This window comes from Eretmochelys imbricata, chromosome 2, assembly GCF_965152235.1.
Source record: "Eretmochelys imbricata isolate rEreImb1 chromosome 2, rEreImb1.hap1, whole genome shotgun sequence".
NCBI lineage: Eukaryota > Metazoa > Chordata > Testudines > Cheloniidae > Eretmochelys > Eretmochelys imbricata.
Genome location: NC_135573.1, coordinates 44,369,864 through 44,514,042, shown reverse-complemented (window position 1 = coordinate 44,514,042; position 144,179 = coordinate 44,369,864). Strand labels below are relative to the sequence as shown.

The following is a 144,179-nucleotide window of genomic DNA, read 5'->3' as shown; positions in this document are numbered from 1 at the left end:
ATCAGAGTTTGTGGCACCACCTATAGTTAAGGTTTCATAGATTTTAATGCAAGAAGGGATCATTCGATCATCTTGTCTGACCTCCTGTATAGCACAGGCCATAGAATTTCACCCAGTTATCCCTGAATTGAAACCAGTAGCTTGTAATGGACTAAAGTGTATCTTCCAGAGACGCATCCAGTCTTGATCTGCAAACATCAAGTGATGGAGACTCTATCGCTTCCTTGGTAGTTTGTTCCAATGATTAATTACCCTCACTGTTACAAATTTATGCCCTATTTCTAATGTGCCTGTCACTTTCCATTATAAGACCTTGTTTTCAGTTGCTTAAAACTTTGCCAAATTAACAGTTTGGTCTAAAACTTTCCATGCTGGGTGTCTGTCTCATGCTGAATTTTTTGCGGGGGGAAGTTTCAGCTAAACAGGTTCATTGCTCCTTAGAATGAGGTTAGGAAAAATGCGTTGTTTGCCCATGTTAAAAAAATTCTTACAGCTGTTTTGTTGAGAAGCTCTAGCACCTCCATGATTTGGGACAGAAATTTGAAATTTGGCAGGAAGGTCACCCTGTTGTCAGGGATGTGCCTTTTGCCATGCCTGTGAAAATTTGCTTAAATTTAGCCATGTTTTAAGCCCCAAAAAAACTCAGTTTGTGCATGCTAAGTAGACTCTTGTTAGAGTTTGGCAGCTAAATTCTCTGAGAAGTCCATCTCCACTGAACATGCTTCATCCCATAGCAGCTCCTACGTGCTGCCTAGACTGTGCATGAGCCATCCCTGCAGAGTGACTGAGCACATTTCATCCTGGGGCTCAGGGGGTGAGCAGGACTTTCCCTGCACTTGCTGCTACCAGCAGGGTTGCTACCTCTGAGGTTAAAAAATAAAGGGGACTTCTGGGATGATCCTGAGCCCACAAAACTGGACAATTGGCAGTGTACTGAGCACCATTGCAGATTTCCCGGGACAGCTACCTCAAAAAGAGGATGGTCCTGGGGAAACCTGGCCAGCTGGCAACCTTAGCTCCCAACTCCTGGGGTCACTGCGCCACCAGATCTGAGAGCAGGGAGACCGTCTATCTTGTGCTCTCACAGCTTTCCCTGCTGACACCCAAGCAACATGGACGAAAATGCAGAAGCATGAAAAATGGAGATGGGGGTTTCAAGAGCCAGGGGATGTTGAATTGGATAAGAGTAGAGGGAGGGGGGAGAGGAAGGCAAGATAGGAACAGAGGAGGAGGGAGGGCAGAGCAAAGACAGGAGTAGAGGGGAAGGAGCTGGGATGTGGGGACAGAGGGAGCAGAGTGAGAAAGAGACAGGATGCGGGCACAGGGGCAGCAGCACCTCTAACCACTCTAGAATACTGAACATGGAGTTCTCAGTCTCGACATTCTTCTGCTGTCACCAGATAAACTGAAACCCACTGGCAAAATGTGTGTCCCATCCCATATAACAGCCTACTATTGCTATCCATTACTCTGTTAGCTCAGGTGGTAGAAATCTGTGTTGTGGCTCTAATGGTCCAAACCTTGGTGATGACCCAAACTGGGAATCAATATGATTCCACAGGATTACATTTCTGTTACATCCAAAAATGATGTTAAAAGAATGTTAAGATTGCAACGTCAAGCACTCAAAAGATAGGAATGTCTCCATACAGGTGCTTGTGCAACCTTCATTGCCTTTCCACCATCCGCCCCATACATATGTATTATGCTACAGTCTTTAATTGCATGATCACATACTATTTTTTCTACAGGACCTTAGAATTGTGGATTTTCTTCTTTATCCTTGTCCTTCTGACTGCTTCTGCTCAGACACACGCACCTCCACCAAGCAATTCCCAGGACCCTGTGAAACCCACCCCGCCTCCCACCCCACCGCCTGTGTTATGGGTGGCAGCCCCCTACTGTTTCAGCTGTCTTACTCCTAAAAGGAGCTTATCTTGATCCTGAATGAAGGATGGGTATCATTGCCATCAGCTTCACCCAGGTTTCACTCAACCCCCATTATAACATTATGGCCCTCCATGTTATCATCTTTATACTGTTTACTTCTAAAATGTAATGGATTGTGCCCTAATATTTGAACACGTATCATTTCTTCCAACAGACACTCTGTGCTTCTCTTGCTTTACAGTAAATTTCAATGGATGCTGGTCTGCAGTACTAGCCCCGTATAATTTATTGGGCTAGTTATAATCCTGATGCACAAGATTTGATCATTATCTAATATATTATTTGAAATCTTGCCATAATGCACTTGATCAATAAGCTATCTTATAGATGATTTCTGAAGAATTTCTTTTCTGTCGTAATTTAAAAAAAAACACTTTACATACAGTAGGTATCTTATTTCCTTAATTATTTTCAAAAAGTTACTGAATGGTTTATGCATTCATCCCCATACACACAGCCTGCTATTCCCTGCTGGAATGCAACATGTGCTGAAAGTGAATTATTTGCATATCTAAATAACAAATATTCATTTCTACTGTCTGTTTACTGCCCAACTAAGTTTCACCTCTAAATTAATTTAACAATGAGTCATAGTTGAGGATATTGTTGGGTATAGGAAAAAGAAATCAAATACATAACATCACATAAAGAAAAGGAGGACTTGTGGCACCTTAGAGACTAACAAATTTATTTGAGCATAAGCTTTTGTGAGCTACAGCTCACTTCATCGGATGCATACTTTCACTTGAGACATAACTGTCTGGAGTACTTGTGGCACCTTAGAGACTAACCAATTTATTCGAGCATGAGCTTTCGTGAGCTACAGCTCACTTCATCGGAATTGGTTAGTCTCTAAGGTGCCACAAGTACTCCTTTTCTTTTTGCGAAGACAGACTAACACGGCTGTTACTCTGAAACCTGTCATAACTGTCCGGGACTCCGCAGCTGAAAAGACAATAGCTGTAATAGGAATCTCAAAGATGCACAGGTTAAGGGGATTTCTCTCTCTCCACGAGGGTCCCAGGCCTCAAAAGATCCTATTTTAAGGATAGTTTGGGAGACCCTATTGTGGTACTGAGGCCTGTGCTGTAAGGGCTGAGCTTCTCAGACAAAGAGTTGTTGTTGTTATGCACAGCATGCATAGCTCTTGCAAGCACTTTTAGCACTGTGTGATCAGTGAACACCCCACCTATCACACTTGGTTCCATATAGCTATCACCCTCATGGTCACCAAGCTTTCTCTGTGCTCCTTGCCAACCTCATTTAGGCATCATAACATCATCTATTGGGGAAGGGCAGCCATTGTTTCTGATGCTTACTGCCTCTATTCCTTCGCTTAGGATCCCCTGCCCAACAGATTTCTCTATCAAATACTTCTCTTTGGATGCTCACAGAGCCTGAGCATCAAATCCCTTCCCACTTGTTTAGGTGAATTTGAATCCACCACTCATATTGAGAAGTCTTCCTTCCTCCACCTACCCAACCTATGTATGTGTTTACTTCTGACTCCTTGGAGAACCCTCCACTCATTCCTTTCCATTCTCAAGCTATTCAAATGACTGTTTCATCACAGACAGATCAATTTAAATACAAAGAAGTACATTTAAATAGCACCATGACTATTCTCTTGTGGATTAACACCAAAAGATTAAGAATTAATATCATTGCTCAGTCACTGAATAACACCTTTGTGAAAAATCAGAGGGTGGAGAGGGAGCAATGGCTTGAGCCATCAGCTTGAAGTATTTGGCTTTTGTTGGTGCGTGTATGTTGTAAGTGACCCAGCCTTAATGAAATTGCAAAGTAGCTTTCTGGTAGCCCATATCTTTGCTGTTTAACAAACAAATAAAATATTACAAATGAACAAATGGGAGTAGCTTAAGTATTACAGAAAAACTGGAATTTTAACTTTGATAACCAGAAATGAGATATGAAACCCAGGACAACGTGACTTTGTGTTCCCATCTGCTTCTAGTGCCAAGTTAAGATCTTGAATCTAACATTCAAAGACATCCACGGGTCAGGTCCCTACTACATCAGTGACTGCAGCTCCACCCATCACCCATCAACATAGCTGCATTCCCCTGGGATAATGCGGCTCGAACACATGACGGAAGTGGATGATATCTGCAGAGCAACTGTTCTGTGTTAAGGGGATGAGGCTATGGAGCAAATTTCCAGAAGAGAGCAGACTAATCTAGAGTCCTGAGTGTCATGTTGCAAGACCCTTTTTGATTTGAAGAAGTTTTCCACCATAGCCTATTCTAAGGACATAAGTGGTGTAAAAGCCTCACGCTGGGCCCTCTACATAAGGCTGAGTTTCACCCTGAATGAGCAAAAAAGGTGAAAAGCAGGTCTCTTACATAACAAATATTTTAAACCAGGACAAAGTTCTCGGCCAAGTTTCAAGCACCCTAAAGACTGGTGTATTTCAGAGCCAGGGGTTTGGTTTGGTCCATTATAGAGATATGGGCCTGCTGAAATTCCATGTGAAATTCTAATGGTTACGTAAATTAGAAATGCAACAAGATTTTTTAAAAAGTCATATAAAAGAGGGTTAAATAATAGGATTTCATTCATTTTGATACAATTGAATGGGTTTCTAGGGTTCAAAGCTCTTAAAATAGTGCTCACAAGCATATAAAATCTCTCTGAAGTGTTTAATGAGCTTCAGTAAACTTTTGACATATCTATCTTACCTTAGTGACCACAAATTGATATCCAAGCTGTGTAATGGCCAACCATTCCTGAATAAAACAGGATATTGAGAGCAAACAGAAGAAAGAAAAGCAAAAGGAAAGGATTTATGACAGAGTGCACCTCGTGCACACCTGCACTTCGCAGACCTGTGTAAAAATGTACCACCTTCTTCCCTCCAGATAAATATTTACTAACAAATTACTCCTACCTCCAATCTCTGCGCTGCTGACCAATTAAATGAAACCGATGCAGAGTGCCAGGAGACAAACAATACACAAGCTAATTTTGGTTTTTGTCTGCCGGGAAAATAATCTTCATGGGAAGACCTAATTAAAAAGGATTCATCTGTTTGTGGAGCGGTCATGCTGCTTCTTCATAACAGAATAAGTTCTGATCTGGATACAGACACATTGAGACATGGACACAGAAGGATGGGCTGCACACAGAGACTGCGACTTTATTCAGTTTAGCTGTTAATTTGAGGTAACAGCATCCCAACAGCAACCTGGCAGAAAAGTTCCAGTGAATTTCAAATTGGCCACAGTAACTAAAGATATATTAGCAACCAGAAAGCAAAAGGGTCTTCCCCAACACCTCCTCCTTTGACTGCCACTTGGCCTGCATAGCTAGAGTCCTCCTTCCTTTCTTCACGTGAGGTAAGGCGTTAGATATGGAGAGCCTGAAGCTGTGCAAGACATTGAAAGTTCACTGTGTCAAACCAGCTCACAGGATCAATGACTGAATAGCATCCAAATGGGGGTAAGTGCCCATGATTGATGCTTGCAATCCACATTCAAATCCAGCCACAAGGTCCAAGAATCAACAAAATACTCCCAAATCCTTGAATGCCAAGAGGAAATAACGCAAAGTGTTTGCCATTTCTGCCAGCTTTTCTTTAAAACATCTTGGGAAAGTCAGATTTTTTTTCACTTAGTCATCCCTGCTTGTATTGCTTCCTCATCTGTTCCTTCTACTCTTACTTCTGTCTTCTTTTCACTAAACTGAAGCTGCTCTTCTACCTTTTCCTCATGATCTTCTCTCTCTCCTGGTTTGATTGTGTCTCATGACTCCTTTTACAAGCGGCCACAGACACCCCTCTACTACTAGAGCTGTTCCTTCTGGGGTCTGAAGTAAAATGACCATGGATTCCTTAAACAGGACAGCTAAAAAGCTAAACTGACAGAAAATGATCAGATTCAGGTCAAAGATGTAAAATGTTCCAGTGCTAGATTTCTCCGTTACTATGATGGGAGAGCCTATATTCTAACCTACTGCACACATATTACTTGTGCTTGCCAAGAGTGGCTGCAAATGGCTGTGAATTCATGTGCAATCCTTATGTCTAGGCTTGGTAGAATTCAGTATTTCTTTTTTTATAATATCAGACAATGGGCGGGTCAGACAATAATTATTTAATGCAAGTAGATGTTGAGATTCAAAAAGTTACATCTTTATAACTGTTCAAACTCAAATTGTCAACATCATATGTCAAAATATACAACATATACAGCCTTCCAAACACTAATAAGTTCTCAGGAACATTTTTCTTATTTTGCCTATCTGTAAATTTCTATGATCATCCGTGGACATATTTTTTTCAGGGGTTTGTGTGTCTAGAAAGAAACAGATTTTTACTGATATTTACCAAGAAAAATCTAATCCTTCTAAGCTTACTTATAAGATGCAAACTATACTAATTGTATTAATTAATGTCAAAACAGAATTGTTCTGTGTCTAATTGGAAGACAGTCAGTCTATCACTAAGGATTAATCAATTTTTCAAAAGCTGCTTTAATTAACATATTAATATATTATTGTGTTGAAGTCTCTAACACAAGGTATGTATTTCTTAATGTCTGTCAAGTACCTAGCAAGATGTGTATCTCACTATATATTGATATAGATAGCTACACATCATGCTATGTTCTTCATAAACAAACAATATATTGCCTTGAATTGAAAATAAGGCAGTAATTCAATAGAGAAATTTATAGACAACATGAAATCCTTAAATTGAATTCATTTTAAATACAGCACTTACAGTACCCTTGGGTGAAAGCTTTTTTTAAAGCATTAGAGGAATCAAACAAACAAAGTCTATATTTTTGCATAGAGTGTTTTATGTTCAATGCCTCAATATTTATGTGCGGCATTATTTACTCTATGTGAAAATAAAGGCTTTGTGTCTTTCATTCACTCAGCATTTCAGAAGTGTGGATACCCATGGGTGTATTACACCCACAGGTTTTATGCTGACAGTACTTATATAATGAAAATGAATTTTTTACAATTTAAATTAAAGCTAACTTTAATTTGCAATTGTAATGTACTGTAAGAGATCATTATACAGTATGGGTGCCAAAGGAGATTTATTATGCCAGTGAGCTACATTACATGAAGGTTTGCTATGAATGAATGTGACACAGGAGAAGGAAAATAAAAAAAATCAAATGAATCAAGTTACTAATATATAATCATTTTATACAACTAAAATCCTTCCAACTGTAGGCTCAATAGTCTCTCTGTTAGAATCTGAATTGCACTCACCTACCACAGACTCTCATGACTAGCAAACCAACTGGCTGTTCAACTACAGTATAAACAGTTCTCCAGTAATTATTCAAAAAATGATGGCTCAAAGGTTTTCCTGGATAAACTGTCAACAACTGCACTCTAGTATTGTGTGTGTGTGTGTGTGTGACTGTGTGTGTTTGTGTGTAAAATGCAGAAGTCTTATTTTTGAATAATACACGTAAGAAACACACCTTTACTACTATACCAGCATCCACTGCAGGCAAGCTTCCACCCTTTCCATTCCCTAGGGACCATTCTCAAGCAAAGCTGCTAATGACATCTTCCTGGTTAAATCTGAAGGTCTATCCTGCTCCTTTGCTACCTTCCTTTAATATCACTGATCTTTTTCTCCTCCTTGTCATCTCTTCCATTTGCTTCCATGACTCTGTCCTCTTCTTGGTCTCCTGGCATGATTACGTAGCCATCTTCCCTGTCTGTATAGTGCACTTCCAATGTGTTTCCCCACCAATTTCCTGTAATTTTCACTCTTAAACCTCACACAGGGGAGGGAGCCATAAATGCCTTACTCCCTATGGGCCAAACTGGCATTTGCCGGACTAGGCAGTAGCATGGAGACTCTTAGGGATGGATTGTTCCTCAGGAAAGCATAGAGTGGCCTGTTGTGCAGGGAGACTGTGCAAGATGCACCATCAATTAGGAGAGTGCGGCCCCTTCCTCTCAGTGCAGAGAGAGTAAGTGAGCTACTGCCACTCCTTTTGCTCTCCTGAGTGCCTGGTGTGTAATTGTGATAACCTTTGCACAGAACATGCAAAGGGACATGGGGATGCTCCTTGGCCCTTGTGCACTCACATAAGAGCCTATCACAATTTGGCTCGAAATAAAGAGAGGGTGTCACAAAGGTGCAATATGTAAAGATGGAACTGGAAGTGTCAAATCTCTGCTAACATAAACTATTTCGCAGATAGTGACTACAGACTGAGCGTTACTATCCCTAATGTGTAGTGATCAAGTATTTCCTGAATAAGATCTGGTCTATACTACAGACTTATATTAGTATAAATTCACACCCCTGAGCGACATAGTTATACCAACCGAACCCCCTAGAGACAGCGCTATATCAGCGGGAGATCTTCTTCCGTCCATATAGTTACTGCCTCTCGGCAAGGTGGGCTAACTACGCTGATGGGAGAGCTCTCTCCTGTTAGTGTAGAGCATCTTCATTAAAGACGATGCAAGCTCTGCCAATACCGCATTTTAAGTGTAGATATGCCCTCAAACTGATCCACAACTAGAGTGTTTTTTGTTATTTTCCTTTTTTAATTTTCACTGTAAACACTGTCTATTTACACTCTGTCTGTTTTAAAATTCAGGTGTCAACCAAGTGCTAATCTGCTGCTATTTGCTGGTACTTCAATTAACACATTATTAGCTACCAACAGCTGAAGGTGACTGGACCAGCACCTCTGTTTATTTCTTCAAAGTAACAGCTATCTGAAGCATCTGTATAGATGCACTCACATAAATATAACGCTGAACATAAACATATGCAGAATACATAATCATACACAGTTTCAACCAGATCTGTTAACAGAACCACGTCTTGTTAATTTTATCCACAGCCACAGCCTATGCAGTTCTGAGTATGGAGTCAATGTAATGATGCTAGAAGTGACCTGTACCAGTTCTCTCTCTTGTATGCTTCAGTGACCAGTGTATGGAAATCATATAGGATTTATATAACTGAATTTGGTCCGCTGGTGGGATCATTAGCTTCCCCCTGGCCGGGTACTGATGGGGAGTGCAAAGTGAATGATGATCCATGCCCCCATAGCTCCATTGACTTGCACCACCTGAAGATCTGGCTCCTTGTAGATATCTTTCTATACCTACTGCCAGTCTGTCCAGATGCAACAATAAACAGAAACAAACAGTAGCAGTCTTCTAACAAGGTTTGACTCGAAAGGTCCCACCCTCCCTAGAGCAGAGAGACCTCAAATGCCCACTCCCCAGAGAACTTTAGGGAGTAAAGGCTATTTTACTTTGTCCCAGTTCCTGCCCCTACTTGTCTGTCTAATTTGGGAGAGAAAAGAAAAGACAGAGGGTGTATGCACTATACTAGCATTTCCCATCTCTCTCCCCCTCCTTTATTTTGCACAAAATCTTACCTGCTTCTGTTTTCTCTTCATTATGGGCTGTTTTTGTTTGAAGAGGGCATCCAAGATGGAGGAAAGGCAATTAATAGAATTATATATAGTCCCCCGCGCCCCCCTTGGAAAGGACCTATTGGCCTTGGACCCTATATATACAGTTCTGGCTCAGAATGCAGTCATTTTTGGAGAAGCTAGAGAAACTCTGTTTCTCTGATCAAAGCCATTTTTCTTTTTGTACATATAAAGTCTGGCTTATTGTCCTATTTGTTATTTTCATTCTTTCTCACTTGCTCTCTATAGCCACTTTAGTAATAAAAATTGCACATGTACTGTGCATTGTACCCAAAGCTTGGTTATAGGACTATTAGCTACCACTCTTCATCACCCAAGGCAGCCTGACAGGTTTTAAGTACCAAGAAAAAGTGAGGTCCTTCCATTGAACTGACAGAGCTATTCTATAGCACTTAACTACCATCACTACCTACACAGGACCACATTTAATAGGAAATCTGGGATACTATCCAGGCAGTACCTGGCACTGGAACTAGCTTTTTCTCATCGCTGTGATGCCATGTACAAAAATGATCTTAATGTTTTTTATGCCCTATTTATGGAGAAATAGCAAACCAAAATTTAAAAAAATCTTCCTTGCCATCCCGGACATTTGCTGATAAAAGCAGCAAACCAAAGAAATGAGGATGGATACAGTACAGTTAAAGGAACTACCATGCATATGAGAATGGGAGCAGAGAGAATAATAGGAGTGATGAACACAATGTGAATAAAGTAGTTTTTGAGGAGACACTGGCCAACAGGACTATTAATATGCATAACACTGAACACATTCATTAGTCTTTGCAGGACTGGGGCTGTAATTATCTTTCTCATCCAAAAATATTCTGTAACAGATGAGACCATTTTAACCATGTTTGTTGAATCAGGTCATAATATATGGTATTCACTTTGCTTATCACAAATTGTTGGATATTGGTTTTGTGCATATGGATGTCTGATGGTCCACTTCTGCAGATGAAGAAACAACAGATCTGGATGAAGAATCCTGCCTTGTTGTGATAAATATCTGGAGACAGCGTAAGCTGCATCTACGATCCATCTGACAGCTGAAGCTGGTGTGTGTACCACTGCTGTCTCAGCGAAGCAGAAGCAATTAATATGATTGTTGCCCTGTCCGGATGAATCTTCTTGACCACTTTCTGAGTCAATGGATAGGTGGGGAAAGCATACAGAAGGCCCTTTCCTCAATGTAGAAGGAAGGGATTCAAAAGGGATTGAAGGTGCTTCCCGCTCTTGAACAGAGGAGGGGATACTTTTTGTTAATTTCTGTCACAGAGAGTTCTACCTCGGGCTAACTCCAGTTACAAAAGATGTCATGAACTACTCAATCCTTCAGAGACGCCTCATGAATTTGAGAACAGTCCCCGCTGAGACAATCGGCTAGCCCATTTCTTTCCTGTGCTAGATGCAGGACCACTAGACAGATATCATGAAGAATGCACCAGTCCCATAACCTGACCTTTTCGGTACACAATTGGAATAAGTGAACTCCTCCTTGTTTGTTCTCATAATACATAGCAGTTGTATGGTCTGTGGCTACCTGAACCATCTTCCCTTGAATACTGAGGAATTAGCTGAGAGACAAATTAATGGCCCTTAATTCCAACACATTGATGTGCAAGCTCTTTTCTTGAAAAGCCCAGTGACATTGGATATTTCACTAAGCTAAATGGGCTCCCCATTCAGTTTTGGAAACATCTGACATTGTCCTCACCAACGGTGAAGGGGGAACTGATGAAAACACCCTTGAGAACACTTGTCCTATTCATCTACCATGTCAATAAATGGAGACCATCCTGAGACATGGTGCCAAACATATGAAAATTGTCTCAACTTGGTGTGTAAATGTGCCATTTGGAGCAGCTTGTGAACATCCATAAGCAAAATCACCTTGCGAGATGGTCCCTGAGAAGGGAAGGGTAGGGGGAATTGAAAGAAGGCAGTTTTTCCAAATTGAATGGCATAGTCCTTTTCTATACTTTTTAGTATCTAGTTCAGTGGTTCTCAACCTGCGGCCCAATAAGAACACAGCTGTGGCCCATGTGACATCCTCAGGGTGGGGTGGGAGGGGAACAGAACCATCAGGGGGTGCAAAATGGGGAGGCACAGGATCAGGTCCAGCATCAGCCCCACAAGCAGGAGCAGGCCAGTGCTATCAGCCCCCTCCTTGCCTGGATCAGGCCCAGCGTGTCAGCAAAAGGCCAGGGTGCTCAGTGCCCCCCACACCGCACAGTGACCCAGGCTGGAGCAGGCTTCCCAGCACTAGGATCGCAGCAGCAGGGAGTCAGGGCAGGCTGCATGCCTGAGCTACATGCAGCCGAAGTAGACCACCAGCGGGTGCAGGGAGGAGGTTGCAGAGGACTGGGGCATGGGGAGGGGGTGCAGCCAGTGTATGGGGGACAGACTCTAAGTGGGGGAACTGGTGGCTGGGAGGGCAGTCCCTGGATGCGGGGCTAGATACTGGGGCACAGTCCCTGGATGAGGGACATTGAGTGCTGGAGGGCAGTCCTTAGGGTGGCTGGGTGCTGAGGTTAGTTGTTGGGGTTTGCGGGGGGATAGTCCCCGGGTGGGGCATTCTGCCCCGGCCAGGGCACCCTGTCTCTGCAGGGCAGGCAAGTGTGCTAGCCCAGTGTTAGGGGTGGGGCTGGATGCTTGGGGGACGGTCCCAGGTGGGGCTGGGTGATGAGAAGCAGTCCCTGGCTGGGTGAACAGTCTGGGGGGCAGTCCTGGAATGCAGGGGCTTGGTGCATGGGGGACAGGCCCTGCATGGGGGGCTCAGTGTATGGGGTGCAGTCCAGGGCTGGGGCTGCACCCCACACCAGGCAGGGTTCCCCATCTTTGCAGGCAGGGTCCTCAACCGTGCTTTCTGGGCACTCAGCCCAACCGTGCTGCCAGCAGAAGTACACAAGTGAGGGTGGCAATACAGCATGCCATGCTTACAGTAAATTTATTTTAACAATTAATGTTTTGATGTATTTTGCTAATTTGAAATGTTCTTGGTAGACATTTGCCAGTGTTGAAATGAAAGGTACTATATTGATTTGAATCATATTGCTGTCATATAACAATTTTTTTTGTAGGTGTATCGGTAGTATATATATTGTGTGGATGCAAACCACATAACACACAGAGAGCTGCATATGCAGCCCCCAATGGTAAATAGGTAGAGAATCGGGTGACCATATGTCCCGATTTTATAGGGGCAGTCCTGATATTCGGGACTTTGTCTTATATAGGTGCCTGTTGCCCCCCCTCCCTGTCCCGATTTTTCATACTTGCTATTTGGTCACCTTAGTTGAGAACCACTGATCTAGTCTAATGTAATAAGACTCCATTCATTGATAAATTAGGGTAGTCTGTCTCTGACTAACAGAGATGATTAGTCCACAACTCTTGAACCTCACATCAGATCAGAGGTCTCATGTTCGCTGAAGATAATATTGTCTCTGGTATCTAAAGGATGGAGTAGAAGCTCTCTTCCTGATCCTGGCCCAAGAGAGCAAGCAATAAATCTAGTTGTCATAAATATAAAGGGAAGGATAACCACCTTTCTGTATACAGTGCTATAAAATCCCTCCTGGCCAGAAGCAAAGTCCTTCTGACTGCCTGTAAGATTATCTTCCATTCTGATCTTACAGAGTTGTTCTCTTATCTTTTTTTTGTTCTTCTAATAAAGTTCTGATTTTTAAGAATCTGATTGGGTTTTTTAGGTCTTAAAAATCCAAGGCTGGTTTGTGCTCATCTTGTTTATTCTCAAGCTGCCCCCAGGAGAGGGGGTGTAAGGGTTTGGGGGGGATATTTTGGGGAAATAGGAATTCCAAGTGGTCCTTTCCCTGTTCTTTGTCTAAAACACTTGGTGGTGGCAGCGTTTTACCTAATCCAAAGGCAAAGACTTTGTGCCTTGGGGAGGTTTATAACATAAGCTGGTAGAAATAAGTTTAGGGGGTTTTTCATGCAGGTCCCCACATCTGTACCCTAGAGTTCAGAGTGGGGAAGGAACCTTGACACTAGTCTCCTTCTATTTTTCCAAGTGTTTGTCTGTACTGGTCTTGGTAATGAAAATCTCAGCCCTTTCAAAGGGGTGGCACTCTACCTTAACTTTAGTATCCACAGCCAAAGAAGATGATTCTAACCAAGCATGATTCCTCAAGGAGTCTGCAAATAAGAACGGCCATACTGGATCAAACCAATGGTCCATTTAGCCTGTATCCTGTCTTCTGACACTGGCCAATGCCAGATGCTTCAGAGAGAATGAACAGAACAGGTCACTTACCAAGTTATCCATCCCCAGTTGTCCAGACCCTGCTTTTGGCGGTGACAGGCTTAGGACACCCAGAGCATGTGGTTGCAGCTCTGACATCTTGTCTAATAGCCATTGATGGACCTATCCTCCAGGAATTTATCTAATTCTTTTTTTAACCCATTTATACTTTTAACCTTCACAACATCCCCAGTCACCAAGTTCCAGAGGTTGACAACACATTGTGTGAAGTACTTCCTTTTGTTTGCTTTAACCTTGTTGCCTATTAATTTCATTGGGTGATCCCTGGTATTTGTGTTAGGAGAAGAGGTAAATAACACTTCCTTATTCACCTTCCCTCTTATTCCATGGCTGCTTACTTTGCTTAACAGTCTTTGCTGAGGGACCTTGTCAAAGGCTTTCTAAAAGTCCAAGTACATGATATCCACTGGATCCCACTTGTCCACATTTTTATTGACCACCCTGAAAGAATTCTGATAGATTGGCGAGACATGATTTTGCTTTACACAAGCCATGTTGACTCTTCCCCAACAAATCATGCTCATCTACATATCTGAGAATTCTGTTATTTACTATAGTTTCAATCAGTTTGCTTGGTACTGAAGTTAGGCTTACTGGCCTGTAATTGCCAGGATTTCCCTAGGAGCCTTTTTTAAATGCCATAGCTCTAGCTGAAGAGTTTGAAGCACTGAATGATGCGCGGAGGCCATGCTTTGCCACATTCTGTCCTTCTGTGAGGAGAACATTAGCCAGTATCCATTTGTCCTCTGGCATTTCTTGCACAAATAAAACAAATGTTTTGCCCATAGGTGAAAGAAGCATGCCATTACTGCTTGCTAATTAGCCACTCTAATTCCCAGAGAAGAGGAACAAAACACCTTTCTCACAAATGCATCAATCTTCTTCCTCTCTCTATTCACTGGTATAAAGTGACCTTGGCCAGACCTAAACCTATTACTGGCAGCAGCCACCACCAGTAAATTTGGTACACAAAATGATGGGAGTGGAAATAAGAGAAACTTTCTTGCAGCACCTTATACAGTCTGTCTACTTTCTTAGAAGAAGGATGACAGGAAGAGGAGTTGACCAGATAGCTTTAGCAGCTTGCAAAAGGACACCCACAAAAGGTAGCCACCTCCTATTCATGGAGGTAATGCCCCAAATGTTAACTACAGGATGGGAGGTCTCCTCCACAGCCACAGGAGGTAAGTTCAATGTGGCTACCAACCCATAAGGTCATGGAACTGCACAGCATCCTTAGAAGGGGAGGATGCTGAAGCCACACCCATGTGCTCATCATGTGACAAATCCGGACTAAGGTCTGAATCCAGATGCTCTTGTTTAAAAAGAGGAACCATTTCCTCCTCCTCTTTTTCTTAAAGTATATCCAGCACCACTGTCTCCACTGACTGGTCCAAAGGAACCAGCTCTGAGGACTGATTGGCCACCAGATGCTTACAAGAGGCAATTTCATCTCTCTATCTATGAGAAGGATAATCCCAAAACTGTTGCGGAGAACCCAATAGGGCCACAAAAAAAGTCTCTCCAGAAGCTGGGATCTGGAACATACCCATGGGAGGAGGAGAAAAAGGAAAATATGGCATAATGGAGAATGAAGCAGGTCTTCTGACTCTTCCTGTATCCTCCTCTAGGGATTGATCAGACCTCAGATCCCATATGGACCTCACTGGAGAGCTCAGAGGAACCAGAGGATGAAGACAAGTGAAGGGTGAGAAAGATCTGCCTGGAGATCCCATAGGAGTCTTGGGAGGAGGCACAGAAGGGACCAGAGAAAGACTAACAATTATCTCTTGTCTCCTCTTTTCAGGTGAAGCAGATCGTGGAACTGACGAAGATTGTCTCTTCTCTATTGTCAAGTTCCTGTCAGGTGACTCCAAGGGATGCTCAGGCAGAAGAAGATGAACATTAGCCACTACTGTTTTCTTCTTCAGATCTGATTATTTGAAATTCTTCTTACTCAAGGAAGCTACCAGAATAGAATCCAGGCTCCTAGTTTTTTGTTCCAATGAACTCCCAGAATGGCACAGTTTAACAACCAGAGCTTCTTTCCCCAACAGAACCTGAAGACTCGTATGCCTATCCCTATGTGCTATAGGAGTGAACGTTCGACAAATGGAGCACCCAAAGGGAGAGTGTCCTTCTCCCTGACACTTGTAATTATCCAATGCTGGGAAAAGAGCGGGGCATGAAGCATACCTTTTAAGCCCAGATTCTTTTCCTTCTACAGTTCTGCCACAGAACCTAATGTTATGAACCAGCCTTAACAATTATATACTCTATCTGTACTAAACACTAGCCTATACTGACTACTCTAAGAAGAAACAACTATAAGCTGTAATTTAACAAGGAACTTATAATGAAGAATACCCCAGATCTGAAGGACCTGAGTGGTTCACTTCCTTCTGCCACGGCTGTTGGAAGGAATAGAGGTGATAGAGGGCACAGGGCCCCCTTATACAGCCTCACCCTTCAAATGTTTGTAGACACTGAGGGGAGGAGTCAGAGGGGGCATGTGCACTCCAGCAGACTCTGCTAGGAGAAGTTTCTACCGTTAGGTGCCACCAGGTGGCGAAGTGCCCATAAATAGGAACATGCAGAGCCATTTGAAGAACTAAATATCTTTAATTATGACTGTAGAACTACTGGCCCAAACAGCGAGGCAATTTTTCATGTGGGCCCAAAATATAGTTATTACCACAGACTTCCTGAGAATCATTCTGAGGCCCGGGAGCAGCCAGAGTTCTGAATGGTGATACGAAGGTGTAGAAACCTGTTCCACAGGTAAGGATGTACTGTTTTTGTTCTGCTTCTCAATTTGTTTCCCCAGTCAGGTGTTTATTCATTGCCATGTCCCAGATGAGTCTGAACTGAGCTGTTTCTAATCCTTTTCCTTGTGGATTAATTTTCTTGTACTGAAAGCATCAGTTAGTTTTTCAGCAACAATCAAATATTGCTGTGTTTCGTGAACAAAGAAGAATGGGGTCCTTCATAACCAGTGGAAAAGCCTCACTACTTATGTTCATTTGCATTGCTTGTTTCACACGTCAGTAAATTACATAAACAGTTTTTAATAGCTGCTGTCAATTAAAAATTGTAGCATAAAGATGTGCACAGCCCTTCCCTGTCGGATTCAGTTTGGCTTCTCTTAGAAGGTATATGTGAATGGATGCAGTTTCATTTTAGCTACCCACTTTACTCCATGTCCTAGGGTGTACAGTACTGTGTCAAGCAGTTCAGTGTGTGCATTAAAAAGCATCTGGACTGTTCACAGCAGTTACTCTTAATCCCTTTCTCCAGCCACTTTATTTGTTCGCCTCATGCTAGGAGGGAAAACAGGGGGCAGCTGCTCTGGATAAACATGCACAATCGTGGGAGATCCCCTCAGGAGAAGTTCTGTCACCAAGGACTTTTACCTCATTGACAGTACAGTGCAGCCTGTCTTCTTGGCTGCTGCGCTCTGGAAAAGAAATGGCAGCATTTCAGGCTGTTAAAGGTGTGATTGATGGGTGCTGTCGTTCTCTACCTGTCAGCTCGTTGCATTGACAGGAATGAGTTCCCCTCTTGGGAGACAGACTTATACAACACAGCCCACCCATCCCTTTCAATGAGACTATAATATCCCACTGCTGATCTCCCAGCAAGTGGTAATCTACTTCACAGGCTGGGGAAGGGCTATTTGAAGAGCTGGAAATTCTATTTTTCCTGGCAAAGCCAATGACAGCCTTTACACATTTTAGCAGAGAGGAGATTACAGTCCACAGAGACTTGCTTATGTGAATGGCTAGTTCAGCTCAGGGTTAAGGTGGCTTCTGCTGTCATAACCCCAGCTGCAGGGCCTCCAGTGGTGGAAAATCCATTTGGGGGATGTTGGGCTGACTCCAGGTACCCCCAGCCTCCCCTCTTTGGAGGAGGCTGATGTAGTCAGCAGAGCCCAAAATGTGTGTACACTGGTGAGTGAGGGAGTGGGGCTAGAAAAGCCCTGGGATGTCCTGATTCACAGCTGCTACCAGCAGAGCAGTCATGCAGCTTTGTGAAAACTAAGGCCCCAAGCCTGCAAACATGTATGCACATGTTTACATGTGTCAAGGTTCCTTCCCCGCTCTGAACTCTAGGGTGCAGATGTGCGGACCTGCATGAAAAAACCCCTAAGCTTATTTTTTACCAGCTTAGGTTAAAACTTCCCCAAGGTACAAACTATTTTACCTTTTGTCCCTGGACCTTATTGCTGCCACCACCAAGTGTCCAACAAAAATAACCAGGAAAGAGCCCACTTGGAAACGTCTTTTCCGCCAAAATCCCTCTGAGCCCTACACCCCCTTTGCTGGGGAAGGCTTGAGAACAATCCTCACTAATTTGCATAGGTGAACACAGACTCAAACCCTTGGATCTTAAGAACAATGAAAAAGCAATCAGGTTCTTAAAAGAAGAATTTTAATAGAAGAAAAAGTAAAAGAATCACCTCTGTAAAATCAGGATGGTAAATACCTTACAGGGTAATCAGATTCAAAACATAGAGAATCCCTCTAGGCTAAACCTTAAGTTACAAAAAGACACAAAAACAGGAATATACATTCCATTCAGCACAACTTATTTTATCAGCCATCTAAACAAAACAGAATCTAACGCATAGCTAACTAGATTGCTTATTAACCCTTTACAGGAGTCCTGACCTGCATTCCTGCTCTGGTCCCAGCAAAAGATAACACAAGCAGAGAGAACCCTTTGTTTCCCCCGCCCCCTCCAGCTTTGAAAGTATCTCGTCTTCTCATTGGTCATTTTGGTCAGGTGCCAGTGAGATTGTCTTAGCTTCTTAACCCTTTACAGGTGAAAGGGTTTTTCCTCTGGCCAGGAGGGATTTAAAGGTGTTTACCCTTTCCTTTATATTTATGACATGTCACATGCTTAGCTTTACATACATGTGTAAAGTTAAGCATGTGCAGAAGGGTGTGCAGGATCAGCTCCCAACCCCAAGGGAGGATGTGAGGCGATACAATCACTTACCCTCACTTGCGTGAATCTCCCATAAATGCAGAGGGGCTATTGGTGCAGGTGGGTGTCTATTGTAGCTCACGGAGGTCAATCTAGCACTTAGCCCAATTCTTTTTCTGGCTTTGCATGCACACAAATAAAATAACTGGTCAGAATAACAAAGTGCCCTAGGACTCATATTTGCTCATTTTGTGTTTGCTAGTGTGTGAGTTAAGCCCACTTTTCAACAGCATAATGTAAAGATGATCTTTTAAACTACAAAAGCACTCAAATTAGCTCTCTGACCCTTCAACCAGTGTTGACACAAGAGAGTAGCCGTAACAAAATCCAGCTCCCCTGATTCCAGTCACCTCCTCGTCTGCTGTATTTCTTCTTTTTCTGGCTGGACATGGTTAACCTTTGTGCTGTTTGACCTCTCTTTCATCTGGTTTATCACAGGACTGGAGCAGTCAGGCAAGGAGATCCCAGTGGGCTGATCCAAAACTCACTGACATCAGTGGAAAGACTCCCAGGATCAGACCCAGTTTGAATGAGCACCATGGCCCCTTCAATAATCTTACTTGCCAGACTGTTATTCACAGGTAGGCATTGGGGCCTTGCATTAGACTATTGGGGGTACACTATACTGTACTGCAAGAAGAAGGTTGACTCCACCACTGGGAGGAGGGCAGGTATAGGCTTCCAGGCAATGCCTAAGATGAGACTCTGTGGTGGCTGGTGAAGGGATCCCTTTCCTTCCAAATCAGAAGCAAGGACTGCAGCTGTATAGCTAGAGCATCTGTGTAGATTCTGTGGGCCACCAGCTAAGGATGCTGCTGTGCTTTTCTGCAGGATGGGAGCATTCCAATGGATGATGTGTATAAATATGTCTCCTATAAAAACTGCTCCATATCTTCCTCAATTAATTAAATGCTAATTTTTCTAATGAGGTGACAATGGCAATGACCCTATTATTAATATTTTAGCTACTACCAGCAGCCACTGGGCAAGTACAGAACCCTTATGCTATTGTTAAACTCCATTCCTATATTAATTAAATACTTACACAGCTGTATTAGCCTGACACTGGACAGCAATGTGGATTGTAATTAAAAGGGAAAAATACCCATTTGGAGATTGCAGTGGCTTAGCGATATTTATGATTTTGCAGCATCGTTATAGAAACCTCTTCCAATTCTGCACTGCTACTTTAGGAAAGGTAAAACTCCGGAACACAGCCCTCCCCTTGCTAACATGAAGGCTACAGTCATTTGAAAATGGTGCACATGGCAGATGGAAATTAAGGACAAAGTACATCCCTGAGATTATGTCCTGGGGAGGTGGGAGGTTGAGTAGGTATCTGGAAAAGGCCCAGAATAAGATGTACACCTCGGCCAAGATAGTCAAAGATATTTAGGCATGTAAGTTCCATGGCTTTCCATGGGAGTTTGGCACCTAAATACCTTGAAGAAACTGAGCCCTAGTATTCCCTTGAATGCTAAACTGAGGTGCTGGCTAAATATGTCCAAAGACATTTCATGGCCCAAGGGGAATTAGTCAGTGGATGAAGCAAACAGTTACTCCGTTCTGGAACAGCAGCAGCAGGACAGCTCTCCACATTCCTCCCAGTCCCTTTTGCCCTTTATAGGGAGAGTGGCTGTGACATTCTCCCATTGACTTCACTCTCCTTAGCCCAGGTGGCTCAGAGGGGAAAAGGCAACATTTTCCCCTATTCCTGGAGATCCTATTAGTAAATGAAGAGACATCCTGTTTACATAAGGAATCTGTTGTTCACTGTCATGTTTAGTTAAACTAGTAGCGGATTTCCAGCTAGGGCATTTTACAACCATTATCTTCATGATACGAGTCTAATAGTAAAGAGTACAAGGTGAGACATATCTGTAACTTTTCTTCTGAGTGTTTCATGTAGTCGATATTACAATGTCCTACACATGAATGCTAAAACCTGCCAAGATAATAAAGCTGTAATGTGAAATTCATGCTCTAAACGGTTTTAAGATCACTTCTTTATTGAATTCACATAAATATCTTCAGAACACTTTTATTATCTTTAGCACAATTTAAGCCAATGTAATAAACACAGCAGTGGTAATCAAATGTAAATCTATTCACAAAAAGCAGCAAGTAGACAAACACCCCTCAGATACACCTTTGTGTCCTTGTTTCTGCTGCCACAACGGAATGATAAATCCCTATTTTCTACTCCTACTCTTAGATAATAATACAGTAATTTACATTTAAATAGCACTTGTCGACCCAAAAGGATTTTACAAACTTAGCAAAATGATATTGAGGGAATCAATTTACCCAGATACTGAAATGCAGCCACCTCTGTGGTGAAACATGGCAGCTGATTAGCAGCACACCACAGAAGCACTGCATGACAGAGTAGGATCAGAAATAAATAAAGGTACTGTAACTAAAAGACACTGAAGGAGAATTAATTGAGATGCACTTTGGTAGAACATCAGGGTTAAAACACTTAGCTTTGAAATAAGTGTCATAGGTTGTTTAATGACCACACTTAGGTCATTCCATTCCATTTCATCCTAAATACAGAACATCCAGCTGCACAGTGCATTGCTTCTGTGCAGATTCATATAGAAGAGCAGAGCTCAGTCCTACACAGTCGCTGACATTAATGAGAGCTGAAGATTCCAGGCATCTGACAGGATTGGGCCACATGTTCTTTTCAGGTCTCTTCTCCAAGCTCTGATCCAGTCCAGCCATGCTTAGCTTTTTAGAGCTAATGGCTGGTTGCTCAGGGTCATATGGGGATAGGCAGATGGCCCTTTACACATAGTTACCATACAACAGCAAAATAATGGGTCTTTTACATTTTTTATTTTCAATATTTTTATTTTTCCATTCAAACATTGCACTTTTCTTATATTCACATGATGCAAAATATAAATTAATGGAAACCACTCTGCTTAGTGCAGAGAGAGAGAGAATGTGTGAGAGAGAAATAATTGTTCTGCTGAGATCTCCCTGGTGCTTGGAAGTAGAACTCCCCATTCCCCAAAGTTATTTTACAAGACTTCCTTTGTTTCATTTCCTTTAGTCCTGCCTCATTTATTCAGATTTCACATATAAGTTATGTCCTGTTGTCAAAGTTCGTTCTCCACTCTGAACTCTAGGGTACAGATGTGGGGACCTGCATGAAAAGCCCCCTAAGCTTATTTTTACCAGCTTAGGTTAAAACTTCCCCAAGGTACAAACTATTTTACCTTTTGTCCCTGGACCTTATTGCTGCCACCACCAAGTGTCTAACAAAAATAACCGGGAAAGAGCCCACTTGGAAATGTCTTTCCCCCCAAAATTCCCCCAAGCCCTACACCCCCTTTCCTGGGGAAGGCTTGAGAACAATCCTCACCAATTTGCATAGGTGAACACAGACCCAAACCCTTGGATCTTAAGAACAATGAAAAGCAATCAGGTTCTTAAAAGAAGAATTTTAATAGAAGAAAAAGTAAAAGAATCACCTCTGTAAAATCAGGATGGTAAATACCTTACAGGGTAATCAGATTCAAAACATAGAGAATCCCTCTAGGCTAAACCTTAAGTTACAAAAAGACACAAAAACAGGAATATACATTCCATTCAGCACAGCTTATTTTATCAGCCATTTAAACAAAACAGAATCTAACGCATATCTAACTAGATTGCTTATTAACTCTTTACAGGAGTTCTGACCTGCATTCCTGCTCTGGTCCCGGCAAAAGCAACACACAGACAGAGAGAACCCTTTGTCCCCTGCCCTCCGGCTTTAAAGTATCTTGTCTTCTCATTGGTCATTTTGGTCAGGTGCCAGTGAGGTTATCTTAGCTTCTTAACCCTTTACAGGTGAAAGGGTTTTTCCCCTGGCCAGGAGGGATTTAAAGGTGTTTACCCTTCCCTTTATATTTATGACACCTGGTTTCTCAGAAGTTTCTGTACCAACACAGGCAGCTCTGCCATTCTTCCTCTGCAGATAACGGTCTCTCCCCTCTCACTTCAGCTTCTGTACTCTTGCCTAGAGTTCTGTCTGAGGTCTTTGTCAGCCTGGGAAGGCATTTTGTCAGCAGCAAGGTCTACCTGCTAGTGCCACTCTATTTGGAGCTTCCAGAGAATGAAGTAAGAACTTTGGCTGATCCTTCCGTTCCCCTCAGGGCTCCCTGACTTCTCTCCCTCAGCCTTTTCAAGTACCTCCACACCGTTGCTGGTAGCAAGTCTCGCAGCCTGGGTTGACAGACTCACACTAGCAGGGCTTGGGCTAGCACACTGAAAATAGCAGGTAGACAATGCTCTAGCGTTCAGATTTGGGCTGGTGCTTGGCTCTGAGGCCAGGCAGGTGAGGAGGGAGGGGGACTTTCAAGCCTGAGCTCCAGCCAGAGCCTGAATGGCCACATGGTTATTTTTAGCACAGTAGCACAAGCCCTGCTAATGCAGGCTGCGAGACTCATTCCCAATAGCTGCGTAGATGTACCCTTATTCTCCTTTCTTTTAGGGAAAAGTCCCTGGCTTCTGATTGGTTCAGAAAGTCTCTGGTCACCTTTCCCAGCCTTCACTGGCTATTTTCTGATGAGCTGGGCTCTTGTTACTGTGGCCATTGGAGCCAAAAACTGTGCTCCAATCAGAAGGCTTGAATCCTAGAGTCACTGTTAAAAAGGGAGCTGTAGTTACATCTGAACCTTGTCAGCTCTGCCGGGAAAGACTGTCAGGGCTCACAAACACAGGGTAAATCTCACAAGGGTTACACTCTGGAGAACAGTATTGTGACACCTACTTGAGCACAAACAAATTGTCTTCCTTTGTAAATTACTAATGTGGTGTTGTATAGTCTTAGGTTGTCCTCAAAACACAAACAGAAGAACGATAAAATGTTTTTCAAAACTACTCTCAAAACTTTTGAAATTCCATTTGAGTCAAGAAGCTGAAGAACCAACTGTCCTGCTCTACAATGGTTTATGATCTGGACAAATACCCACGACACAACAGTCCAAAATTATAATGAGGCTGCCAAATTGCCTTCACTGCTGACCTGAGCCAAATTTAAAAACCAGTTTAGCACATTATAATACTTAGCCCTGCCTGAGTGCAGGGGATTGGACCAGATGACATTGACATTTCTATGATTAGCTTAGTGTGTCACCTGCATCCTTGTCCTCCCACGTGCATTCTTTTTTTGGTTCTGCCTCAAGTGTTACTTACTCACTAATTCTTAAATAAATCCTGTGACTAGTAAATCTCTTGGAGGGCTGATGCAACATTAGCCCTTGCTCTGCCAGGGACATCCCCAACTAATGTAACCCAGAAAGCAGGCAACACTACCTAGGAAGTGAGTTTCACAAGGGCACCTGGAGGGTGCTGTATATTAAAGCTGGCAGAACCCATGGAAAGAGTAGTAGCGGAAACAGTACCTGTTTTCTCGCAGCATAAATGCCCCAGCTGGAGATGCTTCCTTTTCTGATGAAGACAGGTGCACATTGCACTACTCCTGTGCCAGGAGGAGTTATTCAGGCCCAAAATCTGCATGGCTTTTTAAATTACAACTCTCCCACATCCAAAACAAGTCATTGTAACACTATAGTAGTAGTCAAACCATCTTTGTTGCTCAGAGGGATGGGCGCCCGAGATATCACAAAGGATTCCACAGCAGGCATCACCAGGTGGTGATGTTCCAAGTTCTCTTTCTTAGCACGTGACCAAGTTGTGACTCTTAGAACTACATGCTAGGTTACTGTTTGGTTTTGGTTATGCAGGGCTTTGTGCAGATGCAGCAACAGGAAAGAAGGCATGGTGTGAGCAGCAAGAGAGTTTGCTCTCTGTCTTAGCCTCTGATTAGAGTCAATTCTTGAGGCAGAGTTACTCCCTGGTAACCGGGCATTGGCATTGGGCAGGGCTGAAAAAAGGGATTACCTGGCATGCTGTTTGACCAGCTCATTTCAGGGCTTGTGTTAATAAATCAAGTTAATACCCAGACTTCACATCATTGATTTCTCCTCCACTGGGAAGCTGATGTACAAGGTCCCAGCTTCTGCTACCACTTGACAGAGAAGCAACAATGGGTTCAGAACGAGACACAGGCATGGGAAGAAGGCACAAGAGTATCTTTTTCAGGCAGCCTACAGAGTAGCCTGGGATGTTTTACTCTGTATCCAAGGGAAGATGCGATGTCTGCCATTGATAGGTGGCAGATAAAAATGGGAGTAAAAGTAGTAATATTTAAACCAACCAACCAAACATGAATATTGTCAAATTCCTTCCTACAGAAGTGTGGAGTATTGTGAAGTGCGACACATGCAATGAGTGTGTTAATCTTGAAAGTTCTGCCTGGATGTGATCTTTAGGGCAATCTGGCTCCATCTGCCTCCTCTGCTTCTGTTTACTTTGAATATTTCCATTTTCAGTTGCTGCATGCTGTAACTATTCTCATTGGTCTTCTGACTTTGGTGTCAACCAATAGTAAGCTCAACCTTTACCTTGCAAGAGAAGAGATGTAAGACAAAAGGTCCCACACATGTGAGATTCCCTGTATTCCTTGAGAGTTCTGATATGCAGGAGATCTTGGCAGTGCATGAAAGTGCTGCTTATTGATCTTGGTTTAATATTTGTCTGGGAGGGAACGTAATAGTGGGGTACATCTGCAAGCTATAATTTAATTAACCTAACTCTTTGTTTCTACAGCCCTAAACACCGGGATAGCAGGGAAGCGTAGAGTTTTGCAATACTGTTTTGTTTCATTAAAATGTTCAAGTTAGCTGTGTGGAACAGTGTATTGTTCTACCACTGACAGACAATGAAAGGAAGAAGACATCATTAATACACATTACAGTATCCCCAACCACCATCAGAGTTGGTTCATCCACTAGTTCTTGAACAGAATTAAAATATTTCTAGTTGAAATGTTGTTTTACCTCTCATGCTCTGATAGATGTAGCAAACTGGAGTTTCCTGTTATATGTTTTAAGCCTTTTGGCTCTATACCATATGCCATTATATTTTGCAAAGACGTGGTAACATTCATAAATGAACTCTCAGTGTTACATCATGGTAGGTGTAGCTCAGCATATGCAGTTCCCATAATACCAGAGACTGGTTGCCTTTTCATGTAAAAACATATCTAAGGAGTAGCCATGGAGAGGAAAATGTCATGAGGATTCACTCACAGAATATTCCTGGCATCATTCCATTGCAGGGAGAGTGCATACGGGGTGGTATCCAGCAGCTGTTGGAGTCTCCTGTCGTGGTCAATGTATGAAAATCAGTTTGTTTCAGTGCATCTTCTTGTGCAAATGTAGATGTAGCGGGGTGGTCACCCACTCCATCCCAGAAGAGGTTAAAACAGCCCTGGGAAGAGGCCACCCTGGGGAGCCAATAGGCTAGGCTGATTGGGGAAGCAGCCACAGCTGGGGCCACCCCCCAATCAGGCCGTAGCTGTTCCTATAAAGGGGCTGCTAGGCAGGAGCTAAGTAAGTTTCTCTCCAGCCTTGGAGGGAGATGGATCTGGCTACCAGGGAGCTCAGGGTACAGAGGGTGGAGCAGTGCTGGGGAAGGGGCAGGCTGAGCTGGGGAGTTCAGGCCTGGCAACCTCCCAGGCTGTGGCCTGATAGAAAGCCCAAAGCAGGTACTGAGGTTGCAGAGGGGCAGCCCAGGGTTAGGCAAAGGCAGCAGGTCCAAACCCTCCTTGCCGATCATGAGTGGTTTACAGACTGCAGTCTGCCCCAGCGAGCGGGGGCTAGATGGTGACTGGCAGTAGCCACTGAGGCAAGGTGGGGATAGAGGGTTGGGGGTTCCCCAGAGAGGGGAGACCCAGAGACTGAGGGGGTACTGCAGAGGGCACGAGGTAGAGGGGCACTGGGGTCTGGAACGGACACGGGGACCAGCGGCAGGAGAGACACCAGACTGCAGAGGGCGCTCCGGGCTGGAAGAGCTAATTCCCAGGAGGGACCAGCAGGAGGCGCTGCACCGGAGAGTCATCGCTTCACTACAGTAGACCAATGAGGGACCAGCAGATGTGTCCTCATGTCAGGCAGATGTGGCCGCATGTTTTTGCCACAGCTTGCTTTCTTCAATCACATTTTTCTTTGGCTTTTTCTGTTCTTCTATTCTCAATGCCTTTAAGTGCAAACCAACAGGTCTGCCACCATCATGATCGATCATCATCAGCAGCAGCAGCTTCCCATGTGTTTGGGTTGACTTGACCTGCTTTTAGGTGAGCTTTGAGAGTTTCCTTACATTGTTTGTATTGGCCTCCCAGCGTATGTGCTCCCATTTTCAACTGTCCATGAAATACGGCTTTAGGGAGTCATGCATTAGCCATATGTACAAGGTTACCAGCCTGGTGAAGATGCACTTGAATGATTATGGATTTAACACTAGTCATGCATCACCAGTCTAGGACTTCGATATTTGGTATCCTGTCTGACCACTTGATGTTACAGAGGAGACGCAGACAACAGAGGTAAAAATGATCTAGCTGCTTAAAGAGCCTGCTACAGAGTGTCAATGTTTCACAGCCATAGTGAAGAATGCTTAACATGATTCATGACAGACACTAATCTTGGTGTAAAGCCAAATGCCTCTCATACTCCACAGGTCGTGACAAAGTTGACCATAGGCAGAACTGCCTTTAGAAATGGGCTATGTGATTTCATCATCAATCATGGCATTATTAGACAGTGTGCTACAAAGACAGCAATATTTTTCTACTGCATTAAGCAGTGTGTCATCAATTACAATTTTGGAGGGAGAACACATTTTTGGAGGGAGAAAGCACTTTGTTTTTCTTGAGACTGAGAATCCAAACTGCTTTGGCCAATCTAGAAAAGCCATCAATTAGATGCCGCATGTCTTTCATGATATATGCTACAAGTGCGTTATAGCTTGCAGACGTACCCACAATGAAGAGGAAGTGACTGACAAACAATTTGTTTTTTGTAGTGCGAGCATGAAGATGCTGCCATCTGTGTGGAATTGCATGTAAACACCCCAGTCAGTCTTTTGAAATAATCTAGCAGCGTAGCACCAAAGAGAATGGTAAATAGTGTAGGTGCGAGCACAAAGTCCTGCTTAATGCCACTCATGACAAAGAAAAGCTCTGATGAAGCTCCATTTTCCACCATTCCAGCATGAAATGAGCGCACAGTGGTGATGAATTTGTGCAGGCACCCAACTTTGTGCAAGATCCATCCTTGCGACTAACAGTGTCAAAGGTCTTTGTCAAGTCTACTAACACCACACAGAGGTCATGGTTGTGTTCCCAGCCCTTTTCTGTATTTAGTGAGCAGCAAAAATTATATTCACTGTTCCACATCCCACAGGAAAGCCACACTAACTCTCTGAAATGTTATCAGTGATGGGGGAGAATCTATTGAGCAAGATATGCCAAAATCTTCCCAGCAGTGGAAAGAAGCAAGATACCACAATGGTTGTCAGACTGCTCGATCACCTTTGCGTTTGTATATATGGACAACTGAGGCATCCTTGCTGAGGCATGATCTCCTGCTTTGAGATGATTCTGAAGAGCCAGGTGAGCATTTAAAACATGTGATAACCACTATACTTATAGACTTCTGGTGGTATTCTATCTAAGCCAGGTGCCTTTCCTTGTGACAAATGTTTGATGGCGGCTTCTGTCTCAATAATTGGCGCTTTAATGAGTTCTTTGTGAATTGAGAACGGTGGTATACCATCGATAGTAGCTTCCAGAACTGCAGATGGATGATTGAGTAGACTGTTAATGTATTCAGTACAACAATTGACGATGGCTTTCTTGTCTGTGTGTAGTATATTGCCATCTACATTTTGGATACAGGGATATAGGACCAAAAATTGCTTCCACCAATTATATTTCTTTATACACAGCTTAGAATAGTCAGAGTGCTTAAAGCTGTGATAGGCAGTTTTCTTGGTGGTCCAAGTCTTGTCAGATAACCATACTTAATATGCCACATGGTCTTGAAGTGCTTTGACATTGTACCACTTTTGCTTAGTCTTTGGGTGTTTGCGGTGTGGTGGAGTGAGCTGCAAATACATGACTGATCTTACTAACCGATGGTCTGTCCAACAGTGATCTATACCTCTCACGGCTCATGTTATATAGATGTTGGCGTAATCTTGGGCTTTGACTATAACATAGTCAAAGAGGTGCCAGTGTTTGGACCGAGGATGTTTCCAGGTTGTCTTATATTTGTTACTCTGCCTAAAGATGGTATTTGTGATGAGCAGGTCATGCTCCACACATTTTCTGAGGAGAAGAATACCACTGGGGTTTACATTTCCCACCCCTTCTTTGCCTATTGTGCCACTCCAGACTCCCATCCGACCCTGGTATCGAAATCTCCCAGGAAGATGAGTTTCAGAGTAGCAGCCATGTTAGTCTGTATCCGAAAAAAGAAAAGGAGGACTTGTGGCACCTTAGAGATTAACAAATTTATTTGAGCATAAGCTTTCATGAGCTACAGCTCACTTCATCGGATGCATTCAGTGGAAAATACAGTGGAAGATGAGTTTGTCTGCCTTAGGTGTGGCTGTGAGGACTGCATCGAGAGCACTATAAAACTGCTCCTTGTTGTCTTCCTCATAGATTCATAGATACTAAGGTCAGAAGGGACCATTATGATCATCTAGTCTGACCTCCTGCACAACGCAGGCCACAGAATTTCACCCACCCACTCCTGCGAAAAACCTCTCACCTATGTCTGAGCTACTGAAGTCCTCAAATCGTGGTTTAAAGACTTCAAAGACTTCAAGGAGCAGAGAATCCTCCAGCAGGGTGTTGGGGCATTTGCACTGATGACTGTGGCATATTGGTTGTTGCTGAGCTTGAGCTGAAGAGTCATGAGACACTCATTGATCTCCATGGGAAGCTCCAAAAGCTGACTGACGATCTTATTTTTTATGGCAATGCCAACCCCATGAATGCATCTCTCTTCAGGTGACTTTTCTTTCCAAAAGAAGATGTAGCCACCTCCATCCTCTTTTAATTGGCCCGGCGGCTCTCACTAAGAGCTGCAATGTCAATGTTGACTCTTGCCAGTTCTCTGGCAATTATGGCAATTCTTCTTTCTGGGTATTAACTGTGCTGAGAGTCCACAAGGGTCCAGGTGGCAAAATTCATTGTCTTGTATCTCTTGTTTCGGCTGCAGAGTTGAGTGATCCCATCGTATGTGGCCATCCAGCCAGAAGAGTGTGAGACAGCCTATGTTAGGGGCACCTTTTTAGCCCCTCCCCATTTGGGGTGAGCAGAGAGAATCCTAAAAAGGCCTGCTCAGTCACACCTGCTGCTGCTGAAATGCACTTCTGTCTCATTCACGCACAAGATGTCCTTCACGCGGCTGCCACCTGCATGCAGTTTTGTGACTAAAGACTCCCAGAGATCACTGTGCCTGTCTTCACCACCACTCGTCCATCTCTGCAAGGCTTTGTGTGCGTGTCAGCCCTTTGGCAGAGGCCTGCATGTGAAATCTTTTAACATGGGTGTGCTGGGTTCAGTCACAGACAGCCCCTTGGGATTGTTACTTGGTGTGCTGAAATTACCTCTGAGCCCATTTTCCCTGCCAGTTTGGGACTCCAGAACCCTCTTTGTTAAGCCAGACTGCTAGCCTGCTGCAACACAGACCCAGGTCTGAACCATGCCCCCAAAGCTGCAGGCTTTAACTGAAAACCACTCAGTAGCTTACCTATATCCAGCACCGAGTTCCCAATGGGATCAAAACCCCAAATAAATCCATTTTACTCTGCATAAAGCTTATACAGAGTAAAGTCATGAATTGTCTGCTCTCTATAACACTGATAAAGAGATATGCACAGCTGTTTGCTTTCCCAGGTATTAATCACTTACTCTGGGTTTGTTAATAAACAAAAGTGATTTTATTAAGTATAAAAAGTAGGATTCAAGGGGTTTCAACTAATAACAGACAGAACAAAGTAAGTTACCAAGCAAAGTAAAACAAAACACGCAAGTCTAAGCCTAATACATTAAGAAACTGAATACAGGTAAATCTCACTCTCAGAGATGTTCCAATAAGCTTCTTTCACAGACTAGACTCCTTCCTCGTCTGGGCCCAATCCTTTCCCCTGGTACAGTCCTTGTTAGTTCCAGCTCAGGTGGCAACTAGGGGATTTCTCATGACTGGCAGCCCCCTTGTTCTGCTCCACCCCATTTTATAGCTTAGGCCCAAGGCGGGAAAGCTTTGTCTCTTTAGATCCCCACCCCTCCTTCTAAATGGAAAAGCACCAGGTTTAAGATGGATTCCAGTATCACGTGACATGGTTACATGTCCTGTGAGACCCCAGCTTTCATTCTTCCAGGGCTGGCCTGCACGTCCCCAGGAAGGTTTGCAAGTAAACCTATTGTCCTAGTCAATGGGAGCCATCAAGATTCCAAGCCACCATTAATGTCCCACACTTTGCATAATTACAATAGGACTTCAGAGTAATACTTCATATTTCTAGCTTCAGAAACAAGAATGATACAGTCATACAAATAGGTTGAACACACTCAATAGATTATAAGCTTTGTAATGATACCTTCCAAAAGACCTTTTCCGTAAAGCATATTCCAGTTACATTATATTTACACTCATAGGCATATTTCCATAAAACATATAGAGTGCAACATCACAATGGGGAAACCGGTGCTCAGGCAGTAACCACATGATACTTGACAGTAGGAAAACCCTGACCCAGTGGCAAGGAGATCCAAGACAACCAGGGACCTCCCTCCTGCTGCAGCTCTCATCCACCTTCACAGCTGCAGAGTACTAGAAGGTCTTCTATATGCGCCCGATCCACCATGGGGACTGTGAAGTTTGGACCATGGTTAGTCAGGAGCCTCGCCTTAGACCTGCTCACCAAGGGGGACCCTACCAGGAGTATGAAAGCTCCAGATAATGTAGCTCTGAGGGTCGTTAGCCCATGCAAGCCTCTTCACCATGACAAGGTTGCAGTCATCAGAGAGGAACTTCGTGCACTTCAAGACCAAGCCAGCTGCGTGCGAGACTTCCAGCAGTCAGCACTTGCCTGAGAAACTCTCTAACTTGCCTGATAACATCAACATTCAATAGCACTGGGATCAACTTAAAAATACCATTCACAGTGCATGTGCTGAAACCATAGGATATTCCACTCATTGGCACCAAGACTGGTTTGATGAAAACAGTGAGGAAAACCTAGCATTAATTCAACAGAAAAATGCATTCCATAACTGGCAAAATGATTCTTCTAACTGATGAAAACATGAGGCTTATCACCAGCTCAAAGCTGAAAGCCAAAGGAGGCTATGTGCCATCAAAAACAAGTAGTGGCAAGAGAATGCCTCTGAGATCCAGGGTTTTGTAGACCAGGATGACATGAGAAGCTTCTTTCAAGAAAAAAAATCTACATATGGGTCAATCTCCAAAGGCCCAACCCCTTTATGTTTCCAGGATGGCTCCACCCTCCTCACGGACAATGTAGACATTAAACAACAGTGGAAGGAGTTGAGAGCCTACTAAACTGCGAATCCACGGTCTCTGAAGACACCATTGAGTCTATTCCACAATGCTCAGCAGTAGAACACCTTGCTGATCCCCCATCTTCTGAAGAAGTCCAGCATGCCATCACCTAGACAAAAAAATCAAAAGGCACCAGGTCCAGATGGCATCCCAGCTGAGGTTTTTAAAGCTGGTAGAACAATGCTCCAGCTCAAATTTTGCCAACTCCTCAACAAAATCTGGACCTACAAAAAAATTCCAATTAACTTCAATAACACCAACATTGTTACAATATTCAAGAAAGGGGACAAATCTTTCTGCGGAAACTACAGAGGTATTGCCCTCCTCTCCATTGCAGGGAAGATCTTTGCCCAGATCCTACTAAATTGCGTCCTCCCCCTTGCCAAGGAACTCCTCCCCGAATCCCAGTGTGGCTTCAGGCCATCCTGAGGCACAACTGACATGATCTTCATGTCATGACAGATTCAAGAGACGTGCAGAGAGCAACACCTGGGACTGTTCATGGCATTCATCGACCTACCCAAGGCCTTTGACTCTATCAATCATGATGCCCCATGGAAGGTGCTGTGTAGGATTGGCTGTCCACAGAAATTCATTTCCATCATCAGACTACTCCATGATGGGATGACTGCCACCATTCTGTGTAACTGCTCAGAGACTGAACCATTCATCATTCGCACTGGTGTCAAGCAGGGCTGTGTCATTGCTCCAACACTCATCTCCATTTACCTTGTCGTGAACCTGATTCTCATCCACGACCACCTTCTTGATGGAATCTGGATTGAGTATCATATGGATGGTCAACTCCTCAATCTCCAACGTCTCAGAACAAAATCTAAGATCACGAGAACTGGCATAACTGACTTTCAGTATGCAGATGATTGTGTTATTCTTGCACACAGAGAGGCCGACCTGCAAAGCACTCTAAATCTTTTTGCAGATGTCTAACACAGCCTGGGTGTCTCTCTCATGATCGGGAAAAACAAGGTACTCTACCAGCCCTCAACTGCACAAACTACTCTTCGTACTCCACAAATCACCATCAGTGGAGAACCCCTTGAAAATGTGGACCATTTTCCATACCACGGCAGCCACCTCTCCCAAACAACCAGCATTGACACAGAAATTGAATACAGGATCCGCTGTGCCAGCACAACCTTTGGAAGACTACTCAAATGAGTCTTTACCAAGATCCTGGTTTACAAGGCAGCTGTCATCCCCACTCTTCTCTTTGAGTGAGAGACCTGGATGACCTACAGACAACATCTCAAGCAGCTGGAATGGTTCCAGCAGTGCTGCCTCCGGAGGATTTTCAGGATCAGCTGGGAAAAATGATGCACTAACATCAGCATTCTCTCTGCAGCCAACATCAGCAGTATAGAAGCGCAGGTCATGAAACACCAACTCTGCTGGGCTGACCACTGTGTACATTTGCCTGACACTCACCTCCCAAAGTAAGTACTCTTCTCTCAGTTAAGTCAGGGAAGGGCTCGTGGAGGGCAGCAGCACTTCAAAGACATACTGAAAGTACACCTTAAAAAGGGAGGCATCAACCCAACAAACTGGGAGAACTTGGCACTGAACAGAACACAGTGGTGCCACACCATACACCATGCTACAGCTCACTCTGAGGAGAACAGACGTGCTCATAAGACAGAGAAGTGACAAAGGAGGAAAGAAACAGCACAACAGTCCAGCCAAAAACTATGTTTCCTTCAAGATTACACCTGTCACATCTGTGGGAAAATCTGCAGGGCATGAATTGGTCTCCTCAGATACTTAAAAACCCACCAATGAACCCCCTTGGCAGACATCATCTTCGCATTGAGGGATAGCTGAAGAAGTGATATGTCATATGCAGCAAGTCAAGAATGTGCATTATTTCTGAGGCATTTTCATTGAACCAATCTTGATGTTTTCTTGTGCTAAAGCCTAGCATGTAACTGGCAGAACTGAGGGTTATATCGTGAAGCTGGCTTCACTCAGCCTCAACATCCATTACAGGGTTGTCTGAGGATAAAGCCTCTGAAAACATTTGCTGCAGTTCTTTCTGTTTATCTAAGAGCTGGAGCTTCTGGACGTTACATTTATTTATGGTTTTGGCTCACTACTGATACTTCTTGGAACAGATGGCTAGCTACTTTTTGCTCCACACCAGTCTATGGTCAGACCAACAGTCAGTACCGCTCATCAGCCTGGTCAGGTTCACTTCCCGCAGATCACAATGGCACATTATGACAAAATCTATCAAATGATGGTGGCGGGATTGAGGCTGTATCTATGGTGTTTTAAATTTGTTTGCCTGGAATACAGTATTGGTAATGACCAACCCATTGGCAGCACAGGTGGAAAGAAAAAAAGTACCATTGGAATTTTCACTGCCAATGCCATGGCCGTCAATGACGTTCTTCCAGACTGTATAATTATGGCTGACTCTGGCATTAAAATCTCCCAAGATTATGTTTGTCATTGAGTGGAATTGTTCCAATGATGCTTTTTAGATCATCATAGAATTTTTCCTTTTTTTCTATGGGGTTGGGAAAATGAGAGCATGTGCACTAACAATCATAACACATCTTCCACTGGACAGACCAATATGCAGAACCATAAATCAGTGATGCGTTTTGGTAGAGAATCCAGCTCCTGTGAAATGGATGTTCAAATGGCACAATGAACACCTGACTGGTGCCTTTTGGCAGCAGTCAAACCGATCCAACAGAAGATATATCCAGCACCAACCTCTTCAAGCTGAGACTCATCGGCAAAGCAAGTTTCACTGAGAGCAGTGATGTTAATCTCATATTTGTCCAGTTCTCAGGGAATGATGGCACTCCTCCTCCATGCTCAGGTATCAGTGTCCAGAAGTGTCTGGACATTCCATGAGGCAGTATTGATGGTGCGTTTTATATACTTCACATTCGTTGTACTTTGATTGCAGAGTTGGATGATCAATCAGCCACAGTAAGCTGTCAGGTCAGGAAATAGAGCAGGCATTGTTTAGGGATCCTTTTCTCCCCTTTCCTCAGATTGGGGAGAGCAGGGCTGTCCCTCAAAAGGGCTGCTCTGATGCACGGGCAGGTTACAAACGATGCAGCTTCTCCAGTGGCTATGATAAGCAACCATCATGTCCACACCACCATGTGTGCAGGTTTGTGATCGGGCGCTCCCAACAGTATCCTCTGTCTGCCCCCATTGCCACTCCCCCATTGCTTCAGGATTTGAGACTTGTGAAACAAACTGACTACTTGCATATTAAGTGGATCTAAGTGAGAGGGGTTGTGCATCAGCCAATCCCACTCTCTCATTCCGGCCAGACAAATGCCCAATTGGTACAGAAAACTGCAAAAAATAGCTGGTTAGGATGCAGCTATTTAACCCATAGGTAGGGGCTAATATGTCACTTTGAGAAGTTGTACATTTTCGCACTGAAGGATAGCCACCATCACCATTTAACCCATGGCTGGGACTATTTACCCATAACTGGAGCATAGTAGGTGAGTGCCGGGGCATATCCACACACCCATGGGTCTGCACACTCTACCTCTGGGGCCCATGATGCTCTGAGCTCTCTTGCACATTTAGCCTGAAGCTGCAGTCAGTTTCCAGCTGGTGCCACGGGGAGCGAGTCTTGACAATGGAGAAGCTACGTACCAGCAAGAAGGATTCATAAAATTTGCCTTCCTTTTGCCAAAGCTACCTAGTGGCTGGGAACAAAGCAAAAAGGAGAAGGTAATCACACTACACAAAAAGAAAAGGAGTACTTGTGGCACCTTAGAGACTAACCAATTTATTTGAGCATAAGCTTTCGTGAGCTACAGCTCACTTCATCAGATGCATACTGTGGAAAGTACAGAAGATCTTTTTATACACACAAACCATGAAAAAATAGGTGTTTACCACTACAAAAGGTTTTCTCTCCCCCCACCCCACTCTCCTGCTAGTAATAGCTTATCTAAAGTGATCACTCTCCTTACAATGTGTATGATAATCAAGGTGGGCCATTTCCAGCACAAATCCAGGGTTTAACAAGAACGTCTCGGGCGGGGGGGGGGAGGTAGGAAAAAACAAGGGGAAATAGGTTACCTTGCATAATGACTTAGTCACTCCCAGTCTCTATTCAAGCCTAAGTTAATTGTATCCAATTTGCAAATGAATTCCAATTCAACAGTCTCTCACTGGAGTCTGGATTTGAAGTTTTTCTGTTGTAATATCGCAACTTTCATGTCTGTAATCGTGTGACCAGAGAGATTGAAGTGTTCTCCGACTGGTTTATGAATGTTATAATTCTTGACCTCTGATTTGTGTCCATTTATTCTTTTACGTAGAGATTGTCCAGTTTGACCAATGTACATGACAGAGGGGCATTGCTGGCACATGATGGCATATATCACATTGGTGGATGTGCAGGTGAATGAGCCTCTGATAGTGTGGCTGATGTTATTAGGCTCTGTGATGGTGTCCCCTGAATAGATATGTGGGCACAACACACTGTACGAGATATGTCACATAGTCCTGTGTCGAAGCACCACCATCCATCTAGCAGTACATCTGTCTCCAACCTCTGCGGATCCATCAAGATTTGTAAGCATAAAAGCCTTGGGCTTCTGCTCTGGCATGGGAAACCCCTTGCCACAGAATCTGAGCCAGTACTTCTGTCTCTTGTTCAACAGGGCTCATGTACAGCAATCTTACTTTAAATTATTTGTTTTCCATCTTGGAAGTGTTTATCACTCTCCGCACTACTCATCATTTTAAGTGTATGGGATCTCTCTCCAACTGGTAGAAACTGTCAAAAAATAGAAGAAACGCTTAAAGTGCCACTTTCTAGGAAAACTGTGAAACCCAGCTTATATGTAGAGTAAAATGAAGTCTTGGAGACCATTCTTTCCTAGGCAGATATTACTGTACTTTTAATCCTTGTACATCACCTAATGCTATGGTGATATGTGCCATATAAATGCTGTTTATTAGTCTAGATAGAACGGTTCCTTCAGGCTTTTTAGAGTGGTGAGAGCGAAGGGCACAACGGGACCTACAGGTCTGGCCTATAGTTCAGCTGAGTGTGGATAGCTTCATTGGGTGGATTGATAGAGCAATTGAAGGGCAGCCAAATTTTTTCCATTAGTCTGTATTGCTTTGTAACATTTGTATTTACATTATTGCACGTGTGCTTTGAGTTTTGACAGGCACATTTTAAATAGCTAAATAAATAAGAACGCAATAGTAATTTTTATTTTTTTGCAATTTCTGGGAAAAAACGAATCATTTATGAATATGATTTATGAATCTGCCACGTGAGGGACAGAGCTTCTGAGCTGGTGGCAGAGCAGCCCAGGATATGAACCATAGTTCTGAAGGTCACAATTAATATCCTGGTTCCCCCCAACTCCCGAGGAAATTAATCTTCCACTGGGCTATGCAGTAGCAGGTTAGTTCCCATTCCATGCTGGTTCAGGTGCACTGGCCCATTCAAAAGGTTCCACACTCCATCCCAACCCCTGGTCACACACTCTCCACTGAACTGTGCAGGAAGGGAATGGATGCTACTCGCTCCCTCTTTGCAGTGTAAGCAATAGGGCACATATACCACGTAGGGGAAGGAGGGAATTTATGCCTCTTTACATCCCTTAGCAGGCATGTAACATGGAAGATCTTACCCTTGATATTTATATTGTTTTCTTAATTGTACATGTTACACACTGTCCAGGACAATATCTTATATACATTTGTTTTTTATCTTAAAGTGCACAGATGGGAAGTTATCTTCTGCTTCAGATTTGACACCTTTGGTTATTTATATAAAGTGACAGCTGTCTCTCATGGGTGTACATAAATACGAATATTAATGTCATGGTATTATAAAGAATGTTTTTATCAGCATGAGTCTGAGATGGCGACAGCCATGAATGAGTCGTACAAACTCTCTCAAATGTGTAGACATGGCCTTTATATCACATATCACCCACCATGTATTCTGAATATGCCACAGATGTGGTATAGTAGAGAGAGAATCTACATTCAAATTCTATTTTGTGTTGTATTTCAGACTTTCCAGTCTCGCATGCTATCTGGTTGAAAATCTCTGAAGGCAAAAGGTAAACCTTGCTTATGAAGAATTTGGATACTTAACGCAAAGTATTAAAAAGGGTTCTGAAAAGAGAACAAAACTTCTCTTCTGGTAGTGCCATTTCTCAGAAATCTCTTCTAAGACCAACCTCGAATTTCCCCTCTAACAAAGATCATAAATGCCAAATTTCAGATGCAATGGATTTTTTTTGAGGAATTTGACAGAAGGGAGGGGTAAAACTGAGTTTACAATAGAAAGGTGACTGCATCCTTATAGAAAGGTTATTTGTTCCTCCATAATATCTCAAAACTATGAGGAGTGGTGCCTGTGACCGAGTTCTATCATCTAAGAACAAAGCAAATTTCCTATGAATTAAAAGCAGACAATGGTTATTTTGTAAAGTGTTCTCATGAATAATACAACCAAATTTTGAAGTCAATGAGGTTACTTGTGTTTAAAGTTAAGATCGTACTCAAAGTCTTTCAGAATAAAGCAAGATTGTCAAATGTTCACATGTATAGATCAGGTTGTAAATTGCTGTGTCTTCTAAAATAAAAATAAATCATTTTGTAAATTGAGTAATCTGCCCTAACAAAGTTGCCTGTGTTTGAATTAATTCTTGAATTTAGTAAAGATTTGGAGGAACCCCCATGTTCTTTTGTTTGTATATCACAAACTGCTACCATTTGAAGGACAGATACAGTGGCACAAAGGTAAAGAATTCCTGGAGCAGAGCAGCTTGAGAATACCAATGATTAATGAACAGATAAAGACACATATGATTGCCTGCCGTTTTAAAATGAGCTGCTACCAGCTCATTAAGATGGTGAGAACTCTTGAGACAACTGTTACAAACAGCCTTCCTTCGAGTCAAAAATGGTAGCACCTTAGTTCAAATTAGAGACCTTTAAGATTACAACCTGAGAGGAATCTTAATAAATTGCATTTCTCACAACAGTAGACTGATGTGCAGACTCACCAGTAAGGGAAGGAAAATTAAAGTCCCAGCTACAGATCTCTTCACCTTCCTTTCTTCAGGACTCTCTTTAGTTCCAAAACACAAACAAAATCCAGAACAAATAGTCTCAAACTACTGGGTATAACCAGCAGAGGCTTTTCCAGCTTCGACTGGCTGGGCAGGGAGAAGACAGGATACATTCCTCCCCAGGATAGCATCCATGCTCCAGCTTTCCCTTCCCTTCCCTTCCCTTCCCTAACCCTTGCCAGAGGAGGCTGATGATAGGCACGAACCTATCCTTACAAGATGGAGTGATTTTACACTTGTCACACACGGGTACTGAAGCAGAACAACACCAGGCACAAGCGCTGGTCATGACTGCTGAAATTTGAATAGGAAAAGAATCTAGCATCTTGCCCATCAGAACACACATCCCAAATATCAGAGCATCCAACTATTTGTGATAACAAATCACAAATGAAGGGTGGTAGATGATTCTCTCCATGTAGTATGAACCGTGTTCTGCTCTTCTTTACCTTCCAAAAATATCCAGATAAATCAGTGGAATTTGGCTCTAAAGCCAGCACAATAGGTGCAGGGAGGGTCAACTCTGTGCACAGGTGATCCTCTGATGATGTAAACCAGCATAGGAGCTCTTATGCCACTCCCCCTCTTTACTATTAGTGTAACAGAAGGAAAAAGGTGTATCCAGAGAAAAGGGAACATGACTAGGAGGCTCCCATGCCATGTCAATGCTCAGCTGTTGTTTCAGTCCGTTTTCAGGTGGTATACATGAGAGAAACCCCTGGCTGCTGTAATTCAGGACAGGGGGATAAGCTCTATAGAGATGAGGCATCAAAGTCAGGGGCATCACACACACACTCTCTCTCTCTCATCCAAACCCCCAAGATCCTCCCAAAAATATTTCTGACAGACTTAAAGTGATCATCAGTTCTCCTTTCTTCTTCTTCTCTGTCACAGTGGGATTGTGACACCGGGGTTACATCAGCCAATCATCACATTTTCTGTTGTCCTCTCTCCTTATGCCTCTATGCTCTAAAATCCCTACATTCTTCTATCAGTGATCATCAAACCTCGTCCAGATCCAAACTCCCCTCCAAAATTCTCCCGAACTTCAGCAGATCCAGACTTGGCTGATCTCTATAATGGTTCTGAACAAACATTCCTTTGTGAGTGTTTGGAGTAAAATATGGACTTTGTCACTTGGGCACATATATAAAGTGTAATTCACATTTTGAGTTATTTAATAAAAAGACACAGAAACAAATCTATTGTTTGAATGATTTTTTGTGGAGGGCTTATCATGCAAAACCAATATAACATGATTATATTTCCAGAAGTGAGAAAAAAATACATCCATGAAACAAGTGTCCATGAAAAAGGGGCCTTTCACATGAATTATCCTTCACTATCACCAGTTATCTGATGGCTCCCAACATCTATAGTTCATTGTTACAACTGTCAAAATTGGCAACCATCAAGATTGTTGTCTCAATTAGGGACAGTAAACAGATTGTCCCTATTTTTAATGAAAAAATCTAAAATGTAAAACTTCACAGTTTAACATGTTTATTCATCTAAACGAGCTAAAAAATAATGACGTGACATCTGTTTGAGAGACACTGGTACCTAACATTTTGGCTGTCTCTTCACCGATTTGGTTGTCATTAAAAAAAAAAAAAAATAAGAGAGGATGCTGTCAATTAAATGCATTGACATACTGTATAAAAACCCTTTCCTGTTCTTGGAAATATGTACTAAACATATAGCACGGTGTGTAAGGCAAGCTAAGCAGTAAGTAAGATGAAGGGAAAAGCACAGTGCTGCAAAAAATGCAAGTCTGTTTCCCTCTCCCCACCTCTCGCAGGGTGTCAACAAACTCAGTGTTGTACACACAATCTTTGCCAGTTTATTCATCTTATGGATTCATTTCTACAAGTGCAAGCATAATCTACTAGCTCAGAAGCAGTCCAAACACCATATTTCTGCAGACTTATTGCTGTCCCATATTGTTATTTGCTTAGTCATAGGAATCACTGATTATTATGCTAGTTTGTATAAAACTCTAAATGCCATAAAATCTTTATTATTCTGTTTGTTGGGATTCTAAATTGATTTTAAGCACAATCCACTTGACCTTGAAAAATAAGGACTCAATTGTGCCTTACAGGCACAAGCCCATGTTGGAACAGTATGGAGTACTTGCCTGTTGGGAGCCGCTAGAGGCTTCTTGCTCATTTGCAAAGGGACCACACATAATCTAGCCCTAAATTAAGTAATGAACCCCTTCAATAGTAGTAAATGTCACTGAACCAGTATAGGCCTTTTAATACAGTTTCTGCCCTCCCCCATGAGAAAGGATAATTTAAATTATTATTTATTTTTAAATATAATCTATGATCAAGTGGACAAGTCAATTATTATCCAGAGTTGAGGACTATCCTGGAAACCTAAGCAAACAAAAGAACTCTCTCATATGGTCTCAGTTAGATGTAAATGCATAACCTCATATATGTCATCGCTGCTACAGCTAATGGAATAAGCTGATGGGGCTATGATATACACAGGATCACATGGTGCCTATTTAACAAGCTACAGTGATCTTTAAATAAAGCACTCTTCAATAAAATTTTAAACAAATCTCTGGGGCCCCTGTTAGAGATACACTTATAATTACAGTGCAACCCTCAATTCCAATAAAAACGCAATCATGGATGACTACAAATACAGGTAGTAACTAAGTGGCAATGTATACCTCCTCTACTATTTGTACCATTGTAACCACCGTTATGGAGTTCGTAGGCTTCTGTTGTACTCCTGAAATCGTTCCAAATTCTGCTTTTACTTGTCAAAGAAAAAACAGGTACTGAACCAAGCTGTATTACTCAGGATCATTGCCAGCAGCTACAGTCCTTCCAAAGACAAAACATCTACCTAAGTGGGGAGGTGAAACTGAGCAGCCACCCTCACTCTTCTGCAGGACCTAGAGCCATCCATCACTGCTCAAAAAAGAGGGCATGGCCAGCCAAGCCTAGACCAGCTGGAGCTGCTCTGAGTCAGTGCATCTCCTAAGCAGCTTCTGCTGGCTAGGAGCCTGGGCTGGAGTTTAAAGATGCACTCCTTAAGCAGAGGTCTGCAGCAATACCGGAGCCTGCTCTATCCAGAGGTGAACTCCCTCATTTTGTAGCTGCCCCATGGAGTGGAGTCAAGTCCAAGGTGGTAGCAAGCCATATACAATTACTATTACAGTATTTTCTATTGGTTTAATATGAATAGAACCAGATCAGAGGAGTTCAATTTGTAAAATGTACTGTATTTGAAGAGACTAGACCAGAAATGAAGCTCTCTTTGTTACATTTTCAACATTTAAACCAGGGGCAGGAATCACTTGCTTTGCTCCACAACTTATAAACAGTGTGCATTCTTTGGTAGCACTGCTCAAACTTGTATATTGTGTTATCTAAGGTAATTTAATGTTCTTTCAAATGTATGTTTCATAGCAATGCAATAGATCCAACTTTAATAAGTGCTTTCAAAAAGTTCAAAGTTTAAAAATTCATTTTATTATTGAAATAGTCCATGAGCTACAGTTACAAAGACAAATGACCTAAAAAATTATGGGATTGATTCTGATCTCAGATACATACATAGGTATCAACATTAGAGAGAGAGAGAGAGAGAGAGAGAGAGAGCGTGCACACCTACCATGCATTTGAGGAGCTAAAAGCAACTTCACTTAAAGATATCAGTGCTCCAAAAGGTATACTGGGAGACATAATCACAGGCCAGATTTTGATCTCATATTAGTGTGAGTAATTAGGAGTAAACAGGAGTAATTTCACTGAAGTCAAAGGAGACAGTGAAAATAGGTGTAAGCAAGACCCAACTCAGGCCTTATGTTTAATGCATTTGTGTTTATAAATTAAAAAATAAAACAGGTGGATAGTTTGACTAAAGCTGGGACACCTGCTATTAACAAACCTCTGTCTGTAACTAGTGGACTGAAAAATACATGGAAAATATTGCACTTGTGCTTTCAGTCCACTAGTTACAGAAAGCACAAGTGCAATATTTTCCATGTATTTGCTGCAATATTCTCCAAATATACCCATGTGCACTGGGCATGAATCTCCTCTCATGTTCTAAGCAATAGGCAACTCTCTAGTTACATGTGACTTAGCTACTATGTCTGTCACCTGAATGAAAAATAGCCGAATGCAAAATGCAGCACTTGAGAACATAATGGAGATTTGTGATATTTTCTAGTCTAGGGGACTTCTGGTCCATAAACCAATAAATAGATTTCATTCGTCCACAGGTGCAGTTTGGTTTTTACTTGTGACTCTCACAATATGGGAAATGTTCTTGTTCTAATAACTTCAAGTTACTATTTTAAGTTAAATGAAAAGAAGAATATTTCTAACTGTTTCAGAACACAATATATATATAACAATATAAAATACTTAGCACTTCTACTGCATGTCTCATACAAAGCGCTGTACAAACATTAGCTACATAATCCTTACAGCATCCCGTGAGTCAGTGGAAAATACTCATGCAAAATGAAAGAGGACTGCAGCATTTTGAGACATGTAGTATGGCACTTAGTGAAGTGAAAGGCATGTCACATCCAAAATGCTAGCTTGTGATTGCCTTTCACTACACTGAAAGGTATGCCACATGTCATAAAATGCTTCACTCCAAGTGCTACACATTTGGTAGCATATATAATATTACTGGACTACAAGTACTATGAATGTATGATTTTGGGGATTTGGTGACTGAAAAAGTCACAATTTAGAGAATGAAAAATAAGTATAATATTTCCTTTTCATACATATGTTGGAGATGCTGGTGTATTCCGCATTTCTAGATGAGGTGTCCTATATTACACAAACCAAATAAGGAACATAAAAAGTGTATCCTTAGAGACTCATAGTGTATATAGGCATCAATACTGTATGGTCTAAACATCAACCATATTGATCTAAATTCCTGAACCAGGTTTTAAGTGGTGATAATGGGACTGTGGGTCAATTTAAAATAAATATAGTCTTATATACTACACTATTAGTATAGTTTTGGTTTCTCTTTGCCTCCAATATCCTCAGGTCAAATCTAAGTCTAACTTGAACACTTCCAAAACAGTCACTAAACAAAGGGAACTCAGTGGTTTATCCCTTAGTTGTGAGACTGTTATATAAGAGAAATTAGGGTTAATTTGCCAACAGAGTTTCTACAAGATGTCAGTGAGTCAAGACTCTTCCAGTTTTGGGGAGTAAGCATGAAAAAGATTTGTTAGCTGGTATAACCCCTTACATTAGTTTGATGGGAAAAAGATAGTATAACTGGAAAACAAATTTTTAACACAGCCTCCTAATGAGAGAAGCAAGCTGCTATTGCAATTAGCAGGAACAGTATAATTAAAACAGAATTTCAGCTTCATATTAATAATAGAGCAGCATACTAATTAAAATCAACATCAACTGAACTTTCTACATATACCAGTGCAGATAGCCCAAAAGGCAAGGAACTCTGTTTCAGAGACATATGTTAATGTTTGAGCTTCTGTCATCCAGGTGCCATTTCTGACAGAGCACATGTGACTGAACAGTTGGCAAGGAATGAAGAAAGATTACTGTAGATACATGTGCACATAGAATCTAGGATATAAAATAGGCCCTACAGGAAGTGGGAGAATGTTTCTAGAAAGAGAAATTACCTATGACTTCCTCCGTGTGTGAATAGCGAGAGAGTGCAAGACTCAGGGTGGTGCAGATGCCCTGGAAATACAAATCAGTAAAGCAACTTGTATTTGGGGACTTGTTTTCTTTTGCATTTTTTTAAAAAAGAAAACCTACATTTCGCTATTGGAAAGTTTGGATTCATGGATTTAAGTCAGGACAGCCTACCCAGAAATCAGCAGCTATTGTTTGCAATACCAACAACAATATGCAAAAAACTGTCTTTTGGCATCAGAGTTCTCAGCCTGAGAAACAAATAATGTAAACAATTCATTTAATTCATAATAGTACAGCTTCTGTTTCAACTTAAGTGTAGAATAGCTTTGCATGAGTCTTCTTTGCCTGTTCTGCAGATATGAATGTTAAGAGCGATGAGATATTGCATAGTATTATTATGCATCAGAACTGCGTGTTCCCAAGTAGTGTTGTTCAAGGTAGTTGCTTTTCCTGAAGAGAATCTGATGATAGGATAGATACATTGCATCTGCTAGTTTTCATTTGGATCCAGATCAACGTCAACTTCACTTGATAGATTAAGATAAAAGAAAGCGTAGAAAGCCAACAGAAATACCAGTATAGCTGCAAGGACAAGGGCAACTTCCTGTACAAACGAGAGAAAATTTTCAAAACGATAAAATGTTAGATACAGTATCATAATTTCAGATAAATCAGGAACAAATGTTACCTTCCATCTGCATCAAGCCTGCAGAAGTTAAGTTTTCATCAGACCATATAGTTCCCACAATCAAGTGGCTTTTTAATTAACACTTCTTTGCTGCCACCATTTCAGCATGTTATGGAAAAATTTTACTTGACGAGATGATCAATTTTTTGGTGGGCAAGATATATCCTTTTTTGCAATCAACACAGACAACATTCATAAAAGAATTTGTAGGTTTGAATGCAAATGTGAGCAATGAAGTTAGATTGTGTTTGGCTATTTTTGTATTTTCTAGAAATATGATTACTTTTTTCATAGAATTGGAGATTCCTAGACCAGAAGGCACCATTGTGGTTATCTAATCAGACATCCTGTATAACACACATCACAGAACTTCCCCAAAATAATTCACAGAACATATCTTTCAGAAAAACATCCAATTTTAAAAATGGTCAGTGGTGGAGAATCCAGCACAAACTGGTTAAGTTGTCCCATTGGTTAGTTACCCTCAATGTTAAAAAAAAAGTTACGCCTTATTGCCAGCCTGAATTTTCTCTAGCTTCAGTTTCCCGCCATTAGATTGTGTTATACCTCTCTCTGATAGACTGAAGAGCCCATTATTAAATATTTATTCCCCATGTAGACTGTAATCAAGTCACCCCTTAACCTTCTCCTCCTTAAGCGAAACAGATTAAGCTCCTCGAGTCTATCACTAGAAGTATGTTTTCTAATCCTTTAATCGTTCTCGTGGCTCTTCTCTGAATATTTTCCTATTTATCAACATCCTTCTTGAATTGTGTGCATCTAAACTGGACACAGTATTCCAGTAGAGGTCGCACCAATGCCAAATACAGAGGTAAAATAACCTCTCTGGTCCTAGTTGAGATTCCCGTTTATGCATCCCAGGACCTCGTTAGCACTTTTGTCCACAGCATCACACTGGGAGCTCATATTCACCTGATTACCCACCACGACTCCCAAATCGTTTAGAGTCACTGCTTCCCAGGATAGAGTCCTCCATTTTTGTAAGTATGGCTTACATTCTTTCTTCTTTTAGCAACAAGATTGCAAATTATTAATGAGGCATGTACACCACAGTGGATATCAATGAAAAATGCTACTCCTACCTCTCAACCTAGCAGAAAACAATGTGCCATGGTACCAATCTGCAAAATCCCTCAGTGCAGGAAAAAACTTTTCCATGCTCTTCAGTTCAATAATGCTGGCAGAAAGCACCAGAGTTTGCATTTGCACTTAACTCCCCCTCTCCAAAGGAAAACCCTTCTGTAGCTGCCTTCATTATAATAAATGAATCTTCTACAGTGTACTTGATTTATAGTAAGCTTCAGAATTTGAGAAATGCTTTTGTAGTAAATGCCACAGGGCTGTCTGTTATCACATCCTCTTTTTCTTAGGGCTACTTAACTTAGGCTCCCAAATGTATTAAATTGCAGTATAACTATCCTCTTTATAATAATACTTCTTTACAACACAAAAAGACAATGTTCTATTAAAAAACAATATTTTCAGTTCACTGGAGAAGGCAACATACTCCTCTACATTATACAGTGTTGACTACCATTTTCATAGGCAGTGAAATATGGAGTATGACTTTGAATACTGCACTGTTATATCGCCACAATAAATGGAAATTGTCACTTCCATTGGTGACCAGGGTGATTATACATTATGCCTAATGTCGTGATTTATTTTTAAATCATGTATGGGGCCCCTCAATAAAAACAGCTGAACTCTGTTATAACAAATCCCCAACACTCCCACCAAAAATAAACCAAAAACGTGGTCCAATGGTCCATCTATAAATCGTCTGCATCAAACCACCCATTCAGATACATAAAAGGATAGGAGGAGAAAAGAGGGGCTAAGTAGGTGTGTAGTAACTAATATGAAAAGGAAAGACTGACAACAGGGTTTGAAATCAGCCACAGAGGGGGTCAGATTGATATTGTCAGCAAGAAAGGTCCATAGATAGGGCCACTGTGGGAAGGGCACTATAGTAGGAGCTATTATACCTGGCACTGACCTCAGCCTTCTGATTAGGGCGTGGTCTACTAGAAAATTAAGTTGGTATAACTATGTTGCTCAGAAAAACCACCCCACCTGAGCAGTGTAATTCATCTGACTTAAGTCCCCAAGTAGACACTGCTAGGTTGATGGAAGAATTCTTCTGTTGACATAGCTACTGCCTCTCGGGAAGGTGGATTACCTCCCATGGTGTAGTTACTGTCTACACTGCACGGCTGTAGAGTTTTAAGTGTAGAATAGCCATACCTCATTGTGTCCCCAAACCTGAAGGAGTTAAAATTTTTACTAGCTGCACATTTTAAAATCAGGCGCATGATCTGGCATTCTTCTCTAGAACAGCACTTTCATTTGCATTTACATTAATGCATTTTATATTTGATCAGAATGTTGGATCAATAATTCAAACATATGTCACCTAATAAACTTTGAAATATTACTGCTTATTTGACTTATGCTCTGTACGAATCTTTGTTCTATGAGAACCCTTTGGTTTATGTTCTACAGGGATGGCGGTTTAATTTTTAAGTCATTTGCAGCATTGTAGCGGTATTGGTCTCAGGATATTAAAGGGACAAGGTGGGTGAGGTAATATCTTTTATTGGACCAACTTCTGTTGGTGAAAGAGACAAGCTTTTGAATTTACACAGAGCTCTTCTTCACCAACAGAAGTTGGTCCAGTAAAAGACATTACCTCACTCACCTTGTTGCTCTAATTTATAAGTGACTTTTATTCTTCTAAACAAATGTTTAAATTGTTTGTATAAATTTGCTTAGGGCATTTGCTATGGGCTGTAACTAGAATTTCCTATTCGAATTAAACTATAATTTGAACCTTATCTCATTTTATATGATTTGATTAAAAAAAGAATTACATCTAATTTACTAACACATTAAATGAATGTGATTTTTTCTTTGTTGCAGTTGCAACACTTCAGTATCTCCAAAGGGCATGGCAGCATCAGACAGGTTTCATTTATTTTCTTGTATCCACAGCTGTGCTCCAGACCCATCTGGCCACACAGCTACTAATTTTAAGAGGCTGTAATGAACAAGTGACACACAACTGCAAATTCCATCTGCTCAGAAGAGTGGACAACGATACCACAAAATGCAGCCACCATTTACACTGAGAGCAGTATTATTTTTTTCCCTCTCATTTGGATGCTCAGCTTTCCACTTTATCGCAAGTTTACCTTTTTTCTTCTCCACCTCTTCTTTCCACAGTTGCCCTTAGAAAATTGTGTGCTGTATGTAAAAAACTTGTTGGCAATGTTTTATAATGAAGAAGCATTTCCTAGTGATTATAAGAAGAAACTGGGAGTCAGAAGATCTGGATTCTATTCCCAAATTACCTAATGATTTGTATGACTTTAGGAATTTATCTTTCTCTACACCTTAGTTTTGCCATCTATAAATTGGGGATAATACTGCTACTTTCCACAATCACAGGAGTATTAGGAAGGAGGTAGGAGACCTAATGTTTGTTAACCATTAAGAGATCTTAGTACTGAAAAGACTTGAGAAGTGAAACTAATGTATTAAAATTCTAGGCTTAAGAATAATACAAGAACCTCAACTTTGAGTTATTGAGAAACGCAGTGGAACAAAAAAACTCATGCTGTGGTTGCAAATATTTGAGTGACAAATGTTGTCAGGTAACAAATCGATCTAACAGAATGAATGATATATTGTTCACAATTAGGCATGCAGTCTAGTATGTCTACGGTTGCAGGGATTTGATTTTTAAAAATAATTTTAACAGATAAAATTGATGGGTTTTTAGCATTTTTCCAATTTTTATTGATTTAAGTTTTCAGAGTTATGCAAAATTATGGGTTTAAACATTTTTCCTATTTTTATCAATTTAAATTTTCTCAGTTGTGGCAATTAATGGGGGTGTCAGACAACTGGGGATCAGCCAATAATTTGTTAATGAGATTCAAAAAGTTAAAGCTTTATAACCATTAAAACACAAAATTATAAACATCACACATCACAAATATACAAAGTAAATATCCTTAAATCAATCTCTAAGTTCTCAAGCAACACTTTTCTTTCTTTGCCTATCTGTAAATTATGATTATCATCAAAGGTAATATTTTTGTTGGTTTGTGTGCACATGGTGAAATTGACATTTACCGATAAAAATCGAATCCTTCCAAGCCTAAATATGTTTTAGAACCATATCTAATTTATAAACTTTCAAATAGAAACCCTGCAATGAACATCGTACCAAAACCACTACAAAACTGCCATATTTTCTTTGCAACACGAGTAAAAGTTGTCATTTTAATTTTTTTATATATCATATCAGCCTTTACAATTTGTGAGCCATACATAAAGGCAACGCCTTATTCAGGCCTGTCTGCAAAGGCCTGTACTTTAAGAATTTAGGTGTATTCTTATCACTTGGCTAGTTCTAGAGGTATAAAAGAAAGAATCAAAATCACTGTCTGCTGGTGTAAGGGCCTTCTCTTACTGTGACAGTCTGAGGCCCTGTTCTTAGGCTAAGGCCTTTGGCTAAGCAGCAGAGGCAGCCATAAGCTAGGAAGCGAACAGTCACATCCTCACATTCCAAACTAGTCACACTGAAATAAGGTGCTATTGGGCTGTTAGGCACTATCAGGACAGGATTGTATTCCTATCACCTCCAGAGAAAGGGAAGTGCCTAGAAAATGTAAAAGGAAACTTAGTTTGACAGCATCCTGTCTGGCAAGAACTCACTTATCAATAGCTGGGATGTGAAATCCTCACTTCTGTATTGTCTTGTCATTATAGTTCCCACTTTGCTATTGTTTGTCTGTATAATCTCTGTCTGGTTCTGTGATTGTTCCTGTCTGCTGTATAATTAATTTTGCTGGGTGTAAACTAATTAAGGTGGTGGGATATAATTGGTTACATAATCATGTTACAATATGTTAGGATTGGTTAGTTAAATTTCAGGAAAATGATTGGTTAAGGTATAGCTAAGAAGAACTCAAGTTTTACTATATAATCTGTAGTCAATGAGGAAGTGAGAGGGTGTGGGTGGGAGGGGGTGGGTGTGTGGGTGAGATGGGAACAGGGAATGGGGGTGCGGAAATTGAGATCATGTTTTGCTAAAGGGGGAAATGGGAACAGGGAATGGGAGTAAGGAAGTTGGAATCATGTTTTGCTAAGGGCAGGAATGGGAACAGGGACACAGGCGTAAGGCTCTGTGGTGTCAGAGCTGGGAAGGAGGACACTAAGGAAGGAAACTGGAATCATGCTTGCTGGAAGTTCACCCCAATAAACATCGAATGGTTTGCACCTTTGGACTTCGGGTATTGTTGCTCTCTGTTCATGCGAGAAGGACCAGGGAAGTAAGTGGGTGAAGGAATAAGCCCCCTAACACTACTATTGGTAACTTTCGGATTGCTCCTCCGTAAAAGTTATTTTACTCAGAGAATTTCACTCTGAATAATTAATTCTTATGGGAAAAGACCTACAGATAGTAACTGGAAATGATCATCAGGTTTTTTTCACCATAGTACAGAATTTAAGAGACCAATATCCCTGCTATAGAATTCTGAAGTATGGTTAAACAAGTCTTTAGAAGGAATATCATCCTCTATAAATCTCTATAGAGTTTTGAGAATTGTTTCTGTAGAACCCTACTGATTTCACCTCTATTAAGTTCTATAGGACTTTTCCATAAAGGAAACATACTTAGTTACTGTATATAATAAATCTGACTCTCCTCTCATTTATGCCAATTTTACAGCATTGTAACTCACTGCAACAGACTACAATGATTTACACCAGCCTAAGTCTCTTATCCTGAAACTACTCTAAATGGATAGACCCCTATGCCAGCACAAAGCCCCACTGAAGTCAGTAGGGCTCTGAGAAAGCCCTGAGGCCTATCCATACGGAGCAATTTGCAGAGTTGGGGCCTAACCGAGGAAGAAAAATATAGTGCAGGCAATTTTGGACACAAGACAAACTCCCATACTGTACATAGAGAACTACAGTATTCACAGGAAAAAAAAACATTCATATGTATTTATTTTAAATCCTCCCAATCCATGAGTATAATCTCTGAACTGATATCACTTTGAAACTCAATGTGACTGAACATCACAGGTGTCCCCCTCCAATTCTAAGCTACTTCTAGTTAGTTTAAACTCAGGCATGTTTGAAAAGGGGAGAAAAGAAGGAAGTGACAGTGATACTGGGTATTTCTTTTTTTGGGGAGGAAAACATGAAAAAGTGTTGGTGACAAGATATCCCTAACATATCTTGGCAAAGTGGATTAACTCAGAAGATTATGAAGAGCATGAAATCACAGGACACTCTTTGGCAAACTGCATCAAGAATGTCATCTATTTGTATGCATCTAGCTCCAGGTGAGACAGATTCCTGGTAGGGAGCTAGCTGTATAGGTAAATAGATGAGGTAGCTATATAGAAGAATGGATGGATAGTACATTTCCCATATTCAGAAATTAGTTTTGCCTTGGTTCCATCAATGTCCCCTTTATTTAATCAGCCTTATTCTCTACTGACTTGCCCCTTGCACAGTCATGTGCATCTGAGCAAAGTGGGTATAAAATGCTACCATTCTGATTTGGTAGCATTTTTTACTTCCTTTGCACAGATGTACATGGCTGCACAAGGGATTAGGTAGTGGAGAAACAGGCCTTTATTCCTATCCTCTCCAGTTAATTTGTTATATTTATTAGTGACTATACTGAGGCACAGGCAGTGCAAAACATTACCCATAATTATTTTTTGGTTTCTATTTTGGGTATCAAAGGCTAGGGTTGACTATAGAAAACTTGCACATGCTACAGAGGGTCATTTAAAGGAAATCTCGGGCATGTTTTTTTTTTACATGACCTTGCAGTCCCCTTACTGGTGGCTTAGCACAGCCATGCAGCGATACTGGAATAATGACACTTGGATGAACTCAGTTTAACAACACAACATCTTTTTATTACTGGAAGGAGGTACAGAGGCAGTTCTCCTGGTGCTGGTACAGCTTCCCTCTCTCCTTGATGCAGGAAACACTCTTCAACTCCTCTGAGGCACCCATCTGTCACCCTGACATGGCATTCTGGGAGGTACACCGACTGCCAGGGGGCCATATCTGAGACGTTACGGAAGGATTGTTGCGGATCATCCGGCGTTTGACCACTACCCCATGCTAGTTATCCATGTAACAATACTGCGAAGTATGACCATCAGCAGATCAGAAGTGACTACAGGGCTCTGGGAGTAAGGGTGAAGGAGTTGGGAGTGCAGGTGGTGTTCTCTTTGATCCTTCCGATCAAGGGTAGGGGCCCAAGCAGACACAGATGCATCCTGGAGGTGAATGCCTGGCTGCAACAATGGCGTCGCCAGGAGGGCTCCGGCTTCCTTGACCACGGAATGCTGTTCCAGGAAGAAGGACTACTAAGCAGAAAGGGGAACCACTTACGGAGGAAGGGGAAGAGCATATTTGGATACAGACTGGCTAACATAGTGAGGAAGGCTTTAAACTAGGTTTGAAGGGGGCAGGTGACCAAAGCCCACAGGTAAGTCAAAACATGGAGACCAGGGAAAAGGGTCAGAATTTGGGGGGAGCATGGGCTGCTATAGCAGGGATAAGGGAGAGACAAGACAGAACTTGCCGGGGGTGTGTGTGGGGGAATCAAATCAGTATCTTAGATGTCTGTATACCAATCCAAGAAGTATGGGGAATAAGCAGGAAGAACTCGAAATCCAGGAGTCCAGGAAAGCTGGCTGTATTTTAAAGAAGCCTTATTGAAGGCACAGGAACAAACCATCCCGATGTGCAGAAGGAATAGCAAATATGGCAGGGGATCAGCTTGGCTTAACAGAGAAATCTTCAGTGAGCTTAAACACAAACAGGAAGCTTACAAGCAGTGGAAACTTGGACAGATGACCAGGGAGGAGTATAAAAATATTGCTCGAGCATGCCAGCAGATCTGCAGGGGTATAATCAGGAAGGCCAAAGCACAATTGGGGTTGCAGCTAGCAAGGGATGTGAAGGGTAACAAGAAGAGTTTCTCCAGGTATGTTAGCAACAAGAAGGTGGTCAGGGAAAGTGTGGGACCCTATGGGAGGCAACCTAGTGACAGATGATGTGGAAAAAGCTGAATGCTGAAGTACTCAGTGCTTCACAGACAGGGTCAGCTCCCAAACTGCTGCACAGGGCAGTACAGTATGGGGAGGAGGTGAGCAGCCCTCAGTGGTGAAAGAACAGGTTAAGGACTAATTAGAAAAGCTGGCCATGAACAAGTCCATGGGGCCGGATCTAATGCATCTGAAGGTGCTGAGGGAGCTGGCTGATGTGATTGCAGAGCCATTGGCCATTATCTTTGAAAACTCGTGGTAACTGGGAGAGGTTCTAGACGATTGGAAAAAGACAAATATAGTGCCCATCTTTAAAAAAGTGAAGGAGAATCCAGGGAACTACAGATCGGTCAGCCTCACCTCAGTCCCTGGAAAAATCATGGAGCAGGTCCTCAAGGAATCCATTTTGAACCACTTGGAGGAGAGGAAGGTGATCAGGTACAGTCAACATGGATTCACCAAGGGCAAGTCATGCCTGACAAACCTGATTGTCTTCTATGATGAGATAAGTGGTTCTGTGGATATGGGAAAAGTGGTGGATGCGATATACCATGACTTTAGCAAAGCTTTTGACATGGTCTTCCACAGTATTCTTGCCAGTAAGTTTAAAAAGTATGGATGGATGAATGGACTATAAAGGTGGATAGAAAGCTGGCTAGATGGCCGGGCTCAACAGGTAGTGATCAATGGCTCCATGTCTAGCTGGCAGCCTGAATCAAGCAGAGTGCTCCAGTGGTCGGTCCTGAGGCCAGTTCTGTTCAACATCTTCATTAATGATCTGGATGATGGGATGGATTGCACCCTCAGCAAGTTTGTGGATGACACTAAGTTGGGGGGGAAAGGTAGGTATGCTGGAGGATAGGGACAGGGTCCAGAGTGACCTAGACAAACTGGAGGATTGGGCCAAAAGAAATTTGATGAGGTTCAACAAGGACAAGTGAAGAGTTCTGCACTTAGGATGGAAGAGTCCCATGCACCGCTACAGGCTGGGGACCGACGGGCTAAGTGGCAGTTCGGCAGAAAAGGACCTAGGGATTGCAGTGGACGAGAAGCTGGATATGAGTCAACAGAGTGCCCTTGTTGCCAAGAAGGCTAATGGCATATTGGGCTGCATTAGTAGGAACATTGCCAGCAGATCGAGGGAAGTGATTATTCCCCTCTTTTTGGCACTGGTGAGGCCAGATCTGGAGTACTGCATCGAGTTTTGGGATCCCCACTACAGAAGGATGTGGACAAATTGGAGAGAGTCCAGTGGAGGGCAACGAAAATGATTAGGGGTCTGGGGCACATGACTTATGAGGAGAGGCTGAGGGAACTGGGCTTATTTAGTCTGCAGAAGAGACGAATAAGGGGGGGATTTGATAGTAGCCTTCAACTACCTGAAAGGGGGGTGAGGGTCAAAGGAGGATGGAGGTAGGCTGTTCCCAGTGGTGGCAGATGACAGAACAAGGAGCAATGGTCTCAAGTTGCAGTGTGGGAGGTCTAGGTTGGGTATCAGAAAACACTATTTACCTAGGGAGGTGGTGGAATCTGCATCATCAGAGGTTTTTAAGGCCCAGCTTGACAAAGCCCTGGCTGGGATGATTTAGTTGGAGTTGGTCCTGCTTTGAGCAGGGGGTTGGACGAGATGACCTCTTGATGTCTCTTCCTACCATAATCTTCTATGATTCTACAAAATGCTAGTAAATAAACACAACTATGACACAGTTGGCATCACAGATCTGACTTGGTGGGATAATACTCATGACTGGAATATTTGTACAGAAAGGTATAGCTCACTCAGGAAGGACAGGCAGGGAAAAAAGGGAGGAGGTGTTGCCTTACATATTAAAAATGTATACACTTGGAATGAGGTTGAGATGGAAATAGGAGACAGACTTGTTGAAATCTCTGGGTACCATATAAAAGGGGTAAAAAACAAGGGTGATATCATGGTACGGATCTACTACAGACCACCTAACCAGGAAGAAGAGGTCAATGCGGCTTTTTTTAAAAACAACTAACAAAATCATCCAAAGCACAAGACTTGGTGGTGATGGGGGACTTCAACTACCCAGACATCTGTTGGGAAAATAACACAGCAGGGCATAGATTACCCAACAAGTTCTTGGACTGTACTGGAGACATTTTTTTATTTCAGAAGGTGAAGAAAGCTACTAGGGGAGAGGCTATTCTAGATTTGATTTTGACAAATAGGGAGGAACTAGTTGAGAATTTGAAAGTGGAAGGCAGCTTGGGGGAAAGTGATTATGAAATGATAGAGTTCATGATTCTAAGGAATGATAGGAGGGAGAACAACAAAATAAAGACAATGGACTTCACGAAGGCAGACTTTAGCAAACTCAGGGAGTTTTTGGGTAAGATCCCATAGGAAACAAGTCTAAGGGGAAAAACAACTGAAGACAGTTGGCAGTTTTTCAAAGAGACATTATTAATGGCACAAGTGCAAACTATCCCACTGCGTAGGAAAGATAGAAAGTAAGGCAAAAGACCACCCTGATTTAACCAGGAGATCTTCAATGATCTAAAAATCAAAAAAGAGTCCTACAAAAAGTGGAAACTAGGTCAAATTACAAAGGATGAATACAAACAAATAATACAAGTATGTAGGGACAAAACTAGAAATGCCAAGGCACAAAACAAGATCAAACTAGCTAGAGACATAAAGGGTAATAAGAAAACATTCTACAAATTCTTCTTCTAGAAGCAAGAGGAAGACCAAGGACAGGGAGGCCTGTTACTCAGTGAGCGGGGGTGGGGGGGGTGGGAGAGGGGACGGACGGACGACGACCATACCAGAAAATGTGGAAATGGCAGAGGTGCTTAATGACTTCTTTGTTTCGGTTTTCACCCAGAAGGTTGGTGGTGATTGGACGTCTAACATAGTGAATGCCAGTGAATATGAGTTAGGATAAGAGGCTAAAATAGGAAAAGAACATGTTAAAAATTACTTAGAGAAGTTAGATAGCTTCAAATCACCAGGGCCCGATTAAATACATCCTATAATACTCAAGGAGCTGACTGAGGAGATATCTGAGCCATAAGCATCATAGAAGAACGGCGAGATTCCAGAAGACTGCAACTACAGGGCCAATCTATAAAAAGGGAAATAAGGACAACCTGGGAAATTACAGACCAGTCAGCTTAACTTCTGTACCCAGAAAGATAATGGAGCAAATAATTAAGCAATCAATTTGCAAACATCTAGAAGATAATAAGGTGATAAGTAATAGTCAGCATGAATTTGTCAAGAACAAATTGTGTCAAACCAACCTGATAGCTTTCTATGACAGGGTAACAAGCCCTGTGGATGGAGGGAAGTGGTAAATGTGGTATATCTTGACTTTAGCAAAGCTTTTGATACTCTCTCGCATGACCTTCTCATAAACAAACGAGGGAAATGCAACTTAGAAAGAGCTACTATAAGGTGGATGCACAACTGGTTGGAAAATTGTTCCCAGAGAGTAGCTATCAGTGGTTCACAGTCATGCTGAAAGGGCATAACAAGTGGGGTCCCATGGGGATCAGTTCTGGGTCTGGTTCTGTTCAATATCTTCCTCAATGATTTAGATAACGGCATACAGAGTACACTTATAAAGTTTGCGGACGATAAATCTGGGAGGGGTTGCAAGTGCTTTGGAGGATGGGATTATAATTCAAAATCATCTGGACAAACTGGAGAAATGGTGTGAAATAAACAGGTTGAAATTCAATAAGGACAAATTCTAAGTACTCCACTTAGGAAGGAACAATCAATTGCACGCATACAAAATGGGAAATGACTGCCTAGGAAGGAGTTCTGTGGAAAGGACATCTGGTGGTCATAGTGGACCACTAGCTAAATATGAGTCAACAGTGTAACACTGTTGCAAAAAAGTGAACATCATTCTGGGATGTATTAGCAGGAGCGCTGTAAGCAAGACATAAGAATTCTTCCTCTCTACTCTGCACTGATTAGGCCTCAACTGTAGTATTGTGTCCAGTTCTGGGTGCCACATTTCAGGAAAGATGTGGACAAACTGGCGAAAGTCCAGAGAAGAGCAACAAAAATGATTAAAGGTCTAGAAAACATCACCTATGAGGGAAGGTTGAAAAAACTGGGTTTGTTTAGTCTGGAGAAGACTGAGAGGGGACATGAAAACAGTTTTCAAGTACATAAAAGGTTGTTACAAGGAGGAGGGGAAAAAACTGTTCTTCTTAACCTTGAGGATAGGACAAGAAGCAATGGGCTTAAATTGCAGGAAGGGAGATTTAGGTTGGACATTAGAAAAAACTTCCTAACTGTCAGGGTGCTTAAGAACTGGAATAAATTGCCCAGGGAGGTTGTGGAATCTCCATCACTGGAGATTTTTAAGAGCAGTTTAGACAAATACCTGTCAGGTATAGTCTAGATAATACTTAGTCCTGCCATGAGTGCAGGGGATTGGACTAGATGACCTCTCGAGGTCCCTTCCAGTCCTATAATTGTCTTCATTTGGTACTGGCTGCTGTCGGAAGTCACGGTACCGGGCTAGCTAGACCATTGTTCTCACCCAGTGTGGCCACTCTTATGTTCACCAGTATCAGGTGGGTTTGTACTCAGCAAGGCTCAGCTGTACTTCTGCTGCTGCAGCTACTCTGCTGTTTATACTTGTGCTAATTCAATGAGAGCTAGTGCAAGTATGTGCAGATGAGCAGGGGAATCACACACCTACCTCATTGTACAGATGTAGTCTCAGAGTTATGTCCTCAGACAGGGGTCCTTCCCATCTGGGAGGTCCTATATCCTTAGGGGCTGCCTGAGGATGTGCCACACACCCAAACCAAGACAGAACAATGACAATATTGGATAATATTTTTAAAAGGACAAAATACTGCACACTCAAAACAAGTATGGTCACCCTGGTTCAACTAAATTTTTGATATTTATAAGTCCTTAGTTGCTACTCTGACATTATCAACATGGATAAAATTGCTCATTGAGGAAATTAAAAAGCACTAAATGGCAATGACTGAAAGAAACTTTGTTACTTTAAATCCTGCATTAAAATGAAAAACAATTAGAATTTGACATGACAAGCTAATTAGTCTAGCTCTGAATTGTACAGCACCTTCAGGACAGTTGATTCCAAAAAGTTTCATGTCATTTCCAGGGGGTGGTTTCTTCCTTTTTTTCAAACAAATCTTATAAACTCTTCGGGTGAAATGCACCCCTATTGGAACTCCACTCACTTCCCTAGTTATGAGGAGATGATTTTTCACTGTTAATTTATCCTCTTCTCTTCCGTCTCCTCACATTCTACCCTCTTTCTTTGTTTATATCCACTTATTGTCTCACCTTACATGTTTAGACTGCCAGCTCTTTGGGGCAGGGACTGTCTATTATATGTCTGTACAGAGTATAGAGTAATGGGGTCCTGTTGCTTGATAGGGGCCTCTAGACACTATTGCAGCACATCTTTTGCACTATTGCAGCACATTAATTAAATAATAATTACAACTGCAGTTATGCCCAGGATGGATTTGCCCTTATAATACTTCCGTTATCTACAAGTTAGCAATTTTTAGAAGGGAGGAATACTGCACCACATGTTGAAGGCACTATGAGTAAATAAAATCCTTGGAAAATACAAGTAAGTATGTGTTTTTCACAGATTTGGCAACAAGACTGGGTACTTTATTATGTTGTCTCCAGACTGTTTGCTACCATTGCAATTACCACAGAATTTTGTATATCAGCTACTTTTCAAACACATATTACAGGCTTGATCTGACCCTTACTGAAGTTAATTGCAAGTCCCATTGATTTTAATGGTACAGGATCCGGGTCTGTATTCTTTAAAGAAAATAAAGCCTACCCTTAGCACATATGAACCCTGTTGCTTATTACAGTTCACCAACAAAAACTTTGTTAATGCAGAGTTAAATTTGTGTTGTGGTGTCTTGCGGCCTGCCAGCACCTCAAGCTCAGCTACTCAATCCACTGAGATAATGAAAACTTAAGCCTCTGAAAACCAAGAAATATACAGTTAAAGTACATGTCATTCCTGCACGGTAACCTTAACTCTGACCCCAGGAACTGGCAACAGTTAGTGGGAATAGTTGAGTAAGGAAGGTGCCATAATAAGTAAACAGAGTTCAACTACTTCATATCTCCAAAGTTATCCGGAAAAGAAGATGGAGCTATCTGGAACATGTTCAGAATGAAGCCAGAGCATTTGCCATAACAAGCATGCCATCAGGCAGCTGAAGAACACACAGAAGGTGCTGAGAGGGAAAACTTCTGTGCTTTAAAAATGCAGAGAACATACACAGCAGCTCAGGATAGACAGGGATGGCAGAGCCTTGTTTGTGCCCTAAGTGAGGTTTGATAGAACGAGAAGGATTTCAGACTCAGATTTATCTACACGCACTCCAACTTCATTCACTGTGCTAGATGTAGTTGTATTGAAAGGTTCAGAGATTAGGTGAAGCAGGTTGGAAGAGCTGTCACTGTGATATGATGACAGTAATTTGGTGAAGAGACTGTGACATTTAGCAAGTCTGGGTGGTTTGTATGGAATAGGCTCAATGTTTGTATAGATATCGCTTCTTTGCTATGTCTGACCTAAACCCAAGTTTTGCTTTAGCAAAGAGAAGATATTATACCTTGCCATACAGTGTTTATTGAGCTGTTCCCCAACTGTTCTGCAGCATCTGCAAGGGGTTTTAGAATGTGTGTTATGGGCATATTGGGGCATCACTCCATGAAGGCATAGCTAAGGTTGCATTGCAGGGATGGCATATTGCAGGGATTGCACGTACCTTAACTGTTTTCAAAGGCTTAAGTTTGCTTTCCGTAACTCTTCACTTCCTGCTTTTTCAGAGGTTTCAGTGTAACTCAGGGGTGGGCAAATTTTTTGGCCCATAGGCCACATCGGGGTTGCAAAACTTTATGGAGGGCCAGGTAGAGAAGGCTGTGCCTCCCCAAACAGCCTGGACCCCGCCCCCATCCGCCCCCTCACTGCCCCCCCTCAGAGCTCCCGACCCATCCAACTCCACCCCACCCCGCTCCTTGTCTCCTGACTGCCCCGACCCCTATCCACACGCCTGCACCTAATCGCCCCCTGGGACCTCCCCCCCATCCAACCCCCCTGCTCCCCGTCCCCTGACCCCCCCACCCTGAACCTCCACCCCATCCAACCGCCCCCTGACCCCTGACTGTCCCCCGGGACCCTCTGCCCCTTATCCAACCACTCCCCGCCCCCTTACAATGCCGCTCAGAGCGGCAGGAGCTTGCAGCCACGACGACGCCCTGCCTGGCAGCAGTGGCGGGCCAGAGCACTGGCGGCGTGCTGAGACTGAGGGGGGAAGGGAGGGACGACAGAGGGGAAGGGGCCGGGAGCTAGCCTCCCCGGCCGGGAGCTCAGGAGCTGGGCAGGACGGTCCTGCGGGCCGTAGTTTGCCTACCTCTGGCGTAGCTGAATCTGATGTTCTGGAAGGGCACGAGGCACTACTGGGCAACCTTAGCTCTGCATTAACAAAGTGTTTTCCCATTGTATTTCCTAATTTTTTGAACAGAAAAAGAGATGTTATTTGTAGGAGACAACTATACCTTCTTAATGTAACACTATCACATGGTATGCAGGTGGAACTGAGGACAGATTAAAGATACCACATGGCATGTTTGTGGGGTCTTTCGCCTTCCTGTGTGTTTCATTACAGTCAAATGGCGATAATGCTCGCGTTATGACATTTTTTGAGTGTGGAGGTGCTGACAGGATAGGGAGAGAAAACAGATGTTTTCACAATATTTTGAAATTATTATTCCACGTAGTTTATAGTAACTTTAAGCATATGAGAGGAGACTAGTGTGTGTGTCTCTTCTCACCCTCTCCTTAGCTCACCATCTCCCATAGCATACACCCCTTCCAGAGCATATAGCTGCCCCGCCGGCATTTGCAGATCTCCCTCCCCTGCCCATCTCTGTATCTGCAGCTACAGCTGACTGTTAGCAAGCTCAGAGGAGGACATTCAGGGCGTCTTCACTACTGCGCTACATGGGTGCCAATGTGCTACGTCGACAAGAGAGCACTCTTCTGTCGACGTAATTACTCCACCAAAAGGAGAGGCAGAAACTACGTCGGCAGGAGAGCATCTCCAGCTAACATAGTATGGTGTAGACACCGCTTTAAGTTGAGGTAACTTACATTGCTTAGAAGGGTGGTTTGTTCACACCCCTGAGCGACGTAAGTTACATCAACTTAAGGGGTAGTGTAGACAAGCCCTCAGAGAGGTGTGAAGTGGCCCGTTCATTTCAATGAGATCTCCCCAATGAATGAGAACACACCATGAAGATGAATGCAGCCTGAAAAGGGCTCCGAGAGGGAAGAGCTGCTCTGTTCATCTCAATGGGTGTTCTCATTTCATCGCATCTGTGGGTTTGTACCATGCACTAAGCAATCCTGTTCTCTGCTCCTCATCCTGGTCTCAGCATTGTCTTTGGTGCATGCTCTGGTCATGCCGCTTCTCAGCTCCCAACTATGATCTTAGTGCTGTGTACTGTACCATGCACCAAACATTCCTCTCCTCATCCCAGTCTCTGTATTGTATGCCTGTTCCATGCACTGAACATACTTGTTGTCAGTTCCCAAATATGATCTACCACAAAAGAAGAGCAACAAAAATGATTAAGGTTATGGAACATGGAGAGAGACTGAAAAGACAAGGACTTTGCAGCTAGGAAAGGAGACGACAAGTGGGGGGTACAATAGAGGTCTATAAAATCATGAATGGTGTGGAAAAAGTGAATAAGGAAGTGTTATTTACTCCTTCATATAACACAAGAACTAGGGTCACCAATGAAATAATAGGCACCAGGTTTAAAATGAACAAAAGGAAGTACTTCTTCACACAACACACAGTCAACCAGTGAAACTTGTTGCCAGAGGATATTGTGAAGGCCAAAACTAAAACCTGGTTAAAAAAAAATTACCTAAGTTCATGGAGGATAGGTCCATCAGTGGCTATTAGCCAAGATGGTCAGGGATGCCAACTCATGCTCTGGGTTTCCCTAGCCTCTGACTGCCAGACTCTAGGAGTTTGTTACAGGGGATGGATTACTTGATGATTACCTGTTCTGTTCATTCCCTCTGAAGCCCATTCCACTCCTCACCCAGTCTCTACATCAGAGGTGGGCAAACTACAGCCCGCAGGCCACATCCGGCACGTGGGACCGTCCTGCCCGGCCCCTGAGCTCCCGGCCGGGGAAGCTGTCCTCCGCCCCGCCACCCCCCCGCAGCCTCAGCATGCCGCCAGCGCTCTGGCTCACCGCTCCTGCCGGGCAGGGAGGCAGCGTGGCTTCAAGCTCCTGCCACTCTGAGTGACGTGGTAAGGGGGTGGGGAGGGGTTGAATAAGGGGCAAGGGATCCTGGGGGCCAGTCAGGGGATGGGGGCAGTTGGATGGGGCAGAGTTTCGGGGGGGGGGGGGCGGTCAGGGGACGGGGAGCAGGGAGGTTGGATAAGGGGTGGGGTCCCAGGGGGCGGTTAGGGGCGCGGGTGTGGATAGGGGTCAGGGAAGTCAGGGGACAGGGAGCAGGGAGGGTTGGATATGTGTGGGAGTCCCGGGGGCGCCTGTCAAGGGATGGGGGTGTGGATAGGGGTCGGGCAGTCAGGGGACAGGGAGCAGGGAGGGTTGGATATGTGTGGGAGTCCCAGGGGCGCCTGTCAAGGGATGGGGGTGTGGATAGGGGTCGGGCAGTAAGGGGACTGGGAGCAGGGGGGTTGGATAGGGGGTGGGGCCCTGGGGGGGTTGGGGCGGAAATCCCAGGAGGGGGCGGTCAGGGACGGGAATCCCAGGAGGGGGCGGTCAGGGACGAGGAGTGGGGGGGGGCGTGTTGGATGGGTCGGGGATTCTGAGGGGGGCAATCAGGGGGCAGATAGGGAGCGGGGTCCAAGCTGTTTGGGGAGGCACAGCCTTCCCTACCTGGCCCTCCATAGTTTCGCAACCCTGATGTGGCCCTCGGGCCAAAAAGTTTGCCTACTCCTGCTCTACATTGTATGCCCGTGTCATGCACTGAACATTCTTGTTCCCCTCCTACTCTCAGCACTAGGGGGGCATATTTTGAAAGAAGGACAAAAATAGTGGTGGGCGCAAGAGGGAATATTCACAGGAGGAGAGCTGAAGTACTCCCCAAATCCCTCACTGCATGCTCTGATCGCCCTTCTCTCCTCCCCACACTCTCCTGCATTGCTCTGACCTCCCTCTTTCCCAAGTAGCAGCAGCAGCCAGTGAAGAGGGAGCCTTGAACCCCTTCCCCACTGCTGGAGTAAGCGTGGGGAAGAATGGGACTTCTGGGTTTCTTCCCCTGATTGGGGGACAGTGGAGGGAAGGGAAGCCTCTGAGCAACCTCCATCTCCCTTCCCTGTCAAGTCTAGCACTGTTGCCCAACTTACCCTTCCCCATGGTTCTGCTCTGTCAGCACTTCTGAGAAGCCAGAGAGCAAAGGTCCCTTTGAGGATGCACCTTTATTCACTGGGGGATCACAGAAAAACTACATATTTGGAAATCAAGTGCAGCATCAAAACTCTAGTCACTGAACTGGGTTTTCAAAAAACACAGTATTTGGATGATTCTTTACACTAAGAAGGGCCATTGTCTAAGGGTGTGAGGCACAGCTCTAAGATGGCAAAGGGCCAGAGCTCCATCCTGCATCCTTCCAGTCTCCGTATCCCCTGCACTGCCCCATGCCCCCACATTTGCCTTCACTGTTCTGACACCCTATATCCCCTGGCTCTGCACCAAAAAAAGTATGAGAAGCTGTAAATATTACGAGCAGTTGATGTTGGGGGGCAGGAAGGCTCTGTATCAGGAACCCTTGACCAAACAACTCAGCATCTTGCTTTCCTTTTGATCCTACTTAGTTCCATTCTATGGAAGCAGATGAAGATTATGAATCATGAGTACATTATCCTAACCACTTGTGTTCTTTCATCTTCTCTTTATTTAATACCAATTTCCTTGATAATATTTGAAAAGTAAAATCAGTCTGAATGTGAATGTGAATTTTAGAGCATATCTCATTAAAATATTACTCTTAAACTAGAAATGTTGGTTTCAGGGCAAAACTTTCCTGAAGAATGCAGTCAGAGATCAAGGACACACACATAACACATTCTCTAAAAGCCGCTAATGGTAGGGCTCAAATTCACATTGCATGGGTGCAGCTTAGGTTCAGTCACCACAGCATGTAACCCAGTTACTCTGACAACAGGCTGCCTACCAACCTTCTGGCTTCAACAGAGCCCTAGCCTTGCTGCAGATGTGCATTTCACTCTTTTGGGTACATCAGTTTGGCATGCACTGAACTGTACTTACAAACTTTACTCTTAATAACTTTTTCAATCTTGCTTCCCCAGAGGGGCAGTGGGTCCCATGCATTAGCTAAAATAAATCCTCAGTGACTGAGATCAGTTTGCGGAGGACCAGAGCCAGAGTCTGAACCCCAGGTGAGAAAACAGTTAGATGATCCAGGTGATGGGGGTGGGAAGACCTCTTGCTAAAATGACCACAAACTTAGACCACTAATACTACCCCCAGCACCCTCATAAGGTACAGCAAATTTAAAGACAATCTAACTAAGCATGCAGATTTTGAGAACTTACAATAGTCATCCCTTAAACAGCAACACTCAACTTTATGTTTAGCAGAGCTAATGCTCTGCTAGACTACAATATGTTAAGGGAGAAACATGTTGCGACATAAAATTCTCTCTTATTTTCCTCAGTCACTAACATTTATACTTAAGATTCTATGTATCTTTATTCTTCTCAGTTTTGTGTACTTTTCAAGTAAGAATTATGCAATACAAGGAAATAGTGAGTGATCTAGTTTCTGAGAACACAGGAACAAAATATCCTCACTTGTAAAAGACATTTAGCAAAATCTCCAAAAACACTAATTGAGAGGGATTTTTTTTTAAAATTAACTGGGAGCTGAATGGACAATAAAAATGACCAGGTGGAACATCACTTTGAGAAGGTCATATCACAGAATTAAAAAAATAAGAGTAAAATGCAGTAGGGCTATGTCTACACTACAGCCTATGTTGGCAAAATGTATGTCGCTCAGGGGTGTGAATATTCCACCCCCTGAGCGACATAAATTGCACCGACATAAGCGTTTGTGTGCAGAGCACTATGTCAGCGGGAGAAACTCTCCCAATGACATCACTTATACTGCTCGCGGAGGTGGGGTGTTTTTTAATGCCAATGGGAGAGGTCTTTCCCATTGGCATAGAGCGTCTTCACCAGATGTGATGCAGCTGTACTGGTAGAGTTGCAGCCCTGTATGTATAGATATACCCTAAGAAAGAAAGGAAAAAACACAGAACTCCAGAGGTTAGTAATCCATCTTTTAAACAAAAAAGGCAATCTACTTTTTCTCATTAAAAACTGACACACAGCACTAACTGAGGAGATTATGTTGTGAAAACATACTGCACCGCATGGCAGTACTTGATCGAGATCAGCAATCAGGAGCAAAAGGAAAGTACTGTTTCATGATTATAATAGCAAATTCTGGAAGACAACCAAATACATCATCTGGCAGCTCAACAGCTGTTACAGCTTGGTAGTAATACCTTGGCATTTGCTATAAACTATAACTTGAAAAAATTGATTTCTCATCTGCCAGAAACAAGAATATGTTCTCCTTTTAACATTTCTGAGTTTCTTTCGATAGAACAGTTAGATTTTTGAGCCATTTTTATTCTGCATGTTTCTCAGCATGGCTGCCAAGTTAATTTCATATTATTTTATTTTGATTCAAAAATAAATTTGGGGGATAAATATTGGATGCAACTTAAATAAACGACATGCTTAGCCAAATTCCATCATAATAGCATGGTGAATAGTACAGAATATTTGTCCTTCATGTTAATATTTATTGCCCTGACCATTTAGTCATAATTATACTTCAGACTCACTTGAAAACAGGAAGTTTCCACGCAGTTTGAAATTCAGGACACTCCTTGCTGTTTTGTTGGTGGTGAAGGCAATCATTTTCCATGTTGGAGTCAAAGTGGATGGATGTAGCCACATAATATATTATACTTATTAACGATGAGACTATACCAATATTTGTTTTTAAACAACTCCTGGATATAACATACTAGAAGAAGGCAGGAATTCATGGCTATTTTGAACAACTATATAAAACCATTAAAGTATTTTTGTTTATACAGTACCTGTCTAAAAAATCCTGTTTCTAAACATATACTATTCCACTGGCACTGTTAAATAAAAGTATGCTTCATATCAAGAATGTGGAACATTTAAAGTCCTTTAGAGTTTCAGTTATTCCAGTTATTTGAAGGTTAAAAACAATCCCTCATAAATATTTTAGATTCTGGCATTCCACTTAGGTCTTGAAGTGTCAAACAATATCTCTCAAAAATCAATATTCACACAGTACATCTATGGGGAAAAGAAACTCAACATGGTGTAAGCTATCAAATAGATATCTACCTTTATGCCCAGTGCAGTTTTCTTGGCCTCTGCTTTTAATCTTGTTGCTCTTAACACTGGCCTGCTTTTCTTGTAATCTTGTTTTCCTAAGGTAGAAAAAAGAGTTAATGTAAATGATGCACTGAAGATAAGGTACATCTACAATAAATTGTAGCTTCAGTGGCAGATCTAAAATTTTTAAGAGTTCAGTGATAGAAAGAAAGAGTTGTGCCCCAAGAACAGGACCAATAGCAGGGTCAACAATGGCCTTTAAAACAAATAACAACCAGAAAACCAAAACAGTAGTTAACAAATCAACCTGGAGCCTGAGAGTCCAGTGAGCTACAAAATGCAAATTATGATACACCTCCAATGGTACGTTATTTACTAAAATGGCAACTGCAATGTTCAGTAGCCGTCAGACAGCATGTGTGTAGAAAACATCAACCTTCTGCAGGAGTCCCCCCGCACCCCACCAGTCTATTCAGCATCTATTCATATCCAGTGAAGAGATCCCCTTTGTGGCATACAGGGGATGCTCCCCTTGTACAAGTTCTCCTCCCCCAAACAGCCCCACATTAGGGATTAAATATTGTGAAGACCGTCTGTACTTGAGCAAAAGTCATGCATAAAGGATGTGAATAATTATGACACATTTGATGCCAAAAGGAAAGGCACAGCACCAGAATGTATTGTCAGAGGAAAGCTAACAGAGTCTCTTAGGGGAAGGAAGGGAAAGAGAATTAGGGAATGAAAATTTGTATCCTAAACTCCAACAAATTCATCCAGTCAATGCATCATGAATGTCTTCCACCATTAGAGTACAGGGCCACTGGAGCTTTATATCGCAGGAGCTGCTGACCTCCTAAGATAGGCAGGCACCACAGAGCAGAAGAACAGTCATTTTCTAAAGCAATCAGAGAAACAACCCAAAGGTTACCTCATGAGAAGAGGGGAAACAGAACCAGCAGGGGTTTCTACCCTCCAAGTATTATAATAGCACTGTTTGCTATGCAATGGTTAAGGAGCTGTCAGAATTTCCATTATAAATTGCAGGAATTTATAACTCATAAAAATTCACTCCAGGGTGAAATTTGGCACAGAACTATCCCAGCTTGGAATATTTTTGAGCCAATTTTCAATAAAGTGATGCAGCTGTTCCAACTTACTTGTGAACAAACTATAGAAATTTATCCATTTGGGATTTTTAAGCACTAAAAATATCTTCAACTTAAAAAAAAAAGATAATTGAAAAGTGCTCGCTCCAGTTTCAGCTCTCATGACTCAAATCCTCTGTCATTGCTTCCGTGGTAAACAAGCAGAACAACCAACAGAATGACTTACATCCAAATATCTGCTCTTCCAGTGATGCAACAGAATTAGATAATGAGAACTATGCAGCCTTGAAAGAGCACAGGGAACCAGAAGCTACTGGACGTCAACAACTGAAATCCCCCCACTTACTGATATTCCCTCCGAAGGGTAAACTGCAAAGGTGACCAACGTTGGTGTAAATATTTCATACAGGGTATGTACTCTCTTTGATTAAAGTTCATTTGTTAGGATCAAATCTACTGCTACAAGGAGAAAGTCTATTATTGCTTGTAGCAAGGTGGCCATTTACTGCATGCTCCATCCTGGACAGGGGTTGCTTTTCAGGAACGCTGTCCCTTTTGCCCCCTTCTTGCAGGCCACTTAAGAACTGCACACAGGCTTTCACATGAATACCACCACCACCTGCTTGGGGATAGTTTAACAACAAAAACAATCCTCAGGGTCCCAAAATAAAGTCCACCACCACGCAACAGTCCATAATGATTTCTGGTGTCTTCTCTCACAGCCAGAGCTCTTCTTCTGTCCCAATCTGTTCTCACAGCCCAACTCTTCCTGGCTGGAACTCAATCTTTTGGCACTGGCCTCTAGACCCCCAAACTTCTAGGTCCAAACTCAGCCCAGGTTTTCCCTTAGGAGCCTCCTGCTCCATTGGTCTCAGGGCATTCCCTACAAGGGCCCTTTACATTCCCTCCCAACTCTCTATGCTTTCTTACACTTTCCCAAAGCACTGCAGCCTACACCTGTTCTTTATAGGAAAATCATCCTGATCTTTCCCAGGTTTGGCTCATTCTGTAATCAGGAATTTCAGCCCACCAGCCCTTAAGGATTGTGCCACCCTGTCACATTACTCTTTCCATCAGTTTAAACCACTCTGGTACTACTTACTCCAGTAATGTGGTTATTGATGAGGCTGGACTGCAGTTACATAGAGAATGCTTCCAGATTTATATTAAAGTTGATATGAACAACTAAAATCATCTATATAACAAATATTTTAATGATGACTCTAAAGCAGTTAATTCTCCAAAACTATGTGTACCTGTCATTTAATTTACCACTCCTTGCTAAATACGACAGCCAAAAGACACCCTGCTTTGAGCAGGGGTTTGGACTAGATGACCCTGATATTTTATGATTCTATACTGGAGAAGAGTCTTGAGTCCACCAAGTGCAAAAGTTTTTAAAGGGCATCTCTTCATTTTTTTGCAATGAAAACTAGATTCTGCAATTGTACTAAAAAAACCTCTTTCTAAAGCCCTAGGAAAGACATCTGCACTATAGGACAGTAAAGAACTATGAAATGCAAAGTCCCTGGCCCATAAAACTGATAGTTATCACCTGTAACACATTGCACAGATAAATAATGTAGGTTCATTAGGTTCTTTGGGCCTAGAAATTCAACAGTTTGGAATATGCATTTGCACACTTCTAATTCCTTCCTGTTTCATCATGCTCATACTGCAAGCTCTCTCTGTACAAATATCAGTCATCATTAGTCTAAGCTGTTTCTTCTTCCCACCAAGTGACAGTCAATGCCAGTTAAAATGGACTCATCAGACAAAGCCCCATTTGTCTCTTACCCAATATCTATTTGACAGACACTGAGTTCCTGAGAGAGCATAGGCAGAGAAGCAGCAGAGGATGTAGCTGGAAAACTTCCAGACTAAATCTGATCTTGACCTTGTGTATTGTTTAAGCAAAACCCTCTTCTCTTCCATCCCTTCTCCACTATCTTCCCTTAGAGTTGGAGAGTCCCTGGTCCAACACAGTTACCAGAAGACCAGGATATGTTACAGTAGTGAGCATAATAAAGAGAGGAGCTTCCTGGTCGGGAAGTTCTCCAGTTTCTGCTTTTAAGGCATGGCTCTTTCTCCCTCTGTCTCCAAACTACTTGTTGCAAAGTAAGTGCATCCCTCTCCTTAAAGAAGTGGTAATGGGAAGAAAAGAGGACCAACACAGTAAAGAAAAAAAAAACACAAATGTGATCAGGAGCAGTTGGAGCAAATTTACAATGTAAGAACAGTGCATAACTAGACAGTCAGAAATCAAAGAACCCTGTAAGAAGGAAGGCTGGAAAAGCTGTGGCAAGCACCAAGTCAAAGCTGGCAACAACATCCAGCAAAAGAGGAAGAATGTAGGAAATGCCATAAAATGGGACATTTTGCAATAGCACACAGATCACTAAGAGTAATGGAAACAATCCACGAGGGAGTGTTATTGTAGGATTGAACAGGGAGACTTTGGCAAACCAGTAAAGTGCCTGAAACCACTATGGCTTATTACTAAAAGCAGCCAAGTCAGCAGGCTGTAAATTAGCCAAGTCAGCAGGCTTAGCTTAACCAAGGCAGAAGGGGAAGGGGTTTTTTGGGTGCCACAGAAAGGGCAGCTTGACCCAGCGTCCTTCCTGATAAGAATTGTGTTGAAGTTGCTGATACATGCATCTTAGAAAAGTAGGATGTGCCCCAGGAATGTCTATTGGGGCCTCAAGGCTGCAAACTCTGGAAAAAGCCACATCTGGTTAATCGATAATCAGAAGGAACCTCTTGCTTGACTATTGAAACTGCTTACTTAACAAGTTTTCTTTAAGGGACATGTCATTCTATTACTAATGTATAAATAAGGGGGAAAAGTTTGAGGTAGTTGGACTCTTTCTGGACTCTCCCTCTGGATACATCTTGCAGTCCCCACCTGCAGACGGAAGATTTGGCCACCGGAAGCCTATTGCTGTGCCACTCGAGAGCCACACTCAGCTTTGGTAATTATCAAGGGTTGGGGGTGTTTTACTAACCTGTTGTGGAGGTGTGTATAAGTGCTTGAGACTAAGTAAAGTTTAGCCTTAAGTGAAAGCACTCGTGTGTTGTCCTGTTTGTGCCAGCCATCTGTTGGTCGAACGGCCGTGTCTCCCCTGATTTATTTCCTGACACCACCTCGCACAGAATAAAAGTTACCAAGAGCTTTGGGTTGAAAGAACCCCGGGTAACAGGATGACAATTAATCCATATTTATAGGGCCTATATTCTCAATAGAACATACTACACCTTGGTATACAAGTATAAATGTGAAGCATTGAAACCTTAAATTTAACACTGATACTGGGGCAGCAGTCGCTGCCAAAAAGATATATAATCAGTCCTGGGATGGAGATCTGCAAAGACCAAATAATATTCTACATGGAGCTAGTACACTACCTTGGATGTTTGTGAATAGTTCTGTGGGAAACTGGAGAAAAGACAGAAAGGTCTTCAACAAATATATGTAATACAGGGACTAAAAACTAGGGTTGCTAGCAATATAAGGACTACAACTAATAGAGAAACTGGACAGAAATAACAGAAAAAAGCAAACTATACAGGAGATGTATCCACACATCTTCACTGAGTTAGGGAGCTATCCGGGGAGTACAAAATAAAATTAGTGCCATCAGCAACTACCTTTTGCTCTCGAAGTCCCATGCCACACCCCTATACCCTTGCTGGGCAAAGTCAAAGAATAATGAAAGAGAATGTACGACTTGGGGGTTATTTCCCAGATAAAAGAACCCACTGACTGAAAACCAATGACAAAATCCACATTTGTGTGGATCTTACAAAACTTAAGAAAAGAGTGTGTGCAGAGAAAGATATAGGCTTCCTGCAGCTGACCAGACATTAGCTCTAGCAGTTGCCTGGACCTGTGAATGGCACAGTGTCTATCCATTCGGCTTGGATTTTAACACAGAAACAGACCACAAGCCTTTACTGGCATTATTAGGTGCAAAACCACTGGATGACCTACCTAGGATTCAAAGAGTTCAAATACGGCTTCTGTAATTTTCCTTCAACACTGAACACATATCTGAGACAGCACTCATAGCAGCAGACACTCCACCTAGAGCCCCAATTACACAGCCACCCAGAGATGAACTAAAGGTTTTAGTGAAGATGTCAAAGTTTACATTCTGGCAGCAATTTCAGCATCTGCCAGCCAACTTCAGCAATTAGAGATGAACAACTAAAGGACAAGACTTGCCAGAAACTTACTCAATTCTGCCAAAGAGGGTGGGGTTGAAGGAGTCAACTTTCAACAGATTTACTGCCATATTGGCAGGACCAAAATGACCTTCACATGGCCTACTTCTGAAAGGACAGCATGTTTTTATCCCGATAGTACCTCAGAAAGAGATGCTCTCCAAAATCCATAAGGGACACCAAGATGCAAAAAAGTATGGGGCATGAGCACAGCAATCCATATGGTGGCCCAGACTGAATAGGCAAATTCAGATCTTAGCAAAGGGCTGCGACGTATGTATCAAGGAAAAAACAAACAAAAACACCATTACTCACTATAAAGCTACCTGACAGACCTTGGCAGAGGGTAGTAACACATTTGTTTTTCTGGTAGGTGCATATATTATTGTAGTCAATTTTTTCTCCAGTTACATTGACTTGGCTATACTCACACAAAACTCACAGGTTATCCAGAAACTAAAATTAATATTTGCAAGACATGTGGTTCCTGAAGTCTTCATATGTGGCAACAGGACTCAATTTACCACTGAACCATTCCTAGTATTAACACAGGATTTTGAACATATTATAAGTCCATGTTACCCTCAGAAGAGGGAGATGGAGAGAACAGTGCAGACTTAAGATTTCTCCAAAAATCACTGAACATATATATCAGTCAACACCACTTGTACCTGGACTATCTCCCGCAGCACTTCTGATGGGAAGATGACTAGGGACACATTTACCTGTAGCACTGATACATCTTAAACCTAAGTGACCTTATCTAAAGGAATTTAAAAAAAACCAGGATTCTGAAATAAAAATTTGGCAATAACAACAACAAAAAACGGTTACTCACCTTCTCGTAACTGTTGTTCTTCAAGATATGTTGTTCATGTCCATTCCAATCAGGTATGTGCACGTGTGCATGCATGGCAGGTGGAAGATTTTCCCCCTAGCAGTATCCAGCGGGTTGGTCCGAGGGTACCTTGGAGTGGCACCATCATGGCACTCAATATAGGGCCCTACCAACCCGCCACCCCCACAGTTCCTTCTTGCCAGCTACTCTGACAGAGGGATAGGAAGGTAGGTATTGGAATGGACATTAACAACACACCTTGAAAACAACAGCTAAGAGAAGGTGAGTAACCGTTTTTCTTCTTCGAGTGCTCGTTCATGTCAATTCCAATCAGGTAACTCTCAAGCCTAAATTCAGGAGACGGGGTTGGAGCTGTCCACTGACTGGAGCACTGCTCTACCAAAGGCCTCATCGTCTCTGGCCTGCTGGGTAATCACATAATGCGCGTGAAAGTATGTATGGAGGACCACATCACCACTCTGCATATTTCCTGGGTCAGGACTTGAGCCAGGGACGCTGCTGAAGAAGCTTGTGCCCTAGTGGAGTGCGCTGTGAGCAGAGGGGCAGGCACCTCTGCTAGGTTATAGCATTCATGGATGCAGGACATGATTCACAAGAAAATTTGTTGGGAGGAGATTGGAATACCCTTCATCCTGTCTGCCACAGCCACAAACAGTTGTGACTTCCTAAACGGTTTCGTTCTTTCAATGTAAAAGGCTAGTGCTTTGCGGAAATCCAATGAGTGAAGCCTCTGCTCTCTGCCACTCAAGTGCAGCTTAGGATAGAACACTGGGAGGAAGATTTCTGGTTGATGTGAAACTGGGAGACAACTTCGGGAGAAAAGCTGGGTGTGGACTGAGCTGAACCTTGTCCTTATAGAACACGGTGTAAGGGGGCTCTGATGTTAGGGCCTCAACCTCTGGCTGAGGTTATCACTACCAGAAACGCCACTTTGTATGACAGGTACAGCGGGGAACATATCACCAGCAGTTCAAAGGGCGGACCCATCAATTTGGAAAGGATCAGACTGAGGTCCCAGGTCAGGGTTGGTTGCTGGATGTGTGGATATAGCCTATCGAGACCCTTCAGGAAACGGCTGACCATAGGGTTGGCAAACACCGACCAGCCCTCTGCGCCTGGATGGAAGGCAGAGAGGGCAGCCAAGTGAACTCTTATTGACAACATGGACAACCGCTGTGGCTTGAGATGGAGAAGGTAGTCCAGTATGAGTGGGTTAGAGGCAAGCATCTGGGACAAGTGATGCTGAGCCGACCAGAATGAGAATCTCTTCCATTTGGCAAGGTAGGTAACCCTGGTGGTGGGTTTCCTACTGCCAAGGAGGGTATGAGCAGGAGAGCTCCATGGGGTTCAGCCATGGAGCTTCCACACCATGAGGTGCAACAACTCGAGGTTCGGGTGCTGGAGACAGCTGTGATCCTGAGTTATTAAGTCTTGGAGGAGCAGCAAGGTAACTGGGGCTTCCATGGACATTTCCAGGAGAGATGTGTACCAGTGTTGGTGGGGCCAGGCTGGACCTATCAATATCACTGAAGCTCTTCCCTTGTATCTTGAGGAGCACCTTGTGCATGAGATGGATGGGTGGGAACGCGTAGAGAAGATGGCCTCTCCATGGGAAGAGGAACGCTTCCGTGATGGAGCCTGGGCAAAACTGTTGGTACTTCCTGTTGGGTTGCGTGGCAAACAGGTTCATCTGGGGAAAGCCCTACTGTTGGAAGATGGAGTTCACAACGTCCGGGTGCAGGGACCACTCGTGGCCGTGAAAAGACCTGTTGAGATGGTTCGCCAACTCGTTCTGTACTCCCAGGAGATACGATACTTGCAGGTGTATCGAATGAACTACACAAAAGTCCCACAGCATGATGGCTTCCTGGCACAGGGGAGAGGAGCGTGCACCCCCCTGTTTGTTGATATAGAACATTGCTGTGGTGTTGTCTGTCATGACTGATACACATCTCCCTGTCAAGTGGGCTCGGAAAGTCTGGCATGCCAGATGCACCGCTCTCAGCTCTCTGACATTAATGTGGAGAGCAAGTTCTGCCTGAGACCAGAGGCTTTGTGTACTGAGGTCTCCCAGATGTGTTCCCCAGTCCAAGGCTGACACATCCGTCACTAGCGAGAGGGATGGCTGAGGACCAGTGAAGGGGACCTCTGCACACACTACCTGTGGGTCAAGGCACCACTGGAGGAAGTTGAGGACCGGGCAAGGCTGTCCAAACTGTCCCGAGCTGGCCAATACACTGAGGCTAGCCACGACTGGAGAGGCTGGAGCCTGAGCCTGGCATGTTGCATCACAAAGGTACAAGACGCCATGTGTCCTAGAAGCTTCAGGCAATTCCTTGCTGTGGTGGTGGGAAACTGCCTGAGACTTCAAATGATGTTGCCCAGGGCCTAAAACCTCACTTCCGGGAGGTATGCCCTAGCGTGTGTTGAGTCCAGCACCACCCCATGAACTCCATCTGCTGAACAAGGACAGATTCGATTTCCCCATGTTCAGGATAAGGCCCAGTTCATCGACTGTCATTCTTATGAAGTTGACTTGTGCCTCCACTTGAGACCTGGAGCAGCCCTTGATCAGCCAGTCGTCGAGGTACCTGTACCTGGTGTCTGCATAGGAATTCGGTCACAATTTCCATGTACTTGGTAAACACACGAGGTGCCGCTGACAGGCCGAATGGGAGGACTGTAAACTGGTAGTGTTTGTTGCTCACCACAGACCTGAGGTATTTTCTGTGGGACAATGTAATTGCTATATGAAAGGATGTGTCCTTCAAGTGGAGGGTGGCATACCAGTCCCCTGGATCCAAGGAAGGGATGACGGAGGCCAAATAGACCATGCAGAACTTCAGTTTCTTCATGAACTTGTTGACCTCTCAAAAGTCTAGGATGGGCCTGAGCCCACCTTTGGCTTTCGGTATTAGGAGATATCGGGAATAGAAACCCTTGCTCTTCAGCTCCTGAGGAACCTCTTCCACTGCTCCTAGCGATAGGAGAGAGTGCACCTCCTATATGGGGAGTTGCTCGTGGAAAGGGTCTCTGAAGAAGGACAGAAAAGGGGAGTGGAAGGGCGGGAGGGCAGAGAATTGGAGGGAGTATCCCCTCTCTACTGTGCGGAGCACTCAACTGTCCAATGTGATACGGGCCCATGCAGGGTAGAAAAGGGGTAGTCAGGACGAGAAGGTAAGATGGATTGGATTCAGTCCAAGTTCTGGTGCGCTGTCCTTGTTCGCACCTTTGAAAGGCCTGCTTCTGGCCAGATGAAGGTTTGGATGGGCCAGATCTGAGGACAGGTGAGGCCTCTTCCTGCCGCCCCTGTTTCTCCTCCATGAGCTGTCTTGCCGGTGCTGCAGTTGGTAGAACCGCGGAGGAGGTTGAGGCCTAAAATGCCTTGGCTGCATGGCGGGGGTGTGGAGGCCCAGTGATTCGAGGGTGGCTCTCGAGTTTTTTAGGCTATGTAGCCTTTAATCAGTCGTTTCGGAAAATAGAGTCACATCCTCAAAGGGGAGATCCTGAATGGTCTGTTGGACCTCGTATGGCAGACCTGATACCTAGAGCCAGGTTCCACTTCTCATGGCAATCCTGATAGACAACACCCAAGTGGCCGCATCAGCCCCGTCCAGAGCGGCCTGCAATGAAGCTCTGGAAGTGAACTTGCCCTCCTCCACCAGGGCAGAGAATTCAGCACAGAAGTCCTGCGGCAGCAGCTCTGAGAACTTTTCCATTGCCTCTGTCATAAATATAAAGGGAAGGGTAAACACCTTTAAAATCCCTCCTGGCCAGAGGAAAAACCCTTTCACCTGTAAAGGGTTAAGAAGCTAGGATAACCTCGCTGGCTCCTGACCAAAATGACCAATGAGGAGACAAGATACTTTCAAAAGCTGGGGGGAGAGGGAAACAAAGCGTCTCTCTCTCTCTCTCTGTGATGCTTTTGCCGGGGACAGAACAGGAATGGAGTCTTAGAACTTAGTAAGTAATCTAGCTAGATATGCATTAGATTCTGATTTCTTTAAATGGCTGAGAAAATAAGCTGTGCTGAATGGAATGTAGATTCCTGTTTTTGTGTCTTTTTGTACCTTAAGGTTTTGCCTAGGGGGATTCTCTATGTTTTGAATCTAATTACCCTGTAAGGTATTTACCATCCTGATTTTACAGAAACTCTTTCTGGCGGACACCAGGAAGACTGGCATCCTCACAGACAGTTGGTACTTCCAACTAAGTACCGGGTCAAGCTCTTGAGCTTAGCCCACGATCATCCTAGCGGCCATGCTGGGGTGAACAGGACCAAAGACCGGTTGGGGAGGTCATTCCACTGGGAGGGAATGAGCAAGGATGTTTCTACCTATGTCCGGACTTGTGGGAAAACCCCAAAGGCCAGGTCAAAGCCCCTCTCCAGCCACTCCCCATCACTGAAGTTCCATTTCAGCGAGTAGCTGTGGATATTCTGGGTCCTTCTGGCCCCTCTCTGGCCTCCTCTTCTTCTGCAGCACTGATGATTGAAACCGGTGCCTGCCTGTGACATGTGAGCCACCAGTGGAGCCACGACAATGCCGAGAGTCCTTGTCTTTACTCGGCACTGATCCCCGTGCCGACGGTGCCGGGTCACTGCGTACTGAGGAGGAGGTACGTGGCACCGGGTCTGCTGAGCCAGGGTCGGACTGGGGACGGATTGCCGCTTCTATTAGTAGGATTTTCAGGTGCTGATCTCTATCTTACAGTGTCCTGGGGAAAAAAACCCCTACAGATCCTACAGCGATCCTTTTGATGGCTCTCCTCAAACACTTCAAACACGAAGCGTGAGAATCGCTTCTGGGCATATACTTGCCACGGACCTCACAGGCTTTGAAGCCAGGAGACCGCGGCATGCTCTTGCGCCGGGAGAGCGCTGAAGGGGAAAACCCTCCAAAGGAAACTTAAGAACTAAGTAAAGTACCTACTAACTACTTAACACTAACTACACCCCTACTCTACTTGCGCTACATTGATGACATCTTCATCATCTGGACCCGTGGAAAAGAAGCCCTTGAGGAATTCCACCATGATTTCAACAATTTCCATCCCACCATCAACCTCAGCCTAGACCAATCTACACAAGCGGTCCATTTTCTGGACACTACTGTGCTAATAAGCGATGGTCACATAAACACCACCCTATACCGGAAACCTACTGACCGCTATACTTACCTACATGCCTCCAGCTTCCATCCAGGACACACCACATGATCCATTGTCTACAACCAAGCTCTAAGATACAACTGCATTTGCTCCAATCCCTCAGACAGAGACAAACACCTACAAGATCTCTATCAAGCATTCTTAAAACTACAATACCCACCTGCTAAAGTGAAAAAAACAGACTGACAGAGCCAGAAGAGTACCCAGAAGTCACCTACTACAGGACAGGCCCAACAAAGAAAATAACAGAAAGCCACTAGCTGTCACCTTCAGCCCCCAACTAAAACCTCTCCAGCGCATCATCAAAGATTTACAACCTATCCTGAAAAATGATCCATCACTCTCACAGATCTTGGGAGACAGACCAGTCCTCGCTTACAGACAGACCCCCAACCTGAAGCAAATACTCTCCAGCAACCACACACCACACAACAAAAACACTAACCCAGGAACCTACCCTTGCAACGAAGCCCGATACCAACTCTATCCACGTATTTATTCAAGTGACACCATCATAGGACCTAATCACATTAGCCACGCCATCAGGGGCTCGTTCACCCGCACATCTACCAATGTGATATATGCCATCATGTGCCAGCAATGCCCCTCTGCCATGTACGCTGGCCAAACCGGACAATCTCTATGCAAAAGAATAAATGGATACAAATCTGACATCAGGAATCATAACATTCAAAAACCGGTAGGAGAACACTTCAACCTCTCTGGCCACTCAGTAAAAGATTTAAGAGTGGCAATTTTGCAACAGAAAAGCTTCAAAAACAGACTCCAATGAGAAACTGCCGATCTTGAATTAATATGCAAACTAGATACCATTAACTTGGGTTTGAATAGAAACTGGGAGTGGCTGGGTTATTACACATATTGAATCTATTTCCCTAAATTAAGTATCCTCACACCTTCTTGTCAACTGTCTAAATGGACCATCTTGATTATCATTACAAAAGTTTTTTTCTCCTGCTGATAATAGCTCATCTTAACTAATTAGCCTCTTACAGTTTGTATGGAAACTTCCACCTTCTCTGTATGTGTGTATATATATATATCTTCTTACTATATGTTCCATTCTATGCATCCGATGAAGTGGGCTGTAGCTTATGCTCTAATACATACAACGAAAGCTTATTCATAGATTCATAGATTCATAGATATTTAGGTCAGAAGGGACCATTATGATCATCTAGTCTGACCTCCTGCACAACGCAGGCCACAGAATTTCACCCACCACTCCTACAAAAAAAACCTCACACCTATATCTGTGCTATTGAAGTCCTCAAATTGTAGTTTAAAGACCTCAAGGAGCAGAGAATCCTCCAGCAAGTGACCCGTGCCCCATGCTACAGAGGAAGGCGAAAAACCTCCAGGGCCTCTTCCAATCTGCCCTGGAGGAAAATTCCTTCCCGACCCCAAATATGGCGATCAGCTAAACCCTGAGCATATGGGCAAGATTCATGCTCTAATAAATTTGTTAGTCTCTAAGGTGCCACAAGTACTCCTGTTCTTTTTACAGAACTAATGAGAACTATACACAGACTGTCAAATGTGCTTCTCACGACTAGAGCAAGGGGAAGTTCCAGCTAACTGTCACTGGTGGTAAGAGGGAACTGAGGGGGTCGAGGGTCGGTAGGGCCCTATATTGAGCACCAAGATGGCGTCACTTCCGGGGGTGCTCGGACCAACCCGATGGATACTGCTAGGTGAAAAATCTTCCAGCTGCTGTGCATGCGCGCACACATCTGATTGGAATTGACATGAACAAGCACTCAAAGAAGAACTTCAACATTCAGCACAAAATGAAAACACTACCTGTCCTCTTCATCCCTTGCTTCTTGGTCTGCCCACAATCCTCTTCTTTCTTCTCCTTTGTTAGTTCAGCAGCTATAATAGCCACTTTTACTAAGTGTGCATCACCATAAATTCTGCTTTAAGAATTTTTATGGGCAGAAGCTGAGACCTTTGGTAGTATCTGCAAATTTAGACATGGGTAAAGACAAGGGCAGTTTGTCATTTCTGCCATGAAACAGTTTCACAGTGAAAAATGCCAACATTCCTCCCCCACACCAAATGTTAGGTTTTCACATAACACAACAGGTGCTTGTTTCTCCTCTCACATAAACAGTATTAAAAATACACTGATTTCATGGGAATCAATGTGATTTATATCACTATTAGTGAGCGGGAATAAGGCCCCGTACATCTTTTTATTTAATAATGTTAATAACAGATTAGAGATGACCTGACCCAGAATTTTGGTTATTTTTTTTCAAATTTAGTGTTTCATGCAACAACAAGAAGAACATGGTTAGTACAAAACCTAAATTAAACACTAAAGATGAACTGCACAAGTTCAGTAAGTTCCGGAGGCCACTTTTCTTTAGGCATCAGGAATATTTTGTCACTAAATCTCTATTTTGCTGGCATGAATGCCACCATATTTTTGTCGTCATCCCAACCATTGTACTGTGTTGTGATTAAGAATGTATTGCATTGAGAGCAATATTTTGAGGACGTTGACTACACACAAGAGTGTGGTTGTTTGAGGAGCCTGCTATTTAAAATATAACTTGGCCAAACTCTACGAATTCGCTTCATTTAAGGGAGAGGGAAGGGACACCAATATTTACTGTTTCAAATAAGCCAATGTTTTAACAATAGTTTATTAAATACCGGGATTGAGTAACAGATTGAGAGTATCTAACTGCTTTTCAATTCATCAGGCTTAAACAGAAACGGGGCTGCATCTTTGCCCTTTGTTGATACTGCTGTCCAAGCTCATTATCATATGAATACCTGATTATTGTTTTATAATGTTCATGTTTCAGAACCTCCCTGCTTTCTTTTCCCTCAGTAGACTTTACAATATCCACCCTCATTATCATCATGTGGCAGTGCTGCTCTTCGCCTGCGTTTGCGTCTTTAAAAATTAATGCACTATTTTCTGAACACTGTACTGCATAAGCTGCTTATGAGTACATTATGCTATCAAGCAAGCACATGCAGAAAAGCTTCCTAAACTGTAATTCTTTCAATGAAAATACAGCTGGTTCTGCTTCAAAGGCACTTCTTTTCACCTGCAAATGGACTTGCTCCTACACTTATTCCTCAATTCATTGTCTTTTATTTGTGTCTGCAAATCTTTAATTGCCTTTAATTAGAAAAAAGTAAATTCAGTGCTTTAATCTTGCAAATACATTCAATCATAATTCTGTCTGGGATGAATACCAAGTTCTATTCACTGACTGATCTTTATAACAAAAGGTATATAAATTTATTGTCTGTTTATATAGACCACACCAATTAAGCCACAATAGAAAACCAAACAGATGAGAGTCAAAATATTTGAAATGAGAAATGTGCAATCTAAATTTAATTACTCAGATGAATTATTTGAAGATGAGTTATTTACAGAATGCCAAAAAACTGACAGATAGTAAAAGTTGCTAATCAACATTACAGATTTAAAATCCCTTTCAGTGCTTTCAGTCCAATTTGTAACCACAACAAACTGATGTCCTGATCTTTTTGTGTTGGTATTACAATCATAATCAAAACTGTAATAACATTTATTCCACATTGTAGTGATCCATTTCAGATGTTAAGATTAGTTAAGTTACGCCTGTAACTAGGGTGACCAGCTATCCCGATTTTATAGGGACAGTCCCGATTTTTGGGTCTTTTTCTTATATAGGCTCCTATTACCCACTCCCCCTACCACACCCCGTCCTGATTTTTCACATTTGCTGTCTGGTCACCCTACTTGTAACAAAAGTGCAAATACTAGTCATTTAAGTACCAGAAGTAACAACAATCTATGCTTTACCATATACATCAGGTTTAAAAAGTATAGGTGGCCAATTAAAGACACTAACAATTCTAGGGCAAACTGTAGTAACCCTTACACTGAAAATACTTATTCATATAACTAAGTCAGTTAAAGTCAATGGAACCAATAGTTCAAAATCCCACCAATGTAATTAGGGTTTCCACAGTCTGGTTCCAAATGGATATATTCCATCCCATCCTTACCCCTGCTCCATCTGAAGGCAGAGATGAGGGGAGGCAGGAGAGCAGGCGGGAGGAGAATGTTTGATTTGACTGGCAACAGAAAGACAATCCCTGGGGTCCTGAAAAAGAAGGGCGAGACCTCAGTTCCCCTACTACTCCTCTGGCCCAGATGCAGTAGCAAGGGAGGAAGACAGTTTTCCCCCACCTTTGCTGACTGGCTGGGGGGAAGAGGGGAAAGCTGACTGACCAGTGTGTCCCGCTTCACTGTAATGAAAAGTCCACCCACCCACACGTGCAGCCACGCTACTTTATTTGCTGCCCTGCCCTCCCTAACCTATAAGTAAGGCACTGTTTGAATTATGTCTCCAAGATGCTGTGGGTCTGACCAGTCACCAGTTTTGTGTATCAGAAAAGTATTTTTCCCATGAGGCTAGATCAGCAAGATGTCTAATTGGTTTTTTTTCCATTTTCCTCGCAGAATCCTGGAGAATGCCCTGCTGGCAACCCTTCCTGCTGTATAACAGTGAGGCTTCTCCTTGGGTGTGTCTGCTGATCTTAACTTCTAGTAATGTGTGGAGAAAAGGTGTCTCTCAGGCAAGTAGGTACTAAGCCATTTACTATTTATTCAATAAGCAATAGAATTCCAATCTAAAGCCATCTGGTATCATATCTACATTTTACACAATGCATAGATGAAATGCCAAGGTACAACACATATTATTACTAATCTAAACAGAATATCTAACTAGGAATAACAATTTATTAGAATATTAATGGAATCTAAGAGAGACAAAACCCCAGGGAAAATTAAGGGCCCAATCCCAGCTGCCATGAAAGTTAAATGTACAAAACCCGTAATGACTTTGATAGGAGTAGGATTTGGCCTTAAAACATTTAGCGCTGCTTTTTGCCCTCTCAAACTACCCTCCTAACATCTTCAGTGATCTCTCCCTGAAAAGCAGAAGAGAGATATGCCTTAATACAATTTCAAAGCAAGATTGTTGTGATTAGAGATGGTTTTGAAGTCTTAGGCTAAGAGACACATTTTGATACGTATTAAACACACTCATGAGAGACTGTACGTGCTCAAAAAAAGCATGAAAACTCCCTACAGCCTCTCTCTTTTTTATTCAGGTTTAATGGAAGCTCAAATCACTGACCATTTTTCAGTCGTGAGAGACGGAACAGCTTGACACTAATAATACATTTGCAAAGGACACATCATCATTTAATACAACATTAAGTGCTCAGGGACAACTTTTTTACAGTAGACACAACGTGCTCGGAGCTCAGGGTTGACATATCTTGACATTTAATGTTACAAAGATAATCCAACCTGTCGTTCATGAAAGGTAAATTAATTTTAGAACAACTACATTTCAGCTTTAAGCCAACAAGAAAGATGCATTAAAGTAAATAAGCTTCTTTTGTACTATCTGCAAAAAAAAATTGTGTGTAAATATAAGGCTTCCTCAAGTATACCAAAATCTTCCCATCCAACTATTTCAGCCCTCTCCTGATTCCAGCTCAGAACTCGTGACACATTTTAAATACAATTTTAAAGCTGGAAATAAAAACACCTGCAAACAGCCTACACTTTGCAGAACTTGTAAAGAGCTTCTATGCTACAGAAAGCAGTATTTCACAAAAAGGAACTCTCTGTTTAAAATCTCTGCATTCGGACTCATATTATAATAGAAAATAAAAAAATGTTTCCACTGTTTAATTTCTTTCCTGCACTCATTTATTTTAAGCAACTTTTTTAACAAGTCCATACAAACAATTTACAAAGGAATTTTAGAAAATGGAATACAAATAATTTAAAAAAAATACCACACAATGAGACTACTATTTAAAATAAACTAAATCAAAAGTCATGTGATTTTCATTATATTTCCAACACTCATAGAATATGCAGGATGAATTGTATAAAGTTTAAATAAATGATACCTAAAACAACGCTCACACAAATGTTGATCTTTATTAGGCACTGTGTTCAAAGAATATGATTTTCCATATAATCATATATTTCAAAGTTTCTTTCTTAACACAAGTCTAATGGTTACAATAGTTTCTAGCTTGTGGATACTAGGAAGATAGCAGTTACGCATTAGTTAACCTTTCCAGCGATCATTTAAACATTTTATATTAAAATGAACAATAATGACAAAGTTAAGTCTTTTAAAAATAAATTAATACAATGAATTTGAACCAGGCCACATCGTGAATGTATTGCCTCTCCCTCTGGCCCATTTATACATTGCTAGGGAAAACTACAAGCATTTCTACCGCCATGTAAACAAGCAGGTTTCATAGTAAGTTCTAGAATTGTGGTTAAAGCAAAACAAAATCACTACTGTTTAGGAGCCAGTGTAAAGTACTGACAATTATCATAATTTACAAGCCACAGTTATGCTAAATAATTAGTCAGACTGTTTGGGGGACAAAATAAACTATAGTAACTAGTTTCTTAACATTAAGTATTGTGAGATCATTATGCTATACAGAGGCAGTGCATTACTGAGAAGAAGAGGTAAGCTGTACAGGCCAAAAAGCATACCTGGAGCTTTTGCAAGACAGAATTGGTCTGATTCTGACTTTGCTTACACCAATTTTACTAACTCTGTTGACTTCAAACAGAGTGACATGATTTAGTCTAGAATAAGCGAAAAAAGAATCAAGCTCAAAGCCTCTGAGGCAAGATGGACACAGTATGCTAGGCAATCATTTTACAACTGTACAAGTGTATGGAATGCTCTCTGCAGCACAGAGGAGATAAACTTTTTTGACTGTGCTCTATTTGAGGATACATGTACAGTTCATTTAAAATTATAGCCGAAAGCCAAGCAAGAGGGGCTCTGGGGAATGTTCTACATATAAGCTCTACAATTATGATAATCTAGTTGTACTACAGAAGCACCTTGAGGACACAACTGAGATTAGGGCTAGGGTTTGTGCAAGCACATAACAACAGACAGGCCCTGTCCCGAACTTACTGTGAAGGATGAAGGAGCTGTCTGTAACATTTTATGAATATTATGTGTTCCATCTGTCTGTTTGTTATGTTGTTGGCTAAGTGATTACCAAGGGTTAATTCCAGAAGCAGTTGATCTGAAAGTAGGCAGGAAGGCTAACACATCTGATACCCACACTTGCCACTACATAAAAGACAATGCAGAGGACCAACTGCTTTGAAGTAGGTTGTAAATTCAGTCTAATTTTGATTTTTGGGTTTAGCATGCAAGTGAAAGATGTGCCGGAAAGGGCGGGGGGAGGAGAGGTAGAGGGGAAGGGCGGTGAGAGGGCTTGGGGAAAAGGGGTGGTGCGAGGGCGGGGGCTTGGGGTGACAGGGCAGTGTGTGTGGGGACCATGGTGCCTCCCCTACTATTAGGACGTTTCCGCCACCCCTTGCAAGATCTGGGTGGTGTTGGTGGCCTCTGATATACAGGTCAGAGTAGATGAACTGGTGGTCTCTTCTGGCCCTAAACTGTGATAATATGAAATCCATGTTCCCCCAATGGGTCATATAAACTGGTTTCTCCAAATTTAAGAGACCCAGAGCAAAGACTGACAAAAGGCCCCCTGAAGCACAATGGGAGAGGAAAACAGGGATTGCAGGGAAGCAGATTGAAACCCAGTCCCAGAAGTGGAGGTGTCTGGAGAAGCTATGCCTACCTAAGCTTTACATAAAATAGATGTTCATAAACTGTTCGTTGTGTTAAAACCCTTTCTCTCGTTATGCTGTGTTCCTACTTTGAGATTAAACAATACTTGGTTTTGGAAAGTTGGCGCCTGTAGCCCCAGAGTTGGTGCCTATACAACTTCTGAAGGAGCCGCATATTAACTTCTGAAGAGCTGCATGTGGCTCTGGAGCCACAGGTTGGCCACTCTTGGTCTAAATAGAAAAGACAGACAAAGAGTGGGAGAGGAAACAAAGGCAGAAAAAGGAATTACTCAAGGCCACACAGCAGGCCAATGGCAGAGCTGGATATAGAACCCAAATGTCTTAACTGCCTCACCCAGCAGACCATGCTGCTTCTTAATTTTGGATGAGGCTCTAAATTCTTAGATGCCGTCTGCCTACGTGTTACAACTCCTCAGTAAAAGGAATCATGTTACTCTGGACCAGCTGCACATTATAGGACTATCCCAAGATCCTTTGTATAGTGTCAGTGCAATTTGTTAATTCTGTCCAAGTAAGATGTTTCCAGTAATATTGTCAGCATTTGCCATTTTCACGTCAATGAAGCATATTACAAAGGATGCTTTGTCAGATCTATATATCACTGTCACTTCAGGTGTCAATGCAGACACTCTAAGCAGAAGTATATGTTAGATGATATTGTGAAAGTGATTCCACAAGATGAAAAATTTACATCAAAACAAGTTCTTGGAGACCCATTCACCAACAGTGTAGAAATCAGATGGTTTTAATGGAATTAACAGGGACAGGAACATCTCTTTTATACGTCACCATTATCTCTTGGGATCCTAAAATTATTTGTGAGGAATAATCTTCCCAAGTCACTCATAATTTTAGCACTCAAAAGAAATACAGTTCTTCAGTTCACTTGTAATTTAAACTCCTTTCCTTCAACATAAACACCACCTGACAGGTCTTAACTAAAAGTGAATGACAGCAATAGTAGCTTACTTTAAAGAGTAAAGGAAATGCATATTTATGAGGACCTAGAGTTTTGGTTTATGGACCTCCTAAATATAGGTGAGGTCTTGAACACATATTGGGAGGCACAATTTTGCCTTCAAAAGCAAAACTGGGCTAAAGCTAATGATGGGATCTATGTTTGTGTTACACCTCTACCCCGATATAACGTGGTCCTCAGGAGCCAAAAATATCTTACCGCGTTATAGGTGAAACTGCGTTATATCGAACTTGCTTTGGCCTCGAGCATTTCCATTATTAATAGTCACTTCCCACCCCTGACAGACCCCTCAGAACCCCTGACCCATCCAACCCCCCCGCCAGGTCCTTGTCCCCTGACTACCCCCTCCAGAGACCCCCCCCAGCCCTAATCACCCCCAGGACCCCACCCCCTACGCAGCCCCCCTGCTCCCTGTCCCCTGACTGCTCCGACCCCTATCTACACCCTCGCCCCTTGACAGACCCCCCCGAAACTCCCATGCTCTATCCAACGTCCCTGCTCCCTGTCCCGACAGCCCCGCCCCCAGAACCTCCAAACCATCTAACCCCCCCTGCTCCCTGACTGCCCCCTGAGACCCTCTGTCCCTTATGCAACCCCTCGGCCACGGCCCAGCACCATTAACACGCCACTCAGAGCAGCGTGTCGGAGGCTGATGCGCTGATCCGCTGGAGCATGCAACTATGCCCCCCCAAAGCACTGCTTTACCATGTTATATCCGAATTAGTGTTATATTGGCTAGCATTATATCGGGGTAGAGGTGTATTAACACCTGCTACTGCATAAAGAAAAGATAAAGAAGATTGGCTGTTAAACTTGTCTATATTTTCATATTTTCCCAGACATACTATTCCATATTATTTTTTCTTTTGGCAACTCACCATAAGAATCATAGAATCATAGAATATCAGGGTTGGAAGGGACCTCAGGAGGTCATCTAGTCCAACCCCCTGCTCAAAGCAGGACCAATCCCCGATTAAATCATCCCAGCCAGGGCTTTGTCAAGCCTGACCTTAAAAACTTCTAAGGAAGGAGATTCTACCACCTCCCTAGGTAACACATTCCAGTGTTTCACCACCCTCCTAGTGAAAAAGTTTTTCCTGATATCCAACCTAAACCTCCCCCACTGCAACTTGACCCCATTACTCCTTGTCCTGTCCTCTTCTACCACTGAGAATAGTCTAGAACCATCCTCTCTGGAACCACCTCTCAGGTAGTTGAAAGCAGCTATCAAATCCCCCCTCATTCTTCTCTTCTGCAGCCTAACAATCCCAGTTCCCTCAGCCTCTCCTCATAAGTCATGTGTTCCAGACCCCTAATCATTTTTGTTGCCCTTCGCTGGACTCTCTCCAATTTATCCACATCCTTCTTGTAGTGTGGGGCCCAAAACTGGACACAGTACTCCAGATGAGGCCTCACCAATGTCGAATAGATGGGGACTATCACGTCCCTCGATCTGCTCGCTATGCCCCTACTTATACATCCCAAAATGCCATTGGCCTTCTTGGCAACAAGGGCACACTGCTGACTCATATCCAGCTTCTCGTCCACTGTCATCCCTAGGTCCTTTTCCGCAGAACTGCTGCCTAGCCATTCGGTCCCTAGTCTGTAGCTGTGCATTGGGTTCTTCCGTCCTAAGTGCAGGACCCTGCACTTATCCTTACTGAACCTCATCAGATTTCTTTTGGCCCAATCCTCCAATTTGTCTAGGTCCCTCTGTATCCTATCCCTGCCCTCCAATGTATCTACCACTCCTCCCAGTTTAGTATTATCCGCAAATTTGCTGAGAGTGCAATCCACACCATCCTCCAGATCATTTATGAAGATATTGAACAAAACCGGCCCCAGGACCGACCCCTGGGGCACTCCACTTGACACCGGCTGCCAACTAGACATGGAGCCATTGATCACTATCCGTTGAGCCCGGGTAGTGAAGGATCTCTGTGTCCATATTAAGACGTGTTTGTTAAGATCAATGAAATTTCACCACTTATCCCAAGTCTGAATTAGGTGCTTTGGGTAAAAACAGCGTTTCATGTGTGTGATGTGCAGTTTGCCAAATATTGCCGTTTAAGGTACACGTAGGAAATTGCTGGGCTCCCACACACCTCTCCCTTTATACAAACAGAAATGAATTAATTTGCATGCAAAATTTATTTAATCGCCTTGCTACCATACAATCATCTACCAGAATGCAGGCAATAGGTATATTTGAAACCTTTTTTGTTTTCATTATTTCTTTGACCACTGCTGGCACTGAAATTATCATTTTCCCCTTTTACCTCTTCTCCTTTTTTAGGAGCCTGGTGTCTGGTTTCAGAAAATAATCTTCTTTTAAAGCTTAATGTACTTTAAATAACTTGTACAGTTCAAGGTGTGTGCCAGGGACATTTTCCAAATAAAACTAGCATTACCATCATTCCTTAAACTTCCTTCCAAAGCATTTTTAGTCTGCTAAGACTGTTGCCTTTGTCAAGCAATATAATGAATAAGGACTGGGTAGTGAGGAAGCTAATTTTCCTCCTGAAAGAACATTGCAGTGAAGTGATTAGAGCAGGGGTCAGCAATGTGTCCATACACAAGTGTCCACGGTAAAAATGTTGAGGTCCGTGGTAATTTTTCAAAAAATTTAATGACTGAATGACACAACCTACTCACAATGTCCGTCACTAAATACAATAATTTTGTCAAGTGTCTGTTGCGCTACACGGTGGTGCCGACTCCTGGATTAGAGTATGGAACTCGTTCATATTCCTGGGTCTTTCACTGGCCCCGCTGCATTAACATAAGGAAGTAAAAGCGGCAAAGAGTCCTGTGGCACCTTATAGACTAACAGACGTATTGGAGCATAAGCTTTCATGGGCGAATACCCACTTCGTCGGATGTATGTAGTGGAAATTTCCAGAGCCAGGTATAAATATGCAAGCAAGAATCAGGATAGGGATAAATTCTTGCTACATCCCTTGGTAGTTGTTCCAATGGTTAATCATCCTCACTGTTAAAAATGGATGGGAGATCTTGTTTATAAACTAGTGGACTAGTCTCCTTTTCAACATCCCCCGCTCTGACTCATTTTCTGCCTTAAAAAATACCAAAGAGAACAAACTAATAGTAAATCAGATGGAAATATCTATTATTCGCATCACATGCAGTCTAAATTGTCTTAGCATTTCTATTACAAAGAGTCATTTTCAGCTGCTTATAAATTTTTCTAAGATATATATAGATATATATAAATTTTGGGAGAATTGTTCTTCTGACGGTTTCATTTCAAGCATAGGACCGGGGGAAAAAACCTCTTGTTACCCAAGAAAAATGGTTGCACCTGTTTTTGAACAGTTCTAATACCTAAGCAGAAAGAGATGGAAAATTGGAATTTGGTAGGAATGCAGTCCCAAGGATTTATATATGTCTTCCAAGGATCCAATAAATATTGGCTCTGATTAGGCTAGGTTTTACAGGTTTATAAAGAGGACTTTATAAATTATTAAAATTACTTATCACCTGTCCTTCCATTGGCATTTCACATTTGTGCAGCATATAAACTGAGTGGAAATTTACATTGAATAGACCATGTCTCAGAATCAGTTGGAAGTGCATGTGTGGTTAATAAAATATAGTCGAATTTCAAGTTTAAGAGACTGTGGGGCTCTAGAATACAAACCTAACTTTAGCTCTGCCAACTCTGTCCTGTAAAGGTGTGTATGAAAAGAGGCAGGGCTTTGAAGGAATCCTGCTGTTTTACTTATGAGCTAAAAACTGTGTGTGGAATGAGGCAAGGGCTCATTGATTGCACATACTGTGCTACAGAGGGTATTTCACCGCTATCTAGCAAACAGTAGCATGATCAAACTTCTTTCTCTCTCTTTACTTTTCTTTATAAAAATAATAGGAAATTCCATATCTATCTATATATTCAAGGGACATTAAAGTTGCAAATACAAGCACTCAAAAGTCAGGAAATGACAGTTAAAAGTTGCACAGTCTTAACTCTGCTCCTCAAGTCTGTATTATAACACAGATTTTCATTACATGATAATATTCAATTTATTGTGCCAAAGCCCTGGCCCCATTCAGTAAACACATTAGACAGTGGAGACAGCAGAATTATGTAGTGAACTGAAAGTCTTGAGCACCCTTGCTCATACACTACACAGCTGCATGGTGCATCATAAATAAGACGGATGTAATTCATTGAAGAAGTTGTATGGTGCATAGTGAACGAGGCAAGGGGCCAACAGAAGATGACGAATGCTCTTGTGCATTCCAAAAATCAGTGTTCAGAAATATCAGGTTTTGTACATGCTGGTTAAGAAAATATAGCATATACCAAAATGCAGAAATATTTTGGAAGCTTATCTTTTTTCCCCTCCCTTTTTTTTGCTCTGCCTTTGACTAGAGAGGGATATAACAGAACTATCCCATACAAAGGAAATTTCCCCATTTCATTAGAGAGCTCAGTTCAGAGTAACAGTGTTTGACTGAAATTGAAAATGTTCAAATAACCTTGCTCAGAAAGTACTAACATAACCCAGTTGTGAAACCTTTGGTATTCACTACAAATTACCATTCGCAAACTGCATCCTATTTGGTTATTAAAATAGGTGCCTATCTATGCTCCCTTACAGCTTATGACTTGCAAAACTGTTCTCTCTGCTGTCCTGTTTAAGTACTTAATATGCGCCAAATTTTCATCTGTCACCATTAAACGTATGATATCAGGAATACCTGGGTCACATCCTATTGCTAGCAACAGGACATGCTGTAACAGTGAACAGCAGAGAGGCTAGCAGCGAACAGCAGAGAGGCTAACAGAGGGAGTTTGTCTGGTATCTGCCTGAGAAGAGGTACACTAAGGGCTGCATTACGGAGGCTGTGTTGGTGAGTATCTGAGTGTCTGTTATGGGGACAGTTTGACAGTGTGCTTGATTGGTTGTTTGAAAAGTGTGAATTGGGAGTGCTTTGTTCCAGGTGAGCCTTGAGTGGGCCTGACTGTTATAAAAAGCCAGTCAGCTGCGAACCAGCTGAGCAGCGAACAGCAGAGGCTAACAGAGGGAGTTTGCCTGGAGAGAACCCACTGAGGCTTACATCTTGCCGGCTTCTCTGAGGAGTTACTACAACTCCTGAGGAAGCTCATAGAAGGAAGGTAATATGGATGGGGAGTGTTCAGCTGTTGTGACCTGTACTGGACATGCCATGTTTGTCTTTCTTCAACAGGACAGAAGCGACTTTGTCTGTACAAAGTGCAAGCTGGTTTCCATATTGGCCGAGAAGGTTCAAGGTCTGGAGCAACAGGTATCGACCCTGCATTGCATAAGAGAAACTGAAGATTTCCTGGACAGACATCAGGATATGCTCCTACGGACACAATGTTCTGAAGATTCAGAGCAGGCTGCACTGTGGGGATAGGAGGACGGTGAAGAAATTTGGCAGCATGCGACCTCCAGAAGAAGAAAGGGGAGCGTCCAAGTACCAGCAACGCAGATACAGGTAAGTAACTGTTTTCATGTTCTCTTCACAGGTACTAATGCAGAGAGTGGACTAGATGATACATCTGAGGGAAGGGAACAGAAGGAGACTCTGCCAATTGGAAGGCATGATATGCACTGTCCTAGGATTGGGGGTTCCACGACCAAGAGAAGGAGGCGGGTGGTGGTGGTCGGGGACTCTCTCCTCAGGGGGACTGAGTCATCTATCTGCCGCCCCAACCGGGAAAACCGAGAAGTCTGCTGCTTGCCAGGAGCAAAGATTAACAATGTGACGGAGAGACTTCCAAGACTCATCAAGCCCTCGGATCGCTACCCCTTCCTGCTTCTCCACGTGGGCACCAATGATACTGCCAAGAATGACCTTGAGCAGATCACTGTAGACTACGTGGCTCTGGGAAGAAAGATAAAGGAGTTTGAGGTACAAGTGGTGTTTTCGTCCATCCACCCTGTGGAAGGAAAAGGCCCGGGTAGAGACTGTCCAATTGTGGAAGTCAACGAATGGCTATGCAGGCGGTGTCGGAGACAAGGCTATGGATTCTTTGACCATGGGATGGTGTTCCAAGGAGGAGGAGTGCTAGGCAGAGACGGGCTCCACCTAACGAAGAGAGGGAAGAGCATCTTCGCAAGCAGGCTGGCTAACCTAGTGAGGAGGGCTTTAAACTAGGTTCACTGGGGGAAGGAGACCAAAGCCCTGAGGTAAGCGGGAAAGTGGGATACCGGGAGGAAGCACGAGCAGAAGCGTGCGAGAGGGCTCCTGCCTCAATTGAGAGAGAGGGACGATCATCGAGTTATCTCAAGTGCCTATACACAAATGCAAGAGGCCTGGGAAACAAGCAGGGAGAACTGGAAGTCCTGGCACAGTCAAAGAATTATGATGTGATTGGAATAACAGAGACTTGGTGGGATAACTCACATGACTGGAGTACTGTCATGGATGGATATAAACTGTTCAGGAAGGACAGTGCTAAAGGAGTTGGCGGATATGATTGCAGAGCCATTGACCATTATCTCTGAAAACTCATGGCGATCGGGGGAAGTCCCGGATGACTGGAAAAAGGCTAATGTAGTGCCCATCTGAAGAATCTCATGCACCGCTACAGACTAGGGACCGAATGGCTAGGCAGCAGTTCTGCGGAAAAGGACCTACGATTTACAGTGGACAAGAAGCTGGATATGAGTCAATAGTGTGCCCTTGTTGCCAAGAAGGCCAGTGGCATTTTGGGATGTATAAGTAGGTGCAGTGCCAGCAGATCGAGGGACGTGATCGTTCCCCTCTATTCGACATTGGTGAGGCCTCATCTGGAGTACTGTGTCCAGTTTTGGGCCCCACACTACAAGAAGGATGTGGAAAAATTGGAAAATGTCCAGCGGAGGGCAACAAAAATGATTAGGGGACTGGAACACATGACTTATGAGGAGAAGCTGAGGGAACTGGGATTGTTTAGTCTGCAGAAGAGAAGAATGAGGGGGGATTTGATAGCTGCTTTCAACTACCTGAAAGGGGTTCCAAAAATGATGGATCTAGACTCTTCTCAGTGATAGCAGATGACAGAACGAGGAGTAATGGTCTCAAGTTGCAGTGGGGGAGGTTTAGGTTGGATATTAGGAAAAACTTTTTCACTAGGAGGGTTGGTGAAACACTGGAATGCGTTACCTAGGGAGGTGGTGGAATCTCCTTCCTTAGAAGTTTTTAAGGTCAGGCCTGACAAAGCCCTGGCTGGGATGATTTAGTTGGGGATTGGTCCTGCTTTGAGCAGGGGGTTGGACTAGATGACCTCCTGAGGTCCCTTCCAACCCTGATATTCTATGATTCTATGAACAACTGAGACCAAGTTAAATGGGAAATTCCAGTCTAAAATGTACAACTAGGGATATCCCAAGAGGACACATATTGTACCTGTCAGCTGGTCTATGAATGTTACATTTCTATAAATATAGTAGCAACAATAAATCGGAATTTATCCAGCAGTTTAAAAAAATATATAAAACAATGCTAAAAGTGATCCTTTTGACAATAAGCACCTTTCTGGTTCTTTAATCTCTGTTACTTTAATAGTTTTACTATTTTGTGCTGAAAGCATAAAGGTTGAGTGACAAAGGTTAACAGTTAGCACAGGAATTTGTCTTTTTTCCCTCCCAGTCTCTCAGCATGAATTTCCTATTCACTTCAGCAAAAGGAAACAGCCTGTTGAATTCATGATTATGTTCTTCAATTATTTTGAAATCCATACTTGGCTTTGGTGCAAATATCCAACTATGAAACAAAACTGTTCTGCTTTCTCAAGTACAACTACAGTGAGGTAATTTCTTGAAAGCCTTCTAAATATATTTTATTGATATAAGTCTCTCCAAAAGCTGCTTCCCTCGATAGAATTTTCTCCTCATGGATCAGTCCTCGGAGTGGAGCCATATGCCATACCTTGGTTTTGTGGGTAAGGTATTGACTCCCATCACTTCTGCATTCCTGTGTGAAGACTCGTCACTGATGTGACATCAATGGCGTAAAAGGAGGTGCAGATATCTCTTGTGCTAGTACACTGCTGCTTTGTCCTCCCAAATAATGGAAGTGCATTGTATCTTCTATTTTAGGACCGTTTGCGCCCACAGAAATGGCCTCAGGACTTGACCCACAATATTTAGGTCTATTTGTGTCCTGTCCATTTGCAGTCACTTTATACTGTTACAATTTTGTATTAGTACTGGTTGCATTTCCGAAATTAATTCTCCAACTCCAGTACGAAAAAGACATCAGTGAATACAGCTTTCTATTACTAACATGGCATGAAAAACAATCAACAAAACCTGAAACAACATAATTAGGCTTTTAAGTATCTGAACGTAATTCATCCTCACTCTTAATCCTTATGTGTAAGGCCTGATTCTTTCAATTACACTAGTGCACATCTGTAGAAACACCACTGAAACCAATGGAATTACACGAGCATCAAACTAGCATGAGAGCAAAATCAGGCCTCTCAGATAAATTCTTTCCAGTAGTCAGCTCAAGTTCTCCTAGTCCTATGAAGCATACCCACTCTTACTGAAAATTACCTGAGCTTACCTAGGAAAAGCAGAGGTGCTTAATATGGTATGCCATAAAATTCTCCTTAATTTCTCTCCATTCTTCCCCCGCCCCAGTGGCAGAGTTAAGGCCAGGGAAGATAAATGTCTTTTCTCCTTTATTATTTTTTGCTAAGCCAAGATCAGTCTCTCTCCATGTAGAATACTAAAATAGTACCTTCCAAGTTGTTCCTTTCATCCTGATTCCTCATAGGAATTCAATAGCTTTTCTCTATCCACTCAGCAGGTCATATTTGGTATTCCCATTTCGGCAGTACCTTTCCATAAAGTATATGCTATGGGGTCTGTAGTTTCCCATCCTGCCTTCCAAGATAACTTGAACTCATACATTGCAGACAAAAGTCTGATTTTCTAGTAACTCTACTCACCATTCCCATATGTTACTGTTTTTAATAATAGCTTGGTTTGCTGATAAAGTATCTTAAGGGTTGTACCTTCAGTTCTATTAGATTTGAAATTTATTCAACCTTGCTAGCTTTTCCCCCCTGTGGCATTCATTCCAGCATTAAGTGTTTCTATCAACTCCAGGGAGGGCAAAAATTATAGTAGTTCATTCTTTTTAGAAAAGGATTTCTTCTGATATTATCCTGCTCATCTGTTCACTCTTCTTCTCAATGAGGAGGTACTCAACACAGCTTTGGCACCATGCCTGCACATGATGAAAAAGGCTGTGGGCTAAAAGAACCCCATTCTGGTCCGGTAGTGTGTGTTAGACATATGGAGCAAAATACTATTGCCTGGGGATAGCATAAAATACTTCTGAAAAGTGCTGATTTAAATGATCATACTTGCTGTTTTTACTTTCACCCCACAAAGAGAGCTGACCTTATCTACAAGTACTCGTGGCCCAAAGGACAGGTGAGTCTCAGGGTATATCTACACAGGGATAAAAGACCAGAGATGCAGCCACAGCTGGCCCAGATCAGCTGACTTGTGTTTGTGGGGCTCAGGCTATGGGGATAAAAATGGATTCCAGCACAAGCCCAAACGTCTACACAGAGCCCCATGAGCCCGAGTCATGTGACCTAGGCCAGTTGCGGGTTTTTTATCCCAGTGCAGACATACCCTCAGTGAGTATGAAAAAGTGGGAATCTACCTTGGTGTTGCTTACACATTCTTCCTTCAATATGTCTGTTATGCCAAATTTGAACTTCTTTTAGGGTTACTTAGATTCTCTTTGACTCATATTTACAAATTCAGAGGTGTTGCCTAAATTAGAATTCCTCCACACTAACAGACACCTGTAGAGCTACTAACATGTGGTCTACCAATGCTCAAGGGAGTCTATGTAAGCATAATTTACCTGCTGAGAAGCTAGAAGAATGTGTAAATCAAATTAGCCCCCACAATACTTTAATTTACATAATCTTCCAGCTCCTCCATGTATAAATCACACCAACTCCCTTAGACATAGGTAGTGTATGTGTGCAAAACTCTGAAGGAATCTGACTATGAGGGGATTAACTTACACATCGCTTCTTCAGCTTCAGCGAATCTGCTTCATTGTCTCACCAACATGCCAAAACCCTGATTGAAAGTCCCATGCCCCCTGGTGAGACAGTTTGGCTGCACATGCCAGTTTATAATCTGGCTTCTCTGACTCAACTGCCAACAAGTAATGGTGTTTTTCAACACCTCTCCGCTGGGAAATGAATGCACAAACCTCACTTCATAATGCTCAGGGTGGACTGATTTAAATCAATGCAATTTAAATAGCAGATTTTAATCATGATTTAAATCAAGAAGCAGGAAACCTTGATTTAAATCTACTTTAATTGTGTTTTGAATTTTTGCTTTTTCATTATTTTCCTAAGCCTTAACTGTGCTGGATCCATAAGAAAAAAAGTTTAATAAATCAATTTTTAATGCAAACCTGTCTAATAAACATAGAAAGTATTATCTATAGTTGAACTAATTGTTTATGGTCACCTTGTCCTTCCAGATTTTAGAACTACAAGAACTCATTCTTTCACACCTAGCTTTTATTCATAGATTGGAAAAGTAAAACAAGCTTCCCTGCTTTTTCAACTCCCAAGTGGTTTCTTAATTTTGAATTAACTGGTCATTGAACTGAACTAGCTAAAATGAAGAAAACACACACATTGCACCTGCTAAACAGGCTACTGCTATCAAAAGCTGGTTTTGCACTTCAACAAACTCTGCTCTAAGGTACTTAACCAGTAATTTCCAACAGTTCAGTGTTTACTCCTGTGGGAATTCTGCACCACTGCATAAGCGCAGAATTTAATGTCCCCCGCAGATTTTACTCTTTCCCCACAGAATAATTGATTCACGCGGCCCTCCCATGCAGCGGTCTCGAGCGGGCACATCTTGTTTGGGTGTCGGGAGCACCTGGCGAAGACATAAATCACCATCTGAGGGGGTGGAGTGTGACTAGGTAAGGGCAGGGATGGGGATGCCCCGGCCAGCGGCTCCTATCATGTGTCGGGCTCCAGCTGCTAGTTCTGGCTGGGCTGGTCTGCAGGACTTCCTCTTCCCCTGCACAGGCTGGGGCTGCGTCAGATCCACCCCCAGGAACCTCCCCGGCTGCAAGAAGCTCCACACCCCCACAACCAGACCTCCCACCCATGAGGCCCACCCCCTGCATCCAGACTCCTTGCACCCAGACTCCCCCACCAAAGTCCCCCACCTGGATCACCCCTCCGAGCCCCCTGCACCCACACCCCCTGTGATGCTCTGTACCTCTGGGGAACCCCCAGCACACCCATGTTCATCCTTGTAAAATGATTGTGTGGAATCTAATGCAAAGTTTGTCATGTCGGGTGTCTTCGGAAGGCTCATGATGCAGTTATGAGGCTGAAAATGTACCCTTATGAATTAAAATAAGCCCAAGCTAAAACTCTCCAAGAGCAGAGAGGCAGTTCACACCTCATCAGGGCAGGTATGGGACAAACCTAGCCCAGCCTCACAGGAACAAAGGACACTGGCCTAGACAGCAACAAAAGGATCTGTTGGACTCTCGAGTGAGTCACCCCCCTTCCTTTGGCCAGTTTGGGACTGCGATGAGGTAATGCTCACCTGAATCTGAAGGGGGAGTCGGGGGGCAAAGCTAAGAGGGAAGAAAGAACATGATAAAAGGGAGAGACATTTGCCATGCTCTTCCGCTTTCTTCCACCTATATCTACAGTCACCACACCAAGCAACTGAAGCGCTGATCGAAGGGGAGAGCCTGGCTAAAGAGCAACCAGCCAGCCTGTGGTGAGAAGCATCTAAGTTAGAAAGAGCACTGAAGTGTTAAGATCTGCTTAGAATGTGTTTTGCTTTTATTTCATTTGACCAAATCTGACTTATGCTTTGACTTATAATCACTTAAAAATCTGTCTTTCATAGTTAATAAATGTGCTTGTTTATTCTTCCTGAAACACTGCATTTGGTTTGAACCGTTACAGAGGCTCCCATAGGGATAACAAGCCTGGTACATATCAATTTGTTAAATTGACAAACTCATATAAGCTTGCAGCATCCAAAGGGCATAACTGGACACTGCAAGACAGAGGTTCCTAGGGTTGTGTCTGGGAACACAGATATTGGAGATATTGGCTAGTGTCTGGGAACAGAGATATTGGCTATTGGGGGTTCTCACAGCTGAGCAGGGTAAAGCTGACTCCCAGAGTCGAGGACTGGCGTGACCAAGCAGATCACCGGTCAGGATAACACCAGAGGGGAACGTCACACCCCCCACCCCAGTGAGCCCCAATATTTTTATATGATCACATACAATCTTTCCTACAGATTTAAATGGCAGCTGTGGTTGCTCAGCAACTGCAAAATAAGGCCATTTACTTAAATGACTAACTATGGATAAAATGTACTTAACGTTAGGCAACCACTTTTGAAAATGTGGGTCTGTCTCTTATAATATTATATAATATTTCAGAAGTAGAGAATTTTTAAGAGTGGGTACAAATGGTAAGCACCTAAATTCATATTTAGGGAAACCAGTTATATGGGGGGGGGGTGTAATCTGCATATTTTCTACCTCTACATAGGAAATGAGTCATAACAAAAGAAAGTTAAGGGAAAATATTATATTTACTATTTTTATTTTAAAGTGTTCAGTAATTATTGATTGAATTTGGTAATATCCTATGAAGTCTTACACCACCCAATATATATTAAAAAATAGCTCTGGACCACCACATTTAACTTTAAATTTGCCAGGCATATATATTCATATAGAGATGGAATAAGACAAAGCTTCACCTGTTAAGGAGTATCATCTAACTATTTCTTTTTAATATTTTACTGACATCTGCAAGCATAAAATATGTTTGTGATGGGTTTGGGCCCTTTGGGGCGTCATCTGATGTGGTGGGATGCCACTGAGTCACCCATTCTGCCAACCTGGGTTCCCTTAACCTGGCCTTGCTGGGTTAGGCTCACAAGCCTCTTCCAGCTGACCACACAGGCAGGACCACACCCAGCTGCACAGAGAGACAGAGATCAGCTCTGGAAACATTCAGCCTTAGGGGCTTGCCCCAACACTCTGATGCCCACTCCTTTTAAGGGGTACATACCCAAAGGTTTTATGAAATTTGCCCCCTCCCTCAATGTGGACGGAGATATGCACAACATCTTGCCTCCCCTCCCCCCTCCCGTTAGAAATTACATAAACTGGGTTATATTATAAAGAATAAATAAGTTTAACTATAAAAGGTGAATTTTAAGTGAATATAAGATATAAACAGACAGAACAAAGCAGATTACTGACCAAATAAAGCAAAATAGGCAAGCTAAGCTCAATATATTAAAAAAAAAAATAACCAAATGTAAATTCTCACTCTAAATGTTATTTTAGGCAGGTTGCAAAGTTTCTGTGGTTCAGAGTTCCCAGTTATATTCCTTTTCAGACTGGACCCCTACCTCAGTCTGGATTCCCCCTCCACGCCTTCACTTCAGGTGGCTTTAGCAGTCTTTCCTCTTGGGCAGACAGACCATGGAGAGGAGACAATACCTTCCTCCTCACCCTTAAATAGGATTTACATATGGTGGGAATCCTTTGTTTCCCAAACTTGACCCCCCTTTCCCTTCCAGTGGAAAGTTACAAGAAGTCCTAGGTAATGTTTAGTATCAGGTGACAAGACCACCTGACTCTGTAGTATCACAGCGTCCAGGAGTCAGTGGCAGTATGGAGTGTCTGCAAGAAGGCCAAGCCTTTTTATAGTCCATTGTCCTCGTTGATGGGTCATCAACTCTGGCTGGCTTTTCCACGGTTATACCTGAAGTGCTAGCAGTGGGCATCACACAACATAGCATAGTTGAAATACAGATACATAGTCAATATTCCTAATTTCAGATACAGACATACAAATTGGATAATCACATCCATTAAATTATAGCCTTTCCAACGATATCTTACAAAACCATCTTGCATAAAGTACATCTCAGTTATGTCATATTCATATCACAAGCATATTTTCATAAAGAATATGGAGTGAAACATCACAATGTTGTTTTCTTTTTAAATCATGCATTTTTTCTTCTGTCTAAAGTCTTTGCTGAATGGGCTGGCCCTTAACACTGTACACAGGATGCATCCCAAAAGGAGACATTAATCTGTATTTCTTACCTATTTGTTTCCTGTATTGCTCAACAGGAGTTCTTGTGGCAGAGGCATCCTTTCTACCCATCCTTTTTGAGTCCAAAACCACTAAGTAAGGAAGGGGGGGAAAAAATCACATATTTGAAAATAATGAATTATCTAAACAAACCAATGAATTTTATGCATATCACAGAAAGTCTTTAATGAGTAATATAGTTATCTAAATTCCATACAAAAGGAATAAACCTATACATGGTAGAAATGGTTACTAACCCTTCTGTACCTGTTTTTCTTTGAGATGTGTTGCACACGTCCACTCTGCTGTACGTGTATGTGTACCCCACCCCAATGCACAGTTGTCAGAATTTCCCCCTTAGCAGTACCCATTGGGGCAGCACGATCACCCTCTGCTGCTTCATGCAGGCATAAAGCGCGGAGCCACCACTGACCCCCCTCAGCTTCTTCCTATCAGAAAGACTCTAATGGAGAGGGGAAGAAGGGCAGGTCGTGGAATGGACATGTGCTACACATCTTGAAGAACAACAGTTATGGAAAAGTTAGTAACCATTTCTTCTTCTTCAAGTGATATCACAGATGACTCAAAAGCAATCCAACCTGGTGGTGGCTCAGAGCTTATTTAAACAGAGACTGCAGGACTACTTGTCCAAACTTAGCAATGTCTCTAGACTATCAAGACATAGCACAGTAAGAGGCAAACATATGCCATGATGACCAGGTTGTCACTTTGCAAATGTCTAATATGGGAACATGGGCCAGACAGGCCGCAGAAGCTATTTGGGATCTAGTCAACTGACCCAAAACTCTATCCAGAAGCTTCACATTCACCATCTGGTAACATACATAGATATCCAAAATGTGATCCTTTGGGTAGATACAGGACAGACCTTCATTCTGTCCACACATGCTGTGAACAGTTGTGTCGAAGATCTAAAAGGTTTAGTCCATTCTAGATTTAAAAAAAAACTAAAGCTTTTCTAATATTTAGAGTATAAAGCCTCTCCTCACCTTTATAATCATGAGGCTTTGGAAAGAAGGTTGGTGAGAAGACTGCTTGGTTAATCTGAAAACTAGAAACCACCCTGAGAAGAAACCTTGGGTGGAGACGAATGCAAACTTTGTCTATATAGAAAATTGTATACGAAGGACCTAATACCAATGCCCTCAATTCCCCCGGCTGACATAATAGCCACTAAAAATGCCACCTTTATAGAAAGGTGCAACAGGGAGCAGGTCGCTAGAGGTTCAAAGGGGGTGACCCATCAGTTTTTCTAAGACTAGATTCAAGCTCCGTGGGGGAACAGGATTTTGCACTGTGAAAACAGTCTATCCAGGCCCTTTAAAAATCTTACAGACATAAGGCTGAAAAAAGAGAATGGTTTTCAACAAGTGGGTGGAAGGTTAAGATAGCCACTAAATGCACTCTGATTGAACTAATTGCCAATGTTTAGTGTTTTAGGAACAGAAGATTGTTTCTGTTCAGCACATACAGGACTAAGACCAGGGAAGTTCTCTTCACTCTGACCCAGACAGAGAACTTCTTCCATTTAGCCAAATAAGTACTCCTAGTTGATGGTTTTCTACTATTTAGCAGCACTTCCTGAACAACCCTAGAACATGACTTTTCTGCAAACATTAGCCACAAAGCCTCCGAGTCATCAGGAGAAGGGTCTGCAGATTGGGATGGAGGAGGTGACCCTGATTCTGTGAAATCAAGTTCATGTATAGTAGGAATGACAATGGGGGACTGATAGGTTTACTAGCTCCAAAAACCAGTGCAGACAGGGCCATCCCTCAGCATAAGATGAGCCTTGTTCTGCTTAACTTTGCACAGAACTTTGGGCAGGAGAGGAATGGGAAGAAAAGCATACAGGAGCTCATCTGACCATGGCAGTAGAACACATCAGTCAACAACCCTGGACTGTAGCCCACTGTGGAGCAAAACTGGTGTCTTTTGTTGCAAACTGATCCACTTGGGGTGTTCCCCAGAGCTGGAAAATGGACCTTGCTACATCTGAGTGAACGGCCACTTACAGTGGTTGATGAACAGCCTGCTTAGGCAATCTGCCAATGTACTGTGGATCCCTGGAAGGTAAACTGCTTTCAGGATTATGAAATTGGCAATGCAGAAGGCCCACAGTAGAACTGCTAAAATGACACAGCAGTGAAGACCAGGCTCCTCTTGGTTTTGTTTTTTTTATAAAACATGGCCACTGTATCATTGGTCATGACCAACAAACCCCTTCCTTTGATTTGTGGAAGAAATGCCGTGCAAGCTAACCAGATAGCTTGCAACTCCCTGACATTTATATGCAGACTGAGATCTTGGGAAGACCAGAGATCTTGTGACTGTAGCAGACCCAAATGACTCCCACCCCTCCTCAACTAGTAAGTTGGTCCGAGGCATCCATGACTAAGATGAGAGATTGTTGAGGCCAGGCAAAGGGAACTCCCTTGAAAACGTTAGCAGGACCTATCCACCAATCTAGGGAGGATAAGACTCAATTTGGAATGTGAACTATCATGTCCATGATGCTTCCTCAATGAAATACACTTTGCACATCCAGCCCCATAGCTCTCTCAAACGTAGCTTCAACAAAACTGTTTTTTGAACCTGAGACAGGATGGACTTCTCCATGTTCATCAGCAAGCCAAGCTCATCTAACATGGGCCGAAAAATGTCTCGCTTTATAAATCAACATGGCTTTATGAGAGGTCCCTAAAAAGGGACAGGGAAGGTATTACTGCGCTTCCACCATGTTAAAAACCTACCAATCTGTTGTGAAGGGGGTGCTGCCGAGATCATTTGCTGCTTTCCCCTTGATGGTACCATTTTGAACAGAACACTAACTGCTGCATCCCATGTTCCCAGATGGTGCAGAGGTGAAGGAATGAGTGTTGGTACCTTGGGCACCACGCGACGCTCTTGTACAGTCATTCAAAGAAGAACAACGAAATACTGGAACTAATCATCTGTATTACAAACACTATAAGATGAATTCTAAAAGTACTCTTTTTCTATAATTTGGTTTATTAATATTATAGAACTCATTAGTTTGAACAACAAAATAAACGTAGTTTAAGAATTTGGAACAAAACAAGCTGCCATCCAATATGAACCTTGGTATAGTTGAAATCACTTTTAGTATAACTATTTTTCTTCGATAAATCACTGACTGAACTTAAAGTCTGCTATTATTCAGATTTCTACTATGCCCATCCCCACAGAATCTGGGTGCCCAAGAATATGAGCTAGTAAGAGAGAACGCAATGTGCGGGCTCATACAGATATAGGGCCAGACTGTGCTTGTGAGATCCACATGAAGAGGCCTCCCATGCACTTACCTCCCCCATCCAAAGTAGAAGGGGGAGTCTGCTTGCCTTCACAGCAGCAGTGCCCCATTCTCCTGCCACCCAGGGAAGCCTGTCCATAGTTCTAGACATCGCCAAGTGAGGAAAGGGTAGATAGTATGTGGAGCCACTTTGATTGTCCTCCAACCTCACCTAGCAGCAAAACCAGAGGAGAATAAATACTGTCAGAGCCTGTATTAACTTTCCTCTATTTCTTATATTAACCCTCCTTGCTCTTAAAGGGGAGTCTCAAGAACAGTAACTGGGGAGCCTCGACAGTGCCATGCTGTCAGAGAGCCACAGGGCAGCACCAGGGGACGCAGAGCTGCTGCAGAAATGCAGGGACTCCACATGGATGGCCCCCTATCCCAGGATGATACCCAAGATCCATGCACATGTTTGGGGATCAGCAAGAAGTGTGGGTCTGACTCATTTTCTTCCACTGTAGGGAATAAACAGATGAATTCAGAGAAAATTCTGAAAAGGGAACGGCATGGATTTTACTGGATTGCAGCTCAGTCCGGAACTGAGGTACCTTAGTCCTCACACTTGCTATTCCAATTCCAGGTTTCTCTTGACCAGAGATGACAAATTAGATTATATTATACATGTATAGTAATTGGGATTATACAAATGGGGACTACAAATTTACAACCTAACTCAGGTCTCCAGAGTCTAAATCCACTATCTCTCTATTAACATTATTTTTAAAACCTTCAGAGTAATATATCAAAACGTACAGATGTTCTAAAATTAAAACAGCAAGGATGAAATTCACCCATCACCTTCCAAAATCTAACTAATCAACCTTTTGTATAGAGAACTCCAAATAGACTAGACCAGTTTGGAATCTACCTCACAACTTGCAGGCAGGCTAGGGACCTGCACACAGTCCCTCTGAGGCTGCTATTCCCACTAATAATCACAGCTTCTTCACACTTTGGTATCACTTTTCTCTACTAGATCCACACAATCATGGTTCCAATAACCCTTCCAGCCGACCCCAAACACACCAGCTGAGTGTTATATAAGAGGTACTAAGATGCTGTATACAGCTGCTCCCTCTGTATGTTTCTCTCCCCGCCAAGTAACAACATGTGGTTTACCTGGTGCAGTGGGATGCTGGAAATGGATTAATTTCACCCTCTATTCCAATCGCCAAAATCTGGCTTTAAATCCATGTGCAAAAAATACATATTAAACCACCAAGACAAGTTTGTCAAATGAGCTATTGTCAATGGCATAACTGTTTTCAAGCCAGGTTCAAAGCACAGTACCAGGAATTATCCCCAGGGCTTATTCATGCATCAAACAATGTAGCAGTTATTTTCACTGTTTGTCCATTTGGTCATTTAGGGCCCAATTCTGCTTTTTGCTGACAGTACTGGCCAGAAATCAGCACCCATTATATCAGTGCAAATACACAGTAACTCCATTAACATTAACTGAAGATTTTCATACACTAAGTACATTTAACTCAGTAAATAACCCACATTTAGGTATCTATAGCATATACTAAGCTGAATGAAACTAAAGAAAAAGGATTGCATTTGGTTTTTTTCAGTCCCTCGCCCCCATTGCCCATAAAATCATAACCCAGCTGGGAAGAATGGCAACTGATTCCTACATAATGCTTATACCATGGTAACGGTAATGGAAAATAAAGTTAATATTTCAACTAATAAAGTAGATAATACAAAATTTTATACAGCAAAATCTAGTTTTTTGCTTATTTTATTCCACTGTTAGAAACAACGTTTGACTTGCCTTTTGCACTTTCAATAGCCTAGGAATGTTTTGTAACAAAATGTTAGCTGTGAAAGATGCTTGCAGTTTTAGAACTGTACTGCCAATAAAATACAAGAGTGCAGAAAAATTATTTCCCATTAGTTAAAATATATATTTGGCCTACTTAATATGAGCCACAGAGACATTCCTGTTCATCTGTGTGGTTCAAACTGTCACTGACTCAGGCATCTAGAACCTCTAAAATGCTGTGACTTTTCTTTGTTCTTCAAAGCCATGCAGTAATCATCATTCATTTCTACTGCTTTGATGGTTAGATAGCAAACTCCCGAGAAATCCATAGAGACATTAGCACATACAGCCGCAATGTCTAATAAGACAGCTATTTGCATAAAAGATCAGCCACAATTTAAAATGTGTTGTGATAAACGTGGAAGGGGAATAACAGATCTATATTAGCATGTACGAAACCAAGATTGTTTTCACAATTTAATTCCTTGGGAGCTGTGGCTCATCACCTTCCCTTGTAAAGAATTCTGCATTCCCTGAGGAAGTAGCTTGCTATGAGCCAGAGTTAAGCTAAAATATGGATTAATAAGAGATAATATTTATTATTTATGAATCTTGCTGCAGGAATGGTTTCAAACGTAACCATCAGATCAGATTTCTAAAAAGAAAAGATCAGGAACCTTTCTGACTCACGAAATACTTTGAAGCGAAAATTGTCACCCCTGTTTAAAACAGAAATATTTCACTCAAATATATCTATTATTTCCCAAAATAATTCACACCATTTAACAAAGTATGGGCTCAGTCCTGCTTTCACTGTACTCAATAGCAAAATTTCATTAATGTCAGTTGGTGCAGGATCGAGCCCCCTTTCTTGTGTTTCTTTATTTAACCTGAATTCTACACAATCATAAAGTGCTGTACAAACTCTAAACTCTGTGCAGGTTCCTGGAATTTTAATGACTATATACCATTTAAAAACCATCTAAAGGAGTTTGTCACTGTTCTTTTAGATATTGCTAAAAAAACCTTAAGGAGTAGTTTCAGGTCATTAGAAATCAATGTGAGCTTTCTCCCAGCTCTCAGCTTCTACAAAAATGCTTTTTTTAAAAAAATCATGTACAAGTGATTTGAATGATATTTTGTTTTTTAGTTTGTTTTCAGGTTTTTAAAGGGGAATTTTTTCTTTGGTCTTTTTTTCCCTTCTCTTTCCTTGCACCACAAAAGGAGTTCTTTATCTTTTTCTCTCCTGTTCTATCACATCTTGATCACTATCCGAGATGAAGAAGTTGCCGATATCACACTCCATTGTGATATCACACTCCATTGTCAATAATATATTTCTGATTTTGACAATTAATGAGAGCTATAGACAAAGAATTGTTTGAATGTCCATTCAAGATCTGACTATGAGAGAATTTAACTCACTACTGTTGAAATTCACTTCTGTTTTACTGTTCATGGGAATTTCAAAGAATATTATTCTGGCCATCTAAGGGATCATACAGTCCCTTTCATTAATGGAATAGAAACATATTGTGAATGACTAAAAAAAATTAATAAAAAATAAATATAGGGACTATAAAGCACATGGCACTGTGCTTTGTACATTTATGATGCTATATAAATGATTAATAACAATAATAAAATCTTAAGTAGGTTCCACTGTACATACCAAGAGCTGCATGAATGCAAAATCCCATGAAAATGAGACTTGGTGTTGAATAATGTGTTTTGATTCTTCAACTATAAAAGTTTTTTAAATATTAGTATATAATATTTTTGAACATTAAATATAATTAAAGTTTGGAATGTAATTATTAATTTGACAGAAGAGAAATTAAGAATTTGTGACTGAAAGGACTCCCTGCAGAATGCTAATGTTATGGGCCAAATTTCAGACACTAGCATCTAAGTCTAATTTACACATGCATCAATATGGATATACTCATAATGAGTACCGAATATCTATACATGTAGCTATCCATCTGCATGTACTACAAATGGATGCCACAAACAGGCAAACACACTTTTTTTATTTATGCAATGTAGGCCTATGTTTTCAAACTATAAAGGCAACTGAGTCTTAACTCAGTCTATAACTCCAAGTTTGATTTAAAAATCTATAGAAGTCAATAGAAAGAGTTCCACTGACTTCAATGGACTTTAAATAGGTCTTTTGTCAATAAGTTGCATAGTCAGTTGAATAAACACAGTTTTTTAATAGAGTTAAATTAGCCAAAGGAGGGAGACCATAATGATCCATAAGTGCAGTGGGAAAACATTGATAGTGACAAAAAAATCTAATACATTAAATAAGGACAACAGAACGAAGTGCTAAAACAAACCTCATGGCCAACTAGAAGTCACAGCTGCCATCACTATGGTGCATGACAACTCAGAACTTCCTGGCAGCAACAGAACTAGAACTCATATCCTATTGCTTTCAGACAGACACCTACCACTTTATGCAAAGGAGAAACTCCATTATCTGTTAGTAATATTGTGCCTATGGCACACAATAGAGCAATTCTGATTTTACCTAATAGGAATGGCAAAAATACACAGCACCCTAACTCAATGTTCTATATTCCTTAGTTCATTTCAAAATCCACAACAAATGAAAAACAAATTAAGTATCTTCTTCAAAAAGAGTTTAAAATATTTTATTAGACACCGGATACTAAAGATAAGGATTAAAAATATAACGATTGATTTTGATCATGTGAGAAAAAAATATTATTTTAATTAAAATATAATTCTGATAGGATTTAAATCAAGATCTTCACATCAGTCAAATCTGATAAAAAAGGGGACATCTGTACAAAAATAAATGGCTTGTTTCCACTCTCACTCAAGTCGTTACTCCAGGGGGAATTCTGCGCCACTGTGCTTATTCAGAATTCATGTCCCCCACAGAAAAATTACTGCTGATGGAGAAGGAAAGGAAAACTGCAAGAGCAGTCACATGACCCTCCCCAGCCACACAGGCACATCCTTTCATGCACCTGGAGCAGCCAGCAGAAAGATAAATCACCGTGGAAAGAGGGGCTGGGGATGCCCCAGCTGGTAGCTCTTACCCGGGCTCAGTTGCTAGTCCCAGCTGGGATGGGGGTGGGGAAGGACAGGACTTCCTCATCTCCTGCAAGGAGCAGCCAGGGCCAGGTCAGACTCACTCCCAGAAATCTCCCCCAGCTACAGGAAGCTCTGCACACACACACCCTGCCGCTTCCTGCCCACATCGCTCCTCAGGCGCAGGGGGAGGGGTCACTGCACAGGGAACTGCTCCCCCGTCCGCCCAACCCCTGTGCATCTGGACCCTCCCCAGACCCACTGGCCAAGCCCCAACAACTTGCATGCAGCCCCCCACCCCACCTAGCCACTCCCCCCTGCATTCGGACCCCTGCCTCTCCACTCAGATAATCCCCCGCTGAGCCCTCGCAATTGAACCCCCAACTGGATGAGTCCCACCCCCCTGCACCCAGACCACCCTGATGAGCCTCCCACACCTGGACCCTCACCCCACCGAGCCCCAACCAGCTGCACCCAGACCCCCACTCCATCAAGGCCCACTCTCCCAACACCCAAACCCTCCCTGCCAAGCCCCATCCTCCCACACCTACACCTCCCCCCACCACAGGGCCCCAACAACCTTCACCTGGATCCCCCTGCAGAATCCCATTCCTCCTGAACCCAGAACCCCCACAGAGCCCCTGTGCATCCATTTAATAGCACCTGGGAGCTGCAACCCACATCAAGGCCTCATTAAGCTTTGGTTTTTCTGGAATCATAGAATCATAGAATATCAGGGTTGGAAGGGACCTCAGGAGGTCATCAAGTCCAACCCCCTGCTCAAAAGCAGGACTCATACCCAATTAAATCATCCCAGCCAGGGCTTTGTCAAGCCTCACCTTAAAAACTTCTAAGGAAGGAGATTCCACCACCTCCCTAGGCAACGCATTCCAGTGTTTCACCACCCTCCTAGTGAAAAAGTTTTTCCTAATATCCAACCTAAAACTCCCCCACTGCAACTTGAGACCATTACTCCTTGTCCTGTCCTCTTCCACCACTGAGAATAGTCTAGAACCATCCTCTCTGTAACTACCTCTCAGGTAGTTGAAAGCAGCTATCAAATCCCCCCTCATTCTTCTCGTCTGCAGACTAAACAATCCCAGTTCCCTCAGCCTCTCCTCATAACTCATGTGTTCCAGACCCCTAATAATTTGGAATATGGAATAATATGGAATTTACATATATTTTGATGTAAAGATGGACTTTCATCTGAACAAAATTTTAAGATTCAAGTCTGTGAAAATATTAATGCCTTCACTAGAAAATATAACCCATTTTTAGGTGTGGGGAAATAGCTACTCATGGAGGAAGTCCATGTAGAAAGGACATATCTGTTTCATGAGTAATAGTATATAATATATCATATCTGTCTACCTATCCATATGTGTGTGTGTGTGCGTGTGTGTGTGTGTATGGGTGTATATGATGTTTTATTAATGTATTGATTGTAGCATATTAAAATGCCTTTTTCATAGTAATTCTTTAATATATCCAATAAAAATATGTTACTTACATGGCATTTGCATATAAGTAATCATAGACTTTGGTTCCATGTGGAAGAGGGGAAGTCTACCTGGGTTTCTGTATCTCTTCTCACAAAGCCCCACAAAACATATGGACTCTGCAATCACACAAAGGAGGATTCTACCCCATCTCATTTATATGCATAAACATTTGAATTTGAGCTTACATGAATAAAGTTCCAGTGCTTGTTATTGTCAGACACATACCCCAGATCCAGCAAAGAACTTCAACATGTGTTTAATTTAAGCATGTCAGTAGTCCCGCTGGAGTTAGTAGCATTACCCAAGTTAAGTATGTATCTAAATGCTTTGCTGCATGTGGGCCTAAGTCTGATATAATAGAGAAAGCAACAGCAACATTCTTTCTCTTACTGGGCTCTCAGTATATGGTCTGCTGGGGCTCTCAGTACAAGCTGTCCCATAGCTTAAAAATTCAGACTTCTGTTCAATGTAATATACTATATTCACTTAAAAATACTGAATGTCTGCAATCAAAAAAGAGTCTCTACCCTTCTGACACTAAAAGAAGAAAACCCTCTCAGGTAAACATACTGCAGAGGGTTTTAATGCCTCCCATTGTGTGGCAGTTAGCCTTGTCGATGTACAAACTACAAACAAAACACTGTTTTTATACCTGCTCTAGAGGGGCAATTATCTACTTGAATACAGATCAGAAGCATCTCTCAGAACTGGAAGATGGAAAGAATGCCAATGAATGAAGACAACATGGCTAACATATTAATATTACTCATTTTCAAGATCTTTATTTTAAATTTACCTTAAATTCTATTGTTTTCCATTAAAATATATAAAATCTGATAATATTATATATGGTTTTCATCATCACACAACACAAAAATGAAGAACTGGTGGGGGGTTCTCTCTGAAAGAAAAATTGTATGATATATATGAGTACATGTGATATTTAATGCTAACTTTTTTTTAAATAATGTGACCTATTATATACGGTATTTGATATATATAAGTAGCATTAAAAGCAAACACAGAAGCTGTACCATGTTGATTGTGATTTGAGGGTAGATAAGGAGAGCAAAGGCATTTGTCACTCTTATACAACATGAAAATAAAGCATGCACCTTTTACTGTGCAAGTTAAAAGCTTATTGAGTCAAGAGGAATGACTAGAATCAATTATTTCTTCTGCCTCAGTGATTCAAGATATCAACAGCAAACAGTCTGCAGTATGGTTGAATATAGGCACTTTCATTCCCTCTTTGATCCTTCACATCCACGCCTTCACGTCTCATTTCCTTTGATGAACTGGGGATCATTTAAATTAAAACTACCATGCTATAGGGTCGTACACCTCAAATTTCAAAATTAACTACATTCTTCTGAGCACTCTAGTTATAATAACTTAAGATTTTACAATTCATGTATTTAATAGAGAATTATGTTGTTTCACTGGTATCTCACTCCATGGTATCAAAAATGTTATTTTGCTCTGCTCAAGTATTAACTAAGGGGCAGCACAACTCTCCCTACTCTGCTAAAAGCCAAGGATAACCCTGACTTCTCCCTTTCCCCGGCTTAGGGAAGTGCAGCCCATTTCCCCTCTCCCTCCCAATTTTTCCCACGCTGGGGTCCCAACAGGTCAAAGTTTAGTTTGCTTGGGTGCAAACTTTAAAATGTTCGGATTTAAGTGTAAGCTTCATTCTGAATTTCCTGCATTTAGAATGTTTGATTTGGGGATAGTTACAATTTCCCTTTAACAAACTGATCCTGAATTACTGGTACGTATTCTCAATCTTAACTTCATTTTAAGATAGCGATTGTCCGGGATAGTGGAAGGAGAAGTGAGAATCTCAGTAACTGGACCTTCCCACCCTGGCAGCCCACCATAAATTGGAGGCTGGGAGACCTGGAGAAAATACCAAAATAAATAAGGCCACTACTCAAAAGCTAGAAGTCAGACAAATTTGTTTCTTTGGCAAATCCTATCACCACAGTATGATGCAATGTCACATCACCACCAAGGTCATAATGATCAATAAAACTGGTGACCAACCTTTCCTATTTTGATATTCTTTAACCACTGTCTCACTTTGTACCTAGAAAAAAAACGGGTAAAGGCTGAAAGCAAATTACAAATGACAGAAGCAAATAATATTTCAATACACATAGATTCATAGATTCATAGATATTTAGGTCAGAAGGGACCATTATGATCATCTAGTCCGACCTCCTGCACAACGCAGGCCACAGAATTTCACCCACCACTCCTACAAAAAAAACCTCACACCTATATCTGTGCTATTGAAGTCCTCAAATTGTAGTTTAAAGACCTCAAGGAGCAGAGAATCCTCCAGCAAGTGACCCGTGCCCCATGCTACAGAGGAAGGCGAAAAACCTCCAGGGCCTCTTCCAATCTGCCCTGGAGGAAAATTCCTTCCCGACCCCAAATATGGCGATCAGCTAAACCCTGAGCATATGGGCAAGATTCATCAGCCAGATACTACAGAAAATTCTTTCCCAGGTAACTTGGATCTTACCCCATCTAAAACCCATCACAGGCCATTGGGCCTATTTACCATGAATATTTAATTACCAAAACCATGTTATCCCATCATACCATCTCCTCCATAAACTTATCGAGTTTAATCTTAAAGCAAGATAGATCTTTTGCCCCCACTACTTCCCTCGGAAGGCTATTCCAAAACTTCACTCCTCTGATGGTTAGAAACCTTCGTCTAATTTCTAATCTAAATTTCCTAGTGGCCAGTTTATATCCATTTGTTCTTGTGTCCACATTGGTACTGAGTTTAAATAATTCCTCTCCCTCTCTGGTATTTATCCCTCTGATATATTTATAGAGAGCAATCATATCTCCCCTCAGCCTTCTTTTAGTTAGGCTAAACAAGCCAAGCTCCCTGAGTCTCCTTTCATAAGACAAGTTTTCCATTCCTCGGATCATCCTAGTAGCCCTTCTCTGTACCTGTTCCAGTTTGAATTCATCCTTCTTAAACATGGGAGACCAGAACTGCACACAGTACTCCAGGTGAGGTCTCACCAGTGCCTTATATAACGGTACTAAAACCTCCTTATCCCTACTGGAAATACCTCTCCTGATGCATCCCAAGACGACATTAGCTTTTTTCACAGCCATATCACATTGGCAGCTCATAGTCATCCTATGATCAACCAATACTCCAAGGTCCTTTTCCTCCTCCGTTACTTCTAGTTGATGCGTCCCTAGCTTATAACTAAAATTCTTGTTATTAATTCTTGTTATTAACATGGAGATAACTGTAACACTTCAGCAAAACTGAATTATTAGTTCCATTCTGAAAACTAGTCTTTGAAAGGATTTAAAAGGTAACCTTTCCAGCCTATGTTCAGAATGAATATTTTTCCCCTCTCTTTGAAACTACCACAACTCAATAAATATTAAATAAACTGATTTATGAATGAAAAAAAGTTTCATGCTCCTTTGTTGCGCCTCATGTTGTATTTGTTATTCAGGAAAGTGAATTAGCTTATACAAATATTTTAGACAGAGTAAAAGAAATAATAAGTGCACAAATAGTTTTAATTTGGATTTTTTTAAAAAAAACTGATTAAAAACACCACAACCTGTTAGGGTATGTCAAAACAGCAACTAGGCAGAGTCCATCTCGCAGGATCCCAGAGCTCAGGCTCCAGCCCAAACCCGGAAGTCTACTCAGCAATGAAACAACCCAAGCCCCAAGAGCTCGAGTAGGCTGGCACAGGCCAGCCACAAGCGTCTAGCTGCTGTGTAGACATACCCTTAATGTTCTCAAATGGAGATCAGAAGACAAAATGAACATACATATCCTAATCCAACATTCTTCTGTAAATTTTTCTTTAATTTTGGCTATGAGAAACGAAGATGTAATTCTACTGGATTCTCCTCCCAGATGTAAAATTAAAACGTTCAGCTGATCTTAGGTCCTCCACTCAAAGCTCCAGTCATAATCCCAGAATAATTCAATTAAAGTTACATATCAAAATTGGACCAAATCCTTTGCATGGACCAATGGTCCACTGAAGATACAAATGCTGGTAACTAGCAGAAAAAGTAGCAACCTGCTTACTTTATAACAACAAAAGCCCTGGCCTCACTTTAGTGCTGCATGTTTTCACTATTTTGTGCTGCAAAATTTCAACTGCATTTGCTCAAAACCAACAGTAGCAAAAGGTGGCATTCTGGAGGCTTTTTGCTTATATCCTGCATTGCAGCTGTGCATGCACTTACTATCGGCCTATTGGTCTAGACATTGCTAAACTTTACCATTGTTAGTTTGAACTGTCATGCTAGGTATTTCTGATATTTTTGAATAGGTCAAAAAGTGGGAGGTGCAGCATAGGAGTCACCTATCTTAGCTGTACACCCTCTGGGGACTGCCTCGTGCCATGGATCAGAGAGACAGGACTTCAAAGTTTTCGAGATGTAGCTAGGAAAATTTTAGCTAAATTTGGTATAACATGACTATCTCCTAACTGGATTAAGGTCTGTCTAACTCTGTTTTTAAAACCATGACCATGTATTACCTTCCCCGTTATAAGAAAAGGAGTACTTGTGGCACCTTAGAGACTAACCAATTTATTTGAGCATGAGCTTTCGTGAGCTACAGCTCACTTCATCGGATGCATACCGTGGAAACTGCAGCAGACTTTATATATACACAGAGAATATGAAACAATACAGACTAACACGGCTGTTACTCTGAAACCTTCCCCGTTATATATATACAACTTCCACCAACATTTCAGTCAATGCTATAATAATTAAAATATATTAGAATACTCTGTAGGCATAATAGCTGGGGTCATGACTAGGGTCCTACCAAATTCACAGTACATTTTGGTCAATTTCACGGTCATGGATTTAAAAAAATCATAAATTTCATGATTTCAGCTATTTAAACCTGAAATGTCACATTGTTGTAATTGTAGGAATCCTGACCCAAAAAGGAATTGTGGCGTGGTCACAAGGTTATTATAGGCGGGGGTTACACTACTGCTACTCTTACTTCTGCGCTGCCGCTGGCGGCTGTGCTGCCTTCAGAGCTGGGCAGCTGGAGAGCAGCGGCTGCTGGCAGAACTGCCGCCAGCAGCAGTGCAGAAGTAAGGACGGCATGGTATGGTATTGCTACCCTTACTTCTGTGCTGCTGATGGCAGGGCGCTGCCTTCAGAGCTGGGCACCTGGCCAACAGCTGCCCCTCTCTGGCTGCCCAGCTCTGAAGGCAACACAGAATGGTGGCAATGCTGTGACCCCCCCTAAAATAAGCTTGCAACCCCCCTGCAACTCCCTTTTTGGTCAGGACTCTCAATTTGAGAAACACTGCTTTCCCCTGTGAAATCTGTATAGTATAGGGTAAAAGCACACAAAATACCAGATTTCACGGGGGGAGACCAGATTTCACCATCTGTGATGCATTTTTCATGGCCATGAAATTGGTAGGACCCTAGTCACAACCCAATACGCAGTTCTGTATTTGATTTCTGGACCTCAGACCAGTTAGCAATGGGAAAGTTGGGACATTTGTGAAAGCGAAACCTTCAGTCTCTACGATGCGAGCATTTAATGAGGTGCTACAGGGACAGGAAGATCTTTTCAGAAGCCATAGCCCAAAATAAAATAGTCCACTTTAACATCCTGGGTGCACTTCTCTAAACATTAGAAGTTAGCTCACACCCTTGGCTGGCGTCAAAAGGAATCATAGAATCATAGAATATCAGGGTTGGAAGGGACCCCTGAAGGTCATCTAGTCCAACCCCCTGCTCGAAGCAGGACCAATTCCCAGTTAAATCATCCCAGCCAGGGCTTTGTCAAGCCTGACCTTAAAAACTTCCAAGGAAGGAGATTCCACCACCTCCCTAGGCAACGCATTCCAGTGTTTCACCACCCTCTTAGTGAAAAAGTTTTTCCTAATATCCAATCTAAACCTCCCCCACTGCAACTTGAGACCATTACTCCTCGTTCTGTCATCTGCTACCATTGAGAACAGTCTAGAGCCATCCTCTTTGGAACCCCCTTTCAGGTAGTTAAAAGCAGCTATCAAATCCCCCCTCATTCTTCTCTTCTGCAGACTAAACAATCCCAGCTCCCTCAGCCTCTCCTCATAAGTCATGTGTTCTAGACCCCTAATCATTTTTGTTGCCCTTCGCTGGACTCTCTCCAATTTATCCACATCCTTCTTGTAGTGTGGGGCCCAAAACTGGACACAGTACTCCAGATGAGGCCTCACCAATGTCAAATAGAGGGGGACGATCACGTCCCTCGATCTGCTCGCTATGCCCCTACTTATACATCCCAAAATGCCATTGGCCTTCTTGGCAACAAGGGCACACTGCTGACTCATATCCAGCTTCTCGTCCACTGTCACCCCTAGGTCCTTTTCCGCAGAACTGCTGCCTAGTCATTCGGTCCCTAGTCTGTAGCGGTGCATTGGATTCTTCTGTCCTAAGTGCAGGACCCTGCACTTACCCTTATTGAACCTCATCAGATTTCTTTTGGCCCAATCCTCCAATTTGTCTAGGTCCTTCTGTATCCTATCCCTCCCCTCCAGCGTATCTACCACTCCTCCCAGTTTAGTATCGTCCGCAAATTTGCTGAGAGTGCAATCCACACCATCCTCCAGATCATTTATGAAGATATTGAACAAAACCGGCCCCAGGACCGACCCCTGGGGCACTCCACTTGACACCGGCTGCCAACTAGACATGGAGCCATTGATCACTACCCGTTGAGCCTGACAATCTAGCCAGCTTTCTACCCACCTTATAGTACATTCATCCAGCCCATACTTCCTTAACTTGCTGACAAGAATACTGTGGGAGACCGTGTCAAAAGCTTTGCTAAAGTCAAGAAACAATACATCCACTGCTTTCCCTTCATCCACAGAACCAGTAATCTCATCATAAAAGGCGATTAGATTAGTCAGGCATGACCTTCCCTTGGTGAATCCATGCTGGCTGTTCCTGATCACTTTCCTCTCATGCAAGTACTTCAAGATTGATTCTTTGAGGACCTGCTCCATGATTTTTCCAGGGACTGAGGTGAGGCTGACTAGCCTGTAGTTCCCAGGATCCTCCTTCTTCCCTTTTTTAAAGATTGGCACTACATTAGCCTTTTTCCAGTCATCCGGGACTTCCCCGGTTCGCCACGAGTTTTCAAAGATAATGGCCAATGGCTCTGCAATCACAGCCGCCAATTCCTTCAGCACTCTCGGATGCAACTCATCCGGCCCCATGGACTTGTGCACGTCCAGCTTTTCTAAATAGTCCCTAACCACCTCTATCTCCACAGAGGGCTGGCCATCTCTTCCCCATTTTGTGATGCCCAGCGCAGCAGTCTGGGAGCTGACCTTGTTAGTGAAAACAGAGGCAAAAAAAGCATTGAGTACATTAGCTTTTTCCACATCCTCTGTCACTAGGTTGCCTCCCTCATTCATGTTCAGGAGAACATGTGCTTCAATATTACCATAAGGTTTTATGAGAGGGGGAAAAATACAGTGTCCAAAATATATCCTTACAGTTTCTACATAAAACAAAGAATACCAGGGTATTCAATAATATAAATCTAGGCCAGCTTGCATCAGAGCAAATAAATGAACAGATAAAATACAATACCAATATGAGAAATCTAACAAAGGCTACTCTCTTCCTAGTACTATCATTTTGTTCCACCACTACTACACCCTATGTCCTATTACCCTGTAAGCAGGCTTGAAGAGCGGAGAAGAGCTATATCAATTTTGTGTAGGAGTTTAATTACAGTTGTTTCCATTTTATTGCAGGATTATGAGTGTGTAATGCTACCCCTCCACACACACAAACACACACCCCTTTGCTGAGACCTTAGCTTTACTACTCTGATGGGCTTTCATACAGGCTGTGTTAATGAAAATTGATACAAAGTAACTCCTCAGTTGCAGTTAAGTTCCTGAAAAATGTGACTTTAAGCGAAATGATGTTAAGCGAATCCAATTTCCCCAGAAGAATTAATGTAAATAGGGGGGGGTTAGGTTCCAGGGAAATTTGTTTTTTTGCCAGACAGAAGGCATTATATACATTTTAAACAAGCAATTTAATACAGGTACTCTACTATAGTTGGGAGGTGCCCCCACCTTACCCCACACAGGCATAGCCTACTGGCACTGCAGGCAATGAAGCAGCCAAGGAGACTGAAGGTGCCGTAGGCTAGCAGAAGCACCTTGCGCAGCAGTAGCGGCAGCTTCCCAAGCACAGGCACCAACTTTGCCAGGGGCTGGAGGTCTCAAACATCGGCCCGCCCACTCCGCCACTTCCCCCAAGCTCCGACCCTTAACCCGCCTCCTCTCCTCCCCGCTCCACCTCCTCCCCCTTTAGGAGGAGGGGAGGAAAATCACTAGTCAGGTGCTCAGGGAGTGGCTGAAGAGGTAAGATGCAAATGTTAGTCTAATTTTTTTGAAAAACTGTGAAGCAAAGTAGTGAGCTCATTTGTACCAGTATGTCAATACACAGAATGTTCTTCTAGCTACCAACTATTTCATGGCAGTGATGGTGTCTGAGCTTTTGACAACAGACTGATAGATTTGCTGCAGACTGTGGATGCACTGAGCTCTTTCCTGTAGGAGTACAGAAACATACTGTTCCTTAGCCTTGAAAATTACTTAGGGAAATGGTGAAAATTCTATAAAGTCCTTCTATGGTCAAGACATAGAATTTAACAGTCTGTACAATACACATTTTCTGTGTACAGTAAGTGGCAGAATGCAAGTGCTCTGAATTCTTGACTATTATTTTGTTCTGCATATATGGTTATGTTTTAGTACTCTACCCACATTTACATCATAATTTCCATGGATATATATAAACTCAGAGAAAGACAAACAGTTTCTCTTTACATGTAGAACTGGAAGAATTCATCCAACAGCTTTGCTTTGTAAATCATTTCAGGTCTATTCTATTAAAGCCATAAAGGATATTAGCAAGTGCACTGGGACCTTTTGTACGAAATTATTATGCTTTGTTACTTTAAGAGGCTACTAATATTATTTAATCTCATGGAATACTTAAAAAAAGCTACTTCCAATTTAAATTAAATTTTCTTCTTTAACTAATGGCTACACGCTGATTTTCCAGATATTCCTATACCTATCTGGCCTAGTGGTTTTCTGCATTACTTTCCTAATTAGATATCAAATCATCTTGTCCTATCTTTCTCAATAAATAGGTGACAAGTAAGTTAATTACAGTAGTCAGAGGGTGCAGTGTTCACTCTTCCCTCTGAAAATTACAGAAAGATCTGTTTATAATGTTCATAATAGTTACATTTGAATAGAATATGCAAAAAACCCCATATGAATACAACATTAAAACTGGGGGCCTGATCCTCAGATGGCGAAAACCTGAGTAGCTCTGTTGAAGTCACACCAATTCACACCAGCCAAGGATCTGACTCTCAGATTTTAATCAAACAGAAGTTGGAGAGTGCACATACACATTATAGCAGCAACTTCCATTACACATTCACAAACAATGTAAGGAGACCTGCTAGGCATGCGCCTCTGCAGCATTAGAAAGAAATCACCAGCCTGGCAGCCTTCTCATCCGGTTCAACTGGGAACCACATGAACAGGCATAACAAGTTCATGGGGTAGAATATGGATATACCAAGACCCTCAGGCCCCCTCCCAAGAGCAGCAACTGAAGGCAGAGACAGCAAATCAGGGCCTTACAGCCAGCAAATTCTAAGCCTACCCTCCTAGAAGAGGCTTCACAGTTCACTGACTTTGTAATTCTCTCTACTCTGAATCTTGAGAGGTCTATTTTTCCCCTCAATTGCCATAGGCTCTTGACACCCTCTTCATTTCACCCCCTCTTAACTATGCAAACCTCCATCTGCCCAACCTTACTCTCCCTGGTTATTATGTGTGTTACCCTCCTTCTCCTTCCCCTCACCCACTTCTTTTCCCATTCTATCTCCCTCTCTTTACTCACTCCCTGATTATGCCTCCCGCTTCTCTTCCCCACTTCAGTCCAACCGCAGCACCACAACCAAAACCCACTCTCTAGAAGGCAGGTCCTCACTTGGTGTAAGTCAGTATAGTTGAATAACTAGTCAAAATTCACATTTCCTAATTTTGTGAGTGCTTGACTTTACAACCTTAACGTTCTTTTAATGCAGCCTTTTGGATGTAATTTCCTAAGTTTTTAAAGAAGCAAACTTCAAAAACAGAAATTCTATCAGGTAGCATCATATTCATACACACATGGGTCATCAGCAGGGCTGGAACTTTTAGATCCAGTACACACCTTTAACTCTTGAGACAGCGTAACGGACAGGAGTAGTAAATTGTCAGTCTCTATGTAGACCAGCCACTAGGGGGAATGAGAGACACACTTTGCCAGTGGGGTTCAAAGCACTGAGGCATTAGAGATTCTCATCACAACAGATATAAGAATTTTTTTAACATGGGCAAAGCAGCATATTTTCCTCTAATTTTGTTCTCAGAAATGGCTCAACCTTATGTTGAAGTCTTACAAAAAAAAAATAATAATCAGCCTGAAGTAGACATCACACATGGAAAATTTCAGTCCAAACAGGTAAAGTTTAGCAAAGTTATAAGCAACTGAAAACAGGGTTTTGCCAATGGAAAGAGTCAGGCAACCTTAATGACAGGTGGCAGTAGCAATTCAACCTATTATGAATTTAATGTTAAAGTTGAGATTTCAAAAGTCAGAAAATTAAATATGCCTGTTGGGCATACTGGGCATATGATTTCCAATTTCTGTCATACATATCGCAAGAAAGAAACAACGCTGTTTTCTAAGTAGGTACCATTGTTACATAGTCACCTCTCAGAGTAGAGCTGCACTTTAAGGTGAGATTTGAACAGAGCTGTAGACATGTGGTATACTGAACACAGAAATGCAGCGGCGGTTTAAAAACAAACAGCATTTAAAACAGGAAGTGAAGAATAACAAAATCACTTGAAATTGTAGTGGAGACAGAGTGAAGTCAATGGGACTAATCAATACAGGAAGTTAACTATGAGAAGCAATTATCATGGGCCCAGTTATCTTTTTTTCCTTATTTATACCAAATAGCACAACCCGAGAGAAAATAATGATTGAAACTTGGAAATATTTTACACTTTCCATCTGATCAGTATTCCCACTATATTAAAAATTGAACTAACAGAGCAATGTTTGTATAATTCAGAATGTAAAAGATTTTTTTTAAATAGATTCGAATGGAATTACACCAGGATTTTGCCCATTAGTTAGAAGACACTAACCCACAGACAGCACTCCCTACAGCAGATAACAAATTGGCCTATATGAATAACAATGTCTTCCTTGTTTAAGATATTGTCCTTTCTGGTCTACCTTATGGACCTCCTCTTCCCACTGCCATTCTCTATATTTATCTAGCATCCACCTTTAATCTGTCCCTTCTCTCAAACTTTTCACTTCTGGTGCAAGAACTTTCTCTGATGTAGCTTCTGCCATCTGGAACAATCTTACTGTATCTATTCAATTTGCCAGCTCTTCATCTATTTTCTAATTTAATGTTATCACTTCTTTTCCGACTATGCGTCCTTATTCCTCTTTACCTCTTTTATTGGACTTAGACACTGCATGGTGATGAATTAATAATACTATCACTGTTCTATGTTTGAGATTGCAAGCACAATACAGCAGGGATCACGTCTTCTTTGTTTTGTATAGCACCAAGCACAGTTTTGACACTCAAATAAATAATAATTTATTCACATACTGTTCTGCATTTAGCTCTGCAAAGTGTCCTGGGATATATAAGCTATGCAAAATAAAGTTGCGTAGTACAACTGGAATAGATGGTTAGCTAGGTGAAATCAAGCAAAATAATACTAAAGTTGATTGCTAAACCTATTGCTTAAGGAAATCCAGAAGAAATGTAACACAAAGAAATTAGCATCCTCCATTTTAAGAACGCCTGGGGTAAATGTTTAGCCAATCCTCTGAATTATAGTGGTAGGGCTACATGCAGCTAGTGTAACAAAAGCACCTGGGGTGCCATGACATTTTCTCATGACCTGCAAACATAATTCAAACTGAAAGAGTAAAAATGTATCTCTAATCATAGGCAGTTGCAGACAATTTTAGGATACTAAGGCTGCATTCATGTGTGTCCTTCCTAAGAAAACACATGCTAGGGCTTTTTCTTCTTCTTTCAGCCTTTGCCACAGACCACCTAGGTTTGTCATTACATGAAACAAAGTTCCTTTATGAATGGCAAATGACATTTAATTTCATTCCTTAGACTGGGTTTCTGTCTCATCTTCAGCATTAGAAAAATAACTACTCACTCATTCACATGTCAAAGAATATTTCAACACCAAAACTGCATATTAAAGAGCAATAACATGAACTGTGTTTCTTCATCTTCTCTACCAACATTTCCACGCTGTTTATACAGTTAGTGCACAATACTGCAATGATATATGAGATCATAAGTATGGTGATGTGAAAATAGTTTCAGTGTCTGTGATTGATAAAGTGTGGAGGTATTAAAACATTAAAAAAGTTAATCTTTGTAATAATCTCCTGAAAAGTTTTTTATATTAATTTAAAGCATTGATCATTTTAATATTTAATCAATGCAGACTTCATTTGAAATGAAGGTATCCATAGCACTAAAAAGCACTTTTTATTTTAAAAAATGATCGGTCGTGTATCCTTCATATAATTCTTTTCATTTTTTTTTAGTTAGTAAAAATAGGGAACCAGTTAGCAAATGAAACATTATTTACAAGAGAATACCCAAAACATTTTCGACAGGGATTGTGCCAGAACATATACATTTCTGTAGTTTCACAGCAGAAAACACAATCTTGTTTCTCAGAAGTACGTATGTACTATGGTGTATGTATGTTGGTTTTTGTTGTTGTGTTGGTTACTTGAGGATTTTGGGGGGCAAGGGAAGTAGAGATAGCCAGCGTGGGTGAGACCTACACTATTTGCACACCACTTTCTTTATATGACTCATTCAGATATTTTATCTGTGATAGAATAGGGAACCAGGGCTGTCCACTATGGTACTCGCCATTATAATCAGACTTTCCCTAGAAACACTCTTTGAAACATTCACCATCCTAACTTCAAGGAAAGTTCATAAAGGCACTGCAAGATATCCTATTATAAAAAGCGTATTCTCTGTAATTAGGAACTTCTGTTGCACAGTAAAATATTTTTGAGTGGTTAATATGAAAAGATATCCCAGACAAACAACCAAAAAACTTCCTAATTCCTTTTCTGGGGAAGAGGGAAGATTTTAACCACAATTCAATGTAAACTTGGGGGGTGAGGGGTGTCAACAATTACTTTGGATCAACAATTACTTTGATTCACTCTTTCTCCTCCATATCACAAAGCTAACGATCTGGCATGTTGTGCTTGAGAAGCTCCAGAATGAAAGACGAAGAGCTTCAGTTCAGAATATAAATAATTTGTCAGAGGAGTATTTGGGAATTTGCATGATGCATGCCCCAATCCTAGCTCAAGTTAATGTTATTAGTCCCTTATTTTCAATAAGCACTAAACTCACTCAGGATTTTGTATAAAGATATATATCTGGCTTCAAGTTACAATTTGCCACCATCAGTTTTGCAACCAGAGCTGTGGAGCAGCTAAAAAACAATAAATTAAACGTGATAAATGAATTCATGATTTGACACCTGGGCTGCTCCTATCACAAGCAGTTCGTGGATAGTAAGTAGTATTTAATATTGAACTCCATGAAAATAAACAAACTTACTTTCACTGGGAGATATATTACCAGGTTCAGTAGTATTCTCCATTTAAATAAAAACAATCTGTCTCAAAGCACTATACCCTTAAAGCACTTTAAATTTTTGAAGTTTTCTGTTTTCAGCAACGAAATAGTCATTTAAGACTATTTAAAGTCCAATTTTGAGTGGCCTTGTTTCGACTGAGCAGGCTCACATTAATAAATCAAAATGCTAAGAGAATTCACTATTTGGTAAGGAACAAGGACAGAAGGGAACAATGGCCATTTCCCAGAAATAACTCCCAGCAGAATGATCAGTTGCCAAAGCGAGCCTTGTTCTTCATCTTCCTTGTGTTCATGTTTAAAATACTGACCTGGGGCGGTGTTATATCTCTGAGAGCTCCACGTAGGCACAAACCACGTCCTCCTAGGAGGGTAAACTGGGCTGATTCGAGATCAAACGCAATCATGCCAACCCCAGCGTCTGCCAAGGAGCGTCTTTTGGGAACAAACCCCTCCTGCCCCGTAGGGCCTAGCACGCTTTGGGGAAGTGAAGTGACTCCTCAAAGGGGCTCGTTGGCAGAGAGGCAGCTAATTCGTTGTAAGCATCAGCCACTGCTGCAGCCCTCAAAGGCCCCCGTCGCCAGCTCCAGAGCCCGGCGGGGAGGAGCCGGGACCAGAAGGGACGGCTCCGCACAGGGCACTGCCCACACCTGCTGCCTCCAGCGCTGAGCCGCCCTGCCTGCCCCGACCAGAGGGAGTTACGGTGAAGGCGGGGTGCGAGTGTACAGGGACAGGCCGCGGGGCTAGGGTGACACAAGTGCAGGCTGTGGGCTCGCTGCACCCCCGAGGCAGCCTAGCCCCGATCCGTTCCGGGCACTCCACGCACCACCCCCTAACTGGCACCATTTCGCCCAGGGCCTCTCCCGCCCGCAACCAAAATGGCCGCCCCGAGCAGAGAGCCGGGGAACGTCACTTCGCCTAGATTGGCGGCGCACCTGGACCAATCGCGGAAAAGAGAGTTCTGCTCGACCAATGAAGAGAAGGCAAAGGTGGAAGAGGGCGGGCCACCGAGGACGCGGGCCACGCCCGTGCGATGATCCGCTAACGGCAGCCGCACTCGCTAGTCCGAGACCGTCGGGTGAGGTGACAGCCCTGGGGGAAGCGCAGTGACAAGGGCTGCGGCTGGGCCGGAGCGCCCTAACAACGTCAGCAGCGGCTCGGTACCTCCTGGGCTGAGCGGGCGAGCTCCGCCTCCTCCTGCCGTCGCTGGGCGGACTTCTCGGGCCAGGGCCTCCCGCGCCGCCCCCACCCAGCCACTGGAACAGCCTCCCCCTGCCGCCGCGGGCGAGCCCAGCCGCCCCACCCCGGCCTGCGAGGGCAGCCTAGCGGTGGCGGGCTCCAGCGTCCGCGGCCCAGCCGCAGAGCTAGGCGGGAGCTGCGGGCTTCTGGGTCCCGTTGGGGAACCCAGCCCCCCTGTCCGGCCTCTCGGGGCCCTGCCGTTGAACACGCGCCTCCAGGGCAGGAGCGGGCTCCCCACCAAGGGGGCAGCACCTGCGCTCGCACGCTTGGCAGGTGCCTGTTCCGAGCCCTGTGGAACACGTGGCCTCTTCGTGAATTAGATGGGTCAGTGCTTTGTACTTTATTCTAGCCGTAAGGTACCTTGCACCTAGATGTCTAAGCAGTGCTCGCCTACTTGCCAACTCTGCCTGTTTACGAGGGATCATCCCTATTTTTTACACAGTTCTTGGTGTCCAATGTAGTTCAAAGTCATCCATATTTTTCTTTGCTTACATCCTTATTTATAGCTTTCTGGTGGTGGCAGGTATGTATCTGTTGTGTTTATTATACAAACTGGATAGAACTATAAATACAACCTCCTCCATTTCTCCCCAGACAGGTCAACCTGATCAAAAAGCCTATTTCACTGGCATGTTAGTTGATATTCTGGCAACAGAAATTAGGAATCTGTCACAGTTACGCCTGTTACTATTTTGTTTTGTTTTTATTATTGGCATAGTGCCAATAGTGCTAGGTCTTTTCAAATGTATTTGCTTTGTTTTGACATAAAACAATAAAGAGCACCCACACTCAGGCTCTGAGCACCCCACCAGTTATTTAAAATTACAAAACTAAATACACAGTTCAGTCAATTCATAATCCAGTGCTACCACTCCTGTACATGAACCTCTACTTCAGTCTCCTGCACACAGAAAATCAAGGTTTTAAAACTCAGAGATTCTAAGATCAGAAGGAACCATTGTGATTATCTAATCTGCCCTCCTGTACTGCACAGACCATAGAATTTCCCCTAGTAAATCCTGCAGCAAGTTCAGTAACTTGTGGTTGAATTAGAATGTATTCTTTTTTAGAAGGACATTCAATCTTGATTTGATGCTGATTTATTTACCTCTGTGGAGACCACTATATGCCTTTTCTGTTTACAATTCCCATGCCAACAATAACTGGCTTCTTTGAACATAGGTAGCTCACTTAATATGCTGTTAAGTTTCTTTTACACTTTACTGTCCATGTTCAATGTAGCTTAATTACATCTTTTATTCTGGGAAAGGTCTATGTACTGTACAGGAGGTCAGAGTAGATGATCACAGTGGTTCCCTTCTGACCTTAGAATCTATGAATCTGCTGCTGGCACTATGAATAAATTTCATAACTTCTGTATATTTAAAATCTCCACTACAATATTTCATTAACTTATTTTTCATTTAATATCCTTAATTGATAAGGAGCCACGAGTGCACATTTAAACTGAAAATATTTGAATATTTGAGATATAGTTAAACCCAGAGAATGTTTGTGCAATTGCACATCCAAATACAGTATGTATGTACAGTACATGGGATCATATGCACATATACTGTATGGTTACTTGATATTGTAAGCACTGAAACAATCAGTAGAAAATAAGCACATATGGGCATCTGAACCCAGGCACCTTGTTACATGGTTCTGAGTGATCTGAAATAGTGCTGAATACAGTTTGTCCGTGTCTGAACATGCAGCTAAATTGTGTTCAGCGTATTGGTGATGCCCATTTTCACCAGTGGATCATTTTTTCCAAATGTAGACAAATTTTGTGTGTTCCCAGCAACTTCAAAATAAAGATTTGCTTTTAACTTAGATAATTTTTTCACTTCCAGGTCTGAGAGAGACAGACAAGGTTTTCATCTCAAGGCCAAAAGACATCTGTGTCATGTCTTCATTGGAAGGGACTTACATTACCCATTGACAATTTTTTCACAATCTTCAACTTCTCTTTCCTTATACAGGCCCATGTCCTTCTAAGGAAACTGTCTGTTTCTATTGTCCAGGTTTGTTCTCCTGTGAAACAGGCACCTAAAATAGTAAAAAGTTTAGAAGTGTAGTTTAAGATTTTCAGATGAGAAGAGTAGCACTGGGTAGTTTCCTGTATTTTGTAGAACGCCAAGCAGGCTGGTGGGAGTGTGTGTGTCCAGGGGCAACTGAAGTCCAAATTCTGTCTCTTGACACTTCACAGATACCATTTCTGAAAAAGTATCCCACACTGATACCACATCAATACTAAAAAGACAAGGAGTACTTGTGGCACCTTAGAGACTAACAAATTTATTAGTCTATAAAAGGGCAAGAAGTATTGTCATTTGAGTTTCACACTATACATCAGTTTGATGCCATACCCATTAAGTATGTGGATGTACCAGAAATAGCTTTAAAATTTGCAGATTTGTTACTGAAGAAATCCCTAATTTGTACTTCATCTCAGTAAACTGTCATAGGTCAAATCTGTTTTAAAACCTACATCTACAGTCCTGATTAGGAATAAGATAAAGTACCTGTAGGTTGATACTGTTTAATTAAAAATACATGTTATCCTAACTCCCTAACAGTATAATTACCATCTCTATTTAAATCCTTGTGCTTTTTTACTTTTGTTTCTAAAACTGGGTTGGCAGTGGGGGAATTTTTTAGTGATGATGAAAAATTCTATATTCATAGGCCTAGAAACTGAAATCCTACATGAATGGAACATCTACACTCTAGACAATTACAGAACAAGTTTCTCTACCCCACCCCAATCCACCAATGTTTCTCACTCCTGATCTGGAGGATAAAGGTAATTCTGACTCCATGCCCTTTCATTTCCTATCCTCTGCTCAGAGTCCCAACAGGGTGTCAGTCGTGATAGATGATGGTTTTGTGACATGAACACCTGTCTGTTGGGAGCTGTACAGGGACCAGCTCATTTCACAGAAGCCACTGAAGAGCCATCAGATGGTAATGACTTTCAGTCCCTGTTGACCTGGGCCAATTTGAATCGGTGATCTAGGGGTGAAAGGCTCCATATTCCATTACCAGTTTTCTGAGCCATCAAGTGTACTCCATTCCGCCCCTACTACTTCTGTACAGATATATTTGATAGCATTTTTCTAAATACTATCATCCATACGGACGTCTGCCATCATTTGTTGATACGGTCAATCAATACTACATTAAATGTTACTTTTCAGTTTACCCTTAATTGTCTAAAGTATATGTGGAATTTCATTATTTATATTACTCTGCCATTAAATTATGCATTACAGATTAAAAGAATAAAAGACTTGTTTACATTATTATTATTGCTCTGGCATCAACTTTTGGATTTCTGTGTAAAGAAATTAATTTCCTTTCGGAGGAGGAGAAATGGGGAATGACAAGCACTAGCTCCTGCTGCCTCTGGGACATAATTATGCTCGCAAACACAAAAATGGAAAAATCATGACCTCAACACAGTTGAGACTCTTGAAAGTTTCATCTCAGCATGAAGCTATGTTTTAATTATTATTTTTGTCTGCATTGTTCAGCTTGTCAGTGCACCAACTAGAATAAGTTCTTATCCTAGTTAATTCTTCATGAGGCTTATGTCACTGGAAGATGCTTTTAATTTATTTTCTCCCCTCCCCCCACATTTAATCCAACACTGACAAAAAGGTTATCTGTAAACATTAAACAAAGGGTCTTACTGCTTTAAACTCCCCTTGACTTCAATTGACTTTGGCTAGGGGGAAGAAGTATGCTGTGGATGCATGTTTGGTAGAATTTACAAATTAAATTTTCGGTGTTTTAATGTATTAAGTTTTCTGTATGGTAGAGAAGTTTTGTTTTTACCCACTGAGTTTAGACTCTACCTCTAGTCAGTTATTAGAGAGCTGTATATATATTTACTGATTCTCCCCCTAAGATTTAATGATGTCAAAATCTCTGAAGTATTATGTGATACTTTTCCTCCAATGCAATCTTTGGAATTCTAAGGCTCTTTCTACAAGAACTTATATAATTATTACACCGAACTGATATCATGGTATATGATGTATGACAGGATTATACCTGCTGCATGTACAGTAAAAGCTTTGTTATCCAGCTTGTTGGGGGAATGGGAGGTGCCAGTTAGTCAAAAATTCTGGTTAACTAAGAGTTATACTTACTAATGGAACGATGGAGTTTGGGTACAGGAGGGGGCTCAGGACTGGGATGCAGGCTCTGGGAGGGAGTTTGGGTGCAGGAGGGGGTTGGGGGGCAGGAGGAGTTTCAGGGTGCCTGATCCCAGCAGCACTCACCTCAGGTGGCTCCCCATAAGCAGCGACCTGTCCCCTGCTGCTCCTAGGTGGAAGCATGGTCAGGTGACTCTCTGTGCTGCCTCTGCCTGCAGGCACTGCCCCTGCAGCTCCCATTGGTAGCGGTTCCCAGCCAATGGGAGCTGCAGAGCCAGCAGGCAGGGCAGGGGCAGTGCACAGAGCTCCAGTGGCCATTCCTCCACCTAGGACCAGCAGGGATATGTTGCTGCTTCCAGGGAGCCACACAGAGCAAGATAGGGAGCCTGCTGGCCTCAGGCCAACTGGACTTCTAATGGATATCAGAAATGCTTGTTTCTAGAGCTTTCCGGTTGGTAAAATGCCAGATAACACAGCTTTTACTGTACTTAGATAATGCCTTCATGTATAACATATTTGAAAAAACTGAAATTATTTTCCGTGTGGTAACTTGTGTTAATATTTCAAAAGCAATTAAATATAAGAGAAAAAAATAAAACTTACAAGACTTGTCATTTAATATGAGCTCAGTTTGAGTTATTGTTTCAAAAACCTGGTTGCTAAGCAGCAACGTAAGTTACCTATTACATTTAAAAAAACAAGGTTGAAATCCTGGTTCCACTGAAGTCAACGGAAGTTTTGCCACAGATTTCTTTGGGTCCAGGATTTCACCCCAGGTACTAAAAAGCAAGAAAATAAATAAGTCTGGATATCATGCCCACCTTTATGTAACTTTGGGTTTCTGTAGCTCCCTTCAACTTACTAACACATTTTCGTCAAATATAAATAAATATGTAATCACAGTATAATTGTAGCTCAGACCCATTGAGTATTATGTACTATTGTTAACTTTATTTCTGTATCAAAACATTTTCTTTTAATAGATACTCGTAAAAGGAAAATATCAGTTATATATACACACACAGATAAAAACTGTTAAAAGAATACTAGTAAGGTTGCAAAGTCAAGCACTGAAATACTAGAAAATTCCAGATTTAAGATTGCATGTGCAACCTTAAGTCAGTCCCCTGTGTATATGCATTATGATAGTCATTAATCACATGCTATTTTTTCCACAGGACCACCTCCTCATTCAGTACACAGGATAGCTCATTCAATGAGTATTCAATATTTTGTTTTATTTTTGTTTTTCAGTGTGTTGGCCCCATGCCTTATTTACTGCATACTGTTGAAACCCAGCTCTGAAAACCGAGTAATATACTCATCATCTTTTCCATGGCACTCATCATTAGTCTCTGAATGCTTCACAAACATAAATATGTCTTAATAACCCGAGGCGAGGGACTGGGAGCTGAGGCATAGAATAAAGTCAAAAGTTTCCACTAATTTTGCATGCCCAATTTGAGATGCCTAGGACCTGATTTTTCAGAGTATTGAGTGTTATACAGCCCTTTTTGTTTAAAGCACAGCTCTCATTGACTTCAGTTGCAGCTGTCAGTACTCAGCACTTTTGCAAGTCAGATTCCAGGGTATCAAGCTGGACACCCAAAAAATGAGGAACATGCAATTAGTGACCTATGAAAAGTTTGTTTTAATTGACTTGCCCAGTATCACATAGGAACTCTGTGGCAGAGGTTGGGATAGAATCTAATTATCCAGGTCAACATTCAACTGCCTTAACCATGAGACTGTCCTTTCTCTTCTTGCTGTCTCCTGGCTCATTCACTACCCCACCTTCCAACTTCTGCAACAAATAAGGCCGGGGTTCTACAGATAACAGCCCCCTTTATTACACAACCTGATTTATCCTGTCCTGGTCCCTTCATTTCAGGCTCAGAGGCACAGCCCTGCATAGATACAAAATTTGTATCCGCATCCAATCTGCAAAAATGGTCAGCGAAGAGATAGATTAAGATTTATTGGGGCCCTGGGCACAAATAACTTTTGGGCCCCCCATATCTGCCTCACCATGAGGCCCTGCTCCTCCTCTCCCCTGAGGCCCTGCCCCTTGGCCAGGCCAGAAGCCAGAGCCAGGCAGGGAGACAGATTGTTGCAGAGAGCCCAAGGGTGCTGGAGCTTTTGTAAAAGTGGGGAGGGTCAAGACCAAAGTGGCAGAGGAATCCTCCCTCATCACCCTGGGCTCTGCTCTCTCCCCTGCCCCCATTCCCCTGAGCTCCTTTCCATGGCCTTGCACTCCAGGCCCATCTCATTTCTTGCCTCTTGATCATAGTGCCCACCTGTAAGGCCAGCTCTGTGTTCACCTTATTTCCAAACTCCACTTCCTTCATGGATTGGCATCAGGATACACATACCAAAATTAAAACTCCCAGGCTCAGAGATGAGTAAGATCTAAAACAGCAGGCTACTAGCATTAAGATTGACACTACTGGCCAAGATTCATGCTCTCAGTATATTAAAATGCACCCAACAGGGCCATAATGACAGAATTTACATTACAGAGACAAGGTGGGTGATGTAATGTCTTTTATTGGACCGGCTTCTGTAGGTGAGAGAGACAAGCTTTTGAGTTTACAGACCTGAAGAAGAGCTCTGCATAAGGTTGGAAGCTTGACTCTCAGCAACAGAAATTGGTCCAGTAAAAGATATTACCTCACCCACCTTGCCTCTCTAATGTCCTGGGACCAATAGGGTTACAATAACAGTGCATACAAAAAGAGAGGATTCAGAGTAACAGCCCAGAGTGACCACCACACCAGGGCACTATTTTCAGAATTCATATTCCTAGCATAGTGTCATTACACCAGGGCACAAGCAATACCAGCACAAAGAAATACATATAGCATGGGGTGAGTGTCAAAAATTCACAGTACAAGCACACTGGGATCCACACAGCAGGACAGCAGTGGCAGAATGCATGCTCACAATATAGTGGGGATGCACTCAATCTCTGAGTGTAAGAGCTAAACACAAGGGCACTTGCAAACAGCTGTACTAACAGCAGGAGCTACACTACTGGCCCTGTAGGAGTTGCATGTCAAGACGCTAACTCACAATCTGAGAGCAATGGGATCCAGGCACCAGGTCTTTAGTACCAGAATTTGTACTCCCAGAATACTGGGATGGAATTATAGAAATTAGAGGAAAAAAAAACCCTCTGTGATCATCCCATCTTGGTTCCTCTCCCAGCAAATGCTTTGTCCAGTCTCCTTTTAAAAGTCCCAAGCCTGGGGATTTCCAGCCCTTCCCTTGGGAGATTGTTCCACAGCCTATGACAGAAATTACACTGCCAGGAAGGTTTCCCCGATAGCTTTGCATTTCCCCTTCTTAATTTTGTCCTGTTACTCAGAGTACTGGTTTGTGCAGAGCAGGGTAATAGTCTTAGGAGTCCCCTTCTGAGCAATGTGAGAGCTGCACGCCAGCCCCAGCCAGGGGAATCCTCACCTCCACGATCTTGGTGAAAGGTGTCTGTTTCACCAGATGGTGGAGGAGAACCCTGGGCTCTGGAGAGAGGATGTACGTGGGGTGGTGTGCAGACATGCGTGGCTTCGTGCAGGCAGTTTAAACTGTGACAGAGAGGAGGCCCAGGTGAGTGGAGGGAGGGGGCTCTGGGTGTGTCCCCATGGTGTTGCCGGCACCCAGTGCCAGAGGCAAACAACAGCAGGGGTTCATTGCCCGGTGTGCGTCACTCAATAATCACAACAGGGTGGAGAAGCGGAAAAGTTTATTTGAAGCTTCAAAGAAGGTACAGGGAGAATAGCATCTCAAATCCTGCACACAGAGCAGGAAGTTACACAGACTTTTATACATCCTTTCTTCAGCATACTTATCCAATAGCAAGCTGCCCTAAGTATCCATATAGCCAGCCAATCCAGTTACCAGCTAGTTCCCTTGTTCTCTGTACCATCTATTAAACTATAGATATAAAGCTGTTTTGTTCATCATTGTTCTGCCATATCTGCCCTGTTTGGCCTTGTTTAGTTTCAAGCAGTGTGACTTTGCAACATATTGTTGCGAAATCCCCAGCATGACTTCTGCGAGTGCCTCCGGGCGGGGGAGCCAAGGACACTTGGGCCTAGTGCGAGGGGGCTTCATCGACACTCATGGTCTTCCATCCCCTCGAGTTACCTAGTGGCCATGCCCAGTGTCCCCAACAACTGAATGGGGGGATCCTGGATCCCAGTCTAAAGGATGTATCCTCTGGGGCAGGGGGATCCCAGGCTGTAGAGAAGGTATCCCTCTAGGGTGAGGGGATACCAGACTCTGCGCAATCGTGCACCATGTTGGGCAGGCACAGGCGGGAGGCAGAGCAGAGGCAATTGGAGGCCCCGGGATTGGGTCGCTGCACTCTGGCCCCTGCACTCAGCACTGCAGCTGCCGCAATCTCCAGTCAAAAGTTGCAAAGTCCCATCCCAGCTGCCACATGGAAAAGAGCCCGAAGGAGCTGCAGTCCCAACACTGCCTGGAGCAGAGCAAGAAAGCAGGTGCTCAGGAACATCCCCGCTCCAGCGGTGCTGCGGAGCAAGCTGCCAGGCGGCCGGGCCCTGGGGGCACCAGAGTCTGCTGGGAGAGGGCTCGGATAAGGTGGAGGGGCTGGGTCCCCCCACAGGGACCCAAGCTCCCTGGGCGGCTCTGGCCCAGCTCCAGCTTCCAGCCTGGCCAGGGGGAAGAGGAGGAGCAGGGGGCAGGGCCGCAGTCCTCATGCTCCTGGGAGCCCCCAAATGGGCCCATGCGTTAATCTGCCACTTGATCAGTGGAAATAAAGTAGACATCTGCAGATTTGCAGGGCTCTATTTGGAGGGAGGCCACTCTGATTTGCTGCATCAGGCAATAAACAGAAGCTAATTAGCAGTGTCTGGCCCAAGCCTCCTGGCAAGGGCAGACGGTAATCACAGTATGGGCTCAGACCTATTGGGCAGGTCAAAGCAATAAGGAGTCTTTGGGCTCAAGCCTTCTGACTAAGACAAGGAGTAAATATAGTCTAGGCTCTGACACCCTGAGTGGGGCAGCACAATAAGCAGTCTTTAGCCTGAGCCTTCTGGCTAGGGCAGACAGCAATCACCGTCAGTGGCTCTGGCCCTCTGAACAGGGCAGAGCAACAAGCAATTAAGCAGTCTTTTGTCTAGCCTCCTGACTAAGGGACACACGGTCTATGGGCTTGCAGCCTTCTGGGGGGGGCAAGCCACAAACAAGGCACAGGCCTTCTGGCCATCACTCAAGGGTTGGGGTTGGCAACAGTGAAGGTAGGGGGACCTGGGCCCATCCTACTCCACCAGGTTCCAGCCCAGGGCCCTAACAGTGGTGGGGGACCCCACCCCTGGATCAGCGGGGATCCTACCAAAACATGCTGACTTGGAAGGCAACAGCACAACCTGACTAATGTCTGGTTCCTCTGGGCTACTTCCTATCCCAGTCCATTGGTGTGGCTCCATAGTCTGCAGGTCCTCCCACTCCTCAGGGTAAGTGGCGGACAGCAGTCAAAGTAGCTCCTCTCCACTTTTGGTCTCATCCAGGGACAGGACACCATATAGCTTGGGGTCTGGTCCAGATTCCTGCAGCAGGGTAGAAACATCTGCCTTCTTTACTGGCTCTGGTCCAATTAAGCTGAAGGGCCAGCCTTTTATATTTCCTGTCCCTCACCTCTGCTTCCAGCATGGCGGGCAGGGCCGTCTTGGTTTTGCCCACCAGGGAGAGTGTAGAGGCAGGCCACTCTGCCTCACTACAATCCCAAACCAGGTTATTCTGTGTACTTTGGGCAAAACAATATGATCATGTAATTAAGGACTGAATCATAATTAGGCTTGGCAGAATTAAAAAAAATTCTAATAATTTTGATGGGTAATATTGATGTTTATTTATAAGCATTTTTTTATTTTTATCGATTTAAATTTACACAGTTGCATGAAATTACGGGGCAGGGGTCAGACAAAAATTATTTAATGACAGTAGATGCTGAGATTCAAAATGTTAAAGCTTTAGAACTGTTAACGAAAATTGTCAACATCACATATCAAAATATATAAAGTAAATCAAACTCTAACCCTAATACATACCCACAAGGGGGACAAATTAAGATTGCACGGGCACTTTAATTCTGGCATTTCCTAATTTGGGTGTTCTTGACTTTGCAACCTTAATAATGTTCTGTTAACATAGGTTTTTTATATGTAATTTCCTAGATTTTTAAAATAGTAAACTACAAAGACAGAAATTACATCATGTTGCAACATACTGACACCCACCTGGGTCATCAACAGGGTTGAAAGGAGAGGTTATTGTGACACTCTCACAAGGTTATGAGGCATTTCACCACTACTTGTCCTTAGCATGGAATGGTCTTGTCTGTGCCTGCTGTTGCTTAGCTCCCTAAAACCAGCAGCCTCTGACAACACAAGCACTGCCTTCCAGGCTTCCACAGGCCTCAGTCTTCTGTGCAGGCTCATCCTGTTGGGATCCAGGAAGTGGGAGGACGAAAGCCTGCTCACTGCTAAAGGACCTCCCCACAGCCTAAGTGGAGGATCCACAGGTCCAGGATTCCAAATAATTACAGGGGACAACTAAGGAAATAACAGGAACGGGAGTGAGGTCACAGGGCTAAACAAAGGGAACCTGACAGGGACACCAAGCAGAGAACCCCAGGCAACGCCCACTGCTCCTCGAAGGCGTCAAGGGAGCCAGCGGATGCTGCCCAGAGGAACTCTGCCCGGATGCATGAATGGACTCAGGAGCGGAAATAGGCCCCACAGATGCAGGAAACCCCATCGGCCAACCTCCTCTCCCTGGTTTTGTAGATGGCCATTTTGGACCGGGCTAGGAGGAGGTTGACAAGGAGGTCCCGTGACTTTGTGGGGCCAGGGATAGGGAGTGCATAGATGAGAAGGCGAGGGGAAAAGTGCAACTAAAAACATAATAAAATATCTAGGGGGAGCCGGAATGGGGCTGCAACCTGGCGCACTCCAGATAAACATGTGCCAAGGTCTCTCTCACGCTGCAAACGGGGCAGGTGTCCGAGAGGGGAGTGAACCGCACCAAGTACACACCTGTGCTCATGGCTCTATGAAGGAGTCGCCAGCTGATGTCCCCAGCAGGCCTCAGGAACAGGGTAGAATATAGGCTGGCCCACCGGGGCTCCTCACCCTCCAGAGGTGGCAAGAGGTCCCGCCACTTCGTGTCAGGGCAGGACGAGAGGGTGAGGACGTGAAGAGTGTGGAGCACGAGTGTGTTCAGATGCTTTCTTGGCATGGTGCAGAACCGAACTGGCTGCAAGTTGTGCAGCCGGCTCACGGTAAAGGGGTGGAATGGCCTGGCAGGTCCACGGGGCAGCGGCCTGATGAAAAGGTCCAGAGGGCCTGGGATGGGTGGGGCATGCCCTCTTGCAGGACCCACTTGAGGAAGACCCGAGCAGTGGGCGATAAAGCAGCCCTCACCTCCAGAAGTACACGCCGGGGAGTACAAGGCCTGGAGAGCCCCATAGGCTGAGCGAGCATCAGGGGATCCAGCCAGCCTCCCCAGTTGTAGTCCAGGAGCTCTCCTATTCTGGTGACTTCTGCCAGGACCAACCTCTGGTGCACCGAGGGGGATTCTGCCACCTGCACACGGAGCTGGGGGTTGTGTAGCATGGGCTCCACGAGGAGATCCGCCCCCTCAGCAGCCGCCACAGACCTGGTGGCCGAAACCAGTTTCCAGGTCCGGAGGAGGTCCTGGTAGAAGACCGGCAGCCCAGAGAGGTCTCGCGGAAGACCCCTCAGATGGAGATGAAGGAGCTGCCGGTCGTACCGGAGCCCTCGGAAGCGGTGCAGGAAGGCGTGCGCCAGTACGCTCCACGCCGGACTATCCGCTCCATAAAGGAGCCTCTGCAGGGCCTGGAGGCGGAAGACGTGGACCTGAGTGCGCAGGCACTTCAGGCCCTGTCCTCCCTCCTCCAGGGGCAGGTGGAGGACCCCTGCAGGGACCCAGTGCAGTCCTGGCCAGAAGAACTCCAGGACCAATGTCCAAAGGTTGGCCAGGAAGCCCGGGACCAGGACCAGGGTGTTCAGCCGGTGCCAGAGCATGGACAGGACTAGCTGATCAAGCACCAGTGCCCTCCCTCGGAGGGAGAGGCACCAGAATAGTCCTGTCCCTCTCCGGAGCCGCTCTGCCACCCTGCCCTCTAAACCTTGCCAGTTCTCTGGCAGAGACGGTTGCATCGCAGAAGGGTAAATGCCAAGATAGAGCTGTGGAGCCGCGCTCCATCGGACGGCCCGAAGCGCGGGTGGGAGGGAGCTCACCTGCCACCTGTCCCTGACCACCAGGCCAGAGCTTTCGACCCAGGTGACCCAGGCGGAGGAGGCTGCTAAGCAGACGGTCTGGCAAGCCTCCACCCACGCCAAGTCGCCCAGGTCCTGGACCACAAGGACCACATCGTCAGTGTACGCCGATAGGACCAGCTCCAGCTCTCCCAGCACCAACCCTGTCAACCTCCAGCGGTGATAGGCAGGCACAACCAACTCCAAGTCCTCAGAGCACTCACTGTCCAGCTCTTACCCACTGCACACACAGAAATTACAAGGTTTGTTATCCCCAAGAGGACAGTATGACCCAAGGTGCCTAGGGTAGCCCACACTGAAAATGCCAAGGTCAGGGCAGGTTGCAAAACGGAGAGCAGATTATCCCCAAAATGGTGATTAACACTGTAGTTAGATTCACCAACCAGTCACAATCTGTGCTCCTGATCCCCCTCACTGGTTATCAAGAAGTTGGAAAAAAAGAAATCACAATGCCCCCTTTATTGCATTCAAGCTCTGGCTCTCAGTCAACAACTAGGTCCAGTAAAGTCAGAAGTTATTTAAAACTATTCACTGTACAATATGTTCTGATCCCCAAAGGGCCAGCCACATTACCAGATCAATACTAGTTTGGATCTTACCCAAAATACTATGCTGCCAGCCAATCCTTTAGTATCTAAAACCAAAGGTTTATTAGAAAAGAAAAGAATGTGAAGAGAGTTATTAAACGGTCAAAGCAATGAGATACATACATATGACTTCAGAGTCCATATATCTGGTTCTTAGCAGCATTGGTGAGTTTGCTGGCTTGTAAAGTGCCTCTGGAACACATCCAAAGCTTGGATGGGTCATTCAGCCCCCTTGTTCAAAGCTTCAGTTTGCAGAGAATTTACTCCAGAGGTAAGAAGCAGGATTGAAGACAAAATGGAGACGATGCAGCTGCCTTTTTCTATCCTTTGCCATATGGCTTGTACATCCTCTGTCCCAAACACAAGCTCACAGCAGATGGGTATGGAAAAGCACGTTGAGTCCCCTATCCACAGGCATGTCCCTACATGTCCCCCTGACTTATAAGTATAGCCCCTGGCTTCTCTCAATGGGTTCATTGTACAGCTGATTGCTCTTGATGGGCCATTAAGGAGGCTGGATAGTGCTGATGCCAATCTGTCTGGGATGTCATCCAGATACACAGCACAAGTTTGAGATATCAATATATCACACATATTTATAACTCACAATACAAAGATGATAACAACGAGGAGTCCGGTGGCACCTTAAAGACTAACAAATTTATTTGGGCATAAGCTTTCGTGGGTAAAAAACCCACTTCTTCAGATGCAATGCTTCTCATACTTAGCAAATCATACCTTTTCCCCTGATACCTTACATGGCATATCTTGTAAGATTCATTGCAATTTTGTAATATTAGTATCAATAATATTAGAAATGGTCACCTATATTCCATACAGTGTCACAGTCAGTCCACACATTAGCTTGTTTTATTCAACTGAGGATAAACTGCTATATACCAATCACGAGAACTGAGATATGGTTATAGTGAAAACAATCATAACTTTATTATCAAAGTCTAACATTTAAGAGATAGTGAGTACGAATAATAATGGAATCAGAAATAGTTACATATAAAACAAAAATATAGCATGCTTTCTAGAGTCTTAACTTAACTTCAGCAGGCTAACCCCTTGTCAAAAGTAGTTTATCTCACCTAAACCAATCTCATAGTGTCTCTAACCAACAGGGCTGGATCCCTCTTTCATGAATGCAAAAAGTGACGTCCTTTTTTGCTTTCTCTGGGGAAGATAAAGAGCTGTCTTTTTGCCTTCCCTGTAGAGTCCCCCAAATCACTGTCTGACCCCATTTGCCTTTGATGGTGTGTAGTCCCAGATGGACTCCTCATCCCAAGAGGGATGCATCTGAAGTGATAACGATAGTAAGAAGAGGTTGAATGAAAGGAACTCCCATACAGACTTTCAAAGGGTTCTTCCACCAATTGAGTGAGTCCAGAACCTGACAGTAAACAGACACTTGTTTGTCCAGACTGCTTATTCAATATATAAACTGTCCTGAATCAAACACCAGAGATATAATCATAGAATCATAGAATATCAGGGTTGGAAGGGGGGGATATCCGGGAATATCAGGAGGTCATCTAGTCCAACCCCCTGCTGAAAGCAGGACCGATCCCCGACTAAATCATCCCAGCCAGGGCTTTGTCAAGCCTGACCTTAAAAACTTCTAGGGAAGGAGATTCCACCACCTCCCTAGGTAACCCATTCCAGTGTTTCACCACCCTCATAGTGAAAAAGTTTTTCCTAATATCCAACCTAAATCTCCCCCACTACAACTTGAGACCATTACTCCTTGTTCTGTCATCTGCTACCACTGAGAACAGTCTAGAGCCATCCTCTTTGGAACCCCCTTTCAGGTAGTTGAAAGCAGCTATCAAATCCCCCCTCATTCTTCTCTTCTGAAGACTAAACATCCCCAGTTCCCTCAGCCTCTCCTCATAAGTCATGCGTTCCAGTCCCCTAATCATTTTTGTTGCCCTCCGCTGGACTCTTTCCAATTTTTCCACATCCTTCTTGTAGTGTGGGGCCCAAAACTGGACACAGTACTCCAGATGAGGCCTCACCAATGTCGAATAGAGGGGAACGATCACGTCCCTCGATCTGCTGGCAATGCCACTGGCCTTCTTGGCAACAAGGGCACACTGTTGAGTTCTTGGTTGGAACACTATAATTTTGTTGGCACGTTGACAGGAAGGAGGTACTGTAGCTAGAGTCTGCCATATGGTCTTAGCAGTCTCTAGCAAAGCTTCATTCACAGGAAGGACCACACATGCAGAAGCTGAAGTATGTAAAATGTCCAGGAGTTTCTGATAAGAGTCTTGGACTGCTTCTATAGGGATTTGAAGAGTATCAGCAATGCGCTTCATCAGCTCCTATCCGAATTGTCTGAAGTCATCTGGCAGGGAAAGCGGTAGAGGATTACAGCCTCATCTGGCAATGATGACAAAATATATGTGTGAGGTGTTACCTCTTTGTCAGCCCTTGCCTCCTGCTCCTCAAAGGTCTCCTCTAATGGTTCACGTTGACAAGGTGGAACTGAAGGCTGGGGAGAATGGGTCTGCCTATGCTCCTTATAAAAGTGACTTATGAACTGATGATATAGAACCCAGGAGTACACTGGGGGGGGGGTGGGGGAAAGGAGGAGGCATCCTCCATTGATCATATTAGGTAGATGGGGTCCAAGGTCATCTTTCCTCCATCCTTTTAGAATGGGGAGGAGAATGCTGTCTCACCGAATAAACAGGAGAACCCTGTACCAAAATCTACAAGTCAGAAGAGTCATTGTCAACATATTCCAGGAGAGGTGATAGTTGTTAACCCTGGATGGTTGAATTTGGTGTTTAAGGAGATCCTAATGAAAAATGTGGAGTTGGTGACCCAGAAAATCTTGGTGCAGACAGTTGGCCAGTACTGCTAAGTACTGGGGACTCTGGCTCATTAGACACAAGAAGGTCCTTTGAGTATCTAAACTCCTGCGGTACCAGTGGTACATAGGCTAGAATTAAACAAGCTTCTGGGGAGGCCAACTTTGGTGCCAATATGTGTACATCTGTGCTATAGACCCCAATGATTAGTATGAGTGTGTTCAAAGTCAAACTCCAGTGGTACCAATGTAGAGGTACGGGATGACAGTATAGGTACTGGGGATACAGAAGAGTCCAATGGCTTAGACTTTTCTGTCATAGAACTTTTACTAATATGGATATGACCACCCAAAGCTGAAGAGGTTTTCAATACTGATTCTGTTTAGTAGTAGAATGGGTATTAGGGGAAGCCTTACCATCCTCACAACACCAGAACCACTCAGAGCCTGAGTAGAAATCACTCAGGCACCTGAGGTCTCTGGAACATTTTTCTCAGTCGATGACGGAGACTTCTTAGAAGGATATTTAGCATGTCTACTGTTCTGGTTGGTACCCAGAGACTTAGAACATGAAGCTTTCTGTACCACAGACTCAGATGCAGGCACTGCCTCCCCTAAGGTTTTCAGAGACCTGGAGATGGATGCAGTAGCAGCGGTTGTATCCCTTGGGGCTCTAAGTGACCAGGATTCTGAAATAGATGGAGCACTAAGTGTGCTTGGAGCCCAATGTACAAGTGTTTGTCACAGCCCAGGACAGAGGCTGGTCTTAGAGCTTGCTCCATCATCAATAATTTGAATTTGATCTCCCTCTTTTTCTGAGATCTGCTTTTGAAGGAGGAACAGATCTTACACTTATGCAGTATATGGGTGCCTCCAGTGATGAGCTGCCAAAATCTTAACAACGGGTTCCCACCACACCCCACGAGGGGGTCGTTGCCCACCCCCGCCCCCCGGGACTCCTGCCCCATCCAACCTCTCCCGTGTTCCTTGACGCCCCCCGCAGGACCCCTGCCCCATCCACCCCCCTCCCCTGTCCCCTGACTGCCCCAGAACCGGGCAGGAGGGTCTCGTGGGCCACCATAGTGGATGCCTACCCCACCCATAAGAGCCAGAGGCACCTGCCGGGGGGCGAGGTGGGGAGTCCCGGCAGTGCTTACCTGGGGCAGCTCCCAAGAAGCATCCGGCAGGTCCCTCTGGCTTCTAGGGGCGGGGGAGCATAGCTGGGGGGGAGCAGGGGGAGCGGCCGCTCCTCCACTGATCACATCAAAAGTGGTGACTTAGGCGCTGACTCCCTTGGTGCTCTGGGGCTGGAGCACCCACGGGGAAAATTTGGTGGGTGCAGAGGACCCACAAGCAGCTGCCCTCCACTCTGCCTCTGCCTCCTCCCCTGAACGCACCGCCCCGCTCTGCTTCTCCATGCCCCCCTCCGGCGTCCCGCGAATCAGCTGTTTGGCAGGAAGCCGGGGAAGACTGAGAAGCAGGCCGTGGCTTCCTGCCCGGGCGAGGGTGGCGGAGGTGAGCTGGGGCGGGGAGCAGTTCCCCTGCGCACCCCTCCCCCGGGTTACCTGCTGCAGCGCTGGCGGCCCTCCTCACACCCCCCACCCCCTGGCCCGAGCTCACCTCCGCTCTGCCTCCCTGGGTGTGAGCGGGAAGCCGCTGCTTGCTTTTCAGCCTGCCCCGGCTTCCTGCATGAACAGCTGATTTGCGGGAAGCCTGGGGGGGGGGCAGAGAGGCAGAGTGGGGCGGTGCGTTCAGGAGAGGAGGCGGAGGCAGAGCGGAGGTGATCTGGGGCCAGGGGAGGGGTGGGGAGCTGCCGGTGGGTGGTCAGCACCCACCAAATTTTCCCCTTGGGTGCTCCAGGTTGGAGCACCCATGGAGTCGGCGCCTAAGGTGCCACTTTTGGCCGGTTAAATTTAGAAGCCCTTTTAGAACCAGTTGTCCCTCACGGAACAACCGGTTCTAAAAGGGCTTCTAAATTTAACAACCGGTTCTAGCGAACTGGTGCGAACTGGCTCCAGCTCACCACTGGGTGCCTCCCAAACAGTGGAGGCACCAAGAATGGCTGTCACTTACCAGGATAGCTTCCTGGCAGGAAAAACACC

General features: G+C 43.1%; 1 protein-coding gene across 3 annotated transcripts; it reads right to left on the bottom strand.

Moving 5' to 3' along the window:
• Positions 1 to 42,748: 42,748 nt before the first annotated feature.
• Positions 42,749 to 125,932, bottom strand: TRIQK (triple QxxK/R motif containing). Of its 3 annotated transcripts, none has more exons than XM_077810021.1 (4): positions 125,246 to 125,922; positions 101,436 to 101,516; positions 67,243 to 67,328; positions 42,749 to 45,553 (listed from the first exon to the last, which is right to left on the bottom strand). In XM_077810021.1, the coding sequence occupies exons 2-4, from the start codon at positions 101,494 to 101,496 to the stop codon at positions 45,440 to 45,442; spliced, it is 261 nt and encodes an 86-aa protein (XP_077666147.1). In that variant the 5' UTR covers positions 101,497 to 101,516; positions 125,246 to 125,922; the 3' UTR covers positions 42,749 to 45,439. The 3 variants fall into 3 exon arrangements, with proteins under 3 accessions (XP_077666147.1, XP_077666145.1, XP_077666146.1); XM_077810019.1 differs by lacking the exon at positions 42,749 to 45,553 and adding an exon at positions 65,720 to 66,079 and having other exon boundaries at positions 125,246 to 125,932; XM_077810020.1 differs by lacking the exons at positions 42,749 to 45,553; positions 125,246 to 125,922 and adding exons at positions 65,720 to 66,079; positions 109,613 to 109,702.
• Between the last annotated feature and the right edge of the window lie 18,247 nt (positions 125,933 to 144,179).

Bases quoted from the DNA above. Each gene is read 5' to 3' on its own strand.
- TRIQK (XM_077810019.1), bottom strand. From the start codon at position 101,496: ATGGGTAGAAAGGATGCCTCTGCCACAAGAACTCCTGTTGAGCAATAC. The intron at 67,329-101,435 runs GTAAGAAATACA...TTTCTACCTTAG, and splicing joins GCAATACAGGAAACAAATAG to GAAAACAAGATTACAAGAAA. The intron at 66,080-67,242 runs GTAGATATCTAT...TTTCTTTCTTAG, and splicing joins AAACTGCACTGGGCATAAAG to GGTATATCTATACATACAGG.